This window comes from Mobula birostris, chromosome 5, assembly GCF_030028105.1.
Source record: "Mobula birostris isolate sMobBir1 chromosome 5, sMobBir1.hap1, whole genome shotgun sequence".
NCBI classification, from domain to species: domain Eukaryota; kingdom Metazoa; phylum Chordata; class Chondrichthyes; order Myliobatiformes; family Myliobatidae; genus Mobula; species Mobula birostris.
In genome coordinates, this window is record NC_092374.1 from 131,404,038 (window position 1) to 131,548,216 (window position 144,179).

A 144,179-nucleotide genomic window follows, 5' to 3' on the forward strand; every position below is an offset into this window, starting at 1 on the left:
ATGTGTAGCACTTGTTCCGCTTACAAGGATAAGTGCCAGGAGGGAGATCAGTGGGGAGGGATGGGGGGGGACGACACGAATGGACAAGGGAGTCGCGTAGGGAGCGATCCCTGTGGAAAGCAGAGGGAGGGGGGAGGGAAAGATGTGCTTAGTGGTGGGATCCCTATGGAGGTGGCAGAAGTTACGGAGAATAATATGTTGGACCCGGAGGCTGGTGGGGTGGTAGGTGAGGACCAGGGGAACCCTATGCCTGGTGGGGTGGTGGAAGGATGGAGTGAGAGCAGATGTGCGTGAAATGGGGGAGACGCGTTTGAGAGCAGAGTTGATGGTGGAGGAAAGGAAGCCCCTTTCTTTAAAAAAGGAAGACATCCACATCAAATTTGCTGGTGCACGCAGCAGGCCAGGCAGTATCTCTGGGAAGAAGCCTGTTTCATTCTGGAGTCAGATATAATTTCTAGTGTTTGTCTTAAATTTACATATTTCCATAGTTATGAATTTCTGGTTCTATGTCAATTGTTATCTTCTTCCAGAGCTTGCGAATACATTTTAAAAATCTTATTCTCTCAGTTTAGTAACTTATTGAATTTATGAAGTGTAGTAAATGTCTAACGAGGATGTCATGAACAGAGCAAGCACAGAAAGAGAAATGATGTATGAGATCATGAAAAGGCAACATGACTTCATTGGACGTGATTAGGAAAGAGGAGTTAGAATTCACGGTAATTATGGGAAAGACTGAAGGGAAGAAAGCAAAAGGAAGGCAAAGACAAATGATGATGGAAACAGCAGCCAGAGAACTGGAAATGAATACCAGTGAATTGATCTACTTGACCCGAAACAGGAGTGTGTGGGCCATGGCAGTCAAAGCTCAAACTGGGCATGGCACCTGATGATGATGATGAGTAAATTGGAATGTCTGAATCAAACAAGTGCATGATACTTCATGTAATGGAAATACAGAAATAGAGCAAAAGTTCTCGGTTTCCAATTCACTTTCTTCTGAATACCACTTTTTTTTTTATTGGTAAAAATGGATCAGTAAATGTAAAAGATAAGTGAAATGTTAATGTTTCCAGTGTCGTTGACCATGTCAGATTTTTGGATGTGTCTCGCTTATATAACCATTAAAACTGTAGAGTTCAGCTGTGAAGTGGCCTGCTGTGATGGAGAAGATTGTGAATTATGAGCTGAGGTGGCTTTTGTTGGAAGTAATCAGCAACCAAACCACAATTTATATTGGAAATAGAATTAAATTTAAGCTCTGGGTGAGGAAACTCTAGTAAATCCCCCCAAAAAATTAATTTGTTGAGGAGAAGGATGAGAAGCCTCGGCATTAGTATAAGGACTTTTTACTACGATGTTCCCCTTAATATTTTCATTGCTTTACATCTATTAAAACAAGCTGAAGTTTGATAACTATCCATTTCACTTTGACTTCCCATTGTCAGTACCAACATGCCTTTTATGGTCTCCTTTACTGCCCTAATGAGGCCTAACTCAGGTTGGAGGAGCAATACCTCATTCCAGCTGGGTAGCCTCCAACCTTATGGCAGAAACATCACTATTTCTACCGGTAACTACTGCTTCCCTATCCCCTTCTCTCTTTTTCCATTTCCCATTCTTGTTACCTCTTTCCTGATGGCTTCCCCTCACCTGCCCATCACCTCCCTCTGGTTGACTGCCATCTTCCCTTTCTTCTACATCACTGTCCACTCCTGTTAGATTGCTCCTCCTTCAGTCCTTTACCTTTTTCAACTTTCATTTCCCTGCTTTTCACTTCATCCTCAATGACCCACCTTCCCACTCACCTGTTTTCACCTGTCACCCACCAACTTGTGACTTTCTCCCCACCCTCTTATTTTGGCTTATGCCCTCTTCTTCTCCAGACCTGATGAAGGGACTTGGCCAGAGTCATGGACTGTTTATTTCCCTCCATAGATGCTACCTGACTTGCTATTTTGTGTGTCTATCCAGTCATTTGAAAATCAGATCGCTATCATAAATGATAGAATTATATTGTATTCTAATAAAGCAGATTAGTTTATGTATTCTTCACAAAATCAATGTATTTATATATTCAATGGATGACAACATGTTAATGGCCCCTGAATTGAAAAGGTAGCTAAGCCACTTCTGAAAGGCAGTTATTGATATGGATCTTAGTGGATCACACAAAGACAAGTCTAACTGAGAATGGCAGATTTTCTTTAAGAGCATTGGTGAACCAGACGGGTAATTACCACAGTCTTATAGAGCAGTATTCTTTGACCTTATGATAACTGCAACGTGTTATGCCTCTGTTTTTGAATTAGTCTTTGACCTGAGCACAGCATTCTGCCCTTGAAAATGAAATGAAATGAAGCTGTAGTAAGATGGCGATTATAAATATATTTACAAATTGTTCCCTCCCCCTCTACCCCCAAGCACTCCATTAGAGCCTTAGCCTTAAGAGTTCTTCGGGAAATCCTCCGGAACCAGCCAGCAAGATTTAAAAACTATGCGGAATTAACCATTATGAAAACATTAGAAGCTCATAAAGATTCCCATAAAGAGGTAAGAAACCTTCCAGGATTTGTGATATGCTGTACTGTTCTATGTTCATCTTTAGATGTACCTCTTCCAGTATTAAATAAGTAATGATTTTCCCTCTGAAGTTCGTATCATTAAATATCTTGTAGTTGACCAGTGATGTTCCAGACTCTGGGTACATTAGCTAAGTTTTAGAGGTTTCTCACCACAAAAGATTTTGTATTAGGTTCAAAATATATTCATGAGGTGTTCAGGGTTGATACTTCACAATTTGGAATGCAATTTGGGATATAACTGAAGCAAATGTAGAATGCTGGTTGAGAATAAAGAATAATCACCTTCCTTCAATATCAAAATGCCAGCATTGGATGCACTACGTTAACCAGCTAAGGCTTCTTTGATGGTACTCTCGTATCTTCAGCCTCCATCACCGAGAAGGAAAAGTTAGCACGCGTAACATTTTAACTTGGACAGCTGTGGTCAAGTTCTTTAATTATCAAAGTCTCAAAACTCTGCCTAGCAATGCCATGGGCACACCTTTACTTCAAGGTGAAAATTATGGTGTGCAGTTTTGGGTGTTGCAGTATAAGAACTATATTTATGTTACGGAGAGGACACAACAGATATTTTACCCGTATCGAACAAATATTCTGTAGAATTATTTGAGGTACTGAAATTGTTTCATTAGAATGATTAAAACTACAGTGAGCAAAACTGTTCTGAATTATCTTCCTGCTTATTTCCCACCAACTATCAGTAACAAAAATCATTTTTTTGACCATGAATCCACACAACTGATGCTATTTAAAAACTGTTCCCTCTAAGCATGGTGTAGTCTCTAACAGCCACACAAGTGCAGGTGACTAATGCTAATTAGAGACTGTTCAGCAACAGCACTGTCCCAATTAAGTAGCATAGTGTTACAAATAAACAGTGATAATCTCAGTTATTTTCTGGATTACTTTTGTTCTTTAAGAGTTTTCCTAATAAGCCGCTGCCCCGATTAACCGATGGCACAATTAACCAGAATCCATTGCAGTTTCATTTATGCTGGCCATTGTGCCAATAGTTCTCTTAATGACCCTGTGACACCAGTTTCAAGCAATTATGGGTCTGTGTTCCCAGATCCCTCTGATCTCCATACTCCTCAGTGCCTTACCATTCACTGTGCAAGTCCTTGGTTTAGAAGAATCTAATTACTTGCCATTCTCATATTCATTTGTCATTACTGTGACTGGATGTAAATGCTAACAGGTAGATCTTCAAGGAGAGCATTATTTTAAAGCCTGATCCTGCCCCACACTCAGCATTTACCTTTCTGGATCACAATAAGTGCTCAAAGCAAGGACTTGAGTGTTCTTTTCCCTTTCTTCTCTCTTCTCTCTCTCCCCCCTCTCCCCCCCCTCTCTCTCCCCCCTCTCTCTCCCCCCTCTCTCTCCCCCCTCTCCCCCCCTCTCCCCCCCTCTCCCCCCCTCTCCCCCCCTCTCCCCCCCTCTCCCCCCCTCTCCCCCCCTCTCCCCCCCTCTCCCCCCCTCTCCCCCCCTCTCCCCCCCTCTCCCCCCCTCTCCCCCCCTCTCTCCCCCCCTCTCTCCCCCCCTCTCTCCCCCCCTCTCTCCCCCTCTCCCCCCCTCTCCCCCCCTCCCTCTCCCCCCTCTCCCCCCCTCCCTCTCCCCCCTCCCTCTCCCCCCTCTCCCCCCCCTCTCCCCCCCCTCTCCCCCCCCTCTCCCCCCCCTCTCCCCCCCCTCTCCCCCCCCTCTCCCCCCCCTCTCCCCCCCCTCTCCCCCCCTCTCTCCCCCCCTCTCTCCCCCCCTCTCTCTCCCCCCTCTCCCCCCCCTCTCTCCCCCCCCTCTCTCTCCCCCCTCTCTCTCCCCCCTCTCCCCCCCCTCTCTCTCCCCCCTCTCCCCCCCTCTCTCTCCCCCCTCTCCCCCCCTCTCTCTCCCCCCTCTCCCCCCCTCTCTCTCCCCCCTCTCCCCCCCTCTCTCTCCCCCCTCTCCCCCCCTCTCTCTCCCCCCTCTCCCCCCCTCTCTCTCCCCCCTCTCCCCCCCTCTCTCTCCCCCCTCTCCCCCCCTCTCTCTCCCCCCTCTCCCCCCCTCTCTCTCCCCCCTCTCCCCCCCTCTCTCTCCCCCCTCTCCCCCCTCTCTCTCCCCCCTCCCCCCTCTCTCTCTCCCCCCTCCCCCTCTCTCTCTCCCCCCTCCCCCTCTCTCTCTCCCCCCTCCCCCCTTTCTCCCCCCCCCCTTTCTCCCCCCCCTTTCTCCCCCCCCCTTTCTCCCCCCCCCTTTCTCCCCCCCCTCTCTCCCCCCCCTCTCTCCCCCCCCTCTCTCCCCCCCCTCTCTCCCCCCCCTCTCTCCCCCCTCTCTCCCCCCCCCTCTCTCCCCCCCCCTCTCTCCCCCCCTCTCTCCCCCCCTCTCTCCCCCCCTCTCTCCCCCCCTCTCTCCCCCCCCTCTCTCCCCCCCCCTCTCTCCCCCCCCCTCTCTCCCCCCCCCTCTCTCCCCCCCCCTCTCTCCCCCCCCCTCTCTCCCCCCCCCCACCAAGATCAGTTGTGCTGTTATTCTGCATGTGGTGAAATTGAGGACGGGGAGTGAAAACATAAATAGTTTGAAGTCTTGTTCAGAATTCAGCCTTGGCTTGTCAGCGACTATAATTCAGTCATTTAAGGCTTTGTTTTTCTAAGCCAACTTAACAAAATTAGCTTGACATATCTATATGCAGGAAGCTGGGATATGATGCAGTGTAGTAGATGAATAATTGAAGGCTGACATCAATGTTTGTGTATGAAATGGCTGATTTTGTTTATTTAGTACTGGAGGAAAAATGTAGAATGCTGCCATTGCATACTAGTAACGCTTATGGGGATAATTTACTGTATATCCATCATAACATGTCAACTGAAACAACATCTGCTATGTAATGCTTTCACTGAAGGTAATTGTTCTTCACTACTTGACAAGTGCTTAATTAAATGAAAGTTGCTTCCAAGCTATATTATTGACCTGTTGCCTCACCTCGACAGTTTTAAGGTCCCCTTATTCTATAGACAAATATTTTGGAAGGTGCAGCATAAGACCTGATGCAATTGACCGCTGAATTCTTAGGATGGCTGGGTACTGATCTCAAACAGCATTGTACAAGAAATACTGTAACAACTGTAAATGCACAATGCCTATAGATTTGATGTTTGTGTGGAGCTCATTATTTTCGGTAAGCACTGAATAGTCAAATGTATCTTGAATGAATACAACTTTTCCTCTTCTGGATTTTGCAGTAAACTGTTGTCTGTTTACCTCTAAGGTGGTAAGAGCTGCAGAAGAAGCTGCTTCCACTTTGGCAAGCTCCATACATCCAGAACAATGCATCAAGGTGCTCTGTCCCATCATCCAGACAGCTGACTATCCCATCAATCTAGCTGCTATAAAGATGCAAACAAAAGTGACAGAGAGGATCTCCAAGGAGTCTCTGCATCAACTTCTCCCAGATATCATTCCTGGGTTGCTTCAGGTACTCAGTGTCAGAGCACAAATACTTGAGCAATAGAGTATAATATTTGTAATAGTGAAATAAATAATGGGCACTTGAATCACAAGTGGACTTAGTGTTTGCCAAGAAACTATCCAAACCCTAATGTTACTGCACTACAGGGTATACAAAAACTAATGAATCTTAAAACAGTGAAATTGCACCTATAATTTTTTTGTAATACTGCCTTCAAAGCAGAAATTAATTTATCAGCAAATTGCACTAATTAATGGTAAAGTTTTATTTTTAGTACTATTATATATTCTAGTTTAAATGCACAATGAAAATGACAGGTTTGCGCAATCTACATAATTCCCTAATGTTTGTAATGTCAGACATGTTGCTTTGTGCCTTTATTTAAATGCCATATATGCGTCGTCATATTCATCATGCATTAAATGAAAAATAGAACAGTGTAGGACAGCACAGGAGCAGGCCCTCCAGCCCACAAGGCCTGTGCCAATCATGCTGCTAAATTTAACTAATCCCATCTGCCAGCATGTGGTCTACATCCCTCCATTCCTTGCGTGTTCACATGCCTATCTAAATGGCTTTTAAACATTGCATTCATACCTGCTTCCACCGCCCCTCTGGCAGAGTGTTCCAGTTATCTACCAGGTTCTGCACAAAACACTTGTCTCATGGATCTCCTTTAAAATTTCCCCCCTCACCTTAAAACTATGCTCTCTAGTGTTTGACAATTCCACCCTGGGAAAAGATTGACTCTATATCGTGTCAGCACTTTTCACAATTTTATAATACTTTTCATGGGTTGCCTCTCAGTTTGTGACACTTCAGAGAAAATGATCTAAGTTTATCCAGCCTCTTATAGTTAATACTGTCTAATTACAGTATTATCCTGGTGAACCTGTTTTGCCCCCTCTCAAAAGCCACCACATTATTCCTATAAGAAGATGACCAGAATTGTACACATGTTTCATGTTTTGCCAACAGGGTGCCTGAATCAAAGGAGGCAAGCATACCATACACCTCCTTTGCCACCCTATCTACTTGGTTTGTCACTTTCAGAGAGGAATGGACTTGCACCCCCAAGATAGCCCTGTATATCAGTACTATTAAAGAATCCTATCACTCACTGTATTCTTTCCTCTCGTATTTGACCTTTCAAAGTGCAACACCTGAAACTTGTCTGGAATAAACTCCATCTGCCATTTCTCCACATGTATTTCCTGCTCAGCTATATCCTACCGTACCCTTAATCACCTACTTTCTATCTACAACTCCTCTGATGTCAGTGTCATCTGAAAGCTTACTAGTCGGTCCATCTTCATTTTTGTTTAAGGAATAATACAGATAAAGCAAGTAATACATACCCCAGCACTGACCCCTGCGGAACACCACTGGTTGCAAACCTCTAGTCAGAATAAGATCCTGTCACCACAATCTGTTGTCTTACATGGCTAGGCCATTATGAATCTAGTTTACCAAATTGCTATGGGTCCTATGTGCCTCAATCTTCAGAATCAGCCTACCATGAGGAACCTTATCAAATGTTTTAGTAAAGTCTATGTAGATAGCCTCCACTGCTTTAAACTTATTAATAATCTTCATTAGCTCCTCAAATGAACTTAATTCAGTTCATAAGATATGACTTCCTCACACAAAGCCATGCTGACTACCCCCAGTATGTCCATGTTTTTTCAAATGCATCTTTGTTCTTTCAAAAGCCTTTACAATGCTAAATCCTAGACCATTTTTCCTCATGAACCTATCTGGGCTCTTCCTCCTAAACTGTCAATTTACCAATAAACAAGTAGGTTCAGCTGTCAGAGTTCACGAGGCATGGAGATAAAGTTGCTTTTTGGATAATCAGATGCTGTGGCATTTAAAATCTCACTTTAACCAGGTTGTAATGTTGTACTGCATAGTCATCATTACTCTTTACTTTTGTGGAAAAATAATCTGGCCTGAAGAATATCTTTTAAACAGATATGCATGAATGTTAATACTGCACATAAAAATAATTACTAGAAGGCAATACAAGTGGTGGCCAAATCAAAACAACTTAAAAGCCCTGTCTTTTGATAGTTTCCACACTGAACTGCATACCTTCCCAGATGCTATTGACTGACTAGACACACTAGACATACTTTGAATGAAATTGTACCCATATTCACTGGATTCTGTTTTCCAAAGCAAATGTTGGAATTGAACATTACAACTAATGTCTATTAGCCAGAAGTAAAACAAAAACCTTCTCCCACACACAAGGTTTAGTAAGGATGTGAGGCTATACTGGATCAACTTTAAATTTTGCATAAGAGGTTGGTAACAAATATTAATGGCATTGAAGCAAAAGCTGGTCACTGGGGTTACGTTACTGTTCAGCCAGGATTATTTGTTGTGCATTTATACTTTTCCCATGGATTTTAGTACTCCAAAAGATATGATGAAGAAGCTGGTATTTTAATATACACATGTTTTTTGTTTTTGTATTGCTTTGCAGTGCCAAACTGGCTTGGCTTAAGAGCAGCAACTCCAGAGTTAGTGATTTGAACTGGAGTTTAAGCTAGACATTATACAATACCATGAAGCAATGATAGCCTTCTGCGAAAGATACAACAATTATGTCACTACAAATAAATCTCATTGGAACAGTTGGGTCTACAGTGGTTAATTTAAAACAAACTGTTCTGTATCACAGACAAACCATGAGAGCCCATGGTATTACAGGAAAAATGCTAGCATGGATAAAAGACTGGCTGACTGGCAGGAGGCAAAGAGTGGGAATAAAGGGGATCTTTACAGGTTGGCTGCCAGTGACAATTGGTGTTCTGCAGAGGTTGTGATTGGGACTGTTTCTTTTCATGTTATATGTGAATGTTTGGATGACAGAATTGATGGCTTTGTGGCCAAGTTTGCAGACTATACCAAGATAGGTGGAGGAGCAGGTAGTGTTGAGGAAGCAGGGAGATGGCAGAAGAATGAGCAAAAAAATGGCAGATGGAATATAATGTAAGGAAGTGTATGGTCATGCACTTTGATAGAAGGAATGAAGGTGTAGATTATTTTCAAAATGGAGAGAGTTCAAGAATCAAAGGTGCAAAGTGACTTGGGAGTCCTCGTGCAGGATTCTCTAAAGGTTAACTTGCATGTTGAGTTGGTGGTAACGAAGGCAAATGCAATGTTACCATTAATTTTGAGCGGACTAGAATATAAAAGTAAGGATGTGGTGCTGAAGCTTTATAAGCTTTGGTCAAACTGTACTTGGTATTGTGAATGATTTGGGTCCCTTATCTAAGAAAATATGTGCTGGCATTGGAGCAAGCCCAGAAGAAATTAAACCCGCACCCACCATTTCTGCTGGCAGTTCGTTCCACACTCTCACCACCCTCTAAGTGAATTCCCCCGCATATTGCCCTTAAGCATTTCACCATTCACCTTTAATCCTTGACCTCTAGTTGCAGTCTCATCCATCTTTAATGGAAAAAGCCTACTGCATTTAACCTATCTATAACTCTTGTAATTTTGTATCCCTCCATCAATTCTCCCCTAATCTTCATGTTCTAGGGAATAAAGTCCCTATTTATCCTTTTCATACTGCTGTATTCAATGCATTCATTTATGAAGGCCAATGTGACAAAATATTTCTTTTCGACCCTATCTACCTGTGACAGCACTTTCAAGGAATTATGGATCTATATTCCCAGATCCCTCTGTTCTACTACATTCCTCAGTGCCCTACTGCTCACCGTGTAAGACCTACCCTGGTTGGTCCTTCAAAAGTGCAACACCTCGCACTTGTCTGCATTAAATTCCGTCTACTATTTTTCCAGCTGGTCCAGATCCTGCTGCAAGCCATGATAGCCTTCCTCGCTATCCACTACGCCACCAGTCTCGGTATAATCCACAAATTTGCTGATCCAGTTTACCATATTATCATCTAGTTCATTGATATAGGTGACAAACAACAACACCCAGCACCGATCCATGCAGCATACCGCTCTTCACAGGACTCCAGTCAGAGAGACAACCATCTATTACCACTTTCTGGCTGCTTCTGTGAAGCCAATGTCTAATCCAATTTAATACCTCATCTTGATTGCCAAGCAACTGAACCTTCTTGACCAACATCCCATGCGGTACCTCGTCAAAGTCCTCACTAAAGTCCATGTAGACAACATCTACTACCTTACCTTCATCAACATTCCTGTTAACTTCCTCAAAATATTCTATAACATTGGTTAGACACATTCAAAAATGTTGACCATCCTTAATCAGTCTCTCTCTATCCAAATACTTGTATAACTGGTCCTCTAGAATGCCTTCCAATAGCTTTCCCACTATGGATGTGAGGCTCACCAGCCTATCATTTCTTGACTTCTTAAACCTTTGGAACAACATTGGCTATCTTCCAATCCTCTGGCACCTCAGCCATGGCTAAGGATGTTTTAAATATCTCTGCTACTACCTTTGCAATTTCTGTACTAGCTTCCCAAAGGATCTGATAGAACACCTTGCCAGGCCCTGGGGATTTATCCACCCTAATTTGCCTCAAGACAGCGAATACCTCCTTCTCTGTAATCTGTATAGGGTCCATCACCTCACTGCTCCGTTGCTTCACTTTTATATAATCTTATGTCTGTCTCTAGAGTAAATAAGAATGTAAAATATCTCCCATTTCTTTTAGCTGTACACATAGATTAGCACTTTGATATTCCAGAGAACCAATTTTGTCCCTTGCTTATCCTTTTTCTCTTAATATATCTGTGAAAGCCCTTAGGATTCTCCTTCACCTTGTGTGCTAGAGCAACCTCATACCTTCTTTTAGCCCTCCTGATTTCCTCAAGTGTTCTATTGCATTTTATATACTCCTCAAATACCTAATTTGTTCCTGCCTGTCTATACCTGCTATGCACTTCCTTTTTCTTAACCAGGACCTCTATATCTCTTGAAAACCAAGGCTCCCAAAACCTGTTATCCTTGCATCTTATTCTGACAGGAACATAGAAACTCTACTCTCAAAATTTACTTTTGAAAACCTCCCATTTAGTAGGTACACCTTTGCCAGAAAGGATCTTAACCCAATCCACACTTGCCGGATCCTTTCCAAATAAACTTGGCCTTTCTCCAATTTAGAATGTCAACTTGAGGACAAGACCTATCCTCTCCTAATTACCTTGAAGCTAATAGTATCATGATCACTGGATGCGAAGTGTTCCCCTACATAAACTTCTGTCATCTGTCTTGTCTCATTCCCTAACAGGAGATCTAGTATCACACTCTGTTGCTGCAGCTTGATGCTTTTCTTGCAGGTGTAGTTGCCAGGAGCACTAGAGATCTCTTGCCTCCCCACATCCTGCAAGTGGAGCATTCCACTATCCAGCCTGGCATCTCTACTGTTTTAAATGTGCAATAAGAAAGAAAGAATAGAAGAAGAAGAAAAATCTACCTACAGCCTACCCCTCTCCTCATCAAAGCCTTAACTCCCCATTCTACCAATTATTGCTCTGCTGAAACTTCACTCCTTTATATTGGATTTTGCCAAATACCTAATTATGCATGATCCAATGTTTCCTCAGGAACTGTGGCATGCAAAATGTACCTGCTGCCCCTGCTTGCTTCTTTTGATCCCCCACTCCCCCCCCTCCCCCCCTCCCCCCCTCCCCCCCTCCCCCCCTCCTCCCCCTCTCCCCCCCCCATCCAATGTCTCCTTGCAAATTATGGCACACTGCTGTCTGCTCCTGCTTGCTTCTTTTAAAGTCTCTCTCCCTCTACACAATTCAATGTCTCCTTGGAAACTGGAGTGCGCAAAATGTTTTTTTTTGGTTCATATGTCCTGAAACAAGTGAGTTGTCCAGTGACTTGACTTGTAATAGCGGATTTAGTGGATGGACAAGGATTATAATTTTTGATTTCAATTTAATGAGTGGAAGTAAGAAGTGAGCCTGCTAATGCAGGTCTCAGTGTAATCCGACCTCTGCAGGATTCCAAGCTGCTTATAATGATCGTATAGCCAGCTAACTTGGGAATGAGCATCTTACTAGAGCTGTGACTTTCACTGGTTAATTCTACGACCTTCATACCTTCTTCACCCAAGCAATCACAAGTAGAGTTGCTTTTCACTGGCTCTGTTGCCCCTCATCATCCTATACACCTCAATCAGGTCACTTCTTATCCTCCTTTGCTCCAAGGAGAAAAGGCTAAGTTCACTCAACCAATTCTCAAAGGTATGCCCTCCAATCCAGACAACATCCTTGTAAATTTCCTCTGCACACGCTCTATAGTATCCAAATCCTTCCTGTAGTGAGGTGACCAGAACTGAACACAGTACTCCAAGTGGGGTCTGATCAAGGTCTTGTGTAGCTCTGACATTACCTCATGGCTCTTGAACTCAGTCCCACACCATACGCCTTCTTAACAGCACTGTCAACCTGCACAGCAGCTTTGAGTGTCCTATGGACATGGACCCCAAGATATCTTAGATCATCCACACTGCTAAGAGTCTTGCCATTTATATTATATTCTGTCTTCAAATTTGACCTACCAAAATGAACCACCTCACACTTATCTGGGTTGAACTCCATCTGCCACTTCTCAGCCCAGTTCTGCATCCTATCAATGTCCTGCTGTAAAGTCTGACAACCCTTCACACTGTCCACGACCCCCCCCCCCCCCAGCCTTTGTGCATCAGCAAACTTACTAACCCACCCTTCTACTTATTCATCCGGGTGATTTATAAAAATCACAAAGAGGAGGAGTCCCAGAACAGATTCCTGTGGAACATCAGTGGTCACCAACCCCCATACAGAATATGAACCATCTACAACCATCCTTTGCCTCTGTGGGCAACCCAATTTTGGTTCCACAAACCAAGGATCCCATGCCTCCTTAGTTTCTGAAGGAGCTTGGCATGGGGAACTTTATCAAATGCCTTCCTGAAATCCACATACACTACATCCACTGCTCTATCTTCATCAATGTGATTTGTTACACCCTCAAAGAATTCAGTTAGGCTAGTAAGGCACGACCTGCCCTTGACAAAGCCATGCTGATTATCACTAATCAGATCATGTCTCTCCAAATGCTCAGAGATCCTGCCTCTCAGGATCTTCTCCAACAACTTGCCTCCCACAGAAGTCAAACTCACTGGTCTTTAATTTCCTGGGTTATCTCTACTCCCTTTCTTGAACAAGGGAACAACATTTGCAACCCTCCAATCCTCTGCTACTTCTCCGGTCCCCATTGATGACGCAAAGATCATTGCCAGAGGTTTAGCAATCTCTTCCTTCACTTCCCACGGTAGCCTGGGGTATATCTCATCTGGTCCCAGGAACTTGTCTAACTTAATGCTTTTCAAAAACTCCAGCACATCCTCTTTCTTAATATCTCTATGCTCAAGCATTTCAGTCCACTGTAAGTCATCCCCACAAATGCCAAGGTCTTTTTCCCTGTTGAATACGCAAGCAAGTTATTCAATAAGTACCTCCGCAACCTCCTCTGACTCCGTGTACATGCTTCCACTATCTCACCTGATTGGTCCTATTCTCACACAGCTCATCCTCTTGCTCTTCACATTCTTGTAGAATGCCTTGGGGGTTTTCCTTAATCCTGTTCACTATGGTCCTTCTGGCTCTCCTAATTCCATTCTTAAGCTTCTTCCTAGCAACCTTGTAATTTTCTAGACCTGTAACAGTAGCTGGTTTCTTGAACCTTTCATAAGCTTTTCTTTTTAACTAGATTTTCTACATCCTTTGTACACCATGGTTCTTTAACCCTACCATCCTTCCCTTGCCTCAATGGCACATACCTATGCAGAACTCCATGCAAATACATTTGCCACATTTCTGCTATGCATTTCCCTGAGAACATTTGCTCCCAATTTATGTTCCTAATAGCATCATATTTCCCCCTACCCTAATGTTAGGCTGTCTTTAAAGAGAGCAAACCCTCGCAAGGCGGAAGTTCCCAATGGAGTACTTGGTAAGGCTCTGAAAACATGTGCCAACCAACTAGCGGGAGTCTTCAAGGGCACTTTCAACTTCTCACTGCAATGGGCAGAAGTTCCCACTTGCTTTTAAAAGGCAACAATTATACCAGTGCCTAAGAAGAATAATGTGGGCTGCCTTAATGACTATCGCCCGGTAGCGCTCACATCGACAGTGATGAAATGCTTTAAGAGGTTGGTCATGACTAGACTGAACTCCTGCCTCAGCAAGGACCTGGACCCATTGCAATTTGCCTATCATCACAATAGGTCAACGGCAGACGCAATCTCAACGGCTCTCCACGTGGCTTTAGACCACCTGGACAACACAAACACCTATGTCAGGATGCTGTTCATTGACTATAGCTCAGCATTTCATACCATCTTTCCCACAATCCTGATTGAGAAGCTGCAGAACTTGGGCCTCTGTACCTCCCTCTGCAATTAGATTCTTGACCTCCTAACTGGAAGACCACAATCTGTGCGGTTTGGTGATAACATATCCTCCTCGCTGGCGATCGACACTGGTGCACCTCAGGGTGTGTGCTTAGCCCACTGCTCTACCCTCTATATACACATGATTGTCTGGCTAGGCATAGCTCGAACTCATCTGTAAATTTGCTGACGATACAACCATTGTTGGTAGAATCTCAGGTGGTGACGAGAGGGCGTACAGGAGTCAGATATGCCAACTAGTGGAGTGGTGCCGCAGCAACAACGTGGCACTCAACGTCAGTAAGACGAAAGAGCTGATTTTGGACTTCATGGAAAAGTAAGACAAAGGAACACATACTAGTCCTCATAGAGGGATCAGAAGTGGAGAGAGTGAGCAGCTTCAAGTTCCTAGGTGTCAAGATCTCTGAGGATCTAACCTGGTCCCACCACATTGATGTAGTCATAGAGAAGGCAAGACAGCGGCTATACTTCATTGGGAGTTTGAAGAGATTTAGCATGCCAACAAATACACTCAAAAACTTCTGTAGTTGCACTGTGGAGAGCATTCTGACGGGCTGCATCACTGTCTGGTATGGAGGGGCTACTGCACAGGACTGAAAGAAACTGCAGAAGGTTGTAAATCTAGTCAGCTCCATCTTGGGCACTAGCTTACAAAGTACCTAGGACATCTTCAGGGAGCAGTGTCTCAGAAAGACAGCGTCCATTATTAAAGACCTCCAGCACCCAGGGCATGCCCTTTTCTCACTGTTGCCATCAGGTAGGAGGTACAGAAGCCTGAAGGCACACACTCAGTGACTCAGGGCAGCTTCTTCCCCTCTGCCATCCGATTCCTAAATGGACATTGAATCTTTGGACACTGCCTCACTTTTTTTAAGATACAGTATTTCTGTTTTTGCACATTTATTTTCTAAGCTATTCAATACATGTAATTAATTTACTTGTTTATTTATTTTTTTCTTCTGTATTATGTATTGCATTGAACTGCTGCTGCTAAGTTAACAAATTTCATGTGACATGCCGGTGATAATAAAACTGATTCTGAATTAAATGTTTTCCCAAATTTTCTATTATCCCTCTCCAGCTCTATGGTGAAGGAGATGGAGTTGTGGTCACTACCTCCAAAATGCTCTCTCTGTGAGATCTGACACCTGACCAGGTTCATTTCTCAGTACCAGACCAAGTACAGCCACTCTTCTAGTTGGCTTATTTAATTTTGTGTCAGGAAACCTCCCTGAACACACCTAACAAACTCCACCCCATCTAAACCCTTTGTGCTAAGGAGATGCCAATCAATATTGGGAAAGTTAAAATCTCCCAACATAACAACCCTATTATTATTGCACTGTTCCAGAATGTGCCTTCCTATCTGCTCCTCAATATCCTTGTTACTATTGTGGGGGGGGGGGGGGGAGTCTATTAAAAAACACCCAGTAGACTTATTGCCCCTTTCCTGTTTCTGACTTCCAATTTGAATTTTGGTTCCAATTTGGTTTGAATAATTATTTCCTTTACTAGAATTGAGGAGTGCTAGAATGAAGGATGTTTCTCATTATGGATAGTGGTTTCCTGAGCTGTTTCCAAGAATTGCATTGGGTCTATTACATTTTTTCCAGTTTTTATAAGTAATTTCAACCTGGTTTATTATAATTTGTAACATACACTCTGAAGCTATTGTTAAGGGTCCTTAGAAATTTCAAGATGATAAAAGCGATGATCAATGAGGTGAAAGGCTGGTTGAGGACAAGCTTTCAAGATGTATGGTCTTGCCAGAAAATAGTTAATCAATAACTGGAGATGATAGGTTAAAATTTATTGGCATAAGAGCTAGAAATTAGAAGGATTCTTCACCTAGAGCAATCAGAACATCTTCCCAAAGAGTTGGCACATGCTGATTCCATAAATAACTTTTAAAGAGTTAGGTGTTTAGATATAAGGAATTGTGGATGAGGAGTAGGATTGGGAATGAGCCTGCCTGCTCCTTCAGTGAGCCTAAATGGACGTATGTCACTGAGTACAAGTTTCTGTAGTTCTGTTAGTGTACTTAAAATATTTCTGCTTTCAGTCCTTTACATTTACTATTTTCAAATCACTGTTTTTGTTGTAGGGATATGACAACACAGAAAGCAGTGTGCGTAAAGCAAGTGTGTTTTGCTTGGTAGCAATTTATTCTGTAATTGGAGAGGAGCTGAAACCTTACCTTGCACAGCTCACCGGAAGTAAGGTAGGTTCAATCACACAGTCCTGATACATTTCAATATTCTTTTGCCATGTCACCTTTGAGCACAAGTTAAAACCTTGAAGTTGTGTTTAAATGCTATCATGTCAAAATAATAGAAATAAGAATATGCTGAGTATTTAGTATATGTTAATGCAATGAACAAGATGCTGGGGGAAGTAAAGAGTCAGATAACATCTGTGGATGGAGGTGCAGTCAAGATTTCCGGTTAAGACTTCATCTGGACTGAAGTTTAGCCAAGTGATGGTCAGTATAAAAAGGTGAGGGGAAGAGCAAGTGACAGGTGGACCTTAGTGAGGAGGGCTGATAGGCAGATGGAGGAGGAAAGAGTGGGAATTGATAGGGGAGGTGACAGAGGACTGATAAAATCTGATAGCAGAAGAAGGTGAAGTATGGAATCAAAGGAGGGAGTTGAGGAGGATAGATGGAAACATTGGGAGAGGAGAACCAGCAGGAAGAGCGTGTGGACCGAGTGGAGGGGTGGATGGGGCTGGAGATGAGAAACATCTGAGTAAAGGGCCAGTAATTGCAACATGCAGGTCAGAAAGAATGTGTACTTGGATGCTGATTCATTTTCCATAGCGCATATAGTACAAGTCTGCAGCGTGACAGTGGATATTCTTTAATTGTCATTTCTTCCCCAAATGAAAATCAAAAAGACTAGAAATGGGAAATAAAAGCAAAAAATGGAGGTAAAATGCAGTAGGTCAAGCTACATCTGAGTGAAAAAGAACAGTTATATTTCAGGCCAAAAGCCTTTCATCAGGCTTGTTTCTAAACTTTGAAAATGAGTGAGTCTTAGTTTTTTGGGTCCATGAGTCTGTTAGGTAATTATCACTTTTAGCATCATTAAAAGCACAGTTGTTTCTGACTGGAAAATGTTTAGGATTTTACAGCTGTCTTTATTATTGATCATTATAAGCTTATATTTGTTGCATTATTGTGTTTTTTGTGCACAGTCTGTTGAAACCTGCAATAGCAGTGCCTGTGGAGGAACAAGGTATCATTCACAGCAGTAAACTTTCCAAATTCAACAGGAGTGGAAATGCTGGAAATAACTGTTAGTTTTACCTTGCAATAAAGGTGAACAGAGGCAATCTAACTGCTGTTTAAAAAAATTCAGAAATTGTCTCTTGATATTTAACTTGGGATTAAGAAATTTGTATCTCTTTTAACCTTAAAAATGTGAATGTCAAAAGAATATATTCTTCCTTCTTCAAACTAAATATTTACATGTATTGTTGATTTAATAGCTGATATCTGCCTCTATCTTTTGCAGATGAAGTTATTGAATTTGTATATAAAAAGGGCCCAGACGACGAATAGCAACAGTAGCTCATCGTCAGACGTATCAAGTCACAGCTAACGGATAGCAGTCATGTTTCTTTAGACAGATGAAGGCGTGCCTCTTCAGAGACCTTTCTGCTGAAATTTTGAAATCCATGTACCCTTGGAGTGAAAATTTGCTGCACATCAGTGTTTGTTCCTACGTAAATATATGCAGTTGCTTAGCTTTAAACTTACAGCTGTTACTTAATTATTATGTGATGCCTGTTTAACATGTGACCTAATGAATAGAAGAAGGCCTGTAGTGTCTTTGGACAGTCCAGTGATGATGTCAAGTGACACAGCACTGATTCTAGGTTAAACTTTTATCATCTTTAAATTTGAAGTATGTAATATACATACTTCTCTGAGTGTTAGTGACAGATATTATTTTAAGTATTATATACTAGTGAATGCTGTTTCTTGAATTTCTAAAGTAATGTCATTGCCATAAACTGTATCTTAGTTAATTGTTTAAACCTGTCAAGTTGGTTGCTAAGAGAAATGATGTCTCACTGGACTGGACTTCCGCTACTGCAGAAGATGAAAGACTTCTTTTGTTGCAAGTTCTGCCAGAGATCAATTTTTGATTTTTACATTGTTTGAGGAAACCTGTGTTATATGCCAAATGGAAACGTATTTGCATGGCAACACTAAAGAGGCACGAACATGCTTTTTGGGCATCTGTAAGACTGCCTTTTGGTGGAAGATTCCGAAGTTATTGTATTATACACCTGTTAATTTTTTACTCTGTGCTTTCTCGTTTTTGTTTCTAACTCTTGTTTTTATTTTCCGATTTTCTTTTCCTAATACTCTAAATATTACTTGTCTTGAAGCTGGAAGTGCAGGAGATGGTGTGTTGTATATCTTTGCCAGACTTTTTGTCCTGTCATTGAAATGAGTGTCCATGTCCTCCTTTAGCATGAACTGAGCAAATATTACCGCCAGGGTGAAGATCAGCTGAGAATGATAATCATAGCTTAAGTTTCCTCTGAGAATCTACTGTCATTGGATCATGGAAAAATCCACTGATTTCAACTTCATTCAATTTTTTTGATGCGAGTTGCAAATGAACATAATTCTATTTTTGAATTAGAACTAAAATCTAATGTGTAATATAGCGGGTCTACGTTACTATTTCCTCTGAATGTATTCATGTGAAAAGGAAGGAGAAACCTTGCAGTTTAAGTTTGCCTTCTGAGTTTGACTACCTAGAATAATTTTGTCACATGATCTTATAACGTGCAATGGCAGGAACTATTGGATAGGATCTGTATAACTGTGTAAATCAATGGTCAGCAGTTATCTTTATCCTGCACATATTATGAATATGTACTGTAAGCCGTGCACTAAGAGTACATCACTTGAAACACTTGAGTAACAGCGATATTCCCATTACACATCCTTTGGTGACTATCTTTAGTTTTAATTTTACCATCATCTCAAAGCTTGTTTGTGATTTTTGTATTATTTTTCCAACTTCATGCCTTTTTATGGCTGTTGGCATGAAACAAATCACAAATCGCTTTATTTCCCGGCACTGCCTGTGACTCTGAATCTGTTGAATGAACCTGATCTTTCCAACTGTTCAGTTTTATTTTGTATTTTCCTTCCCTTCGTAATATTAACAGTAACTGACTTCTGACGTATTTCAAGTAAGAATCAAGAATAGACTCTTGTATCAGGCCGAATTGCCCAAGAAATTCCCTGCCAAAATAGAGCAACAGAATTAGTCAAAGTTGAGCAAAATTTTCCATTAGGGCAGCCCTATCAGTGCACCAAAAGAGCACAAAGCATTGAGAGGAATTGGGCAAGCAAAATGTCACCTTCCTTGGGGAGCAAGCCAGTTTATCAGGTTATCACTGACTAAGTAAACTTCTAAGACCTAGAGCTTTAATCATGATGCTTTGGTTTCCCTGAATTACTCCTTATATTATTGTCCTTTCTTAAGCTGATCAAATACTTCCGAAAATTTTGCAACTCTTCTGTATGCTTTGTGAATAAATTCTTGGCATTCCTGACCCCAACTATTTTTTTTAATCCATGGTGGCTTAACATTACTACCATTTGGGATGGACCAACATAAAACTGTTCACCTTGTGAAATATATGTAAATATAATCAGAGAATCTCATGAATAACAATGACCAAAATGCTTCCATCTTGAACTGGCTTCAAAGTTCATGAGTCTCTCAGTCTCCAAGTTGTAGACTTGTCCCTTAGTATAGTAGTCAGCATTATCCTCCATGATTCCTGGTATCCATAAATCTTAGATAAGTCTGGTGTTTTAGTGCGGATCTTTCTTCCAGTTGCATTGGTATGGTTGTTGTACTTAATGATGAACAAAAATAGGATTGCATATTTAAATCATCTTTTGACTTTTATTCATTTCTTGTTGATTTGTGTTTGAGTTGAAATTTCAGTCCCATTCTATCCCAAAAAGGAACGTCAACTTTTGTAGCACTATAGTATTTCTCTCCCCAAGTTAGAGAAGATTTTAAAAGGTCTCATTAACTCTTGATGCTTTATGCAGGCAAAGGAACTAAAGTTGGTCTCCTGGGATAGCTTTTGTAGGGCACTCAAAGAAAGGAATTATTTCTTTTCAATGGGATAGTTGTCCATGTGATTTTCCTTGATATATTTTACACTGTTGTACATAGAAAATAATTTTGGTTTCATAAGTCATGATGACTGGAACAATTCAGATATCTTCAGTTGCCTTTGTATTTTTAACATGGCAAAAGTATTAGTGGTGCAGCTGAGGAAAGTGCAACAGCAGAAATTCAACTCTGTAAATTTAGTTTTTATTTTATTTTCTTATTTTTGACCAAAGTCATGTAAGTATAAATTAATTGGTTTGTCCTTTGAGGAAATGACATTGTTAGCAAACAAAATGGTATTTTTCTATAAGTTCTCATCATGATCTTTTTCATTTTAGTAATGTATTTTATTTCTATTACAAGAATGAGATAATACCAATGTTTTTAGTTCTAGCTGCATTTGCAATTAAAAAACTCAAAAAATCAAACTTTTTATAATTCAAAAATTACTTCATATTGTCAAATTTATTTTATAAAAACACTAACATTTGTGTAGGATCTTTTTTAACCTTTAGATAACATTGAATCGGATTCAAGAAGACATTTACAAGGTCTACGCTAAATGTATAGCAGGAAAAGCATGTTCCGTTGTTACAAGTTTCATTTTCAAATATTGGAGTTTTATATTTGCATTTGCATTGGAGTTTTGAAATGCATATTTACAATGCATTTCCTTTTTAGAAATTACCCTCGTTTAATAGTAAAGTAAGTACACAAAGTGAACAATATCTCAAGAATTGGCATGTTACGCTGAATACATTATGTTCAGGTGCATTTCTTTTTTTGTTTGGGGGGGGAACATGCCTACATTACTGGGACAAATTAGTGAAGAAAATTTGAAGTAATTTTGATGCATTAGTATCTTTTTTTCGTTCTAAAATGTAGACAACTGCACAGTTAATAAATTATGCTTTTAGAATGTGATTTTTTTTTTTAAGGCAAAATGTCTGACTGACAGTAGACAAGCAATACCCAACATGGGCAAACCCTGGTTTGGAAATGACGTACCATTTATAGCCCATAGTTTTGTGAATTGTAACTTGGAATGGCAACCATTTTCAATACCCGACGTATATAATATTGTATCTTATAAGAATAAAACTACAAAAATCAGGTTCATATTTAGATATCAGTGCAATTTCATAATGCCATTCTAAACTGTACATACTGTGATTGAAGGTTAATACATAACCTAAAATTAAATGTAGGCTTAAAAGATATTTGGTTGGTGCATGCTATTGTCTTTCCTTCTAATTTCCTTTCTTCCCAATCTCCTTGATTGATTTTGGCTGCCATTGACTGACAATAATGGGCCTTCTTTTATTCCTTCAGTTTGTGCTATAGGCAGGTGAAAGGTTGGGTGTGTGGTTTCTTTGTTTTATTTTTACTTCTCTGTAAAAAGACAAAAATGATTGCTGCTGTTGTAATTTCTTGAACTATTGGATGTAAAGGAAAAAGCCCAACTAATTTTGAAGAATAGTTGGCTTCCTGATTTAGTACAATCTAATCTGCCACATTTGAATTATGAACAAAGAGGTCTCTTTCTTGCTGGAACTGACTGAATTGTCCCACTTCAGTAGTCAGTCTGCATGTTGCAGCAGTGTCGCCTTTGCTGTTCATCCATCCATCCTTCGGCTGCACGAATGGTCTAGGCATGGATGACCAAAGTTATACAATCCTAATGTTTTTTACTTGTTTAGTCCAATGATAGTGTTCTGTTTTTGAGGCATGTGGCTTTTTCAAAGGTACACTATGTGTGCTCGCCTGGGATTTAAACTAACTGCAGAAATGCAACTGATGTCAAGGATTTTTTTGTAATCTGTTTTATGATAGCATACTAACAGCTTACAGAGACTAGATAAGTAACATACATTACTGTCATATGAATGCCCTTCCCTTAACGTATAATCAAGCTGACCATTTAACGAGGGAGGAAGCCAAATTTTATAGATACCAGAACTTTGCTAAGTTAAAAACAAAAACATCAGAAGTGCATCAGAATGGTTCCTAGCAGAGTGTTCATTGTGCATGTACCTATTTTGCTTTGTCATGTAATATCCACATTGGTATTTATATATTATTTGTTTCATCAGTGTGTATTACCGCAACTGTACAGATAACTACATGGGTTTTGTTAACTTTCACCTGTTGATAGAATTTGCTTTGAAGAAAAGCCCAACAAGAATTAAGTTTGCTGTAGAATAAAACCCAACATGACGACTTTGACATCTGTTAAGCCTTTTTATTTGTGCTTGGAAAAATGCACCTTGAGACTTATATTTCATGCAGGTAGTTATAGAGGGAATAAAGATTAAGAAGAGATTTTGAAGAACCTGGCTTCTTTGTGAATACCTCAACTATTGTAGGGAGTAGCCACAGAGACTTATTTTTCTATAGAATTGCAGTTCTTTCGCATAAACAATTCACCTTATTTCAAATAAATTGCTGATACTGATTCTTCTAATCTTTTTAACTGGTGATAGTGATTAAATCAGAACATTGCGTTGTCGAAAAGAGGTTGGGGTATCTGAATTTGTTACAATCATAGAACATTCTATCATTTTAATCCTAAAGCTCACATCACATAAAATATCTTTGTGAGGAGCAAATAATTAGTGTTTTAATCATGAATGTCTTCAGTTACTGAACTAGCATCCAGAAGCTTGGAATACTGATTTGAAAGCAGGAGTTCATATCCTACAATGACATTTTTAGAGAGAATTCTTTTTTTAAGAATTGTGACTTAACATGCATAAGGTGAGTGGGGGTGGAAGTGAGGGAAAAAGTTAGTTTCTATGAAAAGTGATTATGAAACCACTGTTTTTGTTAACAGCTTACTCTGGTCTGTTTTTATTATTTCACACTCATCTTCAGATCGAGGACAAAAAAGGATGGTACATATTCTAGACAGTCTGAATTCTTGATAGTACATCTGGAATAATGAATTCTTTGTGTTTTAACCAAATAAAGCTGTCCATTCTTGATGTGCCTCAAAGCACATTCTTATATTCCCATTCTCAGTCGATCAGTTCATTTGGTCTACTGAGATAAATTATTAAAATTACATTTTTGTGTTGAGTCTTGTGTGTACTGATAACTACCTGAAAAAGGTGATTACCTGATTCAGATACTACTAGTCCCAAACCCACCCTGAACTTTGAATATTTTAATCTAAGCTGCCACTAAAGTATAAAAATGAGAGGGTGTTGCATGGAGTGAGGTTAAATTCTTTGAATGATTTTTCTCCTTAATTAAAATTTAAAGCAATATTTTTATTACCAGTCATTCTAGTATTTCAGATAGATTATACTTACATTGACTAATTATACACCTACCCAAGTGGCATACTTTTGACAGTATACTTGAGAAGAACCTTTAAGATCGCATAGATCTCATTCTCGCTTGTGCAAACTGGTATTGTGATTGCCCTGTTTATTAATTCATGACAGCTGCAAGCAGTCCGTGTGGTTCAATAGGACCTAAGAAAAAGAAGCAGGAATAGGCTGCTTGACCAACTGATCCAGCTCTGCCATTTAAGATTGTTCTTGTGTCATTTCCTGTACTCGAGTATAAAGATGGACAAATCAATTGTTAATTCGAATCCAATGCACCACAAGAAAATAAACAACACTATGTATTTTATATTTTTTATTTGGTTCATTGGGTTTCTTGCTTTTGTGGCTGCTTGTAAGCAGACAAATCACAAAATTTATAATTTACACATTCTTTGATAATAAATGGACTTTGAATCGGTCTGGAGGTGGAGGGGCTGCTTCGGATGGTGTTCAAGAGTTAGGTTGGAGTTCTGGAAGCCAAAGGTGGTCGGATGAAGGCTGTGGGTCAGTCACTCCCTGTGGAGGGACTGAGTTCAAGCTAGCCCTCTCCTCGATGCTGATGGAGATTTTCAAAATTCTGAGACGTGATTATAGGTGTGGATGGTAGTTTATATGGTCTCCTTGAGTTGTTCTGTGTTTTTTCTTGTCGGTTGGCAGGTGGGTGATATGTTACCTTTTTTAGATGGAGGGGTTGGGGATTTGGGATCTGTTTGCGAGTTTTGTTTCTTTTGTGCGGAGGAGGGGATGATATCTTTCAATTACTTTCATGATTTTTCTGTATTTCATTGCTATCTGGAGAAGAATTGTATTTTGTGTACATACTTTGATAAAATGAACCTTTGAATCTTTGAAATATAATTATCTAAGATAGGTTATATACAAACGTTTGTACATTGTATGTTCCTGAAGTGACACTAGGATGCACAGAAGGTGACTGACAGGAAATAAAGTAGTGGTGGAGTGGATGCGTGGTGTTGATCAGCCTTGCTGTTTGGGGAAGTAACTTTTTGAGTCAGGTGGTCTTCGCATGGATGCTACATAGCCTCGACAAATGTCATGCCTCATCTTCATCGTAGTTATGGTTTCCCACTTGTTCCTGATAATTCTCACCTCCACAAAGGACAACGAAGTCTTGCCTAGCCTTGAATGTATTTCAGTGATTCAGAGAGCTCCTTATTGAGAATATATATATATAGTATACTACTGAATACTTAAATCTTCACAGATATCCACGAAAAACAGAACCCGAAACGAATGGATGACAGAAAAGCGTTAGAACCACAAAGCCCCTCTCCCCACTCTCCTGCGCAAGCATCAAGGAAGCAACGTTCCCCTCCCCCTCACCACTTCAGCAAAAAAAGTATTAGCACCCAAAGAGACCATTCAATCAAAACTATTTACCCGACAGTTCGACATGATACATTCTCTCTCTCTCTCTCTGTCCCTCCCCCACTCTTTGTCCCCTCTCGGTCTCTCCAGAGAGATGTCACCCATTTCACAGTGAAACTTAACTGTCGCTGTTATGATATTGCAGTCTAACGCATCACTTTTTATTCCGAGAATCGACAGCAAACTATCCCCACCACTGAGAGTGCGATCACTCGGCTGTAGAGACCTCCATCCGTACATCCGCCGCAGTGAAACCCTGATGTTCCTTCTCCCGTAACACCTCAGTTGGGTAAGACCGGCAACTGGCCTGGAATCAATTGTCCACAGGGCTGCCCCCCGAAGGCGCCGTCTTCCAAGTGGCACCTGGGGAATGTTGGAAAAACGTTCGGCCGGCGAGCTCCAAGAGCAGGAGCTCGTACGCCGTTGTGTGGAGAATTCCGAAGATTTACGGACAATATTCAATTTAGGGGAAAATGACATGTAGGTATAGTTAGGGAAACAGACAAAGATGGACTGTCCTGAAGGCTACGTTGCCCGCTCAGTACCAGTGGAAGGGCTTGTGGAATAGATAGAAGATTGGCTGACTGGCAGGAGGCAATGACTGGGAATAAAAGGGGCTTTTTCTGACTAGTAGTGTTCCACAGGGGTCAGTGTTGAGACCACTTCTTTTCGCATTATATATCAGTGATTTGGATGATGGAATTGATGGTGGTGTGGCCAAGTTTGCAGATGATAGGGAGATGGGTAGAACGGCAGGTAGTTTTGAGTAGCAGGGAGTCTGCAGGAGGACTGCAGAGAAATTGGGAGAATGGGCAAAGTGGCAGATAGTATATAGTGTCGGGAAGTGTATGGCCATGTACAAACGTACTTTGGTAAAAGGAATAAAAGTGTAGACTATTTTCTAAATGGAGAAATTTCAAAAATCAGAGATGCAGAGGGACTTTGGAGTCCTCTTGCAGATTTCCTAAAAGCTAACTTGCAGGTTGAGTCAGTGGTAAGGAAGGCAAATAGAATGTTCACATTCATTTCAAGAGGACTAAAATATAAAAGCAAGGATGTAATGTTTAGGCTTTATAAAGTACTGGTCACACCACACTTGGAATATTGTGAGCAGTTTTGGACCCCTTTTCTAAGAAACGATGTGCTGACATTGGAGAGGGTCCAGACAAGGTTCACGAGAATGATTCTGGGAATGAAAAGGTTAGTGTATGAGGAGCATTTGATGGCTCTGGGCCTATTACTTGGTGGAGTTTAGAAGAGTGGACTAAGGGCTGGTTCTTCAGGGTCTTCCTCTTGTAAGCCTCCTCACATCCTTCCTCCCTGGTACTATGAGCTCCACCAGGCTGATTTTCTTGTCTTCAGTGAACCACGCTAAGATGTCTGGTCAAAGTGTGGTTTGCACCACCTTCGGGAACTGCAGCTTCCTTCCCATGTCGATCCTCATCTCCCACTATTTGGCAGTTTGCAGTAGATTGGATTTAGGGCCTCTTTATTATGACTGGCGTGGCCCTCTCCTTTTGCAGCAATGACAGATCCATCATAGTGTCTGCTTCTTCGATACTGGAATAATGAGTTTGCCTGGATGTTTGAATTTGGAACCTTTCTGGTTTAAGAGGGTTGGTTCATTATTGGTTGTTATCCAGATTTAGTCTCTTCATAGTTCTTTGAGCTGTCAAATCCATAAGGTTGAGAATTCCTTCTTCTGAATCTTTGTCTTGTTCTTTTTTAAAAGTTTTTTAAAACTTACCTCTAAGTCAAAGATGAGCTTATTATATAATGTGCAAGTACATGTATGCACAGATGCATTGAAAAATTTAATTTGCAGCAGCATTGTAGATGTAGCATATTAAAAAGTCTTCACACCTAAAATTAAACATAGATTATGCAAGATTCTTAAAGAAATCACATTTAGAACAAAACAATGTCCATTTTAGTGGGAAGTGGTCATTGTGTGCTAAACTGTAAGTTTTGCTAAGACCAGAATGATTGAAAGGAAATGGCTCTTCTTGAACCTGGTGAAGTGGAACTTCATGCCTTGATGGGAGCTGTGAAAAGATGGCATGGCCCAGGCGGTGATCTTTGGTGATAGATGTTGCTTTCTCGAGGCAGCACCTCCTGTGGATGTCATCAGTAGTTTGGAGAGATGTTCCTGTAACGTATCGGGCAGTGTACACTACACTTTGCAACTGTTTACATCCCTGTACATTTGAATTACTATACCAGAGAATATTGCAACCAGTCAGGATACTTTCTACAGTACATCATTGAAGTTTGTCGGTGTTTGATGACAAACCAAACCTCCTAAGAAGGCAAAGATGCTGATGTATGTACTTTATGATTGCATCTATGTGCTGGGTCCAAACATTTAAAGCTGTTGACTCTATCCTCTGCCAATTTCTCCCGATGCAGACAGGTGCATGTTTGTCCTCCTTCCTGAAGTCAACAACCAGCTATTGAATTTTGGCACTGAACAATAGGCTGTTTTTCCTCCGGCACCAATTAACTAGATGTCCTCTCTCTCACTCCAGACTACCTATGGTTTGTCCAGTAGCAGTAGTGTAAGCACAAACGAGAAAATCTGCAGATACAGTAAATCCAAGCAACACACACACAATGCTGAAGGAGCACAGCAGGACTGATGAAGGGTCTCGGCCCAAAACGTCGACTGTACTCTTTTCCATAGATGCTGAGTTCCTTCACCATTTTGTGTGAACGGCGGTAGTGTCACTGGTGAATTTGTAGATGGCATCGGAGCTATGCTGTGTCACTCAGTTGTGTGTATAGGGAGTGGGGCAGTGGCCTAAGCTTACAGCCTTGAGGTGCGAGCGTGCTGATAACCAGTGCAAGGGAGATGTTGCCAATCTTCACTGACAGAGATCTGCCGATGACAAATCTCAGTTTCAGAGAGAGTGACCTCATTGAACTGATCGTCCTTACGTGACATGATATCAGAAATGTATGGATCTATTTCTTTTAAAATAGTGACCCTCCTATCCCAACCCACCCCCGCACCCTCGCCTCCTAATAACCTGCTGTCAGCGCATGCGCGCTGTTCTCTCTGGCTACAACGTGACTGCGCCAGTTTCTCACGTGCGTGTTTTATTTAATATATATGTACAGCCACAACGAATTGGCGATGAGTATGAACCTGAATGTCAGAGAATATCACGAGCTGCACAGACAGTTACGGGACGAAACAGCGAGAGTTCAACAGCATGAGAAGGCTGTCATAGACGCGTCAGTAACTGTGAAAGACGCGCTGAATTTAAAGTGAAAATAATGGTGGCGGTGGCTTCAGTCAGGAAAGGTGATGAATTTGATAGCGCTAATGAAGGCTGGGAGTCGTACATTGAGAAAGTTGAACTGTATTGTAACGTGAACAACGTGAAGGAGCAAAAGAAAGCCCCTACAATTGTTAACTTACGCAACTTAGTAACCCCCTGAAAAGCCAGCAAGACATCCGACGAAATTTTTACTATTTTACAAAATCAGTTGAGCTTTAAACCACTGGTAATGGCTGAGAGATTTAGATCTTACAAAAGAAACCAGTCAAAAGATGAAAGTCTTTCTGAATACATTGTAGAACTGTGCAAACTTTCCCAGTACAGTACTGTGACTCTGAAGATGGACTTTCTGATGCATTGAGACAGGCTTGTATGCGGTATGCATAGTCAAAGCACTCAAAAGAGGCTAACCGAAAGAAACCTAACTTTGGAACGGGCATTGACCATCTTTAGGCACTGCAGCAATGGATGCAGCAGAACTACAGAAAAGGAGGTTAGAATGTGAAGTGCACAAATTGTCCCTGATTGATGTAAAAAGCCAAAAATGTTATCGATGTGGCATATCCTCCCATAATGCAAATGACTGTTGGTTCAAAGAAAAAGTCTGCAGCAAGTGTCACAAACAAGGTCACATAGAGAGAATGCGCAAGGCAGACAAAAAGCACAGCAAGTGAAAGTCTCAAACACAAAACTAAGCAAATACATGAAGTTACTGTTGTGAAACAGAATAAGACAACATAGTCTGACAAAGGTGAGCTGTCATGCCTAGAATTGCATAGTATGACTGAAGCAGATCACAAAATAATATGGATCACAACAGATGTGTCTGGTGCAAAACTGAAAATGGAGCTGGATGTAGGGTCAGCTTTGTCCATAATTCCAGAGGCTGATTACAACAGACTGTTTTCAAAGCTACCATTTTGAAAAGACCTCAGTGATGTTAAAAACCTATGCAGGTGGAAAAAGTGTCTCCCAAAGGCAAACTGAAGGTAAATGTGACATATGGAGGCCAAACACAGCAGTTAGAGCTTTATGTTTTGAAAAGTGGTGGGCCAGCAATTTGTGGATGTGAATGGTTGAGAAAAATCCAGTTTACCTGGCACTCAATCAAAGCTCTCAGTGTGGCATCAACAGGCAACTGCAGCCCACGTGGTAGCACTAACCAGAGGCTGTCACAGCTGTTTAAAGCTAATCAGAAGGTATTTGAGAAAGGAAAAGATGAGCAGATCAAAGACTTGGCTGAAAGCTGTTTGGAATGCCAAAAAGTTCAAAATGTATCCCAAAATGCACTATTACACCCGTGGGAGTGGCCATCATCGCCATGGCAAAGAGTACATATTGACATTGCTGGGCCATTCATGGACTCCACGTTTCTGACTGCTGTGGATGCTCATTCGAAATGGCCAGAAGTTAAACCAATGAGGTCAACCACATCAGAAAAAGTGGTCTCCACTCTAAGGACTATCTTCGCCAGAAACGGTTTACCAGAACAAATTGTAAGTGACAACGGACCACAAAGTCAGAAAAATTCCAACTGTTCATGAAGAGAAATGGCATCAAGCATTTTCTTTCAGCTGCTCACCACCCAGCAATGAAAGGGTTAGAATCAGAATCAGGTCAATTATCACCGGCATGTGACGTGAAATTTGTTGACTTAGCAGCAGCAGTTCAATGCAATACATAATCTAACAGAAAAATAGTAAATAAAATAAAAATAATAATAAATGAACAAGTAAATTAATAATGTTATTGAATAGTTTTTAAAAATGTGCAAGAGCAGAAATACTGTATAATTTTTTAAAAAGTGAGGTAGTGTCCAAAGGTTCAATGTCCATTTAGGAAACGGATGGCAGAGGGGAAGAAGCTGTTCCTGAATCACTGAGTGTGTGCCTTCAGGCCTCTGTACCTCCTACCTGATGGTAACAGTGAGAAAAGGGCATGCCCTGGGTGCTGGAGGTCCTTAACAATGGACACTGCCTTTCTGAGACACTGCTTCCTAAAGATGTCCTAGGTACTTTGTAGGCTAGTGCCCAAGATGGAGCTGACTAGATTTACAACCTTCTGCAGCTTCTTTCGGTCCTGTGCAGTAGCCCCTCCATACCAGACAGTGATGCAGCCTGTCAGAATGCTCTCCACAGTACATCTATAGAAGTTTTTGAGTGTATTTGTTGACATGCCAAATCTCTTCAAACTCCTAATAAAGTATAGCCACTGTCTTGCCTCCTCTATGACTACATCAATGTGTTGGGACCAGATTAGATCCTCAGAGATCTTGACACCCAGGAACTTGAAGCTGCTCACTCTCTCCACTTCTGATCCCTCTGTGAGGATTGGTATGTGTTCCTTCATCTTACCGTTCCGGAAGTCCACAGTCAGCTCTTTCATCTTACTGACGTTGAATGCCAGGTTGTTGCTGCGGCACCACTCCACTGGTTGGCATATCTCACTCCTGTACACCGCCTCGTCACCACCTGAGATTCTACCAACAATGGTTGTATTGTCAGCAAATTTATCAATGGTATTTGAGTTATGCCTAGCCACAAAGTATATAAGTAGATCAGTGGGCTAAGCACACAACCCTGAGGTGTGCCAGTGTTGATCATCAGTGAGGAGGATATGTTATCACCAATCTGCACAGATTGTGGTTTTCCAGTTAGGAAGTTGAGGATCCAATTGCAGAGGGAGGTACAGAGGCCCAGGTTCTGAAACTTCTCAATCAGGATTGTGGGAATGATGGTATTAAATGCTGACCAATAGTCGAATGAACAGCATCCTGATGTCGGAGTATGTGTTGGCCAGGTGGTCTAAAGTAGTTTGTCCAAACGTTCAAAAAATCCATTAAAGCTATGGACAAGGAGGACATTTCTCTACGGCACAAAGCAGACAACTTCTTTTGTGTGCCTTGGAACTCTGTTCACGTGATGACAAATCAAACACCTGCAATGCTGTTCATGAACAGGAATCTGAGATCTTTCAGATCCACGGAGACCTACGGAGGGAAGTGAAGAATAAACAGTTCAGCCAGCTGCTAAGTGAAGCAGCAAGGAGCTTTGAGATTAGACAGAAGGTCCTAATGCATGATTACTGAGAAGACATCCTGTAGGATAGCTACAAGAACTGGAACACTGACAGACAGAGTGGATGTTGGAGATCAGACATGGAGACATCATGTGGACCAGATACTGGATGCTTAACTGAAGAACACACCTGAGTCGATTGCATCCAACAAGATGGACACATTACAGTCACCAGACTTACTTCTCAGTCATGTTCATATCACTGATAGCAACGTGACACCGGAAACCAAGAACATTTCTTAGACAAGACAACTGCCAAACCCGATGCCACTCCACAGATCCAGAAGCACTATTCTGAAATAAACAGAGCACCACTATCAAGACTGAACCTCTAGAACTGTGAAGTTAGTGATAAACATGCTTTCACAATAAGTCTATTTGAAATATGGGTTGTGAAAGGGAAATTGAATATTTTGTACATATACATTTTTATGGTGCATTAATCTAAAGGAGGCAGAAGGGTAATGTATGGATCTATTTATTTTAGAGCAATGATTCCCTCCCCCTTAACACTATGTATTGATCTACTGTCTGCACAGGTGCTGTTATCTATGCATGTGCATTGGTCTCTCTCACTGAAATGTGAATACACCAGTTAAAGCCATCTCACATGTGCATGCTTTTATTTAATATATATGTAGTTGTGCACAGACGCAACAAATTTGTGACTTAATTTTGTTTAATGGGACTCCTGTAAAGTATGTTGTTAAACTAGACAAATAGCATCCATTGTTATTGGATAAACTTGATTAGCTATTGGAATCTCTGGCTAAAGAAGTTCCTCCTCATCTCGGTCCTTGTTTTCTGAAGCTGTGTCCTCTGGTCTGACTAGCTTCCCCTCCATGGACTCTATCTACTCTTCTTACTGCCTCTGTAAGCAGCCAGCATAGATAAAGACACCACCCACCCCAGACATTCTCTCTTGTTCCCCTTTCCATTGAGCAAAAAATACAAACATTGTGATACCCTATCACAATAATTTGGATTCTTGACCTCACGAACTACCTTGTTAATGCCTTTCACCTCGTTGTCTGCCTGCACAGTACTTCCTTTGTAAAGGTGGTACTTTATTCTGCATTCACTTGTTGTAGCCATCAGTGCAGTGTTCTGATGAAATGATGTATGGATAGCATTTGAAACAAAGTGTTTCATTGTATCTCAATAAACCAATTTGCCAAATTTGTAAAAAGCCTGATCAAGGCCTGAAACAATGACTGTTTGTTTCTTTCTGTAAATGTTGTCTGACCTGCTGAATTCCTCCAGCATTTTTTGTTCATCACTATTTTTCAAAAAAAAACCTACCTCATATTCTCAAATAGTGCCCCAGCCTTGTACCGCTCAGAGGAAACATCCTCCTTCCACCTGACCTACCAAGCCCTTAAAGCATTTTTGTAAGTTTCGGTGAGACCTTATTTCATTCTTCCAAACAACAAAGATTGAGGAAGATAAAGTAAGAAGCTGGGAGATAATTGGTGGAAAAGGTAAAGGGCTGGAGGAGGAGGAGGAGGAGGAATCTGGTAGGAGTGGAGAGAGGACCATGGGAGAAAGGGAAGGAGCAGTCGGGGTGGGGGGGGAGGTGATAGGCAGATGAGAAGAAAAGTGGAGAGTGGGGGGACAGACTGGGGAAATGAAGAAGTGGGGAGGGGGAAAAGTTACTAGAAGACAGAGAAATCCATGTTAATGCCATCAGGTTGGAGGCTCCCTAGACAGATTATAAATTGTTGCTCCAACCTTAGAGTGGCCTCATCAATGGCTGTGGTGATTGGAATTAAAATGGTTGGCCATCAGGAACTCCTGCTTTTTGGGAATGGAGCAATGTGCTCAATAAAGCTATCCCCAAAACTTTGTCTTACAAATGTAGAGGAGGCCACAGCCAGAGCTCCGTATATAGTAGCCAACTCCAACAGATTAGTATAAAATCCCAACTCCAGTACTCAAACTCTGATTAATGAAGCCCAATGTGCCAAAAGCTCTCTTTGCAGGCCCTATCTACCCATGATAACACTTTCAAGGCATTCCCTGACCTACCGGTTCAACTGCACACCTCAGTGTCCGACTGTTCACTGTGTAAGTCCTATCCTGGTTTGTCCTGCAAACTGCAACACCTCACACTTGCATTAAATTCCATCAGTTTAAGGCCCATTTTTCCAGCTGGTGCTGATCATCCTGCCAAATCTGAAATAAAAACAGAAAATGATGGAAGTACTCAAAATTCAAAGTAAATTTGTTATTAAAGTACATATATGCCACCATATACAAGCATGAGATTCATTTTCTTTGGGCAGTCATGGGACAAGAAACACTATAGAATCAATGAAAGACTGCACCCAACAGGAAAAGACAATAAACTTCAAATACAAAGCAAGAAAAAAACAAATAAACATAAATATCAAGAAAAAAATTGCAGAGACCTTGAAAGTGAGACCATATATTGTGGGAACATTTCAGTGATGTGGCAAATGAAGTTATCCTTTCTGATTCAAAAGCCTGATGTTTGTGGGGTAATAGCTATTCCTGAACATTTTGGCCGGAGAGCATCTGTGGAATGAGCTTCAGAGATACATAAGACCATAAGACAAAGGAGCAAAAGTCGGCCGTTCGGCCAATCAAGTCTGCTGCACCATTTCATCATGAGCTGATCCATTCTCCCATTTAGTCCCACTCCCCCGCCTTCTCACCATAACCCTTGATGCCCTGGCTACTCAGATACCTATGAATCTCTGCCTTAAATACACCCAATGACTTGGCCTCCACTGCTGCCCGTAGCAACAAATTCCATAGATTCACCACCCTCTGACTAAAAAAATTTCTTCGCATTTCTGTTCTGAATGGGCGCCCTTCAATTCTTAAGTCATGCCCTCTCTTACTAGACTCCCCCATCATGGGAAACAACTTTGCCACATCCACTCTGTCCATGCCTTTCAACATTCGAAATGTTTCTATGAGGTCTCCCCTCATTCTTCTTAACTCCAAGGAGTACAGTCCAAGAGCAGACAAACGTTCCTCTTATGTTAACCCTCTCATTCCTGGAATCATTCTAGTGAATCTTCTCTGTACCCTCTCCAAAGTCAGCACATCCTTTCTTAAGTAAGGAGACCTAAACTGCCCACAGTACTCCAAGTGAGGTCTCACCAGTGCCTTATAGAGCCTCAAAATCACATCCCTGCTCCTATACTCTATTCCTCTAGAAATGAATGCCAACATTGCATTCGCCTTCTTCACTACCGACTCAACCTGGAGGTTAACCTTAAGGGTATCCTGTACGAGGACTCCCAAGTCCCGTTGCATCTCAGAACTTTGAATTCTTTCCCCATTTAAATGATAGTCTGCCCGTTTATTTCTCCTTCCAAAGTGCATAACCATACACTTTCCAACATTGTATTTCATTTGCCACTTCTTTGCCCATTCTTCCAATCTATCCAAGTCTCTCTGCAGACTCTCTGTTTCCCCAGCACTACCGGCCCCTCCACCTATCTTCGTATCATCAGCAAACTTAGCCACAAAGCCATCTATTCCATAATCCAAATCGTTGATGTACAATATAAAAAGAAGCAGCCCCGACACGGACCCCTGTGGAAAACCACTGGTTACCGGCAGCCAACCAGAATAGGGTCCCTTTATTCCAACTCTCTGTTTCCTGTCAATCAGCCAACGCTCTATCCATGTATGTAACTTTCCTGTAATTCCATGGGCTCTTAACTTGTTAAGCAGCCTCATGTGTGGCACCTTGTCAAAGGCCTTCTGAAAATCCAAATATACAACATCCACTGCATCTCCCTTGCCTAGCCTACTGGTAATTTCCTCAAAAAATTGTAATAGGTTTGTCAGGCAGGATTTTCCTTTAAGGAATACATGCTGAGTTCTGCCTATCTTGTCATATGCCTCCAGGTACTCTGTAACCTCATCCTTGACCATCGACTCCAACAACTTCCCAACCACCGATGTCAAGCTGACAGGTCCATAATTTCCTTTTTGCTTCCTTGCCCCCTTCTTAAATAGCGGAGTGACATTTGCAATCTTCCAGTCCTCTGGAACCATGCCAGAATCTATCGACTTTTGAAAGATCATCACTAACAGATACATTAACAGTTCAAGTTATGGGAAAAGGGCAAAATAAATTAGTTTCCTAAAAGGAGAATGAGGAGATGGAGGAGGGAAAGGCATCATCAGTGATATGATAAGGTCACCATGACTTGTCCTCCGGTCAGTAAATTAAAGGAGACAATTACAGGATAATAGAAGCAAAGAGATCCCATGTGGTCGGTTGGTCCAAAAGGTTAAATGTTATGAAATGCTAGGCTGTCAGGCATGCCTTCAAGGTCAGGTTGTACAAAAGATGGAGAAAATAACTGAATCAATATCATAGGTGGGTGACTTACCTCAGAAATGACCAATTTTGATACAGAGAATGTGCTTTATTTGAAGTTGTAGACTTTAGTATTGACTCCAGAAGGTGGCAACATTGCCCAGACAGATAAGGTGCCTCTCATCAGTTTTGATCTCAAAGTTCAAAGTATACATACTTGTCACAACATACAACCCTGAGATTCTTTTTCCGCAGGCATACTTAGCAAATCTATAGAACAGTAACTGTAAACAGGATCTGTAAACAACTGTGCAAATGTAGACATAAATAGCAATAAATAATGAGCATGAAATAACAATATAAGAGTCCTTAAATGACTGTAGTTATCCCCTTTTATTGAAGAGCCTGATGGTTGAGGGGTAGTAACTGTTCTTGAACCTGCTGGTGTGAGTCCTGAGGCACTTGTACCTTCTACGTGTTGGCAGCAACAAGAAAAAAAGAGCATGGCCAGGGTGGTGAAGATCTATGATGATTGATGCTGCTTTTCTACGGCAACATTTCATGCAGATGTGCTCAGTGGCTGGGAGGGTACTTTTTTAGGATCTTCCACTCAAGGCACTAGTGTTCCCATACCAGGCCAGTGAGCACACTTTCCACCACACATTTATAGAAGGTTGCCAACGTTTTTGATGATGTGTCGAGGCTGCTGAGGAAGTAGAGGTGCTGTTGTGCTTTCTTTGCTGTTATATTTATATGATCTGAGCCAAGTTATGTGCAAGAGGTCACAGACAGATTGGCAGTGAGGCATAAAATTATAGTGGCAGGGAACCAATATCTAATGGTCACCCTTCTGGACTGAATGCACGTTCTCAGCAAAATAGTCACCTAGTCTGTGGCTGGTTTCTCCAAAGCTGATCTGGCCATATTTGTTCATTTGTTATGTGCATGTCATATGACACAGGTGATCATGGTCTGTCAATGACCATGGTTGTGTTTGGCAAATATATCTACTTTATTGGCTTGCAATTGCTGCCTTCTGGGCAGTGTCTTTACAAGATGCATGACCCCAGCCATTTTCAATACTCTTCAGAGATTGTGTGCCTAGTGTCAGTGTCACGTGTCAGTGTCACGTAACCGGGACTTGTGACATGCACCAGCTGCTCATAGGAGGGGTTAGTGGAATGGAAGAAAATGACTTGGTATTTAGAAAGACACTTAAGTAAACAAGGCATAGAAGGATATAGTCTTAATGGAGGCAAATAGGATTGGTATGAATAGGTCAAAGGTCAGCCTAGGCAGTGGGCCAAAGAGCTCGTTTTCTGCTATTAAAACCCTGACTCTGAAATCCGAAAATGTTAGGAAAATTCAGTGGGTTGAGCTAACCTTCCATCAGAAATGACGCTTGCTGAAGTTCCACTATTTTCTTTTTTGCTTCCAGAAGTCGATGAAATGCCTTTTGATGTGTGTTTTGAGGGTAAATTTAGGATTTCCCTACAAAGTTGCGCTTTGTCATCGCACGCAAGTGCGAGTTTGGTGCTCTCTGTGGAACTGGGTTGTGAGAGTGACCTTGGGGAAGCGAGGGCCTGCCCATCCACCTTCCCCTCGGGGTGTTCGAGACTAGCTCTCGAAACCTCAACTCTTCCCTGTCTCTGCGTTCCCAAAAACTGTCCTAGCGAGACACAGCTCTTTGCAAAACACTTTTTTAAAAAAAAAGTGCGTAATCAGGTTGCATTTAAAAGGTGAAAAGTTAGAAGGTCGGTGATAGGGTTGGAGCTGCTGGTTTCACCAGAGGAGGGTCAGTTGCGGTAAGAAATCTGACCTTGACGTCACTCGCGGGATATAAGTGGCTCCCGGGGTCGTCGGATTGTGACTCGGGGAGAAATTAATTTGCGGAGTTCTCTTCGTCTCGGTCGCTCTGCGTGGAGATTATTTCAGCATGTTATTTTGGCACACGCAGCCCGAAACTTATAATCACCAACAACACAGCACCAACAGCTACCTCCGGTAAGTGAACCTGAACAAGTACGATTTCTTTGGAAAGGCCGGCGTTCAAGAGTAAGTTTCAAAACAACCTCCTGGACCATTAAATATTGCAAAAGGGAGAATAGAAGTAATCCCAGAGATTGAGGGATAGGAATTGCGGCTAGTTGTATAGTGTGGGATAGGATGCCGGTGGGAGGGTTTGGATTTTAGAAGTGAAAGACTTTTATATGTCGTTTCTATGTTGAGACATTTTCTACTTCGCGTTGAGTGGTTGTGGAATTAAGTTGTCAGGCGCCGTGGAAAGAATTTCATAGTACGAAAAAGTGTACTGCAATAGTAAAGGCCATTCGGCCCACGATGTTGAGGCGACCTTTTAACCGACCCCAAAATCAATCTAACCCTTCCATCCCACGTAGCTCTTCGCTTTTTTTTCCTTTCCATTTGCCTAAATGTCTTCACCTTCACCACCACACCTGGTAGTGCTTTCCATGCACTTACCTCACTGTGTTTTTAAAAAAACTACTTCAGACATCTCCCCTATACTTTCCTTCAGTCACCTTCAAGTTGTGCCCTCTCCTATTAGACATTTCTGTTCTGGGGAAGAAAAGATCCGCAGGCTGTCCACGCAAGCGGTTGTCAACTGTAATGAACATTGTCGCGATATGAAAAGTACAGAACCTGTTGAGTTGTTGAAATATTTTTATTAGTTTGAAATATTTGTTTGTATTAGTTATGTTTACATGTTTTATGTTAATTAGGATTACGCCTACTGTCTGTGGAAATTCTGTGTTACTGTATTGACCGGGAGGCGTCTGTATTAATAATATTGTGTTCATATCATTACACTTGTATTATTCAAAGAAATGTATGCAATATACATTCTGAAATGCTTTTTCTTCACAAACACCCACGAAAACAGAGTGTCCCAAAAAATGAAGGACAGTTAAATGTTAGAATGCCACCGAGGCACTCAAGCGTGCAGCAAAGCAGCAGTAAAGACATGGACTTGCAGTACCCCAAAGACTACTGGTTTATCCAGTAATTCAACATACCACAGGCTCCCTGTTGTTCCCTAATAAGGGAGGTGTCTATGTGTCTGTGTATCCCGAGGCTGTATTCATGAAGTTTGTGTTTTCACAGGGAGAGATGAAGAAAAGAATTTGCTGTTCATATCCTATTCATAATTGTGTATATATACTGTAGCTTTATCAGGTTGTTCCCTCATCATCCTCCCATGGGGGGGGGAAAGAAAACCCAGCTTTGCAATCTCTCTTCATTTGCTACAGTCCTGCAACCCAAGCATTCTCCAATGAAACTGCGTCATTTCTATAACACGGTGACCAGAACTCTGCATAGTAATCCAACGAGACCAGTATTTTCTAAAATTGCAATATTGTGTCCCAAATTATGAAGGTGAGCATGTTGTCCACCATCTTCACCACCCGATTAATCTGTGCTGACAATTTCATGGAATGATGGATTTGAACTCTTAGTTCCTAAATGCTCTTTCATTTCCTGTACATGTGCTACCAAAATTTGCTCCAGCCTCCTGCAGCTGTATAAACTGGCATGTGTCAGGTTTAAGTTCCACCCGTCAATCCTCCACCCAACTTTCCAACTGATTTGTATCCTGCTGTACCTTCCTTCCGTCAAGAGCAGCACTCTCTCTTGTGTCATCCATAAACCTGCCTCTACGTCCAACTCACTCGAGGGACGCCGCAGGTTACAGACTTCCAATCACAAAAGCATCCTCCCACCACTCTCCATCAAGTCAGATTTGTATCCAGTTCACCAGGTCACCTTAGTTCAGGGAAACGTTGATACAGAAAACCACAAGAAGGACTTGTACAACAACACTGAAGCAAAAATACAAGTTAACACGGTATGTATTGCCACTAGTGGTATTAATGGAAAATGAGTTGGCATGAAAATTAAAGTTGAGAGAATATGAACAGACTCCGAATCTGGCTCACTATCACTAGCCCGTGTCATGAAATTTGTTAGTTTGTGCAGCAAGACCCATAGTGGCTATAAATTACCGAAGAAAATAATGCAAATGGGGACATCAATACAGTACATCAGTGCAACCACCGATTATGTGATTATGGGCCAAGGTTACGGGATTTTTCTTTAGCGTTTTCTGCTTGCTATTTCAGTTTGCCTGCCTCTGCAAAAATTTCATATACATCGAGGTTCAACAAGCAAAGAAACTGGAGCTGCTTTGAACACTTTTAAGTGTTTCTCCAAATGGTTGAAAAATAAGTTCCAATGATAAAATAAGGAATCTCAATTAATCCACTGGCTCATCATATTTTCTCTGCCGTTCAATAAGATCACAGCTGTAATTTTACCTCGGTGCTACTTTTCTGCACTAACTCCTCTCTTTTAATTTCCTTATTCTTTTAAAGTCTAGCTATCAGTCATAGCATCAAACAGACCCACTAAGTTTGGGGAAAATCGATTTGGAATGGAAGGACATGTTTAAATAAAGTATTTTGCAACTGGGACTAGATAAACGTCCAGGGCAATACATAGACCAATAAAAGATGCGCACAGATCCTACATTACTGTTTGTGCTGAATGCCCAAGTGGAAGGAAATAGGGTAAATTCAAACAAATGGGTCTATTTGAGGTAGGCATCTTGATTGGCATGGACGCATTGAGTCAATGGGCCTATTTCCTTGCTGTAATTCTTGCTAATGGCCTTCTGAGTGTTATGGACTATCAAAGCCACTTGTTGCATGTAAATATGGGATTTAAAAAAAAATTACATGGTACTGTATGTATTGTAAATATCTATTTTGCACGACTGGAGTGACACCACAATCTCATTGCCTTAAGCAATGACATTAAAGTTCTGTTCCATTCTATTCTATGACGAGGGGGAGGAAATGTTGAACAAGCTCAATATGTTGATCAAACCTGCACCGAATGGCTGGGCAACACTCATTCTAGGGCAGGGGTTTCCAACCTGGGGTCCACAGACCCCCTTGGGTAGTGGTACGGCCCTATGGCATAAAGTTTTGGGATCCTGTCTTCTAGGTATGTCAGTTATATGGTAACTCTCAGCTGACATTTGGATGATCAGCAAAAATAACATGTATAGCCTTAGAATGCCACCACACTAGAAGTTTGTTGGTGTGGTCCAATTAAATGTAAGTTTCTGCCAAATCTTGTAATTGAATTGAAAGCTATTCACTATGTTTTGAAGACAAGTGGTCCATACCAGCAGAGAAAGGAGTAGCAGAGGTGTATGATTGCTGTGAGAGGTGTCTGAGGAATCTATCCATCATACAGTGTGCTATTGTGTACTCAGTGTGGTGTATGAAGCTTCACCAGTGGAGTTGGCATTCAGTAGTATCAATCTGGACAAGGATCTGGAAAGATTGTTGCCTTTGCTTCACATAGTAACAAAACTGAGTCAAAAGATGCTCAGAGAGCAACGGGTGAATGGGTATTCAAATGTAGCATCACAAAACTCCTTCAGTTTCCTATCTGAGGATCTTTGATGTTGGTCAGTGTTACACTGCCATCTTAGAGAATGAGTGCTTTGACTTGAAAGTAGACTCTTTGCAATCCAGTTCAGCTGGTGACTTTAACGTGGAACTACAAGCAGGAGAAAATCTGCAGATGCTAGAAATCCAAACAACACACACAGTCCAGTCCCTCTATACCCCCATCCTCCAATAGGAGGGCCTTAAAGCTCTCTGCTTCTTTCTGGACAACAGACCCAACTTGTTCCCCTCCATCAGGTGGAAATGTCTCACTCTTAATCATTTCACCCTGGGCTCCTCCCACTTCCTTCAAACCAAAAGTGGAGCCATGGGTGGGGGATGGGTGGGTTTTTGAATATTGGTAATAATTTCCTTGTAAATTGGTTTTCATTGCCCCTTTCTCTTTCCATTTTAAAGTGGTTCTGAAATTCAGATATGGTTTTTTTTTGTTGAGATGCAGCAGGAACAGGCCCTTCTGGCCCTTTGAGCCATGCTGCCTAGCAACCCCCCAATTTAACCCTAGCCTAATCACGGGACAATTTACAATGACCAATTCAATTAACCTTCTGACCGGTATGTCTTTGGATTGTAGGAGGAAACCAGTGTACCTAGAGGAAACCCACACACTTGCAGGGAAAGCAGACAAACTCCTCACAGGCAGCAGTGTACTTCATTTGTGAGAATGGAGTAGAGGACACCCTCTGGCTGTTTTGGGCACCTCTTCTGCAAGTCCAGAATGACCACTGCGGAATCCTATTCTGGGGATGTCAAAGTGGCCAGCTTTATTCCTTTAAAGCCTTTACTGATTTTAAGGATCTGATATATTACAAGTTTGGAGATGCTATTCTTAGTAGCATTTAGCTGACAAAGTATCACACTGAGCTCTCCTTTACAAACAATTAGAATCTAAGATGCGTGCAGTGTAACTAGTGTTGGCATTTTCGATTTTCCTGTGAGAAGTATTGAGGTGATTTGTAACTCCCTCCATGGAGCAGGAGTTTTTAAGCTGTATCAGCATCCAATTAGGTTTACCTGAAACAGCAAAACAAAAGCAAGTGTGATAGATAGATTGGAATTATCCTTTTCTTTCCTTCCTTGTGATCTTTGCTATCTTTGCCCCTTAGTTCACTCATCTGGAACCTTTGTATGTGTCCATAAGACCATAAGATATAGGAGCAGAAATAGGCCATTTGTCCCATTGAGTCTGCTCTGCCATTTCATCATGGCTGATCCATTTTCCCCCTCAGCCCCAATCTCCTGCCTTCTCCCCATATCCCTCCATGCACCGAGTCACCGTGTTTGGATCACCTTTGCCTTTTCCTGGTCCCAGAGAGTGCAATTACCATTTTATAATGTTTCATACATTTAAAAAGTAGGCTTGAAGATTTTATCAAGCCATTTCCTGCCAATGCCTATAAGCAGTTTGAACACTCTCCCCAAGACTGTGTGGGCTTTCTCTAGGTGCTCCAGTTTCCACCCACTGTCCAAAGGTGTACTGGTTGGGAAGTTAACTGGTCATTATAAACTACCCCACATTTAGGATATGATTAAAATTGGGGTATTGCTGCTTGGAACAGCTCTCGAAGGGCCTATTCTGTACTGTATCTCAATAAGATAAATTTTTAAAGTATTATAACTTATTATGAAAAATAAATAACTTGGTGGTACTATGAACATTATGCAGAACATGTAAAATTGCCACAGATTGAGAAATTGGTATCTTACACACTTGTCACATAGAATTCCATTCGGTGTGCTGGTCAGTTTCTGGCACTTCGGTCTGTTAGTGGCAGGGTGGGATTGAATTCTGAATTTCAGATTTCACAGTGATTGAGTGGATTGTTGGAAACACTGAGTTTTCAATCATTCCACAAACACAAGTCAATCATTAATACCTGTTGTAAGCGACAGAAATATCTTTACCTGTTGCAAAACATAGTGGAAGATGATCTCAGCTGACAACAGCACAAGGAGCACGAAGAAGGTCAATTCCGTAAAATCCTGGTTCAGAGTGCAAAGCAATAGTCAGATGAGGGATCAGCCTTTTAGCCTACACCAGCCTTCGCTTAGTGTCTCATTTTGCTTCTTTGATACTCCCTGAAGCTTTAGCTTCAGTGCGTCAGGTCCTGCTGAAGGGTTTCGGCCCGATATGTCAACCGCACTTTTTTCCTTGTGCTTCCTGGCCTGCTGAGTTCCTCCAGCATTTTGTGTGTGTTCTCTGATTTCCAGCATCTGCAGACGTTCTCTTGTTTGTGCATCAGATCTAGTTAGGACTTAGACTTGCTTATCATCTCTTGTTTAAAGTGCTTTGCTACTCTTAGGAAAACAAAAAAAACAGCAAATATCAGAAGTGACCATTAACCGTGTGTTTGAACAACGAGTCACGTGCTGTATAGAATTCCATTTGGTTCGCCAGTCAGAATCCGGCACTTCAGTCCCCAGGTCTATACCGGTGTTTAGAATCCATGCATTGTAGGTCTTTGTTCATTCAAATTCATTTCTGAATATAAGCATGCGGGAACGTGGCAAGCCTTTGTGAGTATGTTTTCCATACCTATTGTTTTTGCTCTTCTAATTCTATGCAGTGGGTGGTGAGGTGGAGATACGTCACTGCCAAAGGAAGTTAGAGGTGTTCCTTCCCTCCTCTAGCCTGCAGGTCACCCTTGGACAAGGTGTAGCACTTGCTTAAGCTCCCCCACCCCAGATTAGGGTCACGTGAAGCCATGGGAGCAGGTGGTGGATGGTCGTATGAGCAGGTGCATATCACAAGTCCTGGTTATGCGACCACTGACGCCAGGCAGACAATCTCTGAAGAGTATTGATAATGGCTGGGGTGGGGGGGGGGGGTCACCCGTCTTGTAAAGACACGGCCCAGAAGAAGGCCACAGCAACTATTTCTGTAGAAAAAGTTGCACAGAACAATGATGGTCATGGAAAGACCATGATCGCCTACGTCATAGAACTTGGCATGTAACAACCGAAGAATTCTATGCATATTAAGAATAGATGTTATCGTTATGAATGAACTTTTAAAACATTATCTCTCAGGAGGATAAAATCTTGACAATGATAGTAACTTAGTATGTGGTAAGTTGGTTTATTATTGTCATATGTACCGAGATACAGTGAAAAGGTTGTCTTGCATACTGTTTATACAGATCAAATCATTACACAGTGCATTGAGGAAGAACCAGGTATAACAATACAGAGTAAAGTGTAAACAGAGAAAGGGCAGTACAAAGTCACAATGAGGTAGATTGTGAAATCAAGAGTCCATCTCATTCAACAGCGGGGTAGAAGCTGCAGCACTGGGGTTGGAGCTGGTGGTGTGTGCTTACAGGATTTTGTACTTTCTACTCAATGAGAAGGGGCAAAGGAGAATAATTGTGGTGGATGGGATCTTTGATTATGCTGCCTACTTACTAATGCAGTAAGAATCCTAGACAGAGTCCATGGAGGAGAGGTTGGTTCCCTTGATGTGCTGAGCTTTAGAACAATATGACACTTAAGCCTTTTTAACCTGTTTCAAGATCAACCTAATCCTTTTCTCCCATATTGCCCTCCATTTTTCTTTTGTCCGTGTGCCTTTTTAAAAGTCTCCATAATGTATCTTCCTCTGGCAGTGTTTTCCATTCACTTACCACTGTCTGTATATAATAAAAGTCTCTGTCTCTGTCTCTGTCTCTGTCTCTGTCTCTGTCTCTGTCTCTGTCTCTGTCTCTGTCTCTGTCTCTGTCTCTGTCTCTGTCTCTGTCTCTGTCTCTGTCTCTCTGTCTCTGTCTCTGACATCCCCCTATATTTTCCTCCAATCATCTTAAAAGTATTTCCTCTTGCATTGGCTATTGCCACCCTGCAACAAAGGGACTTCCTGTCTGCTCTATCCATGCCTCTCACCATCTGATACACCTCTATCTAGTCTCCCCTCATCCTCCTTCTCTCCAAAGAGAAAGTCCCTGGCTCGCTCAACTATTCCTCATAAAACATTCTCCCTAATCCAGGCAGCATCCTTGTAAATCTCCTCTGCACCCTCTCCAAAGCTTCCATACTCTTTCTATAATGAGGTGACCAGAATCGAACACAATACTCCATCTGCGGTCTAACCAGGGTTTTATACAGCTGCAACATTACCTCATGGCTCTTGAACTCAATCCCCCTGACTAAAGAAGGCCAACGTATGATGAGCCTTCTTAACCATCCTATCAACAAGTGCAGTAAGTTAGAGACACCTATGGACTTTGACCCTGAAGATCCCTCTGTTCGTGGCTTTTGCTGGCCATAAAGCAATTTGGATCACTCTGAAGTTGGAAAATGTCTGTCTAACTGTAAGGTTTTTTCCTTTTGTCGTTTCCTTTTGCATCCTGATGGTGATGAGGCAAACGTGTGAAATGATCTTCATCTTCTAATGCTACTATGTTGAATGCAATATGAAAAATTGGAATGTAGTTGGTTGGGTAAGCTGTGAGTTTTTAAATTAATACTTCTCCATTTCAGCGATGTCCTTACATTGCCAGTTTTTAAACACGAGGAGTCAAATCCTTCACCAAGAAATGAGGCCAAGCTGCTGCCATTCCAGTACGTGCTGTGTGCAGCCACATCACCAGCAGTCAAACTGCATGAAGAAACTCTGACCTATCTCAACCAAGGTATCAAAACTGAGCAGTTACTATTGTTTTTTTTATCCATTCTCTCCCTCACCCTACCTCTTATGTTGGCTCTCTATAGCGACGCTGTTTGCGATGGGACTATTAAGTTTGTTGATATCTTTTGCCATGGTGTTCCTTGTTTCTACTGGTGAGTTTACGGCTGCAATCCATTTTCCTAATGTCATCAGTCTGTTCGTATGCCAAAATATCCAATTGACTGGAGTATGTTGGAGCCAGTGGGTAATGTATGAAGGGTAATCAGACCTTGTGTTCCCAAAGTGATCAACCGTTGGTTCTTTCTAGGTCTCTCTATTATTAGGCAGTGAAATGTTTGGAGGGTGTACAGGTTGGGGTTGGGATTGGGACTCAGAGTGGGTTATGGACTAGAATTTCAGATTGGTCAAAAGGTGGGGTGATTATGAGCATTGGATGCAGCTTTTCAAATTCTTCAATAACTTATCAGCCCAGGCAAATTGAACAATAAATCCTCGCAATGGTCTAATTCCTGAATTATGGACAATAAATCCAATCGCAAAGAGAGAGCATGTGGAATTCTGATGAGATAAGAATTGGTCAGCAGACACAGTGCTGTTCACAGTCGAATTCCCACTCCACAGCGTCTGTTTTTAAAAAAAAATATATATATATGTTTTTTAAAATGCCAGAAATTTTGATGTTTGGAAATTCTGCTCCAGCACAAGAAGCGAGAAAGAAAGGCAAAATGGGAAAGGGTTTTACTGAGGAATACTGTATATGTTGTGTTTTTCTGCAGACCGCTCCATGTCATTCTGTGACCTAAAATGTAACTGAAAGTAGGGTTAAAACGCTCTGCTATGGACATTCCTTTGAGGTTTTAACCCAATGAACTTTGAACTGATAGCACCAATTACATTCCTCTCCATTGAGCAATGCTACCCTGAAGACTGAAGCGATTATTACTTTTGGACATCTGAACCCACTCGTAACTTACACAGATTTGCATTGCCTTTGGGCAACCCAAGCAGCCCTTGATACAAATACCAGCAGCTGAGGTTACTGTGGAGAGTAAACCTCGGTGAAGTTCTTTAGACGAGAAGGAGCTGAAATTCTTATGCACAACCTAAAAACAAAAAAATGTTGCGTGAAACTCGGGCTGATTTAACGAGGTAGAGAGCTTCAGGCATTGTAGATTCAACCAATGAAGACTATGGAGGTTACAGGTGAGAAAGTTACATGTGAAATTTAAATTTAAGATGTTAATTCATCCACTGTAATACATGCTGAACATGTGATGGAGTGGCTTGTGCTGGTTGAACTCTGCCTTGGAAGTTCAGCTCCAGTGACTTCAGTAGAGTGCAGCAGATGTCCCGTTTAGATGTACCTTTAAAATTTAGAATTTCCTGCCCTGATTGTTTTCTTAGTATTTCCTCCTAATGTTGCATCTTCTCTGAGACACTGTTATCCTGTTCAAGATAATTGTATGTCATGGATTCCTGCACAAACAACGCACCCTTTAATGGCAAGGCGTGGGTGTTCCTTATCTAGACTGTTACCTGCTCGTTTACCTGAGCCAGTGAAGCACACAGCTGAGAAATGCCTGCAGTATCAGTTAAACGTGCTGTTCATGTTGGTGCGTTCCTTAGAATTCCTAGCATAGCGCAGGAGGAGATCACTTTTTCCATCCTGTGGGTGACCATTAGCAAAGCTTGTCCCACTTTCTAGCTACTGGTTTACCGCCTTGAAGTCTTCGGTCTTTGGGTGAATTGTGCCTTTCTAAGAAATATTCACCCCCACCCCCCCATGCACCCCAATTTCTTTTCTAGCAGCTTTTGTATTGGTGATTTCAGGGTAGTTAGGCTGTAGTCATTCAGTCTTTTCAGAATGTATCACTGTGATAATGTTTCCATCCCATCATTTTCCCTCACCAGAACAACATTGGAAGCCTCTTTCCCTGCTCTGTTCACTGCCCAGCCTCTCGGTTTCCACTCATTATTATTTGAAAATCAGGAATCCAAGAATGTGAAGATTTTTGTTTTGCTTCTCTTTGGTAATCACCAGAATAATGTACTTCCTTGTGTATATTTGTATGCTTAGAATACTTGCCATATTCTTACTTCCTTGTTTTGAAGATTAGTTACTAAGCATTGCCAAACTCGTTTTTGTCATCACCTTTCCAGCCAGCCTTCCTTCCATCTGGCTTCTATACTTACTTACAAATACCCTGCCTTCCATTTTCAGCTTTGACTCACTTCCTTCAGCATCTGCTTGTGTTGATATTCTGCCCTGCTGTTAGTTTAAACCTCTTCCCCCGGGTAACAGAAAACCTGCCCACGGCCGTATGATAATCCCAGCCTTGCTTATTAATTTATTTAAAGATACAGCATGGGAATGGACCTTCCAACCCTGTGAACTGCACCCCCCAGCAAGCCTCATTTTAACCCCAAACTAATGACGGGACAATGTACAATGACCAATTAACCTACTAACTTTGGACTGTGGGTGGGTGGGGGGTGGGGGGGGGGGGAGGAACTAGAGGACCTGGAGGAAACCCACGCATTCCACAGGGAGGACGTACAGAGACTCCTCACAGATGACGTCAGAATTGAACTCTGAATTCTTGAGGCCGAGCTGTTATAGCGTTGCGCTAACCTCTTCGCTCCTGTGGCACCATCCAAATTGTGCAGGTCCCCGTGCTCCAGGAATCTAAACCCTTTCTGCCTATACCTTCTTTCTACTCTTCACCCTGTCTGCACTCACTTGTGCGATATTTGTAATCCAGTTTTAGTTTATTTTTGAGCTGCACCGCCCAGCAAACCCCCCCCCCCATTTAACTCTAACCCAATCACGGGACAATTTACAGTGACCAATTAACCAATCCAGTACGTCTTCTGACTGTGGGAGGAAACCAGAGCACCTGGGGAAAGCTCACGCATTCCACGGGAAGGATGTACAGTGACTCCTTACAGAGGATGCTGGGATTGAACTCTGAACTACGACACCCTGAGCTGAAATAGCGTAGTGCAACCTCTATTCTACCGTGACTCCCAGTTCCTTCTGAGACTTCTTAATCCCTTGCCCAGCTGTTTGAAAGTTGCCAGTTTTATGATAAGGTGCCTTGCCGGCCAGGTCAGCACTAATATCCCATCTCTGCACTTCTATTGAAATGCTATAGGGAGCTGCAGGGTTGCTGGCCTGAAGGTCCTCCCTGATACTAGAAGTTTAGATGTAACCAACTGGCTTGGTAGTGTGTTCTAAAGGGCTGTGAAGAATGAGGCAAGTTGCAGTGGACGAGGAATGGCACCTAACCACGACTGGGTCGCCACAACAGATTTCAGGCCTTGTGGACTTAAGTGAACCAGTTGGAATTTTGTGACAGTCCAGGAGATTTGTGGTCACCATTACTGATACTAGTTCTTTGTTTTTGATTGCAGATTTATTTATTTATTTAACTGCATTTAAATTCCCTCACTCGTGTGCTGGGATTTGAACTCGGTTCTCCGGATCATTATCCAACAGGAGCTCATCCCTCCTCCTACCCATGTCACTGGTATTGATAAGGACCACGACTTCCGGCTGTTTACCCTCCTCCCCTACCTCCCATCCTAGGAGGGATATACATCGAAAGGGTCATTGCATATTAGGTCATTAATGACAAATGTGGACAGTCTCATTGAAGTCAGTATATTATTTCTGGGTTTAGCCTGCCTTTAGTTTAAAATACCAAAGAAAAATGTTGAGGCAATGCAGCTACAAGAATGAAAATCTCGCACTGTCAGCCAGTATTATGTTTACTTTTGAACTATTAAATCAATTTTTAATATATTGAATAATCTGCCTACAGCAAAGTTTAAAGTTTGCATTGAATGAAATTGGAAATGTCTTTGAATTAAAATAATTAGCTAGTTAATTTTTATGTCATAATTAGTAACATTGCTCTTTTTAATTGAAAATAACTGGTTTGTTTGATTATGAAAATATGTACTGTTTCAAGCGGACATGTCAAGTATTTCTGTTTGCCTGCATGTTGCCAAATGTGTGGCATCCGTTTTCTGTTGACAATCGGATACCTACACATTGAAGTGTTACTGAGTTTGTGCGGGAATCCTTTACCCCAGAACATAAGAGTTAACAGAAATGTTGAATTTTGATCGTTTCTGGGTTAAACGATGGGGAGGGACTGAAACAGCACTGAGGACTTTCGAAAGTGTTTTGTTTTTTTAAAACCAAACAAGAATTGTGGGAGCAGCCAACCATTCCTGAAGTGAATAAAGAATTGTGCAGGAGAGGATGAAAAGAAGCTGCAATTGTCGGGCAGCAGTAAGAACTGTTGATTCCAAGATCCTCTCAGTTCGAACAACTATCAAAAGACGTTCTTATAAAGGGTAATTGACGAATTATGGACTTGCTTGAATTTTGAGGGTGAGTGTGCGTAAAACATATAACTTGTATATGTAAAGTTAACTTATCTTAAGAAAATAAGAAGTGTTGTCTTGTCCTGAAATAATCTAGTCTGTGAGGCAGTATTGTAAAGGGATGGATAGTATATAATGAGAAGCTAAGCTGGATCCAGTAAGAAAGTTACAGCAGGAGAGGTGAGTAAGAGCCTATAGATCAGACAGGGATTCTGGATAATATTTATTTATGGGAATGTTTGTTAGAGTGCTTTGTTAGAGGAAAAAGTGGTTAGCGTTAACCTCAATCCCCACCAATATAAATCACAGCACTGTTGAATGTGGAATCTATTCCAGCTGTGAGTGAGACCATGATACCACATCCAACCTATATTGGTTCCGAAATTATCCAGATGTGCTTTATTCATTAAAGATCTGTGTCATGAAAAAAGTGGTTATTGTTGATAAGTCAAAGTTGGCTTTTGCAATAAAGTTAAATTTTAATTTGAATTGATAAACATCAAAATTATTTCTATATTTAAGTAAATTGAATTATTGGATTAGTTGAATTAAGTCATTTCTAATTAAAGGGTTGAGTGTACCAAAATTTTGCCTTCGTATCAACCAGGCCAATCCTACGAAATCCGTATTGTTGACAACAAAAAACTGGAAGACAGTCAAGAAATATTTGGAAAATACGTAAAGGTAAGATATTTTCCCGCATTGGGAAAATGCAATTGATCTTCGAGTGTAGAAAGCACCATCTGTGTAATCCTGGGACTGCATTGTGCCAGATTACATCTGCTTCCATTTAACATTCTTGACACTTGCCAATCTGTATTTGAACTTTTCCTTGAGTAACAATTCAACTGTTAATTGTTCTGTTAGATGGTGTCCCAGTCCATTATTTCTCTTCCACTTGCCCCTAACCATTAATTTAGGAATTAAAATCCTTTACAGTAAGTCCATCTATTTCTGAAATGTATCAGATGTACATTATTATTGCGTTTACTAGAAATGTCATTCCATAATCTAAAGAATCCACCATTCTGTTGTCTCCTCTATACCATTGTGATCTTACATTCTTACTGACTGAGAAATGGCTGAATCATCATTCCAGAAGAGATTAGGCAGGTAGGTCTCTAGATCACAATAATTTCAAGAATCAGAAGTGAAATTGAGGTATAAACGATTCTTAAAGTGTTAATAAAAGCTATAATGACGAATGTTTCCCTTGGATGAGAAATCTAGAATTAAGGGTTCCAGTATCAAAATTGTGCCATCACTTCAGTTCTAGGATCTGAAATGGGCCACTTATTCAGTCAAAGTGTGCCGAACAGTAGATATCTCAAAACCAAGAGCTACAGAGATGATCATTAGTTTTGCTCAAGGGTAACCTGATAGATCTTTGGATATTGGAAGAATTGAAAAATAGTGAGGAATGAAGAAAATGGCGTTGAGAGGCAGAACACAAGCCATGATCTTGTTGAATGGTAGAGTAAGCTGGAATGGTCGTGTGGCCTATTCTTGCTGTTATTTTATATAATGACTACTGTGAGGTACTTGGATTCTTATATTTTCCTTGCATCCTTCCTGCTTTGTACATTTTAAATATTTCTATCCTTTGTTTCCTGATCTGGATGTCCTGACAAGAAACGAAGTTGTACCGTCAACAATATAAGGTTAGGTTAAGCCCATCATAGGCTACCAACAGTAGCTTGCCAGAGTCCTCTAATCTGGGCCAGTTTTTCACATTATCTCCAGCTGTAGCCCATCTTGGGTGGATATAGAAGTCTTTATTCATCACAACAAGTAGGCATCATTGGAGTCACTGTTGGTAGAGGCTCACTGTCCCAACATTGCTTAACATTTTTATATGTTAAGACAATTCTATAGTTACAATGTATCTACAGTGCTTCCTTTGAATTACATATAGTTTTCAAGCACCTAGATCTTTACACCAACACTCCAGACACCCAGAATGAATATTAATCACTGCTGTCTCTGAGCTGCATTCATCTATAAATCAGGTCAATAGATCATTCCTGGTTTGCAGTCAGCCTTAATCTGCAGCTCCAGAAAGGCTATTATTCTGAGCAGCATTTTAAATTCGATCTATAATCGACATTCAGATCTGAAGACTGGTTGCTTTTGAAATTAATATTTGCTAGTCCCTCCTCTGGGCCTCTGGGACAAAACTAGATTTGTTCCAGGAAAGGCCAAACTTTAAGGAAGATCTAATCAAGTGGGGCCACAAAAATGCTCTATACTTCAGACCCCCTTCCACAATCCCTATCATTTACCATGTGCATCTACACTATCATCCCTAATGGCTCTAAGACTCGAAGCAGAGATTGTTCAAGTTTGACCAACAGTCTTTAAAATGCAGCTTTCTCATTCAGATGCCTGGTGCCTCCTTTCCTGCTGGACTATTGCAGTTTAATCACATTCTTTATCTTCACCCCTTCATTCTCTGGTAGCTAAAACTCAGCAGTGGCTGTCAGTGGTTACTCTCTGGTCAGGGGCACCAGCAAGGTAACTGTATCAGGCTCACAGACAACAGTCCACACTCCATGCCATGACAAAAGATCATCAGAATGATGTGACAAACTAGTCTCTCAGACCCTTTCATTGATGTGGGAGGGGTGGGGGTGGTCTCTATTTGAATGGCTGCAAGGACCTCTCCCCGACTGTCCATTCGATCACTTGCCCAACCACTAAAAGGACCCAGCCCACCTGTATTCACTCCCTATTCAAAGCTCAAAGTAAATTTTATTATCAAAGTATAGTAACGTCACCATATTCAACTCTGACATCCATTTTCTGTGGCCGTTCTCAGCAAATCTATAGAATAGTAACTATAATAGGATCAATGAAAGATCAACCAGCATGCAGAAGACAACAAACTGTGCAAATATAAATAAATAGCAATAAATAGTGAGAGCATGAGATAAAGAGTCCTTGAAAGAGAGACCATTGGTTGTTGGGACATCTCAATGGATGGGCAGATAGTTATCCTTTTTGTTCAAGAGCCTGATGATTGAGGGGTGGTAACTGTTGTTGAATCTGGTAGCACTAGTACCTTTTACCTGATGGCAGCAGTGAGAAAAGAGCATGGCCTGGGTGGTGGGGATCTCTGATGATGGATGCTGCTTTCCTGCTACACCATTTTATGTAGCTGTGCTCAATGGTTAGGAGGGTTTTACCTATGGTTTACTGGGCTGAATCCACTACCTTTTGTAGGATTTTCCTTTCAAAAGCATTGGTGTTTCCGTAGCAGGCCACGATGCAACACACTTTCCACTACGTATCTATAGAAGTTTGTCAAAGTTTTAGATGTCATGCTCAATCTCCACAGACTCCTGAGGAAGTAGAGGTGCTGCTGTGGTTTCTTCCAACTTGCATTTGCGTGCTGGGTCTCTGAAATAGTAACACCCAGGAATTTAAAGTTACTAGCCCCCTCCACCTCTGATCTTGTGATGAGGACTGGCTCATGGTCCTCTGGTTTCCCTTTCTTGAAGTCAATAGTCAGCTGCTTGCCCTCTTGCTGACATTGAGTGAGAGGATGTTATTATGATACCACTCAGCCAAATTTTCAATATCCTTTCTGTCTGCTGATTCCTCACCACCTTTGATTTGGCCCCCAACTGTGACGCCAACAGCAAAGTTGTATGTGGTGTTGGAACTGTGCATAGCCACTCAGTCGTAGGAGTTACGGCTGGGGTGACTGCCCGCTGAGTCTGTTTCTATTCTTTCTTTCTCAGTCTGCCATGTCATTGAAGTTGTGGAACCGGCTATCTCTGCTGTAACTCAAATCCCATCCCTTCGATTTTCCCCAATATCCTCCTGTTCTGATCTGTACGACTAATTCTCTTCAAGATTTAGCCTTCATTAAAGAGTACAGTTACTGTTACTCTTTAACGCACCGTTCACAGCTTGCTGCCATGCTCCCTCAGTGTCTTCTGCATTTGCGTTTGCTGTGAGTCTCCTTCCATCAGGTGCAGTCAGAACTGAGGCATTCAGCTGGTGATCATCACTTAGGTTCTCTAAGTGTACGGAGTACACTTGATCTCTCGCTCTGTCCGTGAGGGCGATAAGGTGAGTCATACAGTTTAACCAGGGTCCAGTGTTTCCACTGACTGCCTCACCAGGACTGCATGCAAACTCAGGTGCCATTCGTCTGGACCACCGCCTGTGGCCCTATCTACCTGGGAGGGAAACCTGTCTTTTCAGGCTGCTCCCTTACCATGACTTGGTTACCTGGCTGTGGGAGGACTATCTTCTTTCCTTCTGATTCTCCCTGTTGTTACTGCTTTGTTTGATCTCTCAATGTATTACCCTGGTTCTTCACTTCTCCACAGAATCCTACTAAATTGGCATTTGAAGTTTCTTCCTGTACATTTGTAATTTCTGTTGCTTCTTGTTCTTCCGCTGCCCTCCTCGCACTTGCGTCTGCCCAATCATTCCCTTTCTGCTCCTTATTATCCCCGTTGTGGTGAGCCTTTACTTTAATTGCGGCTGCCTCTGCAGGCAGCTGCACTGCTTGTAACAGCTCTTGTCTGTGTTGGGGCCCCTACCCTGGGGCTTCCTGATGTGATTCCTGATCATTGCCCTGTCTCCTGTCTCTGCTTGGGGCTGCTGTCTCTCAGTGAGTGATATTGTCTGCTCTTTGATCACACATGTCTGCTGTTCCTGTCTTGTCTGTGTTATTTCTCTGTTTCCTGAGTCTGTGATGGCACCGGCCTTACTCAGTGTGCCTATCCCTAGGACAGTACCTTCATTGCTTGGACACACCCAAAAACCTATAGAAGCTGCACTCCTCAATCTCAAGTACCTGGGGCTGACTCCTCTCCGCCCTCATTGTTTCACCTCCTGCACTGGTACTGCAAATCGTCCCTCCAGTCACGGGTAAGGGGAGATCAGCTATCGATACTGACGGCCGTATGGTCAATAATATTTTACATTGCCAGCCCCTTAATAAACCTCTTGTGCACATCCATGGATGACCACCACTGGTGCCAGCTGTGTGCCTGACTTCACCAGCTCTATAATCTGGTCAGCAGTCAGATCAGATAAAGAGGGCACTGCTGTGGACCCTGCCTGCTTGGTGAGCGATTCTCACACTCCCCCTCCCCCTCTTCTCAGGGCTCTGCCTCCAACCATGGCCTGAGAGGCCAGAGCTGTAACAAATCATCTCCTTTACCCTCCCATGTCTATTCCAGCAGTTCCTTGCTGAGTGACCTTGTCGTTGGCGCACAAAGCAGGTTACCTGTGATGTCATAGCAGCTACATTCACTCCATCCACTTCACAACTTCTGTTCCACCTCCGCTATCCCCAAATCTAAAACTTCTGATGTGCTGAGCTCAGGCCATCCTTCACCATTTTCAGGAAGACTGGGTCATCCCTCCCTGGATTATCCAACCCTGAATACTATTCATACGCTTGATATTTGCATTCTGCATCATCCATGGCTGCCTTGCCAGCTCTCTGAACTACTGACACTATTGTTCCCCAGTTACTCTGACTTTCTCCTGTTGCTGCCTCAATTCCCATTTTAAAGAATCGATATCTCTCTCCATTGCTGGTGTTCCCAGTAGTTGCCGTGGCCCATCCTGCCCCCACGCCCCCTGGCCAGACTGCCCCACATATTCCTCGGGCACTTCGGTTTTACCAACACACATATTTTCAGAGTGCATCTGGTGAATTTCAATCATTTCTTTGAGCTTGTGCCGGAATTCTGAATTCCCACAGGTGACTTTAAATGAGGGCAACTCTGAGAAAATGCTCTGCTTCCCTCTCTCTTACCCCTCCCCGTCCCCAGGTGTGAGAGGCTTATAGATATTCATAATTAGGATCAAAGGTTGGATTGGGTCATCAGGGTTCTTGGCCTGACATTGCTTGACCTTAATCAGTCCCATCACGACTGATGTATCTGGGTATAACCTCTCCCTCAAATATCTCCCAACTACGCAAAATATAAATGACGGATAAAAATTAAACGGTACTCTAAACCATGTGGGCACGTGGCCAAGTGGTTAAGGCATTGGACTAGCGACCTGAAGGTCGTGAGTTCGAGATCCAGCCGAGGGAATGTGTTGTGTCCTTGGGCAAGGCACTTAATCACACATTGCTCTGCGACGACACTGGTGCCAAGCTGTATGGGTCCTAATGCCCTTCCCTTGGACAATATTGGTGTTGTGGAGAGGGGAGACTTGCAGCATGGGCAACTGCTGGTCTTTTATACAACCTTGCCCAGGCCTGCGCCCTGGAGAGTGAAGACTTTCCAGGCGCAGATCCATGGTCTCGCAAGACTAACGGATCTAAACCACAAAGTGCGTACTCTGCAAACTGCCACTTATATGTGTTATTAGATTTGGGTATACAGGGTATACATCTCTCTGCCCCAGCCCAACACCGAGTGGGGTCATGCTGCAGACAGGCTGTGTCGTATGTGTGCTGTCTCAGTAACCATCCAGGCATGCAGCCCTGTGGCAAGTGCTGAGTCCCATTTCTGCCTCGTAACTTCCATTTGTCTTACAGAGCATTATCCGCGTGGTTTTTCACGACCGGCGCCTGCAGTACACTGAGCGCCAGCAGCTGGAGGGCTGGAGCTGGAATCGGCCTGGAGATCGCATTCTGGATCTGGGTGAGCAGTAGTACTACTTGTTGCTTAAGGGTAACTTGTGGGGCAGCGCCTGGGAGTCACTCCGCTGCAGGGAACTGAGAGCGGGTCACATCTAGGTAACCTGAATCAGCCTTACTAGTACAGTCAGATGATATCGCCTTCAGCCATTTTAGGCTCTGGATTTTGAACACTTACCGGAAAGAGGCCAAGAGAAGTTCAGCTTTTAAAAGTGTCCTCCTCACCAACAAAAGAGCCTGTTATGAGGACTGGAGGCCTTAGGTTGTAAGGAGGCATTGGATAGGCTGGGACTGTGGGCGAAGGGGTGTTTATCTTTGTTTAGAGATACACCATGGCAACCGGCCCTGCAGCCCAACGAGCCTGCAATGTCCAGTTCAAGGTTCAAAGAAAATTTTTTATCCAAGTACATGTAGGTCACTGTGTACAACCCTGAGATTTGTTTTCTGGTGGGCAAATACAAGAAATACCTTAGAATCTGTGGAAGACCCCACCCAACTGGTGTGGATTTCTCTGGGATCCCAGCACGAGAACTCGTGTCTTTGTTTAGGTGTGGTGAGTGCCTCACCTCCATGTACACTGGAGCAATGTGAAGTGGTTGTGGGGATTGTATGCTGGCAAACAAACAGTGCAAATAAAAAGAGAGAAAATAATAATAATATAAATAACACAGTGGTTAGCACAGTACAGGTGACACGGGTTCAGATCCCACCGCTGCATGTAAGGAGTTCGTACATTGTGTGGGTTTCCTCCGGGTGCTCCGGTTTCCTCCCACAGTCCAAAGATGTGCTGGTTAGGTAGGTTGTTGGGGATTGTAAATTGTCCCGTGATGAAGGCTAAGATTAAATTGGGGGATTGCTGAGCAGTGTGGTTTGAAGGGCTTGAAAAGCCTACCCTGTAGTGTATCTCAATAAATAAATGAAACATAAGTAAGCAATAAATCAGAATCAGGTTTATTATCATTGGCATGTGTCATGAAATTTGTTAACTTGGCAGCAGCAGTTCAATGCAATACATAATATAGAAGAGAAAAAAATATCATTTACAGTATACATATATTGAATAGATTAAAAATCGTGCAAAAAAACAAATAATATATATTAAAAAAGTGAGGTAGTGTTCACGGGTTCAATGTCCATTTAGGAATAGGATGGCAGAGGGGAAGAAGCTGTTCCTGAATCACTGAGTGTGTGCCTTCAGGCTTCTGTACCTCCTACCCTGATGGTAACAGTGAGAAAAGGGCATGCCCTGGGTGCTGGAGGTCCTTAATAATGGACACTGCCTTTCTGAGACACCGCTCCCTGAAGATGTCGAGAACGTGACCTGAATTACACCCATGTGACCAATTAACCTACAAACGCTGCATGAATGGCAGCAATACTTCACCACCAGACCAGCTCAGCTCCTCCTATGCACGCTTTGAAAGGGAGAATTTAACTACAGCTGTCAAGATCCCTGCTGCACCCAGTGATCCTGTGATCTCTGTCTCAGAGGCCGATGTCAGGCTGTCTTTCAGGAAGGTAAACTCTCGCAAGGCAGCAGGCCCTGATGGAGTACCTAGTACAGCTCTGAAAGCTTGTGCCAACCAACTGGCGGGAGTATTCAAGGACATTTTTAACCTCTCACTGCTACGGGCAAAAGTTTCCACCTGCTTCAAAAAGGTAACAATTATACTAGTGCCGAAGAAGAGTAGTGTGAGCTGCCTTATTGACTATTGCCCAGTAGTAAACAACAGAAAATCAACCAGTTATCCAATCCTGATGAAGGGTCTTGGCCCAAAACGTCGACTATACCCTTCTCCATAGATGCTGCCTGGCCTGCTGCGTTCCTATGGTATCTTGTGTGTAGCACAGAGTAGCATTTACATCTGTGGTGATGAAATGCTTTGAGAGGTTGGTCATGGCTAGCATCAACTCTTGCCTCAGCAAGGACCTGGAACCACTGCAATTTGCTTATTGCCACAATGGGTCTATGGCAGACACAATCTCAATGACTCCTCACACACCTTAGATTACCTGGACAATATAAACACCTATAGTTCAGTGCTTAACACCATCATCCCCACTGTCCTGATCAATAAGCTACAGATCCTGGCCCTCTGTACCTTCCTCTGCAAATGGATCCTCGACCTCCTAACCGGAAAACCATAATCTGTGCGGATTGGTAATGATATCTCTTCCTCACTGACTATCAACGCTGGTACACCTCAGGGGTGTGTGCTTAGCCCACTGCTCTACTCCCTCTATACCCATGACTGTGTGGCTAGGCATAGCTCAAATACCATCTATAAATTTGCTGAAGCTACAAACATTGTTGGTAGAATCTCAGGTGGTCACAAGAGGGTGTACAGGAGTGAGATATGCCAACTAGTGGAATGGTGCCACAGCAACAACCTGGCACCCAATGTCAGTAAGACGAAAGAGCTGATTATGGACTTCAGGGACGGTAAGGTGAAGGAACACATACCAGTCCTCACAGAGGGATCAGAAGTGGAGAGAGTGAGCAGCTTCAAGTTCCTCGGTGTCAAAATCTCTGAGGATCTAACCTGGTCCCAACATATCGATGTAGTTATAAAGAAGGCAAGACAGCAGCTATACTTCATTAGGAGTTTGAAGATATTTGGCATGTCAACAAATACACTCAAAAACTTCTGTACGGTGGAGAGCATTCTGACAGGCTGCATCACTGTCTGGTATGGAGGGGCTACTGCACAGGACCAAAAGAAACTGCAGAAGGTCATAAATCTAGTGTACTCCATCTTGGGTACTAGCCTACAAAGTACCTAGGACATCTTTAGGGAGCAGTACCTCAGAAAGGCAGTGTCCATTATTAAGGACCTCCGGCACCCAGGGCATGCCCTTTTCTCACTGTTACCATCAGGCAGGAGATATAGAAGCCTGAAGGCACACACTCAGCGATTCAGGAACAGCTTCTTCCCCTCTGCCATCTGATTCCTAAATGGACATTGAACCCTTGAACACTACCTCACTTTTTAAATATGTTATTCTGTTTTTGCACTATTTTTAATCTATTTAACATATACACATATATACTTTAATTGATCAGTTTATTTTTCTTCCTGTATTATCATGTATTGCATTGTACTGCTGCTGCTAATCTGGCAAATTTCATGACATATGTCAGTGATAATGAACTTTTCTTTTTAAATCTTTTTATTGAATAAGTATACAAAAAGGTAAGCCATATAGGCACTAATACACTGTTAGAATATAATAAAATTACAGGAGATATTAATACAAAAAAAATTATACAAACAATGTAATTTAAACATAACGTACCAAGGTAACATAATAGTATACTAATTTTTATATATCAATTGAGAAAAGGAAAAAAAAAAACCCAAAAAAAACCCACCGTGCAACTAACTAAAAGCAAAGCAAAGCAAAGCAATGGGCTAACTTGAAACCAAACAGAGTTAAAAAACTTAAAATCACGTCCTCAATCCCGACCTCCATTAAAAACAGTAAAAAAAACAAGAAGGGTATATATTACATTAAATGAAAATATTGAATAAAAGATCTCCAGGTCTGTTCAAATTTAAATGAGGAGTCATAAAGATTACTTCTAATTTTCTCCAAATTCAAGCATAATATCATCTGAGAAAACCAAAAAAAGGTATTTGGAGCATTAAGCTCTTTCCAATGTTGTAAGATACATCCTTTCGCCATTAAAGTAAGAAATGCAATCATTCTACGGGCTGAAGGAGAAAGATTACTGGAAACTTTAGGTAGTCCAAAGATAGCAGTAATAGGGTGAGGAGAGATATCTATATTCAATACCTTGGAGATAATATTAAAAATGTCTCTCCAAAAAGTTTCCAGAGTAGGGCAAGACCAAAACATATGAGTTAAAGAGGCTATCTGCCCCGGACATCTATCACAAAAAGGATTAATATGAGAATAAAAGCGAGCTAATTTATCTTTGGACATATGTGCTCTATGAACAACTTTAAATTGAATTAGGGAATGTTTAGCAGAGATAGAGGAAGTATTGACTAATTGTAAAATCTGCCCCCAGTCATCCACGGAAATAATAGATCCCAATTCTTGTTCCCAATCTGACCTAATCTTATCAAATGGAGCTTTCCTAAGTTTCATAATAATATTATAAATAATAGCCGATGCACCTTTCTGACATGGATTAAGGTCAATTATAGTATCTAAAATGTATGTAGGAGGAAGCATTGGAAAGGAAGAAAGTATAGTACTTAGGAAATTTCTAACTTGTAGATATCTAAAAAAATGTATTCTTGATAAATTATATTTATTAGATAATTGTTCAAAAGACATAAGGGAACCATCTAAAAATAAATCCAAAAACCGTGAAATACCCTTAGTCTTCCAAATTTGAAAAGCACGATCCGTAAAAGAGGGAGGAAAAAATATGTTACCTAAAATAGGAATCGCTAGCCCAAATTGGTTAAGATCAAAAAATTTTCTGAATTGAAACCAAATACATAAGGTATATTTAACTATCGGGTTAGACACCTGTTTAAGGCATTTCAAATCAAAAGGAAGAGAGGAACCTAAAATAGAGCCAAGTGTATAGCCCTGAACAGATTGTAATTCCAATGCTACCCACTTAGGAATGGATAGTATATCCTGGTCAAGTAACCAAAATTTCATATGTCGAATATTAATTGCCCAATAATAAAATCTAAAGTTAGGTAATGCTAAGCCTCCATCTCTCTTAGCTTTCTGTAAATGTATTTTACCCAGTCTCGGGTTTTTATTTTGCCAAATAAATGAAGAAATTTTGGAGTCAACTTTATCAAAAAAAGATTTTGGAACAAAAATTGGTAATACCTGAAATATATATAAAAATTTTGGCAAAAAAAACATCTTAATTGCATTAATACGACCAATCAAAGTTAAATATAAAGGAAACCATTTAGATGAAAGTTGAATAATATGGTCAATTAAGGGTAAAAAGTTAATTTTAAATAAATCTTTGTATTTACAAGTAATTTTAATCCCAAGATATGAAAAATAATTATTAATCAATTTAAATGGAAAGTTATGATATAAGGGAAGTTGTTTATTAATCGGGAAAAGTTCACTCTTACTAAGATTTAATTTATAACCTGAAAAGAGACTAAATTGTGCTAATAACTCTAAAACAGCAGGGATAGATTTTTGAGGATTAGAAATATATAAAAGTAAGTCATCAGCATAGAGTGATATTTTATGGGACTTTAAGCCCCGAGTTATCCCAATAATATTTGGAGATTCTCGAATGGCAATTGCAAGAGGTTCTAATGCAATATCAAATAATAAAGGACTAAGAGGACACCCTTGTCGAGTACCTCGAAAAAGAGGGAAAAAAGGTGAGCTTAGAGAGTTAGTACGGACTGAGGCCACAGGAGAATGATATAACAATTTAATCCAGGATATAAATTTCGAGCTAAAATTAAACATTTCAAGCACCTTAAATAAATAAGGCCATTCTACTCTATCAAAAGCTTTCTCAGCATCTAAAGAGATAACACACTCAGGAACATTTTGTGAGGGAGTATAAACAATATTTAACAGTGTGCGAATATTATAAAAAGAATAACGACCTTTAATAAAACCCGTTTGGTCTTCCGAAATAATAAAAGGAAGTACTTTTTCTAATCTATTTGCTAATAACTTAGAAAAAGCTTTAGAATCAACATTTAATAAAGATATTGGTCTATAAGATGCACATTGAGCAGGATCTTTATCCTTCTTTAATATTAGAGAGATTGACGCTCTATTGAAAGATTCAGGAAGTTTACCAAGTTTTAATGAAGCCTCAAAAACCCTACAGAGCCAAGGGATTAATGAAGGTGCGAAACATTTATAAAATTCTACGGTAAATCCATCAGGGCCAGGAGCTTTCCCCAAATTCATAGAGAAAATAACATTCTTAATCTCATCCGTGGTAATGGGAGTATCTAACATAGAAGACATATCCTGTGAAATCTCAGGGAAGTCTAGATTATCTAAAAAATCATTCATATATTTAGAATCTCGAAGAGACTCTGATTGATATAAGGAAGAATAAAAATCACAGCAATTTTGATTAATCCCCACATGATCAAATATCAGTCGGTCATTTTGGTTATAAATCTGATTAATTTGAGATTTAGCATAATTAGACCAGTTGATTAGCCAACAGTTTGCCAATTTTGTCACTGTGTACATAAAATTCACTTCTTGTTTTCTTTAATTGGTTTACAATCGAGGACGAAAGTAATAAACTGTGTTCCATTTGAAGTTCAGTTCTTTGTTTATATAACTCCTCAGAAGGAGCTATAACATATTTCTTATCAATTTCCTTAATCTTGTTCACGATTACCAACTCCTCCTGCTTCAGCTTCTTCCTCAAAGCAGCAGAATACGAGATAATCTGACCACGAATATAAGCTTTAAAAGTATCCCAAAGAATGTTCACAGAAATATCCTCTGTATAGTTAATTGTAAAAAAAGATCAATCTGTTCATTCATAAAGTTAACAAAGTCTGAGTCCTGAAGCAACAGCGAATTAAAACGCCATTGTCTATTATTTTGTGTATTGGCCTGAATTTTAATAGAAAGCTTAAGTGGAGCATGATCCGAAATGGTTATAGAGTCATAATTACATTTAATCACTGAAGAAATAAGACGAGAATCAACAAAGAAATAATCAATTCTTGAATAGGAATAGTGAACATGTGGGGAAAAAAAAGAAAAATCTTTTTCCTGAGGATGCAAAAAATGCCAAATTTCCGTCGACCCAGAATCAGAGAGGAATGAATTAATCAAAGTTGCAGATTTATTAGGTAAGGTCCGTAGAGGAGCCAAACGGTCCAAAGCTGGAGATAAACAGGTATTAAGATCTCCGCCCCAGATCAATGAAAACTCATTCAAATTCGGGAACTGATTGAATAATGATTTATAAAGTTCTGGACAGTCCATATTAGGAGCATAAACATTAACCAAAACTACCTTTTTATTAAATAGTAGACCACTAACCAATAGAAATCTACCATTCCGATCAGAAATAATATCATGTTGTATAAAAGTAACTGAGGAGTCTATAAAAATAGAGACGCCTCGAATCTTAGCATTGGAGTTCGAATGAAACTGTTGATCCTTCCAGAATTTAAAAAAACGTAGTCTGTCCCCCCTCCGCACATGGGTCTCTTGTAAAAATAAAATTTGTGCTTTAAGTCTCTGGAACACTTTAAAAACTTTTTTCCTTTTAATAGGATGATTAAGACCATTAGTATTCCAGGAGACAAAATTAATAATAGACTCCATAAACCCTAAAGTCAACCCGCATCAAGGAGGATTGACGATAGGCTCGACCCACGAACCCGGAAAGGGAACAGAACAAATAAGAGATACCAGGAAGAAGAACGCAGCCAATATTTCAATAATGTACATAGCCCAAGAAGAAAGAAACTAAAACGTGAAGCCCCTCCCACCACCCCCCACCCCATGACCCCAAGGCTAAATCTAACGCAGACCAGCCCGAAAGAAGCAAGCACTAAAATTACCTCCATGACTTCCGGTATACGCTCCCTAAAAAAAAGTGTAAATATAAAAAAGATCAGCTAGTTATAAAACAGTAAGAGAATAAAAAAAGGTAACTCAATTAAAACAAACACATAATATAACAGAGTAAAAGCCAGAAAATATTAAAAAAACCGCAACAAACCCCAGACCCTATAAGTAAACAAAACAAAAAAAAAAATGAGATTATTAACATAAACTAGTTATGAAAACCTACAAAACAAAGTAGATTTAAAAAACTACAAAATTTAAGGCCACAAAGGAAATACGTAGAATGACGGTGAGGGAATAACCACCCAGAGTCCCCTGGGAAAAAGAAAGGAATGACGCAGTTAAAAAGAAAGTTTAGCAACCATATTAAATAATCAAAAATAAACTTTTCTGCCCATATAGGACAAAAAAAAATTAAGAGTGACAAATTCACAACCTCCGATCAATGGAGATAGTTAAAAATTACGATTAAGCTGTTGAAGGTGAAAATTGATCCAGATAACTCTGGGCATCCGATGGAGATTCAAAAAAACGGAAGGCTCTATCCGACATACGAATCCTTAGACGTGCAAGGTAAAGCAGCGCTGGTTTTAAATCCATCTTGTAGAGTTCCGACATCACAGATCTGTAACGAACCCGTTGATCCCGGATTGGTTTACTGAAATCCTCCACGAATCGGAACTTAAGATCCAGAAAATCAATGTAACCTTTAGATCGAACAAAACGAAACAGTTTCTCCTTGTCTTGAAAGTAATGAAAACGTAAAATGACATGTCGAGGTTTATCTGACCTAAGCGAGTATGATGGAACTCTGTGAACACGATCCAATAACGGTGGTTGGTCAGGAAATACAGTAGGAAATGCATCTTTTAAAAGTTGAGAAAAATACTTCATAGGGTTATCAGATTCAACCCCTTCATGCACCCCAATCATTCGAAGATTCTGCCGTCGCATTCTGGATTCTAAGAGTTTTTAAAGGTCAGAAAGTCGAGTTTCTTCTTCATTACATTGTTTCTTCGATTTTCTCCATCTTGAGCTCACTTTGTTGCGTGGATTTTTGAAGATCAGATATAGCCGACTGATGTTCCGTAATAGATATTTGTATCTTCTCGATTGAATCGGCAATTTTCTGGAAACTAATTGGAATTTCCTCACGAATCAGCTCCGTAATAGAGGTTGAAATTTCCCTTTGAGTTAGCTCCGATATAGCTTTCAAAGTCACCGGTGGTTCAGTCGGAGGGAAATCGGTACCTTTCGGTCTACCCGGAGGTTTGCCATCCTTCCCGTTTTTTCCATTCTTAGACTTAGCAGAGCTTAAACGCATCCGATTATCAAAGAGCCCAATTTGTTTCAAATTATTGTAAAAGTCGATGCCTTAATGGTTAATTAAAATATAGCTGATCATAAGAAGAAAATCTCAGAGGTAATGGAGCGAGTCAAGAACACGACTTCACTCCATGAGCGCTACCGGAAGTCCCTCCAGTGATAATGAACCTGACTTTGATTCTGAACCCACACGGTTTTGCAAAGTGGGAGGAAACCAGAGCACCTGGAGGAAACCCACATGGTCACAGGGAGAACTTCCTTACAGACAGCATCAGGGATTTACCTGGCTTGCTGGTGCTGAAATAGTGTTGTGTTAACTGGTATGCCACCACGCTGCTCTGCTAATAGAGCTTCATAAAACCTTGAGGGGCATTGATAAGGTGATTAGCCAGTCTGTGACCCAGCGCAGGGGTAAACCAGAAGGAAGAGTTTTAAAATGAGAGGAAAATATTTAGAAGGGACATAAGGGCCTACTTTTTAGCAGAGAAGGCAGTGAGTGTATGGAATGAGCTGCCAGAGGAAGGAGTTGAAGTGCATCCATTTATGACATTTAAAGGACATTTGGATAGTTACATGGATAGCAGAGTTTAGGGGAATATGGGCCAAATAGAGACATATGCAGCCAGCTGAATTGGGCAGCTTGATCGACATGGGGTCAGGAATTGTTGACCTGAATGGAGAGCAGCAGAACTGATTCAGCGGTGAGTAATAACATTAATAATAAACTGCAAAATAGCAAGTCATGAGGGTCCATAATACAACAAAGATCCAATACTTAACACAACAAGGTAACTGCAGGCTGGTTGAGGCTGGCTGGTTCAATGCGTGAACAAGGGTTTAAATAGGCTGCAGGTGATGTGTTGGAAATGAGTGGCACATGACTCCTGTAGCTGGGTGGAGACTGGGAGGAGCCTGCCTGATACATGGGTGAGTTGGGCTAAAATACCTGTTCTGTGCTGTGTAACTCAAAGGATCTATGACTCTTAATTCCTCGGGGATGGGGAGGAGGTGGTGGTGGGGGGGGGCGGATTGTTCTGCAGTCTCTAAGTTTGTTAGGTTAATGACTTGAATCCCATCTGGCCCCACTCCTCCGTAAGCCATAGTCTTGCATGGGCCTCCTTTAATTTGTCTTTGCTGAAGAAGTGAAATCAATCACACATGGTGTTGTGGGGGATAAAAGTCTTGAGTCTTTTGTAAAATGGAACTTTTCACAGACTTGCCTCTGTCGGTCGGCGTCCTGGAACCTCGGGCAGATCCACTGCAGCTAAACTGTGTTGAGTTTCTCTGGGAACCCACCAAAAGGACTTCGGTCTTTGTTCAGGTAGAGTAACTGTCTCACTGCCATGATGCACCGCAGCCTCTGATACAATGCAAGTGGTTGTAGTGATCGTTTGCTGGCAAGGCACAGGAAGAGCCCACACTTTCTGCTTGAAGTTTAATTATTCAGCCTTTTCCCTCATTTCTGAACTTGCTATTTCACTTGTTTTGCTCGTTGTTACTTTTGGCCTCTGCACCTTTCACTCTTTGTTCTCTTGTCTGCCGGCCATTATCCTACTTCCTTTTCAAAACAAGAATATCTCCTCGATCTGGCCAGCTTTTTCCATGATTAACCAGTGTATCTGTCTGACAGCAGGTGTAAAGAGATGAATGTGGTTTCCAGCATGTGGCCTCGCCAACACAGTGCAAGACAGGTGAATGTTTGCAAGTGTTTTAACTATTTGTTTTAGGTCCATTGCATCAGTACTGAGTTCACTCCCAGGAAACATGGTGGGGAGAAAGGAGTTCCATTCAGAATTCAGATTGACACGTTCAAACAAAACGAGAACGGTGAATATACAGAGCATCTCCACTCTGGCAGCTGCCAGATCAAAGTGTTTAAGGTATGGAATCGGCATTTTAATTTCAAAAGTTCCAAGTAAAATTTATTATCTGAGTACATGCGTGTCACCACATACGACCCTGAGGTTCTTTTTCCTGCGGGAAATCTATAGAATTGAAACTGCAAACAGGATCAATGAAAGAACAAGAGCACAGAAGACAATAAACTATGCAAATATAAATAAATTACTGAGAACATGAGATAAAGAGTCCTTAAAGTGAGATCATTGGTTGTGGAAACATCCCAATATGTAAGCGTAATTACCCTTTTTGTTATCACTGATTTAGGTGGCATGAAAATTGTATTTTTTTTTGCAAAGACAAAAAATTACAATTAATTACCAAGAAAAAAAGTACAGAAATGAAGGAACACTAATGTTAATGGAATCATGGAGCATTCAGAAGTCTGATGGTGGTGTGGAAGAAGATGTTAATAAAACCATTGAGTGTGGATTTTCAGGTGCCTATATATCCTCCATGATGACATTACGGCAGGGTGTGAATTTACTGCCAATAGAGCCATTTACAAAAAGTGGAGAGGTAGTGTCAGAACAAGCTGATGAGCAAGAAGCAGAACTTGTTAAGTAAAAAGATTCCTTTTTTTAATATAATGTAATTAATAATTGGAATGGTATACAGCCACAATATCTGCTGTGTCCGATACAATTAAGATCTTGGAACTATGCTTACTTCCAATTAACACTTAACAGTGATGAGTTTTAGAGTAGGGGCTATTTGGCACAATTGGATCTTCTGGAAGTGTCACTGTCTTGAAAAACCTAAATATATCTGATATATACAATGTACAGAAGAGCAATTTGTCACTTCTGCTGAAAGGGTGTTGGTGATTGACTCAAATTCCCTGCAGGAGATAGAACCAGTTTCCAAGGAACAGTTTGGGGAAGAAGGAGGAGGCATTTTGGTGAAGGGTTGTCTTGGCTTGCAGGTGGTATTCTCACACACATTTAACAACAGAGATGAAATTCCCCAAGTGTGTATTTAAAACAATATATATATATCTGCTGGACCAATGAGTTAATCCTGTTATAAATTTACTTTACCTCACTATCTGACATGCCATTCTTTCATTTCTAATTGTTCTTTCAAACCATTTTAAAGCAAAGTTACTGAAAATGCTGATTTTTAAAATTTATTGTGGATCTGGTGCTTGATTCAATGTTTGCATGAATTAATTTGACTTGCTTTCTCCAGAGCTTTGAGGTGATTGTGATGGGCATGTATGTTTTTAAAGCCTAAGGGTGCTGATCGAAAACAGAAGACTGACCGGGAAAAGATAGAAAAACGTACAATCCAAGAGAGAGAAAAGTATCAACAGTCATTCGAAACGACAATCCTTGCAGAGGTCAGATGTTTCTTGCTTGGATCAGAATGTTGAAGCTATTAAATGAAGACACAAATGCATATATTTCACTAACTTGGAAGCTTCTCTGAATGTTAAAGTTAACAGAAGTCAATGATTATTGGTAGACTTGTATGTTCTATGTTCACGGTTGCATCAGGAAGATAAATACAGATTTATGTATTACTGCTTATTTGTTGATTTGGAACTTTTTAGTTAATTTATTTTTCTGCTTCCAAGTGTTTTTTTTAAAGAAAGTACATTCCTAACAACATCAGCATGGTTGGGTTCTTTTTGGAATGTGATTAATAAATGTCTTTTGAAAACTGAATCATATTGCCTATATAGAGCTTAAAGTATCATTCTGTTGATGGCACATTAAACTGACATGTCTTAATGTGTTGTTGTGTTGGGAAGTTAAAGAACAGAGATATATTTACACTTGTGCTGTCGTTTATGCTGACCTGTGATCCAATCCCAAGCTTGCCTCATTTTCCCCACATTAGACATGTTTTAAGTTGACATTCATGGGCTCCTGATTAGTCAGGGCATCAAAAGTTCTGGGGAAAAGGCAGGAGAGTGGGGTTGAGAGGGAAATGTTTTGCCCATGATTGAATGATGGAGAAGACTCAATGGCCCGAATGGCCTAATTCTATTCCTCTATCATACGGTCTTTTAAGTCATTGCCAAGGTGATGTGTATGAGGTTAAGTAAAGAATCATGGCATTTCTTTTGAGTCAGTTTCCAAGAGGAAAAACATTTGAAACTTTGATGTTTGGCCAGCATTATGTTTTAGCAATGAGGGTCCCTTTAATACATTAACCAATCTCAGTGGTATAAGTGCTTGTCCAAAAGTATAATCAGTTAATTCTTGAACCCATTCATCTTTGCTAACATTCCAGAAATTAATGATCTGGTTTGTTTCAGTAATGGAGTTTTATATTAACCAATGGTGGGCAGAGGGTGGTCACTGTAAATTTTTTTTTAATCCTCTTGTGCGAGGCATAGCAATTTTTTTTGGGTTGTTGAAGTGATTTCTGATGATAAAGTAATTAAAATTTAAAGATTGTATCTTTTCATTTTAAATTGGAGATGTTGAATTTTCTTCCTCCTCTGGTTATTCAGTGTTAGGCTGACACACGTACCTGGGTACCAAACAGATTTCTTTTTATACAGTCAATTTTGGGCATACATTGGGAAATACAAAAAAAACCCCACTCAATATGGTCATTGTACTTCCATAGTACTATAATCAATAACATCAAAAGCATTTTGGACTGACAAGGAAGAGCGATGACTAAATGTGGAGAGAGGAGAAACTTGTTCTGCCATTTGTAGAAACAAGAACATGTACATATACATACAGCAGGACAGAATTTTGAATTTAATAATATGATGGCACGTAGATGTGTCCATAGGTCAGGCTTATGGATGGCCTGTATTGTACATTATAGAGAGAGGCCAGTATGCCTGTACTGGCTAAAAAAAAAAAAGTGGATGGTACCTCACTAAAATTTCCCTCTTCAGTTTGGCAACCACTTATAAGACCACATGATATAGGAACAGGATCGGGCTATTTGGCCCGTTGAGTCTTCATCATTTATTTGTGGCTGATTTATGTTCCCTCTTAACCCCATTCAAGAACCTATCAACCTGCTCTTTAACTATGCTCAACTTGACCTCCACAGCCATTTGTGGCAATGAATTTCATAGGTTCACCATCCTCTGGCTAAAGAAGTTTTAAATCATCTCTGTTCCAGAGGGATGAAATTCTATTTAGAGATTGTGTCCTCTAGTCTAGACCCTTTCTCTAAAGGAAATATCTTCTCCATGTCCACTCTATCTAGGTCTTTCAATATTTGGTAGGTTTTAACGAGATTCCCCCCCCCCCCCATTCTTCTAAACTCCTGCATGTACTGGTCCAGAGCCATCAAAACCCCTTGTATGCCAACCCTTTAATTCCTGGGATCACTCTTGTAAACCTCCTCTGGACCCTACCCAGTGCCAGAACATCCTTTCTCAGATATGGGGCCTCAAAACTGCTCACTTAATTCAGTTGCTCGCGATGTACGTCACTATGACTTGTAAAGAGTTACCTCTTTCAATGATCTCTCCTTCCTCATAATGGAAGTCTCTCATCTCATGTCTTCACACCTCTCTACCTCTATAAGTAGGGCAGGAAATGTTACTTCAGCCTGATCAGTATTATTTTGCTGATTCTGCATTAGCTCTTTGCCATCATATCCTGATTTCTTATTTATACCAAGTTTACAATATATTTTTGCACTTTGACTCCAGCTTCTCCCACTTTTAAGCCTGTGCCTTTTAAGTACTTAATATCTTTTATTCATTTTAAAATTTTACCTGTCTTTGTACAAAAACAAATTGAAGCAGTGGTAGCAGTCACTCATCACTTTCTGTGTAAAGCTATTTGATTTACTGTGACAAAAAATATGAATGCAAAGAAGCATTGTGGGACGTACTGACTGAACTGTTCTCCACTGCAGTGTTCCCCTTGGCCTGATTCCCCGTACTTTAACTGTAATTCTTCCGTGGGCTGTAATACTCTGCCTGTTGGCTTCAGTGTCTATGAAGGGTATGTACTGTACCATATTCTACAGCCTCACAGCTCTCACTGTCTTGGCAGTGAATAATTGTAGTGCAAAGCTGCATGATGTAATGACCTCATCTAAGTAATCTGACCATAATGAATAATTTACTGAACGATGGTCAGGACTGGAGAAGTAAAAATAGAACAATTTGAGATCTATCAGAGCAGTTTAATCTTCACCTTTTCAATGCATTAAAATTGGTTTAGTATTGTCACGTGTACCAAGTTGTAATGAAAAGCTTGTCTTGCATATACCTGCTGGGATCATATACTGTATCTGGTGCTCCCGGAGTGGCTGCCCGTATATCAGTGTGACCTGACGTAAATTGGGAGACTGTTTCACTGAGCACCTATGGTCCATCTGCCGGAATAAGCAGGATCTTCCAGTGCCCACACATTTTAATTCCACTTCCCATTCCCATTCCGATGTCTATCCATGGCCTCCTCTACTGTCATGATGAGGCCACACTCAGGTTGGAGGACCAACGTCTTGTATTCTGTTTGAGTAGCCTCCAACCTGATGGCATGAACATTAATTTCTCAAACTTCTGGAATTCCCCTACCCCCATCCTCTCCTTTACCAGTCCCTATCCCCTTTTCCCTCTCTTACCTTATCTCCTTGCCTGCCCATCACCTCCCTCCCCCTTTTTCTTTCTTAAATGGCCTTCAATCCTCACCTATCAGAACCCCCCACTTCTCCAGCCCTGTATCTCTTTCACCAAACAACTTCCCAGCAAGTTACTCAATCATTCCCCCTCCTAGTTTCACCTATTACTTTGTGTTTCTCTCTCCCCTCCCCCACCTTTTAAAACTACTACTCGTCTTCTTTCCCTCTAGTCCTGCCGAAGGGTCTCGGCCCAGGGCGCTGACTATACTCTTTTTTTTTTTTTTGTAGACGCTGCCTGGCCTGCTGAGTTCTTCCAGCATTTTGTGTGTGTTGCTTGCATGTACCATGGTACATGTGGTGATAATAATACAGATCAAATCATCTCCTCTCTCCCCCCCTCTCTCTCTCCCCCCCTCTCTCTCTCCCCCCCTCTCTCTCTCCCCCCCTCTCTCTCTCCCCCCTCTCTCTCTCCCCCCCTCTCTCTCTCCCCCCCTCTCTCTCTCCCCCCCTCTCTCTCTCCCCCCTCTCTCTCTCCCCCCCTCTCTCTCTCCCCCCCTCTCTCTCTCCCCCCCTCTCTCTCTCCCCCCCTCTCTCTCTCCCCCCTCTCTCTCTCCCCCCTCTCTCTCTCCCCCCTCTCTCTCTCCCCCCCTCTCTCTCTCCCCCCCTCTCTCTCTCCCCCCCTCTCTCTCTCCCCCCCTCTCTCTCTCCCCCCCTCTCTCTCTCCCCCCCTCTCTCTCTCCCCCCCTCTCTCTCTCCCCCCCTCTCTCTCTCCCCCCCTCTCTCTCTCCCCCCCTCTCTCTCTCCCCCCCTCTCTCTCTCCCCCCCCTCTCTCTCTCCCCCCCCTCTCTCTCTCCCCCCCCTCTCTCTCTCCCCCCCCTCTCTCTCTCCCCCCCCTCTCTCTCTCCCCCCCCTCTCTCTCTCCCCCCCCTCTCTCTCTCCCCCCCCTCTCTCTCTCCCCCCCCTCTCTCTCTCCCCCCCCTCTCTCTCTCCCCCCCCTCTCTCTCTCCCCCCCCTCTCTCTCTCCCCCCCCTCTCTCTCCCCCCCCTCTCTCTCCCCCCCCTCTCTCTCCCCCCCCTCTCTCTCCCCCCCCCTCTCTCTCCCCCCCCCTCTCTCTCCCCCCCCCTCTCTCTCCCCCCCCCTCTCTCTCCCCCCCCCCTCTCTCTCCCCCCCCCTCTCTCTCCCCCCCCCCCTCTCTCTCCCCCCCCCCTCTCTCTCCCCCCCCCCTCTCTCTCCCCCCCCCCTCTCTCTCCCCCCCCCCCTCTCTCTCCCCCCCCCCCTCTCTCTCCCCCCCCCCTCCTCAGATGCTGGAAGTCCACAAGATACTGAAGGAACTTGGCAGATTAGGAAACATCCACAGAGGGTCTTGTCCGAAAGGTCGACTGTTTGTTCATTTCCATAGAAGCTGCCTGACCTGCTGAGTTCCTCCAGCATTTTGTGTGCGTATTACAGCGCATTCAGGTAGTACGATGTAAAACACTAACCAAATGCAGGATAAAATCTGGCAGCTACAACGAAGTTGTAGTCCAGGTAGACAATAGGGTGCAAGTCATAACGAGGTGGACTGTGAGGCCAAGTGTCTTGTCTTATCGTACTTGGGATCTGTTCAGTAGTCTTGTAACAGTGGGGTAGAAGCTGACTGTAGGGGGCTGCATCCTCGCACAAGCTAGATTGCTGTGCAACTTTCTCTTATTTCTGACAATGGGCACTTACTGGAAGAGCTCCTGCTGCCAAGTCAAACATTGTGAATAGCTGTCTAATATATTCAAAAAGTGATACACACTGAAAAGCCAGGCAATTGTTTTTACTGGTGTTTTCACTATTCATTTTGCTGGAGAACCTTTTTAATATTTTAGCAATACCGTTTAGTAGGCCCTTTCAGCCCTTCGAGCCGTGCTATCCCAGCAGCCCCTGACAAACCCGATTAACCCTAACCTAATCACGGGACAGTTTTACAATGGCCGCTTAACTACGTGGCATGTCTTTAGACTGTGGGAGGGAGCGGGAGCATCCTGGGAAAACCCACGCGTTCCACGTACAGAGCCTCCTTGCAGAACGAAGCCAGAATTGAACTCTGAATTCCGGAACACCCTGAGCTGTAAAAGTGTCATGAAATCGCTACGCTACCATGGTGCCCAGTTGATCAGATCTGCTCTGGTTTTCAAAAGTATTTTATTGGAGATTATTGCTAGTTAATCCTTTATTTCTTTCTTTGATCCTTCTTCCCTTAAAGCACTTGAATCATGCGAAGGTTTGTCTTTACATACAGAATGGGCAGCCAAGTGACAAATGTAATTTAACGCAAAGGAATGTGAAATGACTAATCTGTAAATCTCAAGAAGAGATTTGCGTGTATGTGTCCATTAATATTTGAAAATGGAAGGACTTGTTGACAATGGGCTTCGTAAAGGATTGACCCCTGGACATTATAAATGAGAACAGAAAAGCAAGTCATAATGACAAGGGATTCTGTTGACGTCGGGAATCCCGAGAACCAAGCACAAGATTGCTGAAGGAACTCAGCAGGTCAGGCAAAATCCATGGAGAGGATGAACAGTTGGCCTTTTGGACTGAGACCCTTCATCAGGACTGGAAAGGAATGGGGAAGAAGCCAGAATAAGAAGGTGGGAGATGGCAAGGAGGACAAGCTAGCAGATCAGGTGAGGGGGATAAAGTAAGAAGCCGGGAGTTGACAGGTGGAAAAGGTAAAGGGTGTCCAGAATGGGGAAAGAGAGGAAGAGAAGGAGTGGAGGAGAAATTGCCAGAAGTTAGAGAAATAGATGTTCATGCCATTAGGTTGGATGCTACCCAGATGGAATATGAAGTGTTGCTCCTCTGGCACAAGTGTGGACTCGTCATGACAGTAGAGGAGTCCATGGTCCGACTTGACAGAATGGGAATGTGAAGTGGATTTGAAAAGGATGGCCACTGGGAAAGCCCGCAATTTGTGGTGGGTTGGTCAAAGGTGCTTGACAGAAACAAAGTGTAAAGAGAAGTAAGCTAGTGTTTATGAAACATTAGTTCGACCACAGCTGAACTATTTCCACCAGTTACACGTTTAAAGTGGGAAAGTGCGGGTGCAATAGTGAACGTTCAGAGGGGATTTGGTAAAAGTGAGAGTGAGCAGGAAAATTTATATGGGATAAAATGGAAACTGTTTCCAATAGCACTTAGTTCAAGGACCAAAGGACACAGATTTTTTTTTTAGAGGAAGCAATGGGTAGAAGTAAGGACAAATCTTTTTATGTAAAAATAGTTAAAATACTCAGTGGAAGGAACAGAAGGGAACTGGATAGGCATTTGAGGGCATCTGTTTGCAGGTTGACAGCCATTTTCAGCAGCATTGTGAGTAAGGAACAAGAATACTGGACATCTCCTTCCATTCCACCAGCTGTAGCCAATGATATAACACTCACTACTTGTTCTCTTCCTGCAGTGGGTACTGTAACAGAGGCTTTGGGATTGAACCTAGAGATGGGTGGGCAGTATGTTCAACCACCATGGTAATCCTTTTGAGGGAACAACCTTCCCTTTAATTTTACTCATTTTGCTGTTTCAATGAAGCAATATTATTTATTGACAGAAGATGGTTTAACACTACGGTTCTAATATATACAGTATTCTGAGTTCTGGAAATAATATGAAAGACATTTAGATTGCAGATTGTCCACAACCTCTGTAGATAAGTTTGTGGTGTTTGCTTTATTCCATAAGCTGCATCTTCACTTACCAATCTCTTCTCTTTCTGCCTGAAAATTCAGAAATTGTTTACCGACAAACCAGGAAGAGGTTCTGCCTTTGAGTACTGAAGTAAGTAGTTGTAAGAGTCTGCTAATGTTTTTTTTTTTGTGTGTTTTTGTTTTGTGTTTTCTGGTGGATGGTCCATTTACTTTTTGGGTTAAGATCTTTTTTTTTCTTTTTGCCATTCAGTATCTGCTGCCCACAGCCTCCAACCAGGACGTACAACAATGGCTGACCAGAAACCGGTTCTCATCTTTCTGCCAGTTATTTGTTAATTTCTCAGGTGAGACGTAATCTAGAATTGACACAAGCTCTGGAGTCTCTCTCAATCTAGAGTGCTAACCTTTCCAGGCATCTTCAGGCCAATTGACACAGCTTGAATGTTGGCCAGTGGTGGCTGTGCCGTCAGCTGCCTCTGTCCACAGCTCTGGCAGTGTGTGTGGCATCCTATCACCCCCTCTATTTTCGGCTTTCCAAATCTCGGGTGCCACCACTTAGTAAGGACAATGACAATATTCCTTCCCATTTCCACTGTGCCAGCATATAGTCATAGAGCACAATAGCACAGAAACAGGCTCTTTGGCCCATCTAGTCTGTGCCAGCATGGATTTCTATCTACCTGCACACTGGTCATGGTCCTCCATTCACCTCCCATCTATGTACCTGTCTAAACATTACAACTGAACACATATGCATCAGCTCCTTCCATACTTGTGCCATTCTTGGAGTGAAGGATTCCCCTTAAATATATTACCTTTCATATTTACCTTTCACTCTAAACCTATGAGCTCCCTTAATAGCCTCATGCAACCCAAGGGGGAAAAAGCTTGCTTGTATTCACCCGATCCATACCCTTCATAATTTTGTATACCTCAATAGGATCTCTCCTCATGTTCTTGGACTCCACTGAATAAAGACCTAACCTATTCGATAGTTCCCTGTAACTCAAATCCCCAGCAATATGTTTGTAATGTTTCTCTGCACTCTTTCAAGCTTATTGATGTCTGCACATAAAACTCCCAATTCCTTGATTTATGAAAGCCCATGTGGCAAATCCTCTCTCTACGACCTTGTTTACCAGTGATGCCACTTTCAAGCAATTCAAGTTCGAGTTTAATTGTTATTCAACCTTCCATGAATACCCATGAACACAGCCAAATCAAACAGTGTTCTCTGGGGCCAAGGAGCAAAACACAGAATACCAACAGTCATTCACAGCACAAGGCACATATAGCACACTTAAGATAGCTGGCACATGTAAGAGAGCAGTACAATACAGTCACGCATAAAAATATATATATTCCAAGTCCATGAATATTGCAACAGTCTGCAGTTGAACCCAATACAGCTTGTCTTTTGCCGAGTGAGCTCTGGGAGGGGTGGGCAGCACTGATTTTTAGCATGGATGCTGAGCATCTGCCACTCTGCTGGAGTCCCCGACTTTGAAGCCTCCCTCTGGGCAGCTGCAAATAGGCGACACCATGGCTTGATGCCCAGTCATCACTGCGACCAAGGCCCTGCAGTTTCCCATCACCTGCCAATAAACCAGTGGATCGGACTTGCAGCATTCCGTACCGCCAATGTCCAACGGGGTCTTGCGATCACATGAAAAATGACTAAGACGATCATTCACTGTTAGATTGCACAACTCCTTCGCACACTGACACCTCTCTGTAGCAGGCGGTAACACTATCTGCACCAAGTCCAACTCCTTCAGTTTCTCTGCCAACCGGCATCTCACTGATGGGTAGGGCTGCAAAACTTAATGACCAGTTGGATCTTGTGATTGTAAAAAAAAAAAAAATAATTATGGGTGTTTATTCTTGTGTCTTTGTCCTACCACACAGCTCAGTGCCCTGCCGTTCACTCTGTGTGTGTGTGTGTGTGTGTGTGTGTGTGTGTGTGTGTGTGTGTGTGTACAACTTGCTCTGTCCTCGTAAAGTGCAAAAGAAGGTCATTTGAGCAAACTAAAAAATAATGCTAACAACAGGAGATTAAGAAGCTTAAAGAACGTTAAGTACGATATTGTTCTCTACAGGGTCCTGATGGAAATCTTGCATTAGCTTTATTATGTGTTTTGTTTTTCAAAGAAAATAACATGGATTAGATCTGAATGCCCAATATTTGCCTAGGCTTAAAGTTGTTGTTCAAGTTGTTGAAGGTTAAGCAGTTATGCAAGAACCCAATTAATTCAGTGTTATTATTTGCTCCTTTCCATTAACCTTGCATAAACTCTGCTAACATGCTTCCGTTGTACATAATGTTACTTTTACTCTCCTGCAATTATAAGTGCTCAGGTTAATGTTTTAATGAATTCCTTAGGTGCAGATATGCTGAAAATGTCTAAAGAGGACTTGATCCAGATTTGTGGTCCTGCCGATGGAATCAGACTCTTTAATGTAATCAAGGGAAGGTGAGTGACAAAACTTTCTTTAAAGAAACTCCATTTCTGTAAGTACATTGTGCAGAAGCGTAAATGGTAACTTGCTTACTCTGTGGGTCAGGTCGTTTCCTTCCATGAGTATGGAAGTTCCCCAGACTTGACTAGCTGTCTTTCTCTAGTTCCTCATGGCTCCTCAAGGTATTTTATACTTTATATAAAATATAAAGTTTTATATTTTAGCTCAACTATTATTGGCCCTTCTGCCCAACCAGCTCTTGCAGTCATCCTCCTGATCCCATTTCTATCCACCCTCCATCCAGACCTCACTGATAGGATAATTGCTTTCCGAAGCTGACATTGAACAATTTGCACTCTGCATTCGATGCCCTGTGGAGCATTCTGACTATAATTTGCAGACACTTGCATTAGCACAGTTCCTCCTTTCTCCTGTCCTTGCTTTTTAATATATGGATTATTGAAAAGCTACCTTTTTGTTCAAACTCATTTTCCACGCCTTTTGATGAAGGCTAAATCCTTCCATTCTTTTCTGTGTACTATTACATCTGACCAAGGTACAGATGTATCATACATTTTATAGAACACCCTTTCTGGACTCAAATAGTGGTACAGGTATAGGTATATCACAGGTATAGGTATATCATGGGTATATCAAGTTACAGGTATATTATACATTATATAGTACACTCTTCCCCTACTCAAATAGTGCGTGTGAACTAAACTCCACAGCAAATGGAACAAATTTCTGTTATGCTTGTTTTGTTAAAACAATAGTTTCTCAGATCCAACTTGATGAGACAGGATGGCACCAACACCAATTATCTATTTAGACCTACAAAAAACATTTTATTAAGACAGAATAGAGCAAGCATTAAAATACTTCGTGTGCGGGAGCCCCTTTCGCTGTAGCACACCTTCCATTCTGCTGCTCTGTGGTGCTGCTCACAACCAGACAAACAGTGAAGCCCCAAGAAACCACCCAAGCACGTCCCCCCCTTCCCAAATGCTCTATTTTTATATCGTTTCCACGGATGTGAAATACTACAGTACTGCCAGTAAGTGGACCAATATATAGCACCATCTCAAACCTCTGAATGAGAACCAGTCATCACTTGTCACCACTCTTCATGAATCCTGTCCCGGAGGTTCAACTAAGTTTCATGTTCCCGCAGTGTTGCGGTCTTACCGTGTACTCTCATAGTGGTAATCAAAGTTCCTGCAGCCAGATCTGCAGGCCACAGTGGTGGTGCTAAATTCAACAGGCATGAAGATTATCCCTTTAGAATAAATCCTTGCTGTGATTTTAAGTAATATTTATGAAATAATTTCAGAGATTGGAGGATGTGCTTTAGGGATCTACTTGCCATCGTGTACTGGAAGTTTTGTTTAGATTATGAGGACACACAGTCCTCTTTTATTGTCATTTAGTAATGCATGCATTAAGAAATGATACAATGTTCCTCCAGTGTGATATCACAGAAACACGAGACAGACCAAGACTGAAAAAACTGACAAAAACCACATAATTATAACATATAGTTACAACAGTGCAAGCAATACTGTAATTTGATAGAAGAACAGACCATGGGCACAGAAAAAAAAAAGTCTCGAAGTCTCTCGAAAGTCCCAGCATCTCACGCAGATGGTAGAAGGAAGAAAACTCTCCCTGCCATGAGCTTTCAGCACCGCAAACTTGCCAATGCAGCATCCTGGAAGCACCCAACCACAGTCCGACTCTCAGTTAACCTGGATTAATAAATCGTTAGATTGAAAAAAGTGGTTTATTTTATCTCCTTTCAGGGCATTGACTTTTTTTTGCATCCAATTAAATATGTTGGAATTGTAGTTGCTAAAGCTCGGCAGCCAATTTGCTCACAGCAAGCTCCCACTTATAGTAAAATGATGATGATAGCTGATTCCATGTTCATGCAAGGAAAAGCATCTACATCAAATGATACACATCTGACAGAAATACCGTAAGTACTGATACAGGTCCAATGGTGACTGTGGAAAGAGTAAGGGTCACTGGCCTGAAACATTAATTCTGTTTTTCTCCATGGTCAAGTGCAGAAATTTAATAATAAGAGTCTCATCAGAAAAACAATAAGGGTTACAATACCATAAGTAAACTAATTAAATTATTGAACTAGTAATCATGATTTCTAATACTGATTACGTTTGGTAAATTTAAGTTCAATTAATTGAATGTACTGGGAATCGGGTTTTTCATTATTAAAGATTAAATTTATTTATACCTGTAAGTTGAAACATAGTGAAACGTGGGGTTTTTGGCAAAACACATCAGCAACAATTGTGCTGATTTGATTTGATGCAAATGATGCATTTCACTATTAAAACATTTTCAACATGAATTTAAAAAAAAATTAAACCAGGGTTTCTTTTAAACCACACCTGGTTCAATAATGTCCTACACCTACAGGGATATTAATTTGCTATCCTTACCCAGAATGATTTGGAGTAATCTCCAAATTGGTAGACATTTGCTATGACTGAAGACATGGAAAGCCTCTTTGTTGTCAAGGTTATGACCTATGGCCCTTTTCACTGGAAGAATTGGGGATGTGCAATAAATGTTGGCAAGGACATAAGTGACCTATGAAAGAATTTAAAAAAAAAAAAAAAAAAAAAAAAATTATGTGTTGCTTTCTCACTGTGCTGCTGCCTAGATTTCTGTGCTCAGATCTTCAGAGTAGACCTTGAACAAAGGACCGGGAGCACCACGGATTGAGTAAAGGTTACACGATGAAACAAGTGCTTGGTCTATAACAGCCTGTGCTGCTGTCTCAGCGAAGTATCACATTGAAAATAGAAGATTTTGTAGTGAATGGAATGTCAAGTATGTTGCCTTGTTCAGAAGCTGTTGCATAAATATGTAATAATCTCCACCTGGTAATAAACTGTTGAATGAACTTCTGTTCTAGAGCAGTGAAGCTAATGACCATACTTCCGAAACCTGTGATTACAGAAACATCCGTCCAAAACTGACCATTTATTTGTGTCAGAACCCTGAGCAGTATCTTGAGAATAATCCTCACAAACAGCAGAGCAGAGGAGTTGTGGACACTTCATATGGTACGTATGTTCTGATTTTGCTACCCTTTGGACAAGTGTCTCCTTGAACAAGCTTAACAGAGCTGGATGGAGGTTAGATAGTCAATTAAATAAAGTTCTTTACAACCTCCGCAGTTAGCAACACTGACCCCAGCCACCCTGTCCCTGGAAAACACGCTTAGGGTTTTGGGGATATAGATGAAACAAGCAAATGGAAAGAAGAGACAGTTTGCAGAAGTATTTCTTTGCAGAGGTTACTGCTTCTGCAATGACATTGACTCAGTAACTACTGTGATTATTCCTCTTGATAGTTGGGAAGGGCTATGTTGCTGGACGTATGAACTCCAGTACTGAGCTCCTTCATTGGGGTTACTGTGTTCTCAGATCTTCTCTCTATACAGAGTTATTATATTGGCTAACTGCTGTAAGAGAGATTGTTAATGTAATATATTCAGTGATATCTTCATTTCAGTTCAAGGAATGGTAGAAGGAAAGGATAGATGAAATTAACAATAACAGTCATGCATTCAGACTTGAATGTGTGATATTTTAGCAGAGTTGGAATTATTGACCATATTGCAGAGATCCAGCCAACAGTAATGGGCTGGGTTATGGTTACATCATTCTGAAACCTTCACATCAACAGGAAGGTTAACAGAACAGCAATGTGTCTCAAGGCCACTCGAAAAGAGGACAATGAAGTAAATTATTTACACACCGTAGGGCACCTTAGTAACATCATAGAAGATTTTTTTGGAGGTTTTATTTTGACCAGCAATGGACACACAAAATCATTGAATCAGCAGATTCAGATATGTGAAATAGTTCCAAGGCTAGTCTTCTGAATTTGAAGAGAGGCTTGAGGAACTTGCGCTTCGCAAAAATCATGGAAAGAATTTAAAGAAATATGATACATATTTAAGAAGTGTATTAAGAGCAGAATAATGTCTGCTGCTACAGTTTGAAGATTAAAAATCATCGTAAAGGAAGAGGGGTGGTTTTAGAGTTTGAATGGGGTGTAAATGGATTAAAAGGAAGTGATTGGAAATTTGGCTGTAGATAATGAAGAAAGGTCTCCCCGTCTGTAAAGGATATTGATGGAAGTGGAGGTGCAGACAGCAATGAACCTTTCTATTATGTGTGAGGCACTAGAGGACAGAAGACTTGCAGATGTTAATGTAAGGGGAGAGCTGTAAACCCAGTAACTACAGACTGGTTGGAGATGGAAAAGCCAAAGCATAAGGTTACAAGCTTATGCAATTAGTACTTGCATTATAAGTCAGCAGAATCGAATTTTGAAAGCAGGATATAATGTACAACTGCTGCTGTATTGTGCGCTAGTGGGTGCGGCTGTAGCGTAGCTGTTAGCATCACACTGTTGCAGCTCGGGGCGTCAGAGTTCACAGTCATCGGTAAGGAGTCTGTTGATCCTCCCTGTGGAATGTGTGGGTTTTCTCTGAGTGCTCCCGTTTCCTTTCACAGTCCAAAGACATATCGGTTGTTAGGTTAATTGGTCATTGTAAGTTGACCCCTGATTGGGCTGGGGTTAAATTGGGGGATTACTGGGCTGTGTAGCTCGAAGGGCCTGTTGCATGCTATATTTGAATTTTAAAAAAAGCCAAAGATAAATTTCAATGCCATTTGGAGCTGGTAATCTGGGACAAAGCTGATTGTTATTGGCTTGTAAATAGTAGCCTATAACAATTAGTAAAAAGGCAAACCGTATCTGGTGATCTTGCTTTGATTCCCAGATATGAAACTAGGGAGGTTGAGGAAGGTCATTCAATTAAAATGCATATGTGAACATTCAGACAGCATCAGATACCATGGTACAGAATGAACTAGTTAGGAAAAATACTAAATTTGTGGGATTTCAGGAACAGTGATAGACAGATACAAAACTGGCCACGGGAAAGAACAGGCAAGGAAAACAAGCAAGCAACCTGAAAGATAAAATAATGCAGAGAATTGTGAAGTAATACATTCAGAATGGAAGTGTGAGGGAAGATAGTTTAAACTAAATGCTACTATGAAGTAAGCATGAATCTGTGCATTTTGTAAAGAAATTTAAGGATTCAATGCCAAAATAGAATCTTTCTCTTGTATTAAATACTAATTTGAAAGTAAGAATCTATTTGGCATTGGGGAAAAAAAGCAGTTTGGTATATACTGCTAAGTAATGTCTTGGGACATGCTAATGTCAAAGCTGAGGGGTTTGCACCTTGGTTAGAATTGAAAGCTTGTATTGATCTTTGTTTATGTTGCAGATAAAACATTTCCACTTTAGCCACTGTATTGCAAAAAGCAATAGTATGTTGGAGTGAGTTTAAGATAGCTTAGTAAGGATGGGACAACCAGCTGAGCTTGTATTTGAAAAGAGAGGGCTGTCTATCTACTGCAGGATCCTGGACCTTTTAAGTAATTGCATTTGCAACAAAGATGAGGATGTCATGCTAAAATTTTATAAATCCGTATTTGGCCTCCACTGGAACATTATGTTCCACATTACAGAACGAATGCCAAAGTTTTGGAGAGGTGCAAAAGTTTACCAAAAAGATACACAGGCTGAGAGATTTAGTTATGTGCGGGAAGTTAATATTCCTCTCTTTGTTAATTAATAAGTGTTGATCGAGTAGAGAACAAAAAAAATCCTTCCAGAGGGAAAATGAGAAGTTACATTTTCTTGTATTGAACTTTTCTGAGCTAATGCGTGCTGGAGAGTGGAAGAATTGATAGCAATTTGCAAAAAGTTATGCAATGAATACTCAAAAAAATTTTGCAGGATGGAGGGGAGATGGCGGGACTTGGACTGATTGTGCAGCATCTTGTAAAGAGTTTGTGCAGACACGATATGACTTCCTTAGGGGCTGTATAATTCAGAGGTATAGCTAGTGTTTTATGGATCATTCGCTAAAGAGACCATGAAGAATTGATTCTTTGAGATACAGAAGGTCTACGAACGCCCACAGTATCATGCAAAACCATGAGTTGGATTATCGGGAGAAATGGGGAACGAAACAAATCCAAATATATATTGTGTTTCTTTTTTGAACTGTTTATGTGATGAAATTCTTTTTCCCGGTTTCTCCAGTATTCCATGCAATCTTTTTGGAAGAGCTGACAGCGGTAGAATTAACTGAGAAAATAGCAAAAATGTACAGCATTTCTCCGCAGCAGATTAACCAGATCTACAGACAGGGACCCAGTGGGATCCACGTGCTTGTCAGTGATGAGGTGAGATCTGAGAGAGGTCCATGCACAGAATGGCAGCTGAGACAACACTCGACTTTACAGAAAAATGTTTTCTTTCTCTTGAATCTTCTGTTGGGATTTGAATACTCCTGAATTGCATCAATTTCAAACCGTATTGAGGTTCCAAGTATTAGTTATTTCTTTACTGGGTTATTACCTCTAACTGCACAAACAAACAAAAATAAAAGAAAAATTCCCTCACCCTCCCCTCTTTCTCTATTTCCCACTTTGGCCTTTCACCTCTTCCCACCTGCCTATCACTTCCCCCGGGTCCTCTCCTCCATCCCTTTCTCCTATGGTCCACTCTCCTCTCGTATCTGATTCCTTCCTCTCCAGCTCTTCCTCTCTACACACCTGGCTTCACGTATCACCTTCTAGTTATCCTCATTCCCTTCCCCCCCCCTCCATCTTTTTATTCTGGAATTTTCTCCCTTCCTTCTCAGTCCTGAAGAAGGGACTCAGCCCGAAACATTGACTGTTTATTAGTTTCCGTAGATGCTGCCTGACCTGCTGAGTTCCTCCAGCGTTTTGTGTGTATTGCAAACAAAAATCAGTTCATATTTCCCATTTCCTCCTTCAATCTCTCCCCTTCTCTCCTTTCCCTTCTCCCTTCTCCTTCCCATCTCTTTCTCTCTCTCTTCCTCTCCCCCCTCCTCTCCCCCCTCCTCTCCCCCCTCCTCTCCCCCCTCCTCTCCCCCCTCCTCTCCCCCCTCCTCTCCCCCCTCCTCTCCCCCCTCCTCTCCCCCCTCCTCTCCCCCCTCCTCTCCCCCCTCCTCTCCCCCCTCCTCTCCCCCCTCCTCTCCCCCCCATCATTTTTACCCCCTTAGTCTTCTCCAATCTTAAGGTATTTTGAAAAACAGAATCAAATTATATTCATCATCTGAATCAGAAGTTTGGTAAATCTTATTTATGTGTCCTCCATAATCACTGTGGTGTCTTAAACAATGGAGTTGGCCTTTTTCATTCACCTCATATTTAAAGCAAGAAATCACCTGCAGATAACCTTGACCCATAGTAGAGCTTACATGGTAGTCTGATGGATAACAATCAATCTGCAGTTTAAAAAAAAATAGTAACGCAATCATTTTTTGCAACATTGAAAGTTGCATGATCATGGTAATGAATAATTAAATATTAGTTGGACTTCGTTGAAGGAAACATGTTAATTATACACCTTAATATTGGAGCAGGTAAACTAAGATTTATGTGCGTACTCCTGTAGCTATAGCTGTTTATTTCTGATATTGGGGCACTAATGATTGATTATTGTTTGTCTAAAGTGAATGATGGTGGTTAACTTCTTGAAATGGAAACAGTTCATTTATGATGTCTGCATGAAGCATGGAATGCTCTTTAAGGCCGTTGGTTCAGGTTTGCTTCAAGTGGTTGTATCAAGGATCCACTGTTGGCACAAATAATGTCAAGTCGCTCTACAGTGTCGATTATACTGGAGCATGGGTTTTCAGAGGGATGTTAAATTAAATGCAATGGTCATATATTAACATATTGCCTTGCCTCCTAGTTTATAATGCCTCTGGTGAAGCAATGGATAAATCATAGGAAATGAATAAAAATAAGTTTATAAAAATGAATATATTTTGTACCTCATTTCGCATTTACAAAATTGCAGTGTGCATTAGCTTTTGGGTAGGAATTTTGTGTTGTATGTGGGGAAATGCTTCACATTCGTACTGAGTAGAGTGAGCTGGCTGTTTCCTTGTTGTCCACATCCTTTTCTCATTGGCCTAATTTAATCCCTTTACTTTAAACAAAAAGCAAAATTAGGGCCAAGTGTACTTATCAAGGATCAAAAAAAAATGTTCATTGCCTCAAAAATATCATTCAGAATAGTGCTGCAGAAGGGAGCACAGACCAACGTCATCAGAGGCTGTGGGTGAGTTTCTGCAATGTCACAGTGTATGAGGTGCCGAGCAATATGGTTTACAAACCTTCTGGGTGGTGAGAACCATTAGCCTGATTTCACAACCAGTGGGCAGTGGCTTTTGGAGGAACTTAGTTTTTGGTATCTATATTGCATTTTTGGCTGTCATCTTGACCGAATAATTGGCAATGTTTATCTTTTTGTGATTAATGCTTTTAGGACATTAACAATTTTTAGAAGGTTTTATCAATTTTTGAAAAATCTTGCAGTAGGTTTGTTTTAACATTCAGATTTACAAATCCTAACAGCACCTCCTCAAATAAGAACTTTGCAAGCCTGTTGCACTGACATCAGCATGCAGAGATTGCATCTTTGATCTATTACATAATATGAATCACTAGGTTAGTATAGTCCTTCTCTCTGGTTTGCACGGTAGCATAGTGGTTAACACAACGCTTTACCGTTCCAGCGACCCAGGTTCAATTCCCACCACTGCCTGTAAGGAGTTTGTACGTTCTGCCCAGGACTATGTGGGTTTCCTCTGGGTGCTCCAGTTTCCTCCCACAGTCCAAAGACGTACTGGTTGTTAGGTTAATTGGTCATTGTCAATTGACCCATGATTAGGCTAGGGTTAATTTGGGGGCTGCTGAACGGCACAGCTTGCAGAGCTGGAAGGACGTGTTCCGCGCTCTGTCTCAATAAATAAATTGTGTCCTTTGGTGTTCTGTGATCCAATTTAATGGCTGCTAAGTCCATGTTGGGCATTTAATGGAAGTCCATGGTAGAGTACCGATGAATCATGGCTTCTGTGTTACCAAAAATGGTGCCAGTTTGAAAATCAGTTCTGGAGTGCTCTGTAGTAGGAGAAGCCGTTCTGGCTGGATGCTGAGTAGATGCAGGAAGATGAACTGTTGAGAGGAGGTGACCCTTGACTGACACATGTAGCATAATATATGTAATGCACACGTGTGTTGATTGCTTGCTGGGACCAACTGTCCTTTTGAGGTTCTGTGTGGCTGTCTTTAATTTGCTGAGTGAAGAATACTGTGTGATAGCAATGCTGGATAGCAATTGTGGACCAGTTCTACTGTATATACAGTACAAGATATGACTCCACTAATAACATTACTAGAATTGATTCCTTTGATACAATGGTTTTCATTATGAAAGTCAGTGAAGTTGAGGTATAATATTGTAACAGAAATAAGTGTGACGATAGATTAGTTCATAGCTACCAGTGACATGATAAATGTTTAGTATTACATTAGTGGTGTTGTTTGAAGAGTAATTGATGGATAGGATGTAGTACAACCTTCCCCTCTTCAAGTAGAGCTATTTGATCTTCTACTTTTGTCTAGTTAAGTCAACTTTATTGTCATTTAACCATATTCATGATACCATCGAACGAGGCAAGGTTTCTCTGAACCAGGGTGTAAAGCTCTATAGTACACATAACACACAATAACTTAGGAAAGTAAGAATAAAATCTACAGATGAATTTTGCATAAATAAACAAACTAAAGTTCATAAATTAAATATCGTAAGGTATGGAGCAGATTATCTGGTGACACTTTGAACGCAATGTGGCAGGGAGTTCAGAAGCCTAATGACCTGAGGGAAGAAACTGCTTCCCATCCTGACCGTTCTTGTCTTTATGCATCAGAGCCTCCTGCCTGATGGTAGAAAACTAAAGAGGATGCTGGACGGATGGATGGGATCCTTAATAATATTAAGGGCCTTGCATACATGGTGCTCTTGATAAATGTCCTCAGTAGATGGTAGGGAGAGCCCTATCACCTTCTCAGATCGGACTGTCGGTCTGATGCTCTGCTGCTCCAGTACTGGATGGAAATGCAGCTTGTCAGGACTCTCTTGATGCTGCTGCTGTAAAACACAGTGATCTTGGGGTGTGGTAGTGGGGAGCCTTGCTTGCCTCTATCTCCTAAGGAAGTGGGGGTACTGCTGTGCCCGAGAGAACAAAAGGTGTCTTAGCTTAATATTCCATCCAAGAGATGGCATTTCTGTAAGTACAAAACCTCAGCACCTGTGGAATGTTGGTCTAGATCCTGTCGTAATATTTGATGCCCTCTTTCTCCCCCCCACCCCACAGCTTCTGCTGATGTTTGCTTTTCTATCAACACCTGAAATTCTGACCCCAAGATAAGAATACAGTCTCTAATTCAAGGCTAATGATTACAGTGTATTTATAGCTACAACTATTTTCCCTGTGGTGCTTCTACGATTGGGATCCTTTTTGTCAGTATTGCTATTACGCACTTTAATTTCTCATGTGACAGGGCACGAAAACATGTTCATTAAAACATGATCTAAAATGAAATGCTAAGCAAGTTTTGTAGTCAATCCAAAAAGCATTTTGTAGTCAAATACGGAATTTCATTGTTCATCAGAACTCTGTGTGATGTGAGTATTGGCTTCCGGTTATGTATGCCTTGTGTTATTTTCATACTCTGAAGCTAATGCAATTGAATGTTGGTAGGTGACTGCACTATGTTTGGTATTCCAGCAGCCAGAGCATGGGTTGTGGCTCATCACAAGAACCTGTCACACCACCTCTGACTTGCATCTGCTGGATATTTGGCCAGGTGCAGGAACGTTGAAATGATGTGACGAAGATGCAGTATATCATAACCAAACATTTGGTTGTGTTGAGCGCACCAACAGCACGACAGGGCCTCAGCTTTATTTTTGCAAATTAGTTCATTTCCCTTCGATCTAGAAGGTTGCACATGTTGGGAACTGTCTGTAATCCCATTATAGAGTATGCATTCCTTTTACCTGAACTCCATTTGCATGTTACCTCATTTATGAATGTCTGTCTGTGTTACAGCCAACAAAGGCAGTTTGCATTGTAGAAGTCGGTGCTGTATTTTTCAGGACTAATGGCTTTAACTTGGACCCTCAGGATTTGGAAACCAGAATGTAGCCTTCTCTAGTCCAGGAGTTCCCAAATATTTATATGCCATGGACCCCAACCGAGGGGTCCGTGGATACAAGTTGGGAACCCCTACTCTAATCTATTCCTCCACAGCTTCATCCCCACATTCCAAACACTAGTAGCAGTGGCATTGATGTGTTGATGGATTTAGGAGTGTACACACATGCTCCAGCGAGTGAGGTTTATTGAAAATGGTGTTTCTACCGGAACTGGTGGTGATACACGTGCCACGCTAGCGTAGTGGTTAGCGCGGCATTATTAGAGCTCGGAGCTTTGGAGTTTGTTGTTCAATTCTGATGTCATCTGTAAGGAGTCTCTATGGAACGTGCTGGTTTTTTCTGGGTGCTCCGGTTTACTCCCCACAGTCCGAAGATGTAGTAGGTTAACTGGTCATTGTAAATTGTCCTATGATTAAGCTAGGGTTAAATTAGGTGTTACTGGGCAGTGTGGCTCGAAGGGTCTGAAGACCTATTCCACTCTGTAACTCTAAATAAAATAAAATAAAATAAAACACAACACAACCAGTGAACATTGTTGGAGACTGGAGTCTTCCTGAAATTATACTCCCCTTCCAATGATGTCTCGAACCAGTGGTCACAAATATCTATCAAGGACGATGTTGAGAAGAAGTTTCCCCACCCAGGGAGTGGTGGATTTTTTGGATTCTCTATCCTGGAGGGTCGTGGAGATGTAACTGCTGAGTATGTTTGAAATGACATTGATATATTGGACATATAGTGAATCAACGGATATGCATTGTTGAAGGAAAGTCAAGTGTATTGCCATTTAACTATATACATGTATGCTGTCAAATGAGACACTTCTCCAAACCAGGGTGTAAAGCACAGCCATACACAGAACACACAAGTAACACATAATAATTTAGGAAAGTGAGAATAAAATCTACAAAATGAATTACACGTAAATAAATAAAGTTAAGTGCATAAATTAACTAGAGTAAAGTACACAAGTGACACCTGGAATGCAATATGGCTGGGAGTTCAGAAGCCTCATGACCTGAGGGGAGAAACTGTTTCTCATCCTGACCATTCTTGTCTTTATGCCCCGGAGTCTCCTGCCTGATGGTAGAAAGTCAAAGAAGATGCTGGATGGATGGGTGGGATCCTTGATAATACTAAGGGCTCTGCATACGCTTAAAATTGTCCCACCTATGTACCATCCCATGCATGCAGATGAGCGTTTGGGAGACTGGCGGGATTCTGCGAGGCGGGAGCTACCTTCTGTGCTGTGGGAGTTGGGTTTGTAACTGAGTTTTGATCTTGTGAACTATTGAAGTTAGAAACAATTGGCAAGAATGGAACTGTGTTGTGCAGTGGGGGACCGCTATTCAGATTTCCGCTGGATAATTTCTGATAGCCAGTACCACTCTAGTTAGCAGTTTGTGTAACTTCTCACAATGGAATCCTGGAATCCAGAAATCCTGACCATTTTTCCCCATAAAGATTTCACATCTACATCAGCAGACTTGGCTGAATGGTTAGTTTAGCAAGAATTGTCCCAGTGCGGTGTTGCTTGCAAGTCAGTAATTAGGGTTCAATTTCAGTAATTCTGAGAGCTATTCCTAGGGAACAAATGCTCTCGCTTTTTGAAATTCTTTTAATGTTACAATTTTGGATGGTATTAATATAAATTCAAGTTGCATCTTATTTCCATTCCTCTCTGCGTTTCATCGTCAGGTTTCTCATTTTTAGCTTGAACTGCTGTATGCAAAGGAGCAAAAAGTATGTGTGTTAAACTCTGAGAACACCAGGAATGAAATCATGTCCTGCTGGAAATCTGCTGTTCGTTTTTAATGAGCTTATCATTCTAATTTTTGGAAAGCTACTGGTGAGGGTGTTGTAGGATAGTGGATTGGTTGATATATTTTTATTGAGAGTAATCTATTTAGTAATTCTTCATTGGTATTCACAAACTTACTTTCTAGAAGGACTTTGAGTTGATCAGAAAGAGGAATGTTGCCTGTTTTTTTTTCTCTTTCTTTCTCTCTCTCTCTTTCTTCTTCCCTCCCTTTCCCACAAGGCTAAAAGAGCATTGGGAACCAGCTGAGGCCAAGTTAAGATCAGCAAACTGCATTATATACGGCTTGCCTCTGGAACCGACTGGTCTGTATAGCCCAACACTGCAGCTGGCAGTGCCTTCCTTATCAGGGTTTTAGGATGATGCAGGGTACAGCTAAAGGTTGATGTAATTGTAATGAATCTAATTTCGGTACCGCTGCCGAGGAACTTTGTATTGCCACCATATTTCCAATTCCAAGAACTTTCTTCAATGTTCAAGCACTTATTTTGCATAAGAGCGTACCTTGCATAAGTGTACTGTTGGTATTTTGTCACTGATAATGCTTAATCTGACAGGAGACGCAAACAGTCTAAGTAGCTCCATGAATTAAAAGTATGGTGGCTTCAAGTATTGTTGTGGGCACTGGGTCTAGAACAATCCTGCTATGAGGTCATTATGATGGCATCTGTAGCATCGGTGATTTAATATAGGTGAAACAGATGTCTCCTTAAAAAAAAAAAAGTGCTTCCTTTTCCTAGTGTCAGTAGATACAGTATGTCCATTATAGGGCTTCTGGAATAGATGCTCTTAATAACTCAGACTAATACACATCCTTTTATTTCCAGATGGTTAAAAATTTCTGCAATGAGATTTGCTTTGTCGTCTGCATCTTGAAAGGTACGATTTACTTTAGCTTGTTACATTTGTTGTTAACCCTGCCCTATGTCACTGGCAGATTATCGCAAACACGATGCACTCTAGTTTCATGCAGGCCCTGTTCCAACAGCGCTTTCTAAACCCAGGAATGCCTCAGGTGCATTGGAACTTCCTCCCACAGTGATTTTTATGGTTTCCTCCCACAGTCCAAGGATGTACTGGGTAGGTTAATTGGTCATTGAAAATTGTCCTGTCGTTAGGTTAGGGTTAAATCTGTGTTTGCCAGTCGGATGGCTCGAAGGGCCAGAAGTGCCAATTCTGCGCTGTACCCCTAACTAAGTAAATCAATAAAAATATGCTTAACCAAAGATTATCCAAATGCTAAGATTAAAATTCAAAAGTCTGAGGTGCAAAGGGACTTAGGAGTCCTTGTGCAGGATTCCCTAAAAGGTAAATTTGTAGGTAGAGTGTTGTGAAGAAGGCAAATGCAATGTTAGCATTAATTTCAAGAGAACTTGAATATAAAAGCAAGGATGTAATGTTGAGGCTTTACAAAGAACTGGTGAGGCCTCACTTGGAGTATTGTGAGCAGTTTTGGGCCCGTTATCAAAGAAAGGAATTGCTGACATTGGAGAGAGTTCAAAGGAGGTTCACAAAAGTGATTCCAGGATTGAAAGGCTCGTCATGGGAAGAGCGTTTGGCTCTGGGCGTATACTCACTGGAATTCAGAAGAATGAGGGGCAACCTCATTGAAACCTATCGAATGTTGAAAGGCCTCAATAGAGTGGATGTGGAGAGGATGTTTCATATGGTTGACAAGTCTAAGACAAGAGGACACAACCTCAGAATAGAGGGGCATCCTTTTAGAATGGAGATGAGGAGGAATTTCGTTAGCTAGAGAGTGGTGAATCTGTGGAATTCGTTGCCACAGGTGGCCATGGAGGCCAAGTCAATGGGTATATTTAAGGCAGAGGTTGATAGGTTCTTGATTAGTCAAGGCATGAAGGGATACGGGGAGAGGGCAGGAGATTGGGACTGAGGGGGAAAATGAAATGGCAGAGCAGACTCAATGTGCCAAATTGCCTAATTCTGCTCCTATATCTACTGGTCAAAAATGGGAAGCTCCATCTTAACCTTCTCTCACTCACCAACCAGTAATTGTGATATGAATTATAATGCTCTGTCTGCTTCCTTATAGCTAAGGAATCAAATTGCATGCTAATATATGACATGATATAATTTCTCACTGCTGTTTAATTGAAGAATTTCCTGGTCACTCGATCAGCTGAGCAAAATATTAGAATGTAGTTGTTGGGCAGAGCAGGAACAGAGGTGTTTTGGTGACTTCTGCATTATGGCCATTTCTAACACACAAAATGCTGGTGGAATGCAGCAGGCCAGGCAGCATCTATAGGAAGAGGTACAATTGACGTTTCGGGCCGAGACCATTCGACAGGACTAACTGAAAGAAGAGATAGTAAGATATTGGGGAGGGGGAGATCATATGATAGGAGAAAATGGGGGGGGGATGGAGCTAAGAGTTGGAAAGTTGATTGGCAAGAAGATACAAGGCTGGAGAACTTCCATTAATGCCCCTCCTCCCCATCTTACCCCATCCCTCATTTATTTATTTCCCCCCTTTCTTTCTCCCTCTTTTTCTCCCTCTGTCCCTCTCACTATATCTTCCTCTGATGCTCCCCTCCCCTTTTCTTTCTCCCTAGGCCTCCCATCCCATGATCCTCTCCCTTCTCCAGCCTTGTATCCCTTTTGCCAATCGACTTTCCAGCTCTTAGCTCCATCCCTCACCCTCCCGTCTTCTCCTATCATTTCGGATCTCCCACTCCCCCTCCCACTTTCAAATCTCTTACTATCTCTTCTTTCATTTAGTCCTGACAAAGGGTCTCAGCCCAAAACATTGACTGTACCTCTTCCTATAGATACTGCCTGGCCTGCTGCGTTCACCAGCATTTTGTGTGTGTTGCTTGAATTTCCAGCATCTGCAGATTTCTTCGTGTTTGTGGCCATTTGTATATCAGTTACACCCTTTCCGGGAGTCTCCCACATATTGATAACGGCTCCCTGACGCGTGGAAATTATATACAATATCCTGGAAATCGATTTTTTTTTTGTGAGGGAGAGTGAGAGTGCACATCCTGATAGGTCTACTTAGCATGAAGAGAGACCAATCAGTTTTCTCTGTGGGCGAGCTTTACGGTCAACCTCAAAAATAATGACAGTGTTGCTCGCTGCACTGTTTGCAACAGATTTTTCTATTGTCCATGGTGGGTTAAAATGTAAAAGTCATGTTGAGGTGAGTTTAACAGGTGTCATTCGTTCATTAGCATAGCTAACGTTATTTAAACTAGCTGGCTAGCTGCTAAGGAGCTACTCTATTGATGTCCTATGTGATGACGCCAAACTTCCTGTAGACTTGCTTAATGTTGTAATAGAATAAAAAAAACAACTCCATGATAATATAAGTACATATTTTAATGTCACATTTTCTGCATATACCCAACTTGGTTTACAGATTAGACAAAAATCACTAAACAAAGTATTACATACGCCCTTGGAGGTCGACCAGGGGTGGGGAGGTGATATGGGGTTGCGGGGGGCGGGGGGTGCAACCTCCCTGAAATGAGTTTTTGCATGGAATTTGTGTTAAAGAGAGTAAATAAATCAACACTATTTTTTTGACTTGCATTTCTTGATGCATGCATAGATGAATGTTGCTTTTCATTATGGCAAATCGTGATAGGAACTGTTTTCTAGGAACACAACTCCCACATAATGTGTTTCACTAATTGGGGAATGTGATATAGAATGTAGAACATTACAACACAGTACAGATCCTTCGGCCCATGATATTGAGCAAACCTGTTAATCTACTCTAAGATCAACCTAACCCTTCCCTCCCAGCCCTTCCCTCCCACATAGCCCTCCATTCATATGCTTAAGAGTCTCTGAAATAACCCTAATCTTTTGGGCTCTGTCACCACCCCCTCCCCATAGCACATTCCACAAACCTAACACTCTGTGTTTAATAAAAATCCTACTTCTGATATTCTCCCCTATACTTTCCTCCATTCACTTTAAAATTATGCCTATTGTATTAGCCATTTCTGCTTTGGGGAAAAAATCTCTGGCTATCCACTCGACCCCTGCCTCTAATCTTCTTGTAGACCTCCATCCATCTCCAGCTTGCTTAACCTATCCTCATAAGACACGCTCTCTAATCAAGGCAACATCCTAGTAACTTGCCTCTGCACCCTCTCTAAAGCTTCCACATCCTTTCAATAATGCGGTGACCAAAACTGAACACCAAATGTTGTGACTTTTATAGAGCTCCAACATTGTCTCACACCTCTTGAACTCAGTCCCCATATTAATGAGGGCCAACACTCCATATGCCTTCTCAACTATCCTATCAACTTGCGTGGCAACTTTGAGAGCTCTATGAACGTGGAGCCCAAGATCCTTTCGTTCCTCCACTCTGCTAAGAATTCTGCCATTAAGCTTGTACCCTACAGATGGTCCCTTGAGAGAGTGATGTTGTAAATTGAAAATGGTTAAAAATGTTTCTTCTATGCCAACTGGAGTTCACTATTTTATTGTTAATAAACCTTGTATTCTTCACAGCAGAGCAAAGTGATGGATACCACATCATCTTAAAGTGAATAGGGTGGACAATCCCTCAAATACCAGGAGGCAGATACAGATTACACATTGTTTGGACATCCTTTTGTTAAACATGGACAACTACCCAGAAAACAGGCCAAAGAAAAAGAATTGGTTATACTACCAAAACTGAGGTGATCCAAAATCCTCAGGGCATAAAATATTTTTTTCACTGAGGACTAGGCAAAAAAGCTCTGCTTCATGTTATATCAGCTATCTTACATGGTATAATTTTAGTAATTTTGTTTCTGGTTTTTACTGTTGGGCTCAATAACCACCTTTCCCCACTCCCTTTGGGTTTTGGGATTAATAGTAGTGTTTGCAGATCTCAAGAAAAGTAAAAAAAAATATGATGGAAATAATGCTCAAAAATAATTGCTGTCATCCCAAAACCCCATTTAATAATAGATGTAATAATACAGTAATGGACATTGACTTCTTGGATAGCCAGTGACGATGAGGTCATTTTGCAGCTCTGGACTGCAATACTGTAGCATTTTGTGTTCTGGGGATTAAATAGATTGATTTCTTGTGATGATAATGCCCACAAGTTAACCATCGCATTCTGCAATGTTCAGACTCTGTGTCAGTTTATGGGGCCGAGGCATTTTTAACCACTTGTTTATTTTCATTATGCAGGGCATTTCTGTCTGTTTCCATTCGTATAGGAAGAGATCGGTGACAGTGCACTGAACTTCTAGTTTTCTAAAGCTTGTGGTTATGAGCATTTTCCAATTGGATGTTAGTGTTCAGATAGTTAAAATAGTTTGCTCTGTGGTGTCACATTTGAGCAGATGGGAGTCTAGGTGCACACCATGACATTAAATTTACCCTTCAGTAATTTTTGGAACAGCTATAGAATGTATTTTTTTCTTTACTGAATTTGGTGAATGTATGCTTAAGAACCTAATTTTGTTTTCTACTGAATTAACCAAATGATGACTGGATATGAGATAAAAACATAAATTTCTTTTGTGACATTGTAAACACTGAATAAATATGAGTTTATAAGTATTTCATTGATATGATTGTGTGCATCAATGTAAAATTTAAATTGGTTTATTATTGGCACGTACTGAGGTACAGTGAAAAGCTCTTGCATACTGTTCTTACAGATCAGATCATTGCTGCTTACATGTTGTACAGATCTTTGGCTATTACACAGTGTACTGAGGTAGAACAAGGGAAAACAATAACAATGCAGAGTAAAGTGTAACATCTACAGAGAAAGTGCAGTGCAGGTAAACAATAACGTACAAGGTCATAAAGAAGTAGATTCTGAGAACAAGAGTCCATCTTATCATACTAGAGGATCACTAGACCTCTTTTCTGTTCACAAAGCAAATTCTAATTTGAATACTTCTATTGCTTAAAGAAATTCATTTGTACAATTGTTCAGAATGCAATAGGTCATACAGTTTGCTAATTATTATTCAGTGATGTAATATTTCCTTAAATTTCTACATACTGTATACTTTAATAATACACTTGTCTACAATGTTTACACAAATATACATTATTTTCCAAGGCACATAGAAGTTGGTCAGGAAGACCTTGAGGCTCTTCACTTTCTGGACAAAAGACATAACCAGTTCCCCTCCAACACCATACGTCTCAGTCTGGCAGAATTTATTCTCACCCTCAACAATTTTTCTCATTCAACTCCTCCCACTTTCTCCAAACCAAAGCTGTAGCCATGGGAACGCTATGGCTCCCAGCTCCATTTACCTTTACACCAGCTTTCTGGAACAGTCCATGTTCCAAGCCTACAGTGGTAATGCTCCCAACTCTTCCTGCACTATACTGATGATACATTGGTGCTGCTTCCTTTGCCTGTAACTTCCACCCTGCCCTCAAATTTACTCTCCTTTCTTGATATGTCTCCATCTCTGGAAACAGATTATACACTAACATCTTTTACAAACCTCTGAGTCTCACAGCTGTCTGGACTGGTCCTCTTCCCACCCTGTCACTTGTAAAAATACTATTCCTTTTTCACAGTTCTTCTGCCTCTCAATGATGACTTACATTCCAGAATCTCTGGGATTCCCTTTCATTTAAAAAAAAAAAGCAGGTTTTCCCTTCCACTATCATCAATGTTGCCCTCACCCATATATCCTCCATTTCCCCCATACCTACTCTCACTCCCTCTTCCCACTGTCATAACAGGAATAGAATTCTCCTTGTCCTTGTTCTTGGCCACAAGCCTCTGTATCCAGCAAATCATTCTCTATAGCCTCTGCCATGTGTTGTGCAATGAACCAGAAATATTAGAGAGCTTAAGGTAAAAGAACCCTTAGGGGAAAAGTGATTATAATATGATCAAATTCATGCTGAAATTTGAGAAGGAGAAGCTAAAGTCAGGTATATCAGTATTATAGTGGAGTAAAGGGAATTACAGAAGGATGAGAGGAGTTGGCCAGAATTGATTGGGAAAAGAATACTGGCAGGGGTGGCAGCAGAGCAGCAAGCAGCAATGGCTGGAATTTCTGAAAGCAATTGGGAAGACACACACCATTCCCCCCCCCCCCCCGAGAGGAAGAAGTATTCTTAAAGGAAAGATGACAGAACCATAGCTAACAAGAGAAGTCAAGGCCATTATTAAAGCCAAAGAGAGGGCATATAATAAAGCAAAGATTAGTGGGAAGTTTGAGGATTGGGATGCTTTTAAAAACCAACAGCAGGCAATTAAAAAGTCAATAAGAAGGTAAAGATGGAATATGAAAGTAAGCAAGCCAATAATATTAAAGGGGCTACCAAAAGTTTCTTCAGATGCACAAAGTGTAAAAGAGAGGTGAGAGTGAATATCAAACTGCTGGAAAATGATGCTGGAGAGGTAGTAATTGGGGACAAGGAAATGTCGGATGAAAATGTCAGATGAACTGAATAAGCATTTTACATCATTGTTCACTGTGGAAGACATTAACAGTATGATGGAAGTTCCAGGTGTCAGGGGGCATTAAAGTGTGTGAAGGTACCATAAATAGAAGGTTCTTGGGAAACTGAAAGGTAAATAAGTCACCTGGACCAGATGGTGTACACCCCAGAGTTCTGAAAGAGGAGGCTAAAGAGATCATGGGGGCATTAATAATGATCTTTGAAGAATCGCTAGACTCTGGAATGGTTCTGGAAGACTGGAAAATTGCAAATGTCAGTCCACACTTCAAGAAGGGAGAGAGGCAGAAGAAAAGAAGCTATCAGCCAGCTAGTCTGACCTCAGTGGTTGGGAAGATGTCAGAGTTGATTAGTAAGGATGAGGTGCAGGGTACTTGGAGGCACATGACAAAATAGATCATAGTCAGCAGAGCTTCCTCAAGGAAGAAAACTTGCCTGACAAAAACCAGCAGGATAGACAAAAGAGAATCGATTGATGTGGCATACTTGGATTTTCAGAAGGCCTTTGACAAAACGGCACACATGAGGCTGCTTAAGAAACTAAAGGCCCTTGGTATTACAGGAAAGATTCTAGTATGGATAATACAGTGGCTGATTGGCAGGAGGAAAAGAGTGGTAATAAAGGGAGCCTTTTCTGACTGGTTGCCGGTGACAAGTGGAATTCTACAGGGGTCTATGTTGGGACTGATTCTTTGTACCTTGTATGTCAATGATTTGGGTGATGGAATTTATGGCTTTGTTGTAAAGTTTGCAGACAATATGAAAATAGTTGGAGGGGCAGGTAGTTTTGAGGAAGTGTAGAGGCTACAGAAGGGCTCAGACAGATTAGGATAATGGAAAAAGAAATGGCAGATAGAATACAGTGTTGGGAAGTGTATGGCCAAGCACTTTGGTAGAAGAAATGAAAAGGTTGCCTATTTTCTAAATGGATTAAAATACAAAAACACTGAGAAGCAAGGGGACTTGGGATTTCTTGTGCAGGATTCTCTAAAGGTTAATTTGCAGGTTGAGTCTGTGGTGAGGAAGGCAAATGCAATGTTAGCATTCATTTCAAGAGGACTAGAATATAAAAGCAAGGACGTAATGTTGAAACTTTATAAAGCATTGATGAGGCCTCACTTGGAATATTGTGAGCAGGCTTGGGTGTCTTATTATAGAAAGAAAGTGTTGAAACTGGAGAGGGTTCAAAGAAAGTTCCTGAAAATGATTCCAGGTTTGAATAGCTTGTCATATGAAGTGCATTTGATGGCTCTGGACCTGTATTCACTTGAACTCAGAAGAATGAGTGGTGACCTCATTGAAAATTTTTGAATGGTGAAAGGCCTTGATAGAGTGGATATGGAGAGGATATTCGTTATGGTGGGAGAGTCTAAGACCAGAGGACACAGCTTCAGAAAGGAGTGTCATCCTTTTAGAATGGAAATGAGGAGGAATTTCTGTAGCTAAAGGGTGGTAAATCTATGGATTCCTCGGCCACAGGCAGCTGTGGAGGCCAAGTCTTTACGTATATTTAAGGCAGATGTTGTTAAATTCTTGATTGGTTTGAGCATGAAAGGATACAGGGAGAAGGCAGAAAATTGAGGTTGAGAGGAAATTGGATCAGCCATGATGAAATAGTGCAGCAGACTCGATGGGCCAAATGACCTAATTCTGCTCCGATATCTTATCGTCTTATCTGCAATGGGACCTAACTACTAGGCACATCTTTCCCTTCTTTGTGCCCCACCACTTCGTTACACTTTCTGTAGGGATCACTCTCTATGTGACTCTGGCCACTCATCATTCCGCACTGATCTCCCTACTGGTACTTTTCCCTGCAGGTAGCACAAGTGCTACACCTGCCCGTTGAGATCATCTACCTTGTCCAGTGTTCCTGGTGCAGATTCCTCTACATCAGTGAGACCTGACATAGGTTAGGGGACTACTTTGCTGAACAGCTTTGCTCTGTCGACTGCAACAGCAGGATTTCCAGGTGCCATCCATTTCAACCTGACTCCCGATTCCAATACCGACATGTCAGCCTACTGCCATACTCAAGTTAAAGGAACAATACCCCATATTCCTTATATCCTAATGGCGTTAACATTAATTTGTCTAACGTATGAAAGTCACTCCCCTCTTTCTTCCCCCTCTTCCCATTCCCCATTATGGTGGTGTACCTTCTCCTTCTCTTCCCCTCATTTGCCCTCATGACCTGCCCCTCTCCTCCCTCTGGTTCCCCACCTCCTTACCTTTCTTCCATGGTCCATTATCCTCTCCTATTAGATTCCTTCTTCCTCAGCCCTTTACCTCTTCCATCTATCATATTCCCAACCCCCAGCTTCTTTCATCAGCTGCCACCCACTCACCTTCACTTCACCCGGTCTCACCTGTCACCTGCCAACTTGTCCTCCACCCCTTGCCTTCCTTATTCTGGCTTCTGCCCTCTTCTTTTACAGTCCTGATGAAGGGGTTTGGCCTAAAATGTTGACTGCTTATTTGTCTCCATAGATGCTACCTGGCCTGCTGAGATCCTCCAGCATTTTGTGTGTGTCACTCTGGATTTCCAGCATCTGCAGAATCTCTTGTGTGTAATGTAGGGGTTCTTAACTTTTTTCTGCCACGGGCCCCTTCCATTAACTGAGGGGTCCATAAATCCCAGGCTGGGAACTGCTGGTCTAGAGGTTGCTCTTGCAATCTTTTTCATGCAAACCAACATTGAATTCTGTTAAGAAATTCTGCTACCATCATTAAAACTAGAAGGAAAGTTAAAAAAAAAACACGATTGATCTCTTTTTAGCCCTGCTTTTCCAATGTGTGCTTTCAGTTCTCTCCTTATTCCATGTTTCATTACTAAGGAGCAAAATCAGCCAACCTATTTCTTCTCAGTCCTTGCCTTGGGTCTTGTGGATTTGTAGCTTTGTCACAGTATCCCGACTGGGATATGGAGAACTAGGAATGAAGCATAGAGAAAGTGCTTCCTTTAGAAAAAGGCATATTTTTAAACTGACAGATAGTACCTGAGGTACTTTTTTAAAAAAAATTTTGGCTAATGGGACTTAGATGGTTTGTTGAATTTCTGGAGATTTGGATTAATCCAGCCCAGTTTCTCTAATCTCTGAATGTTCTCCAGATATTACAGAGGTAAAAACAAAGGACTATGGATGGTATATGTACATCTGAAGAGTTGATCATGTATTTTTTAAACTTCTACTTTTCAACTTGGCAGCAGAATTTCTTGAAAGAACTTCTCAGTGTTGCCTTGCATGAAAGAGGTTGCAAAAGCAGCCTGTAGAGATTCTGCAGATGCTGCAAATCCAGACCAACACACACCAATGCAGGAAGAACTCAATAGGTCAGGCAGTCTCTGTGGAAATGAATAAACAGTTGGTGTTTTGGTCCAAAACTTCAAAATTCTAGAAGTACTGGGCAAGTCATACAAAATCTTTGGAGACAGAAGATGCATTGATATTTCAAGTCAATGACCTCTCAACAGAACTTTGTAGAACGTGTAATCATATTAGCCATGGAATGAGTTCTATTTCACAGTTATGAATTGCACGTAACTACATATAACACTTACTCAGTTTGGAATGAACCTGTAAAAATGAAAGGTAATGATGAAAGTGTTTGGAACAGACAGACGTTGCGTGAATGATTAAGTTTAAGGATGGACATATAGACATCCAACTAATGCACTGTCAGTTGATATATGGAATGGTTTCCTGATACAGAAGATCTCCTTTGGATCCTGTTGAAGCCAAAGTGTATCTACTGACTTCTGACTGAATTAATGGGTCGTGTTTCAAATTCCATGTGAACAGTGCTGTTGTAAGCTGCTAATTTACAGGTGCCTGTGGGAGTTGATATTCTGTTTAACTGTGACCATGCATTGCAATAACATTGCTCTGCATGGATTTTATGGATATGACCTTTCTATGAATGAATTTACTGTAGCAAAGCTTCAAGCTAATTTCCCATTTTGTAGTATTTCTATTTTAATCCAGGGCTGAGTGCGTGCGTGTGTGTGTGTGTGTGTGTGTGTGTGTGTGTGTGTTTTTGTGTGTTAGTTTAAAGTAGTGACAATATTTCATCTGTTTTAAAAATGTTTTTATTTTTGTGTCAGTAAAACATAGCACACTGAATAATGTAATTGTCTTAATGATGGATGACGCTACCAATGTGAATAGTTTCGACATGCCTCCAAGGATATGCCACTACTGGAGCAGTCACTGGGATAATGTACTCTGATACATAATTGGCAGGTTTATAGACACTAAAGGGGGAGGGTGGCTTGTTTAATAACATTTGGTTCAATAATAATGAATATTGTTACATTTTTAAATATGAATGCATCTTTGCACTGGTGATTGTACACTTGTTCAAGAGAAAAAAAGATTTGTTACCTGCAGGTCTGTACCCTTGTCAATTAAACCCAAATAAATATACTTTTTATAGCAAGGCTTCTGGAGAGGTTTATTTGCTTAAACATTAGTTCCAGAAAGAACGGGCAGAAATTGTATTACCTTTTACAAGGTCAAAATTTTATAGTCAATAAAATATATTCAAAAAGTTGTGCAGGAAAGAGATGTTGAAATAAATGATCTGCTATAACCTATGAGAAGCCAAATGATCTACCCTTCTCTCGATATTGCCAAGTTTAGTAAAGTTTGGAAATTGTTCCCTTGTACTAACTCCAAGTTGTTTCTGTATCTGGTGCCAGCATTTTCTCTCCAGTTAAACAATCTTTTGCAGATAGTCTGATGCTCATCACTTCGCAGTTTTCCATCTCTGCTGTCTTTACTCCTTTTATTTCTTGGTCTCCAATCTTGGGACAATTCTAAAATGTGGAGCTTCATCAAATGCCTTTTGAAAGTCCACGTGCATCACATCAGCCACATTTACCTCCTTCAATCCTAATCTCCTTCTAAGCCAATTGGAGAAATTCCATCAAGTTAATTAAACATGATTTTTCCTTTAGAGAAAATGCTGGGTGAATTGTTTAGCTGATTCCCCTTTGTTCACTCTGAAGCTACTGACACGATAACGGAAGTCCGGAATACTTGCAGAGATGGAGGACCTTCATTGTTGCCCTAAATGCCAGCAGCATAACAGGCAAAAGAGAAAAGAAACTGCTCATTCTGTTAGATATAACACCTGCCTTTTAACCTCTTTCATTGGCATCATTCAGGGACTTTGACAGACCTTCCAGGTGAACCACCAACTGAGTTCAAAGTTCAAAATATATTTTATTATCAGAATACACATATGTCACCACATACAACCCTGCGATTCATTTTCCTGTGGGCATGCTCAGCAAATCTATCGAATAGCAACTATAACAGGAACAATGAAAGATCAAGTAGAGTGCCGAAGACAACAACCTACAAATACAAATATAATCAAATAGCACTAAATATTAAGACCATGAGATAAAGAGTCCTTAAGGTGAGATCATTGGTTGTGGGAACATTTCAATGATGGGGCAAGTGGGTGTAGTTATCCCCTTTTGTTCAAAAATCTGATGAATGAGGGGTAGTAACTGCTCCTGAACCTGGTGGTGTGAGTCCTGAGGCTCCTGTACCTTCTACCTGATTGTAGAACCCCACATTCCTATCTGTAAGGTTAACCATGAGCTTACAGTCTCCTATCACTTTAAATCTATTTCCTTGTCTCATTCTGGCCTCAGTTTTGTCTTGTCAGTTACTTCAGAGTGGCCAGTGTCAGACTATGAGGAGTATTTCAACTGCTAACTCAGTATATTAAACCCTTGAGGTCCAATATTGAATTCAACAGCTGGGTTTTTCACAGATGCAGAGATACTGTTCTTTTCATTTATGTCTGCACCAGCTTGGTACAGGTTATGGTACACGGCTGGGAGGCACAGTAGCTTAGCCTCACTTTACAACATCAGCTGTAAGATCGGGAGCTAATTCCCGCTGCTGTCTGTAATGAGTTTGCATGTTCTCCCCATGACCATGTGTGTTTCCTCTGGGTGCTCTGGTTTGCTCTGGTGGTAGAAGCGTGCTGACACTTGCACAATCCTTACAGATTTGATTTGACATAAATGACACATTTCACTGCATGTTTCAATGTCCACACAACTAAGAAAGTTAATCAGCTGTAAAATTTGTTTCAACTGCTATTTTCTATATGTGCAGTAATTGCCACCTTGATAGCATTGATCAGCGTCCTATCGCAGACATTCCCTCTGCTCTCTCCACCTACTCACCAACCCCAAGCCAACATTACAATTTAAACATGTTTGTGTTTTTACTTTACAAATTCTGGTGAAAGATACCTAACTCTGTTCCCCTGCTCAAAAATGCAGCTTGATTGCCTAGACTCTCTAGAATTTGTGTTTTTTTTTAACGTGTGTTCTGGATTTCCAGTGTCTGCAATCTTTTCCCCGGCTGTTAATTTTGTTTAACATCACTAGAAGTTTTTCAACCTCATGATTGGCATGTAATAACTAACTTGAACAAGGGTAAAAGATCAACTGTTTGTCAGCTCTCTGGCTCTACAGCAGGACCAGTGTCTCAATTTCCACTTGCACTTGCCTCGGAAATCCAGGTTATGACTCATATGTCCTGGGTGATTTATTCATAAGGTACATTTAGCTTCTCTTGTAACCTCCTCTATCAGTCTTCTCTTGTTTCCTCCATTGACTCTTTTAGATATCTGGAGGAGATTTTTGGGTTTCCTTTTGTCTGACTTCCATATATCCTCATACTTTTCCAATGCCTCTTTTTCTCACAATACCTCTGAACTTCCTAAATCAGCTTGGTTCAGACATCTGACACCTGGTATGCTGCATTTTTTTCGTATTTTTCTGGCATCTGCAGTATTTTGCTTGATAGCATCGTGATAGCGCTTGACAGTACAGGTAGCTCGAGTTCAATTCCCGCCGCTGCCTGTTAGGATTCTGTACGTCCTCCCTGTGACGGTTTCCTCCGGGTGCTCTGCCTCCTCCCACAGTCCACAGTTGGTAGGTTAATTGGCCATTGTAAATTGTCCCGTGATTAGGCTGGGATTAAATTGGGGGATTTCTGGGCAGTGCGGCTCGTTGAGCCAGAAGCATCTCTTCTGCGCTGTATCTCAATAAAGTAAAAATTGAATTTTTTTCTGTATTTGCTAAAAACGCAAGTCCATGTTATTTAGTACACTTCTCTAATCTTGAATGCACTGTTTGCATTTATGTTCTTATCTGTACACTGTAATCTCTTATTCTGGTCCTGACCTGAAGCCATTGAATCGCTATTGGGTCTTAGAAAGACAGTCACCTAATGCAAGGATTCCCATCCTGGGGTCCATAGACCCCTCAGTTAATGGAAGGGGTCCATGGCATAAAAACCATTGGAAACGCCTGATCTAATGGGTTGGGCCCATAGGGTTAATGATTATTCCTAATGATTAGACATCTATGGAGGAGAATAAATAGTTGATGTTTCAGGTCAAGACCCCTCATCAGGACTGGAAAGGAAGGGGGAATAGCCAGAATAAGGAAGTGCAGGGAGGACAAGAAGTATGAGCTGAGACCAAGGGATGGGGGGGGTGGGTGGTAGGCCTGAGTTTGACCTCATCGTGGCAGTACAGGGCCCTGGGCAGACATGTCAAATGGGAATGGAAAGCTGTATTGACACTTCTAGCCACTATGAGGTCGTGCCTTTTGTGGTGGATGGAGCGAAGACGCTTGAGAAAGTGGTCTACCAATCGGTGCCGAGTCAGTGCCAAACTCAGATTGGAGGAGCAACACACATTCTTTTTCTCTCTCTCCTTTTTCTCCCTCTGTCCCTCTCACTATACCCCTTTCCCATCTTCTGGGGTTTCCCCCTCTCCTCTTTTTTTTCTCCCTGGGCCTCCCGTCCCATGATCCTCTCATATCCCTTTTGCCAATCACCTGTACAGCTCTTGGCTCCATCCCTCCCCCTCCTGTCTTCTCCTATCATTTTGGATCTCCCCCTCCCCCTCCCACTTTCAAATCTCTTACTAGCTCTTCTTTCAGTTAGTCCTGACGAAGGGTCTCGGCCCAAAACGTCGACTGTACCTCTTCCTAGAGATGCTGCCTGGCCTGCTGCGTTCACCAGCAACTTTTATGTGTGTTGCTTGAGCAACACATCATATTCCATTTGGGTAGCTTCCAACCTCAATTTCTCTAGCTTCCCTTTTCTTCAGCCCTCTACCTCTTCCACCTCTCCCCTCCCGGCTTCTTACTTCATTGTCCCTCCAACCCACCTTTCCCATCACTTGATCTCACCCATCACCTGCCACTCCTTTCCCCTTCCCCCTTCCCTCCACCTTCTTATTCTGGCTTTAGTTCCCTTCCCTTCCCATCCTGAAGAAAAGTCTCAGCCAGAAATATCGACTGTTTATTCCCCTTCATAGATGCTGCCTGATCTGCTGAGTTCCCCCAACATTTCGTGTGTGTTCTTCATAATTTCCAGTACCTGCAGGATCTCTGGTGTTTAAGAGATGCAGATTTGTAACATGGCCATTGACTGACAAAAAGAATCAGCAGTTAGTGCATCTTGAGCCATTGTCATAGTCCACTGTGCCCTAACTGGGATCAGCTGACTTGGTGGCAGCCAAGATTGTCAGCTGGCATCTTCCTTTCCAGTTGGCTGAGATTTCCACTGAGCAAAATTTCTGAGTTAACATCTTGTCTTCTGCTAGCAGATGGTTAAACAGCAATGTCAGCTTCCCTGCTGATCACTAAACCTTCACTGGAACTATTTGGCTAATGAATACAACAGGCAGAATTAGTCACGACAGATGCTTTCTGTGTTGGTAAAGACACTCAGTGGAATATTTTAATCTATAAGTGCTCGTGATTAGAGAAGTAAAGCGAAGCTTTCTGTATCTTGTTAAATTTCACACATCCTGGGAAGAGTCTGAATTTTCCACTTCAGCTCCTCTGTTCTCACATAAACGAGGGAAGAATAATCATGTTTATATGAAGTGCGAACACCTTATTTAATGACATTTTGTACAGCAACATTTGCACACAACTGTAAATCACTTAATATCACCTCATCTGCACTCATGTTGTAGCAGTTTAGACAAGCTTCTGGGAAATTCTGTTGCAGGTTGTGAGGTGATAATTTTACAGAAGATAGAGGTCATGGGTTAAGGGTGAGGGGAAATTTCACTCAGAGGGTGGTGAGAGTGTGGAATGAGCTGCCAGTGGAAGTGGTGCATGCAAGCTCAATTTCAGCATTTAAGGGAGGTTTAGATGGGTTCATGGATGGCAGGGGTATGGGGGTTATTGTTTGGGTGCTGGTCAATAGGAATAGACAGTTTAAATGGTTTGGTATGGACTAGATGGGCCAAAGGGCCTGTATCTGTGCTATATTTTTCTATGACTCTACAGAATTTAGTAGAACACAGGAACATGTTCTTCGGCCCGCGATGTTGTGTGGACTATTTAAACCAATGATGTCTGCCTGCATTGGGCTCATTACCTCTCCATTCTCTGCACATTCATGCAGAACTCAAAGAGCTCTTTGAACACTTTCATTGTACCTGCCTCCACTGCCACTCTGGGTCGCTGTTGCCAGGCACCCATCTCGCTACTAAAAAAATCAGCTTCTCATTTGAACTTTCTCCCCTCACCTTCAATCTGTGCCCTCTAGTATTAGACAGTCATGTTCGTACAAAGTCAAATTCGAATTTTTTTCTGTAGACATCATAGGGAGGTGTCATGAGAAGAAAGAAATTATTCCATTGTTAGACGCTCAGAATGTTTTTTAAAAATGCTTTTATTATTAGCATTCAACAATGGAATAATTGTTTTCTTGTCATGATACCACCCTATGGTGTCTGCGGAAGCGATCTCCAAATTCAAATTTCTATGGACATGAGTGCACCGAAAGACAATTTTCTCTGGGGAGATGCTAGACTGCAAAAGACGGTGAATATTGGGTCGTGAATTAAAGTAATTGGGGATATTTCTAGTCCCTGACATATCAGAATCACATTTAATATCACCGGCATATATCGTGAAATTTGTTGTCTTTGTGGCAGCAGTACAACGCAATACAGAATAATGAAGAGAAGAAAACTGTGAATTAGAGTAAGCATATATACGTTAAATAGTTAAATTAAATAAGTAGTGCAAAAAAAAAGTACTGAGGTAGTGTTCATGGGTTCAATGTCCATTTAGGAATCAGATGGCAGAGGGGAGGAAGCTGTTCTTGAATTATTGAGTGTGTTCCTTCAGGCTCCTGTACCTCCTCCCTGATGGTAGCAATGAGAATTGGGCTTGTCCTTGGTGAGCGGGTCCTGAATGATAGACGCTGCCTTTTATATAAGCACATTGTAATAAAGCATCTGTATTGTGATTGGATGTTAAGTTGTCCACACTAAATTGTGTGGTTTGACAGTTTGATTTCCGTACATACTGTGTTCACTGACTGTAAACATCGAGTTGTCAGAGGTATAATGGTGCCCAAGACTTCAGGCCTATCACTTCAAACTGCAAACACAAATGCTTTAGGTGTATAAACAGAGAATTTTAGAATAAAATTTTAAAATAATGTGTTAAAACTTGGTGAATATTTATAAATCCAAGGCCAAACTTGTGTGGAATGATTTGTAAGCTCATGTTGCTTATTAATAAAAACTAACAATAAATATAATGTGCATGTTTGGAATAACTTTGCTCTTGTCTGAGTAGAAAGTTCAGCTGTAATAATGTTGTGCTAGTGAGCAATAGCTGTTTGAGCGTTTGGTTTCGGCATGTTATGATCTGAATTTGCCTGAAGGCTCTGAAGTGAATAACTACAGATAACAAAACAGGGTAACCTGAACTTCAAGGTGGGGAACAAACTGCCTTCCGGAATAATGGACACACTGTTGGAATGGTGGATATATGCCAATTACAATTTTAACAGAAAAATTTGCTAACTGTTACATTTAGGCAGGATCGACATAGAGGGGGAATTAAAAAAAGACTCTTCTAAAAAGGAATGGGAACAAACAGGTCTGGGGATGTATGTGTGTAAATCATTGGAAGTGTAATGTGAGGTTAGAAAGTAGTCAAAATCGCAAACAAAATCCTGAATTATTTTGAGGCATAGAACTGAACAAGTCCGGTATGGTAGCGTAATGGTTAGCAAAATGCACTTACGCCTCCAGCGACCCAGGTTTAATTCTGCTGCTGTCTTTAAGGAGTTTGTACATTCTCCCCATGACTGCATGGGTTTCCTTTGGATTCTCCAGTTTCTTCCCACATTCCAAAGACATAAGGGTTAGTGGGTTAACTGCTTATGTGAGTGTAATTAGACAGTGTGGGTTCATTGAGCCAGAAAGGCCTGCAAATGTGCTGTACCCCTAAATCTAAAATCTAAACCTTTTTGCCTTTTACAAATTTGGATTATTTTGCAGCCTACAATATACTTTTTGTCATGTAACCTTTGTGGTTGAATAGGAAACGGTGCAGAACATCTTTTCACAGAAAGCTCCAGTAAACAGATAATGTTGGGCAATATACCATTCACTGAAATAAGTGTTTGCTCTGAGTCTGGTGTACTCACTGACTTTTCTTTGAAATAACACTATGGGATTTGTTACATCTTTATAGTATTAATACAATATGCAGTGAAGTTTCAACATATTTTCCAATTGAATGCAGAAATACAGGTTTACTGCATGGTTAATTGCCCGTTATGTATTTACTATATGAAGGTCACCGATGAATTTCTCTCGCATACTTGGCTGATGGCTATAAAGCCAAGGTAATGGAGGTCTAAGAGCTGCTGGCACAGATCTAAAGAGGTCACTCCAGAGACTGCTGAAACTTGTAAAAGCTGAAGGCATATTAGTGATGTGGGTGGAAAGTTAGCCGAGCAACAGAAGGCAAGACATTAGAAACCAATGTATTCATTGGCACAGCGTGACCAATGGGGTGACAACTGTTCACTATTTATTCATAACAAATCATGTTTTAAAAAATAACACACAACCAAGCTTACTGTTAACAAATTTAGACAGGAGCAGTAAATTACAAAATTACAATGAATATAAACTATCATAAGACATAGGAGCAGAATTAGGCCATTCAGCCCATCAAGTCTGCTCCATCGTTCCATCATGGCTGAATTTATTATCCCCCTCAACCCCATTCTCCTGCCTTCTCCCTGAAACCTTTGATGCCTTGGTGAATCAAGAATCTATCAACCTCTGTTTTAATTATACTCATAACTTTGCCTCCACAGACTTCTCTGGGAAAGAATCCCACAGATTGACTACCCTCTGGCTAAAGAAATTCCTCCTCAGCTCTCAGCTCTGTTCTAAATGGATGTTCCTCAGTTCTGAGGCTTGGCCTTTGGTCCTAGACTCACTCACTACAGGAAGCATCATCTCTACATCCATTCCATTGAGCCCTTTTAATATTCAATAGGTTTCAATGAGATCCCCCCTCATTCTTCTAAACTCCACTAAGTACATCAAATGCTCCTCATATGTTAACCCTTTCATTCCTGGAATTATTCTCATGATCTCCTCCAGATCCTCTCCAATGCCAGCACACCTTTTCTTGCATATGCCTCTATTAAATCTCCCCTCAATCTTTTAAACTCTAGGGAATGAAGTCCTAACCTCTTCAACCTTTCCTTGTAATCCAGGTCCGCAGGTCCTGGCAACACCCTTGTAAATTTTTTCTGTGCACTTTCATCTTATTTACATCTTTCCTGTAGGTAGGTGACCAAAACTGCAAGCAATACTCCAAACTGGGCCTCATCAACGTCTTAAACAATCTCAGTATAACATCCCAACTCGTGTACTCAATACATCGATTTACGAAGGCTAATGTGCCAAAAGCTTTCTTCATGACCATATGTACCAGTGATGGCACTTTCAGGGAATTCATCATCATCGTTACGTGCCGTGTCATGTGACGAGGTTTGACCATGGTCCATCCATGACCATGATTGTTCTTGACAAATAATTCTACAGAAGTGATTTGCCATTGCCTTCTTTTGGTCAGTGCCTTTACAAGCTGGGTGACCTCAGCCATTATCAATATTTTCAGACATTGTCTGCCTGGTGTCAGTGGTCGCATAACCAGGACATGTGATCTGCACCAGTTGCTCGTAGGACCATCCACCACCTGCTCCCATGGCTTCACGTGACACTGATTTGAGGAGCGGGGGGGGAGGGGTGATTGCTAAGCAGGTGCTACACCTTGCACAAGGGTGACCTGCAGACTAGTGGAGGGAAGGAGCACCTTACACTTCCTTTGGTAGAGACATACCCCACCACCCATTCAAGGAATTAAGGATCTGTAGTCCCAGATCCCTCTGTTCTACCACATTCCTCAGTGCCTTATCACCATATAAGACCTACCCTGGTTGGTCCCGAAGTTCACACCTCGCACTTAACTGCATTAACTTCCTTCTGCCATTTTCAGCCCATTTTTCAAAGGTGGTCCAGATTGCGTTGCAAGCTTTAATAGTCTTCCTCACTGTCCACTACACTCCCAATCTTGGTGTCATCTGCAAATTTAATGATCCAGTTAACCACATTATCATTCAGATCATTGATATAGATGACAAAGGACCCAGCACAGATCCCTGCAGCACTCCACTAGTCACAGGTCTCCAGTCAGTGAGGCAAACATCTATTACCACTCCCTGGCTTCACCTGCGAACCCAATGTCTAATCCAATTTACTAGGTCGTCTTGAATGCTGAGTGACTGAACTTTCTTGACCAACCTCCCATGCAGTACCTTGCCAAAGACCTTGTTAAAGTCCATGTAGACAACATCCACTGCCTTGTCTTCACCAATTTTCCTGATATCTTCCTCCTTACGATTGGTTAGACATGACTTAACATGCACAAAGACACCTTGACTCTCCCTAATCAGTCACATGTCAATCCAAATACTTACATTTATATCTGGTTCCCTAGAATACCACCAGTAACTTCCCCACTACTGATGTCAGGCTCACTGACCTATAATTTTCTGGCTTATTCTTAGAACCTTTCTTAAATAATGGAAAAAAACATTAGTTATCCTCCAACCCTCCTGTACCTCACCTGTCTCTACAGATTATTTAATACCTCTGCTCAGGCTCCTGCAATTTCTGCACTAGCCTCCCACAGGATCCAAGGGATACTTTGTCAGGCCCTGGGGATTTATCCATCCTAACTTGTCTCAAGACAGCAAACACCTCCTCCTCTGTATAGATTCCATGACTTTGCTGTTGCATTGCCTCGCCTCTAAAGACTGTCTGTCTGCCAAATAAACACAGGAGCAAAAAAAAAAAAAAATCCATTTAAGATCTCCTCCAACTCTTTCTGCTCCACACATATACTTCCACTCTGATCCTCCAGAGAACCAATTTTGTCCCTTGCTATCCTTCTGCTCTTAGTATATCTGTTGAAGCCGTTAGGATTCTCCCTCACCTTCTCTGCTAGAGCAACTTCGTGCCTTCTTTTAGCCCTCCTGATTTTCTTCTTAAGTGTTCTCTTGCATTTCTTATACTCCTCAAGTATTTATTTTTTCCTGCCTTCCTATACCTGCTATACACCTCCCTCTTCTTCTTAACTAGGACGTCAATACTGTCTCTCTCAAAGACCAAGGTTCCCTAAACCTGTTATCTTTGTCTGTAATTCTGACCATGACATATAAACTTGTACTCTCAAAATTTCATATTTGAAGGCTTCCTACTTACCAAGTACACCTTTGCCAGAAAACAATCTATCCCAGTCCGCACTTGCCAGATCTTTTCCGATACCTTCAAAAGCGGCCTTTCTCCAATTTAGAATCTCAGCCTGAGGGCCAAACCTATCCTTTTCCATAATTAACTTGAAACTAATGGCATTATGACCATTAGATGGAAAGTGTTCCCCAACATAATCTTCAGTTACCTGCCCTGTTTCATTCCCTAATAAGAGACAGTATCACACTGTCTCTAGTTGGAATTTCTATGTACTGATTAAGGAAACTTTCCTGAGTGCATTTGACAAACTCTTTCCCATCCAGCCTTTTTACAGTATGAAATTCCAAACAAACAACATCCACTGTCTCTCCTTGTTCTAAACTACCCATTATTTCCTGAAAGAATTCCAATTGATTTGTCTGGCAAGATTTCCCCTTTAGAGAGCCATGCTGACTTTGGCCTATTTTACCATGTGCCTCCAGGTACCCCGAAACCTCATCCTTAATAATATACTCCAATGTCTTTCCAACCACTGAAGTGAGGCTAACCGGTCTACAATTTCCTTTCTTCTGAATGGAGTGACATTTACAGTTTTCTAGTCTGCAGGAATGATTCCAGAATCTACTGATTCTTGAAAGATCATTACTAATGCCTCCAAAATCTCTTCGGCTACTGCTTTCAAAACCCTGATGTGTAGTCCATCTGGTCCAGGTGATTTATCTCCCTTTAGACCTTTCACATTCCCAAGCACCTTCTCCTTAGTAATAGCAATGGCATTCACTTCTGCCCCCAATACTCTTACATTTCTGTTATTCTACTACTGTCTTCCACAGACTGGCACAAAATACTTATCACATTCCTTCGCCATTTCTTTGACCTCCATTATTACCTCTCCAGCATCACTTTTCAGTGGTCCGATATCCACTCATTTCTCTTTTACTCTATAATTATTTGGATAAACTTTTTGTATCCTAGTTTATATTATTAGCTATCTTACTATATTTAATCATTTTTCTTTTTATGACTTTTTCAGTTGCCTCCTATTGGTTTTTTAAAAGCTTCCCAATCCTTTACCTTACCATTAATTTTTGCTATATTGTACGCCCTCTCTTTTGCTTTTGTGCTGTCTTTAACTTCTCTTGTCAGTGATGATTGCTGCTGACTTCATCTTTGTGATATATCTATCCTGTGCCTTCCAGATTGCTCTCTGGGAGCACTTCCAGAAGAAAAGAAATTATAGACCAGTTAGCCTGACTTCAGTGGTTGAAAAGATATTAATTGCTTTTCTTCTGTCATCCCTGCTAGTGTTCCCTTTCAATCAACTTTGGCCAACTCCCTTCTCATGGTTCTATGTAATACTCTACCGTAATATTTATTTTGCATCTTTTTCACTTTGGCTTGGAGGATGCTGCATGCAGCTCTGTATTCTGCCTTGGCCACTTGGTCATCAGGTCTAGACTGGGAGGAATATTTCTTCCGGAGCAGTGTTGTTTTCATCAAACCAGTCCTTGCTTCTTCTTGAGAAGCACTCAATTGTCTTGACAGCCACTTCTTGGATGGCAGTCTTCAGGTGCTCCCATTTCTTTTCTTGTGTCAGAATCTGCACTTATGGTGCCTTTGCTGTCCAGTTTCTCCCTCAGTTTGATCTGGAATACATCTCAGAGGCCAAAGAGCTTATCCACCTGGAGTTCTCTTCGACCGTGATTCCCTTTTCCTTATTGCTGGCTTGATAGCCTGACCAGTCTGTGACCTGTACAATGGTCTACACTCACATGACCCTGGTGTGTATGACATCCAACACATCCTTCTGGCACACCAGGATGTAGTCCAGGACATCCCAGTGTTTGGATCAGGGTGTCTCCAGGTCGTCTTGAGCCTGGCTTTCTGTTGCAATGGCATATTTGATATAGTCAGGCCTAATTTTGTGCAGAACTCCAGGAGCATCCTCCTGTTGTCACTGCAATTTCTGACACCATGAAGGCCTAAGACTCCCGGCCATACCTTGACATCTCTACCCACCCTGTCATTGAAGTTGCCTAAGACGATGACCTTGTTGCCTTATTTGTTTCCAATAGGAGGGATTTCAGCTCCCCATAGAATGCCTCTGACAGCAGGGCCTGCTTACAGTGTGGGTGTGTAGACACTTACAAGGGTGAGAAATTGGTCGTCTTCCAGTGGGAGTCACAGGGACATAAGCTGATCTGAATGTCTGACCGGTAGGCTTTGAAGTTCATTGACGATGGTGTTTTTGATCATGAAGCCCACCTGAGTCTGTTCTCGTTGCTGCCTCAGCCTGACCAGAGGAGAGTGTCACCTGCACCATGCTCTGTCAAAGTCCCCTGATCTGCAAAACGTACTTTGCTTATAGCAGCAATGTCAATGTCTAGCTGAGGTAGTTCTCGTGCCACAAGGGCTGAGTGTCTTTGGGGTCAGTCACCTTCAGTAGAGTCCTGCGTCGTGCACGCGATTTTGAGAAAGGTTGACTTCTTTGATTTATTTTCCTTTTTCTTACTGCTTGAGTGAGATGCCCATTGGCCGTGGCAAACCAACGAGGTGGTGGTGAGGCAAGCTTTCCTTGGACCACCTTTTCTAGGTCCATATCCATCTGGAGCAAGCAGTGCTACCCCTGAAGAGGCCTGCTTGGTCACTCAGAGGGCTGCCAAATTCTGTTATCGCCTCAGGACAACAGGCAGATGACCCATGGGCCTGAGCCGCTTACGTGGAGAGTTGAGACTGCAACTTTCAATAACACTTGTCATTTCACCCCTTCTCCATCGCAGTAGGACTTTTCTTCTCAGCTGCACTGCTCGGCTAGGTTTTAGTGAGGATTGGCGTGCATGAACCGATTCCACTTGTTAGGCCGGGGACGCACCACAATGGCACAGCAAGCTGCGATGACCACAAGGCTGTAGGCTGAGTACCAGAGTTTTCCTTTTCCTAGACAGACTGCCTGGCAAGGCTAACGAGCAATGACTATCGCCTGGTAGCACTCACATTTACAGTGATGAAGAGGACCCATTGCAGTTTGCCTATCACCACAATAGGCCAATGGCAGATGCAATCTCAATGGCTCTCCACACGGCTTTAGGCCACCAGGACAACACAAACACCTACGTCAGGGTGCTGTTCATCGACTATAGCTCAGCATTTAATACCATCATTCCCACAATCCTGATTGAGAAGTTACAGAACGTGGGCCTCTACCTCCCTCTGTAACTGGATCCTCGACTTCCTAATCAGAAAACCACAGTCTGTGTGGATTGGTGATAATATATCCTCCTCACTGACAATCAACACTGGCGCACCTCAGGGGTGTGTGATTAGCCCACTGCTCTACCGTTTATATACATGTGACTGTGTGGCTAGGCATAGCTCAAATACCATCTACAAATTTGTTGACGATACAACCATTGTTGGTAGAATCTCAGCTGGCGATGAGAGAGCGTACAGGAGTGAGATATGCCGACTAGTGGAATGGTGGCACAGCAAAAACGTGGCACTCAACATCAGTAAGATGAAAGAGCTGATTGTGGACTTCAGGAATGGTAAGATGAAGGAACACATACCAATCCTCAGAGAGATCAGAAGTGGAGAGAGTGAGCAGCTTCAAGTTCCTCAGTGTCAAGATCTCTGAGGATCTAACCTGGTTCCAACATATCGATGTAGTTATAAAGAAGGCAAGACAGCAGCTATACTTTATTAGGAGTTTGAAGAGATTTGGCATGTCAACAAATACACTCAAAAACTTATATAGTTGTACTGTGGAGAGCATTCTGATGGGCTGCATCACTGTCTGATATGGAGGGGTTACTGCACAGGACCGAAAGAAGCTGCAGAAGCTTGTAAATCTAGTCAGCTCCATCTTGGACACTAGCCTACAAAGTACCCAGGACATCTTCAGGGAGCAGTGTCTCAGAAAGGCAGCGTCCATTATTAAGGACTTCCAGCACTCAGGGCATGCCCTTTTCTCACTGTTACCATCAGGTAGGAGGTACAGAAGCCTGAAGGCACACACTCAGTGATTCAGGAACAGCTTCTTCCCCTCTGCCATCCAATTCCTGAATGGACATTGAACCTTTGGACACTACCTCACTTTTTTAATATACAGTATTTCTGTTTTTTGCATGATTTTTAATCTATTCAATATATGTATACTGTAATTGATTAATTGATTTATTTATTTATTATTATTTTTTTCTTCTTCTATATTATGTATTGTATTGAACTGCTGCTGCTAAGTTAACAAATTTCACGTCACATGCCGGTGATAATAAACCTGATTCTGATTTTAAGTCTGAGTCCTATCTACCCGGGTTTGGAATCGGAGTTGTCCGCCTCCTAGGCTGGCTGCCAACCCAAGATGATGAGCCCAGCCTGCCCGCCCAGTTATACCACTGACCAGTCTGAAGAAAACAATGACCCTCCAACAGAAGCCCCTTTGTGGTGTTTACAGGCCACCTCAGATTGCCACTGACGACCACCCTCTCACCGAAGTTCAGAGTTCACCTACCTGGGCAGTGTTATCTCCAATGATGCTATGGTCGTAAGGGACATGATAATTGACTTGCTAGAGCCCACAGTGCCTTCTAACACCTCCACAAACATGTGTGGAACAACCTCCAGCTGCATCTGTCCACAAAAATCCAGGTATACAGCACTGCTATACGGCTCCGAAGCCTGGGTCTTGTACCGCAAGCAAGTCTGGTTACTAGACCACTTCCATCAGTGCTGCCTCCGCTCCATCATGGGTATCAGCTGGCAGGATCGTGTCTCCAACAACGAGGTCCTGGAGAAGGCACAACAAAGTGAAACCACTTTGCTGCTCAAGCAGCTCTGCTGGTCAGGCCACGTGTCTCGCGTGGACAATTCTGGGTTACCGAAAGCAGTCCTCTATGGAGAACTCTCTCAGGGCAAGAGAGATTGTGGTCCCCCATGCAAGAGGTACAAAGACCAACATAAGCAGCAGCTCTCTCAGGCAAATATCGAGGTCAACGAGTGGCAGCAGCTGGCTTGTGACAGAGACCGCTGGAGAACGCTGATCCACGGAGCAGCCAAGAATTTTGAGGAACCCAGAAGAGCGACTGCTGAAGAGAAGCAGGAAGGATCCGACTACCCAAGCACACGTATCCCAGCTGTTCCCATGTCCCTACTGTTCCAGAGCTGCAGATCCAGAGTTGTCCTCTACAGTCACCAACAATTGTGTCATCACTCCTGATGACTCTTCTTCCCTCCAAATGAAGAGCACGTCATCACTGTCATATTGATACATCTGACTTTAGCTCCTTCTCAAACTGCAGGGTGAATTCTATCATATTATGATCAATGGCTCCTAAGGGTTCCTTTACCTTAAACTCCCTAATCAAATCTGGGTCATTACATAAGATCCAGTGCAGAATTACCAGTCTTTCAGTGGGCTCGACTACAAGTGCTCTAAAAAGCCATATTGTAGGCATTATACAAATTACCCATCTTGGGGTCCAGCTCCAACCTGATTTTCCCAATCTATCTAAATAATGAACCCCACCCCCCCATGACTATTTGTCATACGGCAGTGGCCGGGAACAGACCTAAGTGCAAGACACAGAGACTGAAGTACTAGGGACAGGACTAGGATACAGGCTGAGGGCAAGGACATGGACACGGACACGAAAACCAGGAACCCAGAGCAGGACTGGACAAGAGAGCTAGGAGCCCGGGCTTGGACTCCGAGCCAGAGACTGGACAAGGACCCAGTACCTGGGTCTTGCCTCTGGCTCGGACCCCAGAACTAGGCAAGGACAAGGCTCGGCAGGCAGGCAGAACGAGGCTGGAATCTTCAGGCTTGGCAGGAGGCTGGAGCCTTCAGGCTGGAGGCTGGGCAGGAGGCTGGAGCCTTCAGGCTGGAGGCTAGGCAGGCTCCTTCTGGGCAGGGCGTGGATCACCACCTGACAGAGGCAAGGGACAGGAAGGGGCAGAACCAACTGCAGGTAACGGCAAGATGGCCTGGCTTACCTGGGTGGAGGCAAGGGACAGGAAGGGAGCTAGGTACAAGGTGGCTCCAGGACAAAACTGCAGGTGAGACGAGGCGAGAATTACCAGCAAGACAACGCGAGACAAGAACTTCAGGCGAGGCAAGAGTTACTGGCAAGACAAGGCAGGGCTTCAGGCGAGGAAACAGAAGGCAGAGGGAGGGATAAAAGGAGTAAGGACAAGAACAATCCAGCAGCCATGCCCTGGACTCTGAAGGTATTTATGCAGCCAGCCCCAACGAACATCAGCTGACTCAATTAGAGCTCAACAAGAACAGAAACAGGGTAGACAGGAAAACCTGGAGCAAGGGTCGATGGACCGGACCGTGAACCGGAATACAGACTTCACGGACCGGACCATGACACTATTGTAACATTACTCTTTTTACATCCCTTTTCTTTCTCCCTTTGTAATTTGTGGTCCACATTCATTTCTGTTCAGAGGCCTGTATCAGGGTATTTTTACCCTTGCAGTTTTTTAACTTTATCCACAAGGAGTCTACATCTTCCAATCCTATACAATGTCTTTCTAAGGATTTGATTTCATCCTTTACCAATGTAGACACCCCAGCCCCTCTGCCTACCTGCCTGTCCTTCCAATACAATGCGTGTCATTGAATATTAAGCTCCCAACTAGTATCTTCTTTTAGCCACAATTCAGTGATGACCACAACATCATACCTGCCAATCTCTAACTATACTACAAGGTCATCTACCTTATTCTGTATGCTGTGTGCTTTCATATATAACATCTTCAGTCCTGTATTCATTACCCTTTTTGAATCTGATCTCCTGTTACACTTTAACTCATCACACTGACTGCAATTTTCCCTATTATCTGCCTGTCCTTCCTCACAGTCTCACTATACACTGCATCTAGATGTGTATCACCTGCCCCATCCTCAGCCCTATCACTCTGGTTCCCATCCCCATTCCAAATTAGTTTTAAACCTCAAAAACTACTCTAGCAAATCTGCCCACAAGGATACTGGTCCTCCACAGTTTCAGGTGTAACCCATCCTTTTTTGCAAAGGTCATGCCTTCCCCAGAAGAGAGCCCAATGATTCAGAAGTCTGAAAACCTGTCCCTTCACTAGTTCCTCAGCCATGCATTTATCTGACAAATCATTCTGTTCTTACCCTCACTGGTGTGTGGCACAGGCATCAGTCCAGAGATTATTACCCTGGAGGTCCTGCTTTTCAACTTTCTCCCCAACTCCCTATGTTTTCTCTTCAGGACCTCCTCACTTTTCCTATATATGTTGTTGGCACCAAAATGTACCACAACTTCCAGCTGTTCATCCTTCCCTTTAGAACGCTGTGGACCTGATGCTGACACCTGGGAGGCAACATACCATCTGGGTGTCTCTTCCATGTGTGATCCTCTAATTATTGAATTCCCTATCACTACTGCACTTCTCTTCTCCCACCCACCCTGTTCTGAGCCACAGAGTCATAATCAATATCAGGCACTAGGTTGCTGTAGCTTCCCCTGGTATTCCTCAACAGTATCCACAGAGGTATAGTTATTACTGAGGGAACGGCCATTGTGGTACTCTGCACTGGCTCTCTATTCTCCTTCCCTCTCCTGACAGGGGTCATCCTGGCACTTTCCTGCTGTAACTTAGGGGCGACTACCTCCCTGTAGCTCCTATCTATCACCTCTTCATTTTCCCACAGGAGCCAAAGATCATCGAGCTGCAGCCCCAGTTCCTTAACCTGGTCTCTAAGGAACTGCAGGTGGAGGGTCTAAGCAAGTTTCTAGAAACTTCGTTGTTCTGTTAGTACGTACAGTAGCTCGTGTGCTGAGAATGGATCCAAAGGTAGTGGTATGTTCCTTGTGTGAGATATGGGAACTTTGGGAGAACGCCAGTCTCCCTGATAACCACATCTGCATGGAGTGCATTGAGCTGCAGCTCCATTGAGCTCTTAATATGACCATGCGTGCTATAAAATCCAAAAGACCATAAGGCATAGGAGCAGAATTAGGCCATTTGGCCCATCGAGTCTGCTCTATCATTCCATCATAGCTGATGTATTATCTGTCAACCCCTCTTCTCCCCGTAATCTTTGACACACTTAAAAATCAAGAACCCTTCAATTTACATACTATATATACCCAATGACTTGATGTCCACAGTCATCAGTAGCAATATATTCCACAGATTTACCACCTGCTAGCTAAGGAAATCCCTCTTCATCTCGTTTCTATTCCTCCTCCACAAAGTCTTTAGAGGCTCATTGTCATTTTGGAACTGGCTCCACATGACAACAGGAAGGTCTTGCAATTCATTGCTTGGCTTTATTCTCAGCCCAAGCTTTGTAATCTGTCAAATTCCAGCAAATCTCTATAATTATTCTATAACGTGGTTGTTATATGGCTCGTTATGGTTGTTATGGCCAGGTAGGTAGTGGGGATAAACTCCCACTTCCAATTAAATGCTCTCAGTATTGTTTATCTCAAATAACCTCTGACAACCAAGTCCAGCTTCAGGCCTTCAAATGTGGCTTAACTACTAAGTTCGGCAGAACAGTTTCTACTGACAGATAGATGGGCCTCATCAGCCATGGTTGGCAGCTCACCTAGATCTCAAATCTCCGCTGCCTTGTGGCTATACCCATTCATGGGAAGGCTTCGGGAGTAAACCCTGAGGAAAAATCCAGAGCTGGAGTCCCTAAGGCAGTCCTATGGTGAGTTCAATGCTGACTGGCCACTCCTGTGATAACGCTGGAGCCAAACTGTATCGGTCTCTGTCGTTCCTTTGGATTCTTCAGCTGTGTGGGGAGCAGCTTGCTCTTCATGTCCTACTGTCTTGGCTTTTGTATCGCGATGACAGGTGGGACACAACATCGATGGCTGGCCCCGACCAGCAGAGTGTTTCAAGTCCTTCCAGTGAGAGCTGCCTGTATTTTCTGCATAATAATCTGTTGGACTTCCTCTCACTGTCCTAAACACTGGAATACTGTGGCATTACTGATGTTGGATATCAGAAGTGACCATTAGGCCTCATTTGTGTGTTTGAACAATGAGTCACATGCTGTATAAGATTCCATTCAGAATCTGGAATTTAGGTCTATACCAGTGTTTAGAATCCACGCACTGGAGGTCTTTGTTCATTCCAGTTCATTTCCGAGTATAAGCATACGGGAATGTGGAAAGCCTTTGTGAGTATGTTTTCTATATCCACTGTTTTTGTTCCTCTAATTCTATGCAGAGGGTGGTGAGGTGGAGATACATCACTACCAACAGAGGTGTAAGGCTTCCCCCTCACTAGCCTGCAGCTCATCCCTGGGCAAGGTGTAGCATCTGCTCAGCCCCCCAAAATGGGAGGGCTGAAGCCATAGGAGTGGATCGTCGTGGGTGGTGGTGGCTGGTGCATATCACTGACGCCAGGTAGACAATCTCTGAGGAGTACTAATGATGTCTGAGGTCACCTGGAAGAAAGCAATGGCAAACCACTTCTGTAGAAAAATTTGCCCAGAACAATGATGGTGATGCAAAGGCCATGATCACCCACGTCATATGACATGGCGCATAGTGAATGAGCCATAGGAAAGATTGGATAAACTTGGGTTGTTCCCTCTGGTGCAATGGAGGTTAAGGGGAGACCTGACAGAAGTTCATAAAATGAGAGGCATGGACCTGGTAGATGGTCAGAATCTATCCCCAAGGCAGAAGTGTCAAACACTAAAGGATGTGCATTTAAAGCAAGAGAGGGAGAATTTTTATAGGAAATATGTGGGCTGGGTTTGCTTTTACTGTGGTAAGTGCTTGCAACAGTTTGCTAGGGGTGACGGTGGAAGCAAATAAGATAGGGGTGTGTAAAAGTCTGTGAGAAAGGTACATGAAGATGGACAGATATAGATCATGTACAGGTAGGTAAGACTTGTTTCAATTTGGCATCCTGTTCGGTACAGACATTCGTAGCCGAAGGGGTTGTTCCTGCACGGTGCTGTTCTGTACTCTAAATAAAACAATATACAAAGCTTGAAGAGACCCACAGCCATTCCAAGCTAAGGACGCTATCTGTAATCTCATTATCAAGCTACTTCAGCCTTGTACTGAAGAACTTAATAATAGGGTTTGTGGCCCAGAGGAATACATTTGGAAGCTCGCTGAAATTCATGGAATACAATGAATCCTGTTTTAGTTTTTTTTACAGATATCCAGATCTCAGCACTTCATGATCTCATCAGATTTAATTTTGAGTGTATAAGCTTCCCCAGAATTTATACCACTCCCTGACTTCATTGCATCGTTGTGCCTAAGGCTGGACATGGACATTCTGTCTGAAACCTCAAAACAGGTGGTCATGGTCTTCAAACAACAGGAATTCTGCAGACGCTGGTCATGGTCTTCCTTGGGAAGACCGGATTGAGGAGGTGTTTGATGTTTGAATGTACGAAAGCCAACTACCAGGAGTTGGTAGAACAGTGAGAGAGACGGGGTTGGAGGGCACGATGCCAGCCTCTAGATGGTGTAGGAGTTTTACTGGCTGCTCACTGTACAGAACCTACTCTCTCCTTGGCATTAGGGGGGCTGCAAAGAAAAGAGCCACAGGGACCATCACAGGGGCTCTGAGCGAGCCTCCAGATGGCTATGGATCAAGAGGTCTGACCCAATACTGTGGGACCTAAATCGCCTGAGCAAGAGTGCCTGATGTTGAAAGACCCGAAACACCCACGGCCCCAGGTTACATCACTGATGATGTGTGCCTAGGATGTATCCAGCATCCGCCACCCCTCCCCCGACCACTTCCATTTGCCTTCCATTGGCTCAGTAGCCAGCAACAGCCACTCCCCACCCAAATGACCAAGACTTTTGTAGGTACAAGTACCAAGCTGAAACACCTGATACTTACACCATAATGTTTCTGTCACAACATATCAACACTGGCAAAACACACAGATGCAACCCATCCCGAACCAACCGGCTCAGTTTCACACACTGAAACAGATATGGGCTTGCTGTCTCCCACAGATAAAATCAGACAATCTAAGATTACAAGTATGAGAAGATAATGTAACCAGCTAAGTGCTTTGTGATCAGTTTGTCAAAAAAGTATTTCCTTTGTTACATTTACTGGCTGCTGTAAAAGAGAAATACCCAATTTGTACTGCTGTGTCACAGGTGGGCTCCAGCTGTAAAAAGGGTGTCTGCCTCATTTCCTGCCTGAAGAGCTGATGATGTCATTCTGTGAGCTGGGCCATGATATGTGCAGTGAGCAAGTCTTTTTCTAGGAAATCAATAAAACTGACTAGGAATCAGAAATGAAAACCATGCTGGAAAAAGAAAAGTTCAAGCAGAACGAGAGACAGTCAGAGTTTTGGGTCTGCTTTTTAACTTGTTTTACATGATTGAAATTTTGGTTTTTGCTGCATTTTGCTGGAAGATTTAAACTCCTGGCCGGATGGATTGAAAAGGCAGGGTGTTGAGACCAGAGGCTAGAGTTGGGCCGGTTCTGCTCACTGCTCCGCCACACCAGCTCTCTTCTCTGTGCCACTGAGGCTGAGGCTGCGGGCCTGCTCTGGCTGCTCTGGCTGTTCTGGCTGCTCTGGCTGTTCTGCCTGCTCTGCCTGCTCTGGCTGCTCTGCCTGTTCTGGCTGCTCTGCCTGTTCTGCCTGTTCTGCCTGTTCTGCCTGCTCTGCCTGTTCTGCCTGCTCTGGCTGCTCTGCCTGCTCTGGCTGCTCTGGCTGCTCTGCCTGCTCTGCCTGTTCTGCCTGCTCTGGCTGCTCTGCCTGTTCTGCCTGCTCTGGCTGCTCTGGCTGCTCTGGCTGGACCTGCTCTGGCTGCTCTGGCTTTTGTGTCTATGAACTCACTTCTGTTCTGAATACCGTTTCTCACTTTCATTGTTTGCGTGATTTGTCATTTTTTTTCTCTCTCTACATGTTGGGTGTTTGTTGGATTTTTTTCTAATGGGTTCCTTTGGGTTTCTTGTTCTTGTGGCTGCTTGTAAGGAAATGAATCTCAAAGTTGTGTAACGTATACATTGGTAAGAAGTGTACTTTGAACTTTGAACATGAGATTCTGCAGATGCTGGAAATCCAGAGCAACAAAATGCTGAAAATGAACAAATAGTTGAGGTTTTGGCCTGAGACCCTTCATCAGAACTAGAAAGGAAGGGGGAAGAAACCAGGAAAGTGGGGAAGAGGGAGAGGAGTAGAAGCTGGCAGGTGATAGGTGAGGCCAGATAGAGGGAAAATGGATGAGTGGGGGTGAGGGGATAAAGTATGAAGCTGGGAGCTGATAAGTGGAAAAGGCAAAGGGTTAGAGAAGAAGGAATCTAATAGGAGAGGAGAGTGGATCATAGGAGAAAGGGCGTCAGGGGAGGTGATAGGCAGGTGAGGGGAAGAATTAAGAGGCCAGAGTGGGGAAACTAGCAACAGAGGAGCTGAGGGCAGTGTGGTCAGGGCCAATGAACTTAACCTGTTCTTTAACAGATTTGACATTGTGGCCCCTGCCCATCCCACACATGAGCCATCTGTTGTCGGCCCCCAACCAACACATATTCCACTCTCCCCTCCTACCCCTCCTCACAGTCCCCCACCCTGCTCTCATGACTATACCCCTTCCCCAAACGAAACCACCACGGTGGGCTTCACAGCTGAACAAGTGAAAAGACAGCTGAAACATCTCAACCCAAGCAAGGCTGCAGGACCGGATGGTGTCAGTACCAGGGTGCTCAAAGTCTGTGCCCCTCAGCTATGTGGAGTACTTCGCCATATATTCAACCTGAGCCTGAGGCTCCGGAGGGTTCCTGTACTGTAGAAGATGTCCTGCCTCGTCCCTGTGCCGAAGACGCCGCGCTCCAGCGGCCTCAATGACTACAGACCGGTGGCATTGACCTCCCACATCATGAAGACCCTGGAGAGGGTCTGTTCTGGAGCTGCTCCGGCCTATGATCAGGCCACACTTAGATCCCCTCCAGTTTGCCTACCAGCCCCGACTAGGAGTAGAGAATGCCATTGTCTACCTGCTGAACCGTGTCTACGCCCACCTGGACAAGCCAGCGAGCACTGTGAGGGTCATGTTTTTTGACTTCTCCAGTGCGTTCGACACCATCCGCCCTGCTCTGCTGGGGGAGAAGCTGACAGCGATGCAGGTGGATGCTTCCCTGGTATCATGGATTCTTGATGACCTGACTGGCAGACCGCAGTACGTGTGCTTGCAACACTGTGTGTCCAACAGAGTGATCAGCAGCACTAGGGCTCCACAGGGGACTGTCTTGTCTCCCTTTCTCTTCACCATTTACACCTCAGACTTCAACTACTGCACAGAGTCTTGTCATCTTCAGAAGTTTTCGGATGACTCTGCCATAGTTGGATGCATCAGCAAGGGAGATGAGGCTGAGTACAGGGCTACGGTAGGAAACTTTGTCACATGGTGTGAGCAGAATTATCTGCAGCTTAATGTGAAAAAGACTAAGGAGCTGGTGGTAGACCTGAGGAGAGCTAAGGTACCGGTGACCCCTGTTTCCATCCAGAGGGTCAGTGTGGACATGGTGGAGGATTTCAAATACCTGGGGATATGAATTGACAATAAACTGGACTGGGCAAAGAACATTGAGGCTGTCTACAAGAAGGGTCAGAGCCGTCTCTATTTCCTGAGGAGTCTGAGGTCCATTAACATCTGCTGGATGATGCTGAGGATGTTCTACGAGTCTGTGGTGGCCAGTGCTATCATGTTTACTGTTGTGTGCTGGGGCAGCAGGCTGAGGGTAGCAGACACCAACAGAATCAACAAACTCATTCGTAAGGCCAGTGAAGTTGTAGGGATGGAACTGGACTCTCTCATGGTGGTGTCTGAAAAAAGGATGCTGTCTAAGTTGCATGCCATCTTGGTCAATGTCTCCCATCCACTACATAATGTACTGGGTGGGCACAGGAGTACATTCAGCCAGAGACTCATTCCTCCGAGATGCAGCACAGAGCGTCATAGGAAGTCATTCCTGCCCGTGGCCATCAAACTTTACAACTCCTCCCTTGGAGGGTCAGACACCCTGAACCAATAGGCTGGTCCTGGGCTTATTTCATAATTTACTGGCATAATTTACATATTACTATTTAACTATTTATGGTTCTATTACTATTTATTATTTATGGTGAAACTGTAACGAAAACCAATTTCCCCCGGGATCAATAAAGTATGACTATGACTATGACTATGAAATGAAGAAGAGGGAAGAGGAAGGGGAAGGGTAAAAATATTACTGTAAACTAGAGAAATCAATGTTAATGTTAATATCCTCAAATTGGAGGGTACCTAGACCAGGGATCCCCAAACTTCTTTGCACCACGGACCAGTTTAATATTGGCAATATTCTTGCGGACCGGCTGACCGGGGGGTGGGGGGAGTGTTCAAGTAGGGTTAAACTCACCTCAGCATGTCTTCTACAGTTAGTGTTGCCAACTTTCTCACTCCCAAATAAAGGACAAAAGTAGCAGTCAAATCCCGGGACACTTTACCCCAGGAAAGACTACCATGACCATGAAGCCTTGCGCGGGCACCTGTGTGCGCATATGTGATATGCGCATGCGCGTACGTGCTGACCTTTTTCCCCACAAATCGGTTTTGGCTTAATCTTCCCGATTATACTGTACATACATTATTTCTACTTTATATAGGCTGTGTATTTATCATATCATTCCTGCTTTTACTATATGTTAGTGTTATTTTAGGTTTTATGTGTTATTTGGTATGATTTGGTAGGTTTTTTTTGGGTCTGGAAACGCTCAAAAATTTTTCCCGTATAAATTAATGGTAGTTGCTTCTTCACTTTACACCATTTCGGCATGGAAGGTTTCATAGGAACGCTCTACCTAGCGGGGGAAATACGGAACAAGGGCGGTCCTGTATGGGACAAACCAATTTAGACCAATATACGGGATGTCTCGGCAAATACGGGACAGTTGGCAACCCTATGTTCAAGTTCAACAGTGCGTGACAGGGAATGAGGAAAGGTGCAGCTGACTCATATCGTTTCCTCGCGGGCCGGTAGCACATGTTTTCCGGCCTGGTACCGGTCCATGGCCCGGTGGTTGGGGACCGCTGACCTAGACGGAATATGAGGTGTTGCTCTTCCAACCTGAGAGTGGACCTCATCATGGCAGAAAAGGAGGCCATTCACTGACATGTCAGAATGGGAATGGAGATAGGAGTTCAAATGGTTAGCCACCAGGAAATTTCACTTTTTGCAGAAGGAGCTGAGGTGTCGGATGAAGAGGTCCCCCAATCTACGTTGGGCTCTCACCAATGTAGAGGAGACTGCACCAGGAGCACCGGACACAAAAGATGAATCTAACAGATTCACCGACGATGTGTTGCCTCACCTGGAAGGAATGTTTGGGACCCTGAATGGATGAAAGAGAGGAGGTTAATAGGCAAGTGTGGCATTTCTGTGCTTGCAGGGATATGTGCCAACAGGGAGTTTAGTGTGGAGGGACGAATGGACAGGGAAACCATGGAGATAGTAATCCCTGTGGAAGGCGGAGATTTGGGGAAGTAAAGGTGTGCGTGGTGGCAGAGACTGGTTGAGTACGGTGGAAGTTATGGATAGTGACGTGCTGAATGCAGGGAGTCATGAGGTGGTAGGTGAGGACAAGAGGAACTCTATCCCTCTTAGGCTGGCAGGAGAGCATTCCATCAGTCTGGAATTATTCCTTATAGATAATGGAAAGGCTTTGGACGTTAAGTGAGTCTCTCTCTGCAGCATTTCCATCATATGACCTGTTCTTATAGTTGTAGCATTTCCGTGGAAGCTTCAGATCTGCACGTGATCAGTGATGATCAAAGGATGTTAATGGTGAAGAAATCAACAATGATGATTCCATTGAATGACAAGGTAGTTGATCAGATTCTTTTAGACATCAATCTCATTACTTAGTCACTCTTCAGCCCATGCCTGGATATTGTCTTAGTCTTGCAGCACGACTATGTTTGCAGCCCCTCAACAAGCTCTAACTTGACGAGGAGGTGCAGCTAGTCTTGGGGCACAGGTTTTCAGTACCACAGGTTGTCTTGTCTCAAGTTTTTGCTCCTTGACATCTTTTTATCACGTGGAATGAATTGATTTGACAGAAGACTAAGAGTTCGCTCAGCATTGCTGGATGTAACACATTTGTCCCATCCTGTTATTGCTGAACATGAGGAGATCCCGAAAAGCTATTTAATTGTGCCCCATGGCAACGCTGATCAACTTAAACCTGACTTGATGGTTTATGAGATCACTTAACTTTGTTTACTTTTATCCCTGTTCAGCATGTTTGTGGACCAGTGTTATAACTTCATGGTTAACTCTCAACTTTGTGGAAAGATAGATGGAGGGACGGACAGTATCAAGGAAACAGGGAGTCTACTGAAGGACTTGGAGAGATTGGGAAAATGGGTAAAGAAGTGGCAGATGGAATGCAGTGTAGGGTAGCCTGAACTGTATCTCCCACACTGCCCAAGTGTTCTCACCGGCCACGCCACACGTAATCTGTTACCCACCAAATACATCTACATGCACCCTCTGGCATCCAGAATGGTCAGTAACCACATTCAACAACTGGTGGCCCTGTCTCAACAAACTGCCCAGTGCTGTTGGGTAGCTGGGTAGCTGGTCCCTTACACTAAACAGCCAGCCACCCAGACAGACAGACAGACAGACACACACACACACACACACAGACCCCACATTTGTATCTATCAGTTCAGCTCTCTGCCGTGTTCTTTGATACTCTGTGATCATTGACCTAAACAGACCTAAATATGGGTGATACTCTTAGAAAACTCACCACTTTAGGCTGGTGAAGTCACTGACCTGACTGTGGGTGATGAATGTATCCCAGGCGAACCCTCAAAAGTTGTGACTGCGATCTAATTCCCTAGAGAGACACTGAAGCTGGTGGTGAAGCCTTTATTCGTCACCACAATCTGGCATCATTCTGGAAGTACTCTCATTAGAGTCTCACAAAGCCAAAGGTACATCACATTCTTATATCCTTAAGATCAAAGACTTCAGGCAGATAGAGCTCATCTGCCATGGTTGGAACTCAAATAGGAGAAGGAAAACTCTGATCTCAAACCTCCGCTGTCTTGTGGGTATACCCACACATGGGGAAGGCTTCGTGAGTAAACCTTGAGGGAAAATCTGGAGCTGCAGTCCCTAAAGCAGTCCTATGTTGAGTTCAGTGCTGACTGGCAACTCCAGTTACTGTACCAAATTGTATTGGTCTTTGCCGTTCCTTTGGTCAGATGCGTGGAGAGCGGGAGCTTGCTGAATTCGCAACAGCTCACTCTCCATATTGTACTGCCCTGACTTGCGTATCTAGACAGCTAGGACATAATATCCATAGTCTTTTTTTTTCTTCTTCTTCTATTTCTGGCTGTTTAGACGCAGGATGTATAATTAATTATAGAACTTCAAGGAACTCAAATTTTCGAATATAACCTAGTCTCACGTATAAACTGAATGATAAACTCTTCAATCAGATGTTGATTCTCTTGATGGCCAAACAAAGATTTAATAGAAACCCAAAATACATTTAAGCCAGACAGCCTCTTGAGCAACATGCTTCTTTCAATTTTATATCAATTACAGCTCAGCAAAACATGCTGGACTGTCTGTGGACTACCACAGTCACATAATCCAGTAGGATGTTTTCCTATTATCTTTAAATAATAGTTTAGCCCACAATGCCCCAACCTAAGTATTGTTAATTTCACCATATCTCTCGACTTAAAAGGTAACAGTCTGAGACCTTTTTAACTAGTGGGTGACTAGAAAAATAATGCCTGCCCCTTAATTCATTTTTCCAATCCTCCTGCCACTTCTTCTCTATACCCTTTTTAATCCTACTTCTCAAATCTGCTCTGCCTAGGGGAACTCTGATATCTACTTGACTGCTCTGTATGGAAGACTTTATTTTATTTTTTTAAATCATATATCCATGGTCGACTCTGACCAACAGAGGCATCAGAACTCAGACCAGAGGATCAAATATAACAATAGGTGATTCAATACAATTTCAATCGTTACAAAGACACCATTTACTTCAATTCTTTGGTTTGACAAATGGTTCCTTTGATATACTTAGTGGAAGCCTTGTAATTGATAAGACACTTCTGAAGGTTAAAACATCTTTGGGAGAAACTAATTAACACAAATACGCTGGCCAGTGGTATAATGGTATTTGCACCAGGTTTCAAATCTGGCCGGCTCTTTGCACATTTTCCACCTGTTGAGTGTTTAGCTAGCAACTGGGCTTCATAAAAAAAACAGACAAATGCTAAAGAAATGGGAAAGTTACCGCCTGATGCACCACAGGGCACAGAAAGGAACAAAATATTAACACAAATATTCTAAAAGCTTTTGACACAAGAGCCAGGCACCCAAAGTTAATGTTGTCAGGGCTGTCTCTGAGTACATAAATATGATAAGCACACAAAAACTATTGATTGCCCATATATGTGACCGTATTTGATATGCTGTGACAACATCTATCTGACCTACCAGCTTGCACTCAAGTCACAATGGAGCAAATAACTTAGCCATGTAGCTGGGTTTGACACAAACCCATTGCCTTAATGTGCATATACAATCTCTTAATCCGTAGAGCAGCCTGTGCTTTTAACTTCAATTTACTGCTTGCAGTTAAAAACAAAACACTGAAGACTAGTTGCAAGATTCCTGAACGTATTTACATTTACAATAAGAACCAAAGCCTGGTTCTTGTTTGAAATAATATTTGGTCTATTGACATAACTCCAGGATACAGTAAAACCAGTTTTCCATCAGTCTCATTGGTGTTTTCAATGGGATTGTGCAGCTCGGTTGCAACTGGGGCCCTCTACATGAATTTTCTCAGTCCTGCCTGATGAACTTCCCAAAAGGTCCAAAACAAGAGACAAATTATTCTGAAGAACACCCAGAAGGCAACCTGGGACTATTCTTTCCACTGCTTTGGCTCGCAGTCTGTTGTATTCAGCTTTCTTGGGAAAATATAACATGCTGGGTCAGTATTTCAGAATCGACCGCTTATCCCTAGACGCACTTTAGGAAATGAACTTCTTTCTTATTGGCTTAAATGACACAGTGGGACATTTGTACTTCCATCTCTAACACTTCAATTCTTGTACTTAGATCTTCAGCCACTAGATTTTAGCCTAAGCTTCTTTTGATGCACGTAATGAGAGGAGAAGATGGCGGTGCGACGCAGCTTGTGTGGCCACTCTGGTGGTGATATCCGTTATCTGTCAAGTAGGGTGCCGTGCACAATCCTGATTTGATGGAGACAGACGTGAGAGAACGGAGGAACATCTGGAGAAACTTCTGAAATGCCTTTTTCATTGCCGCTGTTACTGTGTGATCTGGAATCTCTGGAGGGGAAGGCTCCGAGAACTTGGCTTTGCTTGTTGCTCAGTGGCCGGGAAGGGTTCGAAGCGCTCGGCAGAGATGGTACTCGGTGCTTGGTGTCGAAGGGCTGGTCGGAAGCTCGAAGTTTTCGGACGGACTCGGTGTCAGCTGTGGTCAGGTGCTTCCAATGCATCGACAGTTGTCGGTACCTGGAGGTTTATGGCAGAGAGAGTTTCTCCCTTCTGCCGCCTGCTATCGGGACCATTGGGAGTCGATCGGAATTTTGAGACATTTTTTACCGTGCCCATGGTCTGCTCTTGATCAAATTATGGTATTGTTTTGCACTGCTGTAACTATATGTTATAATTATGTGGTCTTGTCAGTGTTAGTCTTTGGTTTGTCCTGTTTTTTTTGTGATATCCCTCCAGAGGAACATTGTATCATTTCTTAATGCATACATGCATTTCTAAATGACAATAAACGAGGACTGAGTGTCCTCATAATCTAATCTAATCTCAAAGCAGTGATCTTCATGTCTGTTGAGTGGTTGCTAAATAATGGCATAATATAAGGACTGGTGTAGCAATTAGTATCAAGCTATTACAACTTGGGGTGACAGACTTTGGAGTTCAATTTTGATGTCATTTGTAAGGCGTCTGTACATACTCCCTGTAGAATGCATGAGTTTGCTCTGAGTGCTCCAATTTCCTCCCACAGTCCAAAGACACACAGGGTAGTAGGTTAACCGGTCATTGTAAATCGTCCTGTGATTAGGCTAGGGTTAAACCGGGGCTGGCTGGGTAGTGTGGCTCGAAGGGCTGGAAGGGCCTGTTACATGCTGTATTACTAAATAAAAATAAAATAAAATATAATGAGAATGAACAAGAAAGAGATAAACCTTTTAAGAACTATAAGAAGAATGGGAAGTGGGATTACTTTGAGTGATATGACATAAGATGTGCATTCTCCTGATATGATGTTCATTTTGTTCCAAGAGTGCTATCTTCCAATTCTTTATACAGGGGATCATTTACCTCTACAGTTCATGCATACAGCCAACCTTTTGTGTGACAATTTAATTGTAGCAGCTACTTGAAAACAAACCAAGACTGCTGAGAGATTAAGCCAGGGTAATCAACACCGTATGATGCACTTCCAAATAGTTAAGTTCCAAGTTGAAGCGGATATGTTCGACCCTTCATTATGAAACTAGCAAAGGTGAATGATCTTGTATCGATAAAGAACTAACAAAACTAAATTTGTGATAAAGTGATCTTAGCGTTCAAATCAATATAACTAAGCATTCTAATTAGCGATAAAACTGGATAATACTAAGCATAATTAGTGGTTGAAATAAATTAGCTCTCCAATTAGTAAAGTTAGTGTAGTTAAGCAAAGCTAGTGATCTAATAGCATCCCAATCAGTGATCAAACTAAATAAGTGTTCCAATTAGAGAAGTATTTAAGCACTCCAATAAAATATCAGTTCCCCGGCTCACTCCCTCTGGCTAACAACTAACTAACACCAAGCGTGAATACGTAACTATACTCATTTGCTTCTACCACGTCCCAACCTACGTGACAGATGACCATAGTAAATGTGTCACAAAATACAATACAGACAGGAAATAGATTCATGGCTCATTTAGAAGTTAGGTGTTGTTTTTAAAAAATATATATAAATATATATTAAAAAAATAATAAATGGAACTAATAAAGCAAATAAATAACATATTTATTATTTATTAATAAATAAATAAATAAATCAAAATAAATTAACCTCTTCAACCCAATTAAATGGAAATATTCTCTTGTACCTTAAAAGGACATCCACTGTATTCAGTTATTTTCCACACTTCCATTAGAGTATCTTGACCCTGATATTTCCCAATACCACTGCTTGTTGTGGTTAATTATTGTAGCCTGCACTTGTTTTTTAGTTTTCAGTCCAACCAGTCACTCTGAACGTGTCAATGAAAATACTTTACAAAGATTCAAAGTACATTTATTATCAAAGTACGGTATGCAGTGTACAATCCTGAGATTTGTCTTCCATAGACAGCCACGAAACAAAGAAAAACCTTGGGACTTGTTTAAAGAAAACCAGCAGCTGCCCCCTCCCCACCCCCATGTGCGCAAAAAAAAAAAAAATTGTGCAACCGGCAATAAAAAATGAGTGAAAAAACAGAGAATATAGAAGCATGAAATTGAAGGACTCCAGGCATATTCAGTTCAGCTCAGTGTTCGTTATCAGCAGGCTGCCCTGATTCAACGTTGCTCAAAATAGCACAAAAAAAGGAGTGACCAGAAAGCAGAAACGCATCATAATGTGAACTACAGAGCCCAATCCACAAACCACACCGATTAAATCTTGCCCAAGAAATCTGGCACCATCCTCTGACAGTATTGAGGGGGAGTGAGGGACCATTCGAGTGCAGGGACCTTTCTTTGGGAACAGTGTGTTAGAGGGAGAGAGAGAGACAGTCACACATAGAACCTTCCTCTGGCAGCAGTGACCAAGAGACGGGTATCTTCTCACCTTCCACACTTGCCTCAATAATTTCAAACATCCTTGGTGCTTTGCAGCATCTTTCATGGCCTTAAGAGTGTCCTGATAATGCTCTAAATTAGGGTTGGTGGTATTACAGTAAATGACAAAATTTATAGTGAGCCTAGTTTCTTTTATTATCACCAGTAGCAGATGCAACAATCTTACAAAATGTAAAGCACCCACTTTAGATGCAAAACACACAAAATACTGGAGGAACTCAGCAGGTCAGGCAGCATCTATGGAGAGGAATAAACAGTCAACACTTCAAGCTGAGACACTTCATTAGGACTGTAAAGAAAGGGAGAAAGTTGCCAGTATAAGAAGGTGGGGGGAGGATGAGCTAGCAGATGATAGGTGAAGCCAGGTGATAAGGAGAGGGGGAAGAAGTAAGAAGCTGGGAGATGATAGGTGGATGGAAATTGTAAAGGGCTGGAGAAGAAGGAATCTGGTAGGAGAGGAGAGTGGACCATGGGAGAAAGGGAAGGGGGACACGGGGCGGGGGGAGGGAGGTGATAAGCAGGTGAGGATAAGAGGTAAGGGGGGCCCAAAGCAGGGAATTGAAGAAGGGAGAGGGGGGAAAATATTACTGGAATTTGGAGAAATCGATGTTCTTGCCATCAGGTTGGAGGCTACCTAGACAGAATATGAGATGTTGCTCCTCCATCATAGAAGATGAGGCCATGGACCACTATGTCAGGATGGAAATGGGGATTGGTCACTGGGAAATCCTTCTTTTAGTGGATTATTCCTGCTCTTGGTTTATATGAGAATATTTTAGATTGATAAATCAATTCACCAGATTCAAACTCTTCATGCAAATAGTGATCTTCACAAAAAACAAATTGAGTTTATATAGCACATTTTACAAGATTCCCCAAGGTCTGTGCTCAGCTGCCAGAAACTTTGGGCAAGAGGTGAGCTTCTGAAAGAAGAGAGTAATGAGGTAGGATGATTTAGAGAATGAATTCTAGTGCTTCGTCATTGACAGCCGAGGGAGTGGCATGGACGATAATGATCGTTACCAATGTCTGATTCTCTTTCTCTTCAGGGTTGTCAGTCTGAATCAGTTGGCCCTACAGCTTGTTGCAAGTTATCTTGGATCCACCCACACCCATTCCTTTGCCCTGCACTGCATATCTGTAGGCCTGTGTTATGTTAAAAGAACGAGTCTTGAGAAAGAGATGGGTGGGACTGCAGTTTTCTGCCTATGTAAATCAACTGGTTTTGCCAGTTTTCGGTTCTTGTGCTTTAACAACACTTTACATTGCAGAGTCATATAATATCAGCATATTTATTGATTAATTTATATATTTAGAGGTACAGTGCAGAATAGGTCCTTCTGGCCCTTCAAGCCGCGATTCCCAACTGCTGCCTAATCTAGTCACTGGACAATTTATGAGGAGCAGGTAAACTACTAACCAGTATGTCTTTGGACTGTGGAAGGAAACCAGAGCACCCAGGGAAAACTCATGCATTCCGTGGGGAGGACGTACAGACTCCTTATAGATGGCCCTAGAAGTGAACTCTGAACTCCGACTCTTGAGCTGTAATAGAGCCATGCTGGGCACTGTCTTAAAACATGGGACACTATTGTCCCACCTTGTTCTGTTTCCTGAGGCTATGTAAGTTCCCAACCCTTCACAGAAATGTCTTCCTGAAAATCAGTCATTTGGGAATGAAATTGGCCACAATGTCCGTGGTTTAAATAAACCTCATCTGAGCTGACACTAGCTGTGAGCTCGGGTACCAATCCACAAAGTCAGATGATACACCAGATTTACAAACTCTTCAGCCAACTGACCACAGAGCTCTCATTAACCAGCTTCGTCCCCATCCCGCCCCATTGAACTCTGTCTCCAAACCTTTCATGTTTAAGTATTCTGCTGGTGATAAGACAATTCATCATGATTACATACACCGATTGCATTCTGTTAAAGATTTACAAATCTGTTATGTAGTTCTGAATGATTTGAATTATGAGAGAAAGCGTATCATTAACCCAGATAGCCTTTATTCATTACCACATTGAAACATAATTAATATAACCTTATGAAAATACCACAAATCTATCCCATGGAATTTGACTATTTGGCCAAGTGGAGATAAATTAATAGTCCTTAAATATTTTTCTGAGATTTGAGTTAATAATTAAGCAGACATTGGGAGGAGGGTGGTGGAAAAATAACCATTATTCCCTGTGGGGAAAGCTTACTAGACTAGAAACCCATTTTAAATTCTGGTCTCTTTTCTGTGTGTGATTAAATCACTACATGAATGAGCCGTGACACAGGGGTTGAACTTACGAGGCACGTTTTGACTTCTGTAGATAGCTCCTGAAATGTGACGGTGAAAAATGTCCCGAAGGGGTAATGAATTTAAGTTGCTTGTTATTTTCCCTCTCTGAGAGAAATGTGGAGAAGTATGGGAGAAATCTTGTATTCTATGGGCTCGTAGGACGCAAGATCTCTGGATAATTTTGCACATGCATTTTAATTGTATATAGACAAAGTCCATGAGAATTTTTTGATGAACAATCTCTTAAACATTACCTTGACTGCTTTTTTTTTGTTGATTTCAATGATAAGATGAAGCTTTGTCTTAGTTGATTGTACTCCCACTTATGGGCCAGAAACTTAGTGTTTAATCTGACTGTGAGATCTGAGCTCAAAAAATAAGCCGCGCATGGCACTGCAGCCGTGACAGCGCGGATCGTTTTGTTGCCTCTTGGATAAGATGTTGGATGAAAGACCATAAGCCTCCAAGATCACAATACATTATTTGAAAAAAATATTAAGGCAACACACACAAAGCTGGAAAAACTCAGCAGGTCAGGTAACATCTATGGAAAAGAGTAAACCATTGATGTTTCAGGCCGAGACCACCGACTGTTAATTCCTTTCCATAGATGCTGCCTGACCTGTTGAGTTCCTCGAGAATTTTACGTATTTTGCCCCAGATGCAGTAGAAATACGTACTCTTCATTGGCTGGCTATTACCTCTTCCAAGAGACTGTTTGGAAGTCAGTCACATGACCCCTCAAACCTGCTCCACCATCTGATAAGTTCATGCCTGATCTGCATCCTCATCTTTACTTTCCTGTTTGATCCATAATGCTATAAACATTATGGAGCTTAGAAAAATAGAGGACTATGGTAAGCCTAGGTAGTTCTAAGGTAAGGACATGTTTGGCACAGCTTTGTGGGCCGAAGGGCCTGTATCGTGCTGTAGGTTTTCTATGTTTCTATAAGACATAGGAGTAAAATTAGGCCATTCAGCCCATCGAGCCTGTTCTGCCACTCTACCATGGCTGATTTATTTTCCCTCCCAACCACATTCTCCTGCCTTCTCCCCATAAATTTTAATGCAATTCCTAATCAAGAACCTATGAAACTCTACTTTAACTATATCCAAATGACTTGGCCTCCATAGCCATCTATGGCAATGAATTCCTGAGATTCATCAACCCCTGTCTAAAGAAATTCCTCCTCATCTCTGTTCTAAAGGGATGTCCTTGTATGCTGAGGCTGTGCCCTCTGGTCCTAGGCTCCCTCACTATGGGAAACATCCTCTCTACATCCACTCTGTCTAGCCCTTTCAATATTCAACAGATCTCAATGAGATACCCCTTTCATTCTTCCAAACTTGAGCAAGTACAGGTCCAGAGCCATGAAACACTCCACGTGCTCAGTAATTCCTTCTGGATTCCAACATCTTCTCTGAGCACTGATTACTGAATATCCACAATCCTCTTAGGCAGAGGATTCCAAGGGTTTCCACCCAATTGATTAATGGAAAATTGCAATCAATAAACTGTAAATGGTGTTGTAAAATCATAATCCTTTACTAAAGTCAAAAGTGTGTTTAGGAACAGACAGTGGCAACTAGAAAAAGAACAGCAGACAGGTTTTATTACCTGTACGCTGTATATGGGAGCAGACTCCTGCAAATGAGCACTCAAGTGGGTTAGAAGATAAAGCAGAGTTAACAGTGAAATTTACGCTGGTCTTATTATATCAATTGAATTTAAAGGGCACAATCTATTATTGTTTATAGTTTAATGAGCCATTAAAAGAAAAAACTAGTCACACTGCTCTGACCAGTTTTACTCAAGTCAGATTCCATAAATGTGATGCTTGAGAGAAGATGTGGGTTCACCTACCTGTATACAGAAGGACAACAGCTCCACCATCTTATCTTCTGCTGAGCATAAGCAGAAAAACCAAAAGGAGAATATTCAAAACAAAATGCAAAAGGACTTTGGTGAGTCTGTGTAGGAGCTTTGGATCCCTGAAGAAACGAAATGCATCAGCAGTCTAGAAAATAGCCACTTGGCCATTTTCTACAGTGAGAGGGGTCTTCCAAAAACATTTGAGTCATAGAGTTGTGGAAAAGAACAGCACAGAAGCAGGCCTTTTGGCCCATCTAGTCCATGCCGAGCTATTTAAACTACTTACTCCCATTGACCTGCACTGGGACCATAACCCTCCATACCCCTACCATCCATGTACCTATTCAAGCTCCTCTTAAACATTGAAATCAATCTTGCATGCACTACTTCTGCTCATTCCACATTCTCACAACCCTCTGAGTGAAGAAGTTTCCCCCCATGTTCCCCTTAAACTTTTCACCTTTCATCCGAAGCCATGACCTCTAGTTGTAGTTTCACAAAACCTGAGTGGAAAAAGTCTGCTTGCATTTATCCTATCTATACCCCTCATCATTTTGTATACCTCTATCTAATCTCCTTTCAATCTTCAACATTCCAAGGAATGAAGTCCTAATCTATTCATTCTTTCCATATAACTCTAGACCTCTAGACCTGGCAACATCCTTGTAAGTTTTGTCTGTATTCTTTCAACTTTATTTACATCTCTCCTGTAGGTAGGGAACCAAAACTACACATAATACTCCAGATTAGTCCTCACCAAAGTTTTATACAACTTCAACATAATATCCTATCTCCTATAGTTAATACTTTGATTTATGAGGCCAATATGCAGAAAGCTTTCTTTATGAACCTATCTACTTGTGACACCCTTTTAATTGAATTATGGACCTGTAAACCCAGATCCCTTTGTTCTACCACACTCCTCGGTGCCCTACCGTTCATTGTATAAGACCTACTTTCGTTGGTCCTACATTAAATTCCTTCTGCCAATTTTCAACCCACTTTTCCAGCTGGTCCAGGTCCTGCTGCAAGCCATGGTAGTCTTCTTTGCTGCTCACTACACCTCCAAACTTGGTGTTATCTGCAAATTTGCTGATCCAGTTAACCACATTATCATCCAGATCACTGAAATTGATGACAAGCAACAATGGACCCAGTACTAATCCCTGTGGCACACCACTAGTCACAGGCCTCTATCAGAGAGGCAAACATCTACTAGCACTCATTGGCTTCTCCTGCAAAACCACTGTCTAATCCAATTCACTTCCTCATCTTGAATGCCAAGTGATTGACCCTTCTTGACCAACCTCCCATGCGGTACCTTGTCAAAGGCCTTGCTAAAGTCCATGTAGACAACATCCAATGCCTTGCCTTCATCAACTTTCCTGTTACCTTCCTCAAAAAATTCTGTAAGGTAGGTTCAACACACACAAAGCCATGTTAACTATCTGTAATCAGTCCCTGTCTATCCAAGTACTTGCAGTTTCAAGAAAAGGGTTGTGAACCCTTTGCAATTACCTGGTTTTCTGAATTAGTTACTCATAAAATGTGGTCTGATCATCATCTAAGTCACAATGATAGATAAACACAATCTGCCTAAACTAATAACAGACAAACAATTGTACTTCTTCTTGTCAATACTGAGTATACAATTTAAACAATTACAGTCCAGGTTCAAAGAAGTATGTGAACCATTGGGGTAATGTCTACTACAAAAGATATTTGGAGTCAGATGTTCCAATCAATGAGTTGAGATTGGAGGTGTGGGTTGTAGAGGTGCCCTGCCCTATAAAGAAGGCACACAAAGTCAGTCTGCACTTCTTAAGAAATATCTCTTTATGTGCACCATACCTTGATCAAAACAATTTTTAGAAGGAGAAGCAGGAAAAGGCTACAAAAGACCTGAATGCTCTTCAGTCCACAGTAAGAGACATTGTCTACAAATGGAGGAAACTCAGTACTGTTGCTGCTCTCCCAAGGAGTGGGCATCCTGCAAAGATCACACCAAAAGCACAACATGCAATGCCGAGGGAGGTAAAAAAAGAACCCAAGGGTAACAGCAAAAGACCTGCAGAAATCTCTAGAACTTGCTAAAGTCTCTGTTCATGTGCCTACTATAAGAAAAACACTGAACAAGAATGGTGTTCATGGAAGGACACCAGGGAGGAAACCACTGCTCTGCAAAAATAAAAACATTGCTGAACATCTCAAATTTGAAAAGACCACCTGGATGTTCCACAATGCTTCTGGGACAATTTTCTTGGACAAGTGAGACAAAGGTTGAACTTGTTGGCAGAAGTGCACAGTGCAATGATTGGAGGAAAAGGGCACTGTACACCAACACCAAAACTCATCCCAACTGTGAAGCAGGGTGGAAGGAGCACCATGGTTTGGGGCTGCTCTGCTGCCTCAGGGCCTGAACAGCTTGCAGTCTTTGAGAGAACAATGAATTCAAAATCATCTCAAGACATTTTACAGGAGAACATCAGGATAGCAGTCCGTCACTTGAAGCTTAATAGAAGCTCAATAATGCAACTAGACAATGATCCAAAAGACAAGAGTAAATCAACAACAGAATGGTTTAAAAAGAAGAAAATTAATGTTTTGAAATGGCCAAGTCAGAGTCCAGATCTTAACCCACTTGAGATGCTGTAGCATGACCGGAAGAGGGCTGTTCATGCAAGGTGTCCCAGAAATATTGATGAACTGAAACAGTTTTGTAAGGAGGAGTGGCCTAAAATTCCTCCAAGCCGATGTGAGGGACTGATCAACAGTTACCAGAAACGTTTGGTTGAAGTTATTGCTGTACAAGGGGTCACAGCAGTTACTGAAAGCAAAGGTTCACATACTTTTTCCAACAAAAACATGTAATATTGGATAATTTTCCTCAAAAAATAAATGAACAAGTATTATGCTTTCTGTGTTATTTATTTGATTGTGTTCCCTTTATCTAGTTTTAGGACTTGTGTGAAAATTTAATCATATTTTAGGCCATAATCATGCAGAAATGGAGAAAATTCTAAAGGGTTCACAAACTTTCTAGCACCGCTGTATATATACAGTCCTTTCGAATATCTTCCAGTAACTTTCCCACCACTGATGTCAGGCTCACCAGCCTACAATTTCCTAATTTCTGTTTAGAGCCTTTTTTAAACAGTGGAACCACATTGGCTATCCTCCAGTCCTCTGGTACCTCACCTGTCATTAAGGATGATATAAATATCTCTGCTAGGGCCCTGGCAATTTCTGCACTTGCCTCTCGCAGGGTCTGGGGGAACACCTTGTCAGACCCCGGGGATTTATCCGCCCTAACTTGCCTCAAGGCATCAAACACCTCCTCCTCTGTAATTCGTCCAGGGTTCATGAAATTGATACCACCTTGCCTCACTTCAGTAGACTCTGTGTCTGTTTCCCAAGTAAATACAGATGCAAATGAGATCTCCTGCATATCTTTTGTCTCCACACATGGATTACCATTAGATCTGTGATCTTTAGAGTTGAGACAGATGAGGGGGCAATACTTTTGAAATTTGGGATCTGAAGGAAGCAGACTGACATTGAAATGTTTCTACCAGTGGAAGAGACTTGAAGAAAGGGACAGAGTTACAAAGTAAGGAGGTAGTTATTTAATATGGAGCCGTGTAGTAATTTCTTAGAGGATACTGACACTTTAAAGTTCTATACCCAGTATATTGTGGATGCTTGATCCATAAAGTTTTTAAAGAAGAGATACAGTTTGAGTACCCCTTATTTGAACTCCAAAATCCAAAAACCTCTGAAATCCAAAGTATTTTTGAGCACTGACATGTCACAAATGGCAAATTCTACAAGACACTGTAAAGGTTCCCAGGTGATGCTCAGGTCTCTGTGTACCACAGACAGTTCTGAGAAATGACCTCACATACGTAATGAACAGAAGAACACTGGATAGAGTGAAAATGAAGATCTTGATAGTGTATTGCAAGAGTGGATTCATCAGCATCAGAGTGAACATATGCCACTTAATTGTATGCTGATCATGAAACAAGCAAAAATCTATCACAATGAACTGAAAATTGAAGTTAATTGTGAATATTCAGCAGGCTGGCTGCAGAAATTTAAGAAAAGGCACATATTAAAATGTTGAAGATTTGTGGTGATAATGCGTCTGCAGATCATAAAGCAGCAGAGAAATTGATTGGGTGAAGATGTGTGATGGCTTACTGGTAAATTATAAGGCAAGAGATTCAACTAAAAATGTTACTTTAAAAATGTCATGTTTTCTGAAGCAAATTTTGATGAAGGATCACCACAGACAGTAAGGAGGCAGGTGGAGGTGAGGCTGGTTGGGGTGACGAGCCGTGCTGGGGCATTGCGAGGTACAACATGTTTGAGCTACAGTTGGAGATGGAGTTCGTATCGCTGGCGGAAATGTAGTGAGCAATTTGGAGAAGAGTCAATGAGCAAGAGTTCCCCTGCCCATCCACCTAACCCAGGGTTG

General features: G+C 42.0%; 2 protein-coding genes across 17 annotated transcripts in view; both read left to right on the top strand.

The window, feature by feature from the left end:
• The window catches only part of clasp1a (cytoplasmic linker associated protein 1a), a 296,574-nt gene extending 273,743 nt beyond the window's left edge, over positions 1-22,831 (top strand). For all 9 annotated transcript variants that reach the window (XM_072258680.1, XM_072258685.1, XM_072258683.1 and 6 more), the window contains 4 exons: positions 2,425-2,553; positions 5,818-6,024; positions 16,551-16,667; positions 17,962-22,831. In XM_072258680.1, the coding sequence (XP_072114781.1) occupies positions 2,425-2,553; positions 5,818-6,024; positions 16,551-16,667; positions 17,962-18,048 (540 nt within the window). In that variant the 3' untranslated portion in view covers positions 18,049-22,831. The remainder of the gene's footprint in view (positions 1-2,424; positions 2,554-5,817; positions 6,025-16,550; positions 16,668-17,961) is intronic.
• Positions 22,832-37,776: 14,945 nt separating this feature from the next.
• On the top strand, positions 37,777-103,429 carry tfcp2l1 (transcription factor CP2-like 1). Of its 8 annotated transcripts, none has more exons than XM_072258694.1 (16): positions 39,134-39,863; positions 45,967-46,118; positions 46,891-47,317; positions 51,117-51,193; positions 57,030-57,135; positions 67,202-67,308; positions 67,715-67,867; positions 69,118-69,228; positions 71,733-71,821; positions 76,202-76,250; positions 76,371-76,464; positions 78,504-78,594; positions 81,569-81,675; positions 84,746-84,888; positions 92,390-92,441; positions 96,060-103,429. In XM_072258694.1, the coding sequence occupies exons 3-16, from the start codon at positions 47,296-47,298 to the stop codon at positions 96,095-96,097; spliced, it is 1,239 nt and encodes a 412-aa protein (XP_072114795.1). In that variant the 5' UTR covers positions 39,134-39,863; positions 45,967-46,118; positions 46,891-47,295; the 3' UTR covers positions 96,098-103,429. The 8 variants fall into 8 exon arrangements, 7 of the variants coding, with proteins under 7 accessions (XP_072114794.1, XP_072114795.1, XP_072114798.1 ...); XR_011886075.1 differs by lacking the exons at positions 39,134-39,863; positions 46,891-47,317 and adding an exon at positions 40,446-40,613 and having other exon boundaries at positions 96,060-96,232; positions 96,738-103,429; XM_072258693.1 differs by lacking the exons at positions 39,134-39,863; positions 46,891-47,317 and adding an exon at positions 37,777-38,002.
• Positions 103,430-144,179: the final 40,750 nt, after the last annotated feature.

Bases quoted from the DNA above. Each gene is read 5' to 3' on its own strand.
- tfcp2l1 (XM_072258690.1), top strand. From the start codon at position 40,528: ATGCGCACAGATCCTACATTACTGTTTGTGCTGAATGCCCAAGTGGAA. The intron at 40,614-45,966 runs GTAGGCATCTTG...TCTCCATTTCAG, and splicing joins AACAAATGGGTCTATTTGAG to CGATGTCCTTACATTGCCAG. The intron at 67,309-67,714 runs GTAGAGTAACTG...TATTTGTTTTAG, and splicing joins GGACTTCGGTCTTTGTTCAG to GTCCATTGCATCAGTACTGA.